This window comes from Cygnus atratus, chromosome 6 (assembly GCF_013377495.2).
Source record: "Cygnus atratus isolate AKBS03 ecotype Queensland, Australia chromosome 6, CAtr_DNAZoo_HiC_assembly, whole genome shotgun sequence".
Lineage (NCBI taxonomy): Eukaryota > Metazoa > Chordata > Aves > Anseriformes > Anatidae > Cygnus > Cygnus atratus.
In genome coordinates this window covers 4,048,492-4,168,184 of record NC_066367.1, presented here as the reverse complement: position 1 = coordinate 4,168,184, position 119,693 = coordinate 4,048,492, and the positions used below count along the sequence as shown (strand labels likewise).

The 119,693-nt window shown below is 39.1% G+C and overlaps 3 protein-coding genes across 5 annotated transcripts; 1 reads left to right on the top strand and 2 right to left on the bottom strand.

Annotated features, from left to right (window-relative positions):
• Positions 1-25,312: 25,312 nt before the first annotated feature.
• Positions 25,313-30,772, bottom strand: MSTN (myostatin). Its single transcript, XM_035572613.1, has 3 exons — positions 30,400-30,772; positions 27,911-28,284; positions 25,313-25,693 (listed from the first exon to the last, which is right to left on the bottom strand). The coding sequence occupies exons 1-3, from the start codon at positions 30,770-30,772 to the stop codon at positions 25,313-25,315; spliced, it is 1,128 nt and encodes a 375-aa protein (XP_035428506.1).
• A 20,941-nt stretch (positions 30,773-51,713) lies between these two features.
• On the top strand, positions 51,714-60,662 carry C6H2orf88 (chromosome 6 C2orf88 homolog). Its single transcript, XM_035572590.2, has 4 exons — positions 51,714-51,779; positions 55,224-55,297; positions 55,907-55,986; positions 59,376-60,662. Exon 4 carries the CDS (start codon positions 59,542-59,544, stop codon positions 59,803-59,805), a length of 264 nt encoding a protein of 87 aa, XP_035428483.1. The 5' UTR covers positions 51,714-51,779; positions 55,224-55,297; positions 55,907-55,986; positions 59,376-59,541; the 3' UTR covers positions 59,806-60,662.
• A 2,508-nt stretch (positions 60,663-63,170) lies between these two features.
• HIBCH (3-hydroxyisobutyryl-CoA hydrolase) lies at positions 63,171-106,595 on the bottom strand. 3 transcript variants are annotated; one of them, XM_035572571.1, is made up of 14 exons: positions 106,391-106,595; positions 105,321-105,363; positions 104,451-104,591; positions 103,139-103,223; positions 102,157-102,237; positions 100,567-100,619; positions 84,054-84,132; positions 80,826-80,971; positions 79,707-79,793; positions 77,700-77,758; positions 76,745-76,826; positions 71,816-71,935; positions 70,591-70,624; positions 63,171-65,457 (listed from the first exon to the last, which is right to left on the bottom strand). In XM_035572571.1, exons 1-14 carry the CDS (start codon positions 106,420-106,422, stop codon positions 65,339-65,341), a joined length of 1,161 nt encoding a protein of 386 aa, XP_035428464.1. In that variant the 5' UTR covers positions 106,423-106,595; the 3' UTR covers positions 63,171-65,338. The 3 variants fall into 3 exon arrangements, with proteins under 3 accessions (XP_035428464.1, XP_050567728.1, XP_035428471.1); XM_050711771.1 differs by lacking the exon at positions 105,321-105,363 and having other exon boundaries at positions 106,391-106,552; XM_035572578.2 differs by lacking the exons at positions 63,171-65,457; positions 70,591-70,624; positions 71,816-71,935 and adding an exon at positions 74,774-76,364 and having other exon boundaries at positions 106,391-106,574.
• Positions 106,596-119,693: the final 13,098 nt, after the last annotated feature.

Below are 119,693 nucleotides of genomic sequence, written 5' to 3'. Positions count from 1 at the left end.
ATGTCTGATGTGAACAAAACAAATTATCTGAAGGCAAATAAAATGCACCCCTGCAGACATTCAGCAGTTTCAAAACAACAGCATAAAAATACCTGCGATGCATTACATTAGTCTGTGAGTCTAAAGAAGTTAAATACCTCTAAACTGTGTGTAACCTAGTTGAAGAAATAAGATACTTCTGTGGGGTATGGATACATAATGTAAACAATTTCAAAGAGTATTTGGCAGTCTCTTGGAATTTGCTCCAAATGCTTTCAGCTCAATGGTAGTGAAAAGCCGTGCTCCGTTATAGCCTCACTTGATATTTTATTTTGAAGGAGGGAAACTTGGAAGCAAGTCTGCATTTTTTTTATTGCTTAAAGGTGACAGTGGAAAAAAAAAGACCAGCTGCATGCTTTTATTTCTTCCTACCCGCTCATCTTTCCTACTTTCATTGTTGCTTTTAACTTTCAGGCTTACTTGAGCAAACAGAATTAAAATGCACACACCTGCTTATTTGCTAACACAAGATATATGTGTACCTTTTAATCTGTGACAATTACTTGCTTCATATATGAAGGGAACTGATGTCTGCACATGCTTTAGTTTCCTGCTCTTTCCAAGTGGTTGCTCTTGGAGAGAGAGTAGCTATTTCTGATGTTAACACTGTGCATCTTCCTCTCTGCGCATCTTCACAAATATTTATCATTATACCTGCTGAGATGATCTTGAAAGCTTTCATTACAAGGACTTAGGACTTAGTGGAGCAGGAAACACTTTCTATAGAGCTTCTGAAGGCTCAGTAAGAGTTGCTCTGATTCATTGCAGCTTTCAATCACACTGCCTTCTGCTGCATTCACATCAGATATTGCAGGCTAAGTAGTATTAATCTGCTTAGTAGTTAGGTGGAAACTGCAGGGAACGAGCAGAAGTTAATTTCTCCCCGCTTCCTGCAGCGGCATACGAAACCAGTTGAGCAGAGCTGTTAACCTCGCTCCTGAAAGCTAATATAAATTGGCGGTCCTGACCATGAGGGGTTGTTAAAATTCTCACAGGGCTCTTTATAAGATGTTAACCCCCTTGGTCTGGCCAGGCTCCAAAGTGGGTAATTACATTCTTCCTACCTAAATTCCCCCTGCAATTCCGATTCGATGTGCTGGTATTCCTCACTTCCTCTCCGCTGCCATACGCCGTGCAGCAGTTGTTGCAGTTCATCCCGGAGGTACTTGCGGTGGGTGACGGATGGAGTGATCTGTGGGTGTAGCCTGTAAACCATTTTAAGATCCCTTTGGATGGACTATAATTTATGATGCTTATTTTTATTTTAAATTACCTACGTTTTAAAGTGTACTAGGTTAATCTCAGCCTCGAATGCATGCAAACCATGTGCAACAGACCTAGAATGACCAACAGTTGGTCAACAACTGTTCCAGTTCCTTCTTGAGCTTCTTTCCAGAGGCTTTTAGATAGACAAGGCTAAGACTAAATTATAGGAAGGTTTCTCATAAGGTTTTATTATAAAATAGGAAGAATACAGACTATGTAGCAAGGCAAATGTGAGTTTTGCCTCAACTGAAGCTCATACACATAATGCATCTTCCGCTTAGGGATTCTCTTCTAACCTTCAGAGTATCATCCAAACACTCATGTTTTAAAATTACTTTTTTTTTTTTTTTTTTACAATCGTCTTACACTAGAAATGCCCTTTATTGCAAAAGCAGTGTTAATTTAAATTATATTATTACAAACTAATTGGAAGTAGACTGGTATGAATGTCAATATTGCCTCTAAGCAGACAGATATGGAGTTAGTGCTCAATTTTTAGCAAAAGAGTAAGGTAATCATTATATGCTAAATACAGAGACTTCAAATTCAGTGTTCTCTAAACAGGATTTTCTTTAAAAGGGACATTTTTGCACGTATTTAGTTTCTGTCTTTCCTTTTCTCCTGGGGTGACTCCTGCCAAGCCTACCTGTGCTGTGTAGGAAGCCTTTGTACAGACAGCAACCTGAATGAGCTGTTCAGAAGGCAGAAGAGGCCTGGTCTGTTGTGTACGCTAGGCTATCACATTTCACCTAGTATTAATGTCAAGCTTAAATACTTGTTTAGGCCAGGTGTTTCTCTCTTGAGTAGAAAAAGAAGATCCCTGTTGATTTGTGTGGTGCCCTCCACTGTTAAGGGACCAGTTAAGGGACATCTCATGAGGTGGTCTGAGAACGGGTGAGCTGCTTACCAGGCAGTTGGGAAAGCTGAAGGTTTTGCAGGTGATTTTTCCCATGGCACAGGAAAGGTATTGCCAGTGTCAGATCACAAAAATCGATGTATGACTCTACAGTAGCGAATATGACACGCTAATTGAGCTCCTGAGAGCATCCTTAGCCATACCTCCTCGGTCAGTCTAGACCTCTAAGTCTTGGCTCCTGCATCGGTCCTGCTATGACACAATGAATTTGCAAGCTTGAAGCAGAAAATTTCCTTGCAACATCTTTCATAGCGTTAAGTGAAAAACCACGCTAATATGAACATACCTTTCTCTTTGAGCTATGAAAAAAAAAAAGGAAAGAAATTGACTTCAGTATTTGACACAGAATTTAGCTCAATGTGGTCTACCACTGGTTGCTTAGAAAGCAGCCTGTGCTGAATACATAACCAGATGTTTAGAGTTATACCTATGTAAACACACTCAGTATGGGTTTAATAGATTTTAACATCAAAGAGGAAGTTTAGTTCACTTGCCTATGATCAGTTTGTTCTTATTTAGAAGCAGTTTGCCATTTAAATGTTTGTTTTCTGATTTTATGCAGTTTTAGTAATGCAACCTTTGAGAATTTGCTTCTCTAATTGCAATATATAACAGTAAATATTTGCACAAAGTATGACTGTGCTGTGAAACATTTCTCTTATGGTAATTTAAATATTTAATATTATCAGTGCGGTTTCAAGATACACTTAGTTGTTACTCTATTGCAAAAAGGAACCTGTTATTTTTAATAAGTTTGTGTAAGTAAATGTAAATAGATTAACTCATAGTGATAATCTCCTAATAGATTTTCTCATAGTGATGATCTCATAACAGGCATAAGATTACTCTGTTGCCATCAAACTTCACAAGTATCTGTGTCTTCTGAGCATCCTTCGCTGTATCTGACATCTTTATATTTCATTTGTCTGAGCTTTGCCAAATCAGCATCCTTTTACATTTTTACTAGCTTCTGTTTCCAAGATGAGACACAAATTCCTGGATCCTTTTGGTCAAAAAAAAAATCCGAGGACTCCAATACTGTAGGAACCTTTACCTTAAATTATTTGATAAAACAAATCTGATGGAATAAGGCAGTGAAGGGTTTATTTAAATGGAAGATGATTCATAACTAGATATTGTGGAGGTACATACCCCATAATTTTGTGTACCTGTTTGATTTTCTCACTTTTCTTGGTTTCTATCCTCTTTCTCTACCTGACACTGATGTAGCTTTTTGAGTGTCTGTTTTCCATTAGCCTAAGTACCATACATTTTATCAGCAATTAGTATCAGTAATGCATTAAATTTACCCATGCTTTGAATTCTTTTTAATTCTGGTTTTCTTTTCCTTTAGCAAATAGTCACTGCTGTTCATGTTTTTTTTTTCTTTTCCAACTACATGACTTCCTTCTTCTCCAGTAAATTCTCTCCTTTGTTGTTTGTTCTGCTGTTTCTTTTGTCCATTGCAACCTCTCCCTCCAGAAAGAGAATGTGCTTTTCTCTTCTGCCCATGCATGACTTTCTCTTTCTCTTGTTCTTTCTTTTTCTTACCCACAACCTTCTTTTCCCTACCTCTCCATCTACAGCTTCCTTCCCCCCAGCACTCACTGCTATGATGACCAAATTTAAATTAGAAATGCCTTGTTGTCGAACTATAAATTCAATTGAAGTCTTAGATCTGAAGTTGAAAGAAAAAGTTCAGCTTTTCTTCTGTTCCCAACAAGTTCTTACCACTTCTCCCATCTGTCCCATTATTTACGTCATTATACCTCTTTCCTGCTTGTCTCCAGCACTCGCCTCTCAATACTACTTCTGTGGTGCATGTAATTCAAGAGACAGTCTACTAATTAAATATCCTAAAATGTCTGCAAAATTCAGTTCAGTGGATTTAAGCTTTGGGGCGAAAATTGTTTTCAGTACTAGTCAATGTGGGAAATATTCTTTAGAACTAAAAAAAGAAATACAAAGGAAAAGAAAAAGAGAAAAGCATTAAAACAATTTTTTCCTCAGAGCCCCAACCTCTTCATATTTTGGATATTGTATATTCTACATGGACAAGTGGACTATTATTGTCATTCATCGGAACAAAACCGTAGCAGTTCGTACTCTAAAACTTCATCATTGTGGGATGCTGTCATTAATGACTGCGTTAAATTCCATTTTTTTACAACCATTTTGTGAAATTGGCTGTGGAGACAGGTGGATATTTACACTAAAAATTGGTTGCACTCTTGAGGAAACCAGCCATGCCAGGAATACTCCCTTTAGCTGAAATTGAGATAAATAACTTGAGGGTGACTTACTCAAGTTTAGAAATAGTTAACGCTATCTCAGGAGGAGATGAGGGGTAGATAAATGGTGAACAACTGGGAAGCTGGCTCTGAAGCACGTGCTCTTGAATTTGGACACCGACTAATCTGTTTTGGCTGTTGCTGGCACTGCAAATAACAGTATAATGCAAAACCTTCCTGTTTCTTCCCACTCTCCAGTTTTAGCTTTCCACTGAGGGCAAGCAGCGGCCAACAGCATAAGTGGGAGCTGGGGCGCCGTGTGCAGCCGGTCTGCAGCTTCCATGTCCCCCACATGGTTCTGTCGGCTCTTGTGCATGTTGGAGCACAAGCTTGGGAGGCTTTTTTCCCCAATTTCCAGCACAGAGTCAATGCACGGCCTCCAATGAAGCATATGAGTGGTGAAGGGGTGTCAGCTGCAGCCATATGGGCAGCACATGCCCAGGAGCAAAACTAGACGTGTAATTGTTTTATGGTGGATCGTCTTCTGGTATTTGCTCTGACGGGGTTTGTGGACTTAGAAATCACCTGGAGAGACTTGCTAATGTAGAGATGTTATCACTCAGGGTTATCTCCTGCTGCTTTTGCATTAACTTTTCACAGTACGAAGCACTGAGGGAGTTGGGATTTTATTTTCTTCCTTTTATATGTTTATAAAAATGACGAGCTGCATATATGACTTCCTCAAAATTTTCTCATATTTAAATTACTTTTTGTTGCTTTCTGTAGAAACCAGATCACTTGCCTCATCTTAAAGAGAAGTCACGCTCTTCAGATCTCATCACAAACTTAGTGATGTCAAGTGGATTTTACCTACTGGTTCATCGCTTTGCCCAAAGTTATTCCAGCATTCTTTCTCCTTGAGAGTATCTGTCTTTCTTCTTTCCTTAACCAATCACACAATGATCTAAATTTACCCTTGATTTTTAAAGATGTACATTAGTAAAATGAAGTTTATCCTCTACACGCTCCTCTCAGAGACCTCAGTTTTCTGTTTTCCTTTAGTTTAGTTTGTAGGTGTCTGGTAAATTGGTGTGTTGCTGGAGTCCTCTCTGTACACTCTGTTACGTTTCTAAAACACACAGCAGTTTGCTGTAGAGGTGTGTACCTGGAGGACACCACCACCCTGCTCCTTGCATCTGCTTGGGTTTCCAGCTTATGTGCAGCTTCGACACCATAAGAAACGTCTGTGTGACTCACAGGGTGAGTTGTGGAGCTCCCAGACACCAAGAGTTGAAGGTATAATTGGCAATAAGTTTTAAAGGGGAGAGAGAAGCTATATGAAGACATAAAACAATGTGCACTTAATTCTGGAAACATGAAACGTTTTGTGTTAGTATATGCACCACTATAATGTTGTTTACATGAGTCCTACACATATATGGCTTCATTATTTTAAACAATGCTGCCAACTCTCACTGGGGTGACCTCTTCTCCTCTGTAGCTGGAGACCTGAAGATCAGTAGCTTCCAACATGTCGTCTTGTCTTTCCAACTCACTTTTGCAGTATTTCATGCTTCCCACTGGAAAGCACAGTATGGGCTGCATCACCTTTGGAACTGATCATCTCCTGAGTAGTCTTGTCCTTGTCTTCATTGGCTGTGCTGGCACCAAATCCATTTTTAGCACTGCTGTCATCTCTTTTTGCTCTTTCCCTAAAGGAAACATTTACGGAAAAGTTTGTCATCATCCTCTCAGCCTGTTCTTATGTCATTGGACTTGTGCTGGGAAACCCTCTGCCCACTACTGGGAATTTTAAATTAATATTGCCTTCTCTAGGGCTATTGCTTCAGCTAGGAGAGATGATATGGAAAGGAGCTGGTGGAAATTTTTTTCATATCATATACAAGAAGACTTGGGTCTATTTGCAAGTTTCTGTAAAACGTAGTTCTGGACTTCCAACATTTATCTTCTTTTATTCCTCTCAAAATCCATTTCATAATCTGAACCATGTTAAATTTCCGCTCCCTATGTGAAAAGTTTTTTACTGTTTAATGTAAAGAAAACTGAATTATTTTCATTATTCCCTATTTGTTGTGTTTTTTTTCTATACCCTCCATGTCTTTGCACCTGCTCCATAAAATAGGCTTTATCAGTCCTGTGTTGATAAAGGCAACCATCATACGCTTCAGACTCTTCTAACTATATTAAGACAAGCTATCAAATAACAAGGAGCATATGAAAGCCCTGTTTCTCTAAGGCTCAGGCAGTCCCTGTTGCTTCCCTGGGAGCTACAGTAGTCCCATGTGTCTCAGGTATTGCTGTTTAGAGTTAGATTCATGAACGAACTTCATTTACCTGTTGATGCGGAGTTATAGAAAGGATTGGGAGTCTCTCCTATCCTCGGCCTTCAAATAGCAGCCCTTTTCTTTCTTGAAATTCAGTGCAAATGCCTTTTAGTCACATGGATGAGAGTCTGTGTGGGTAATCACTTGAGGAGTCAAGGCTACTCACTCATGCTGTGATCTGTACATATCTCCGAAGTGAATTTTCTGTACAATTGCAATGATTCCTATCCTGACCTCCACACCCCGGTCAGCTGGAGCAGTTTCCATTCAAATTTCTGAAACCTGGGTTAAAACAACAAAAAAAACCTCTGCTGAAGTGCAGTTAGGGCTCTTCTAAAGCAGTAAGGAGGGGAAATAATGTACAGCTGCACCTAAAGGAACACTGTTATTCCAGGAAATTTGATTGCAGGCATATAGCAAGTGTACATACAGCTCAAGCAGATGTATGGGCAAGACATGCTTTTGAGTTCTGTTCTTCAGAAAATACAATGTTTGATCACATTCGTTGAAAGCAGAAGACAATCTGACAAATTAAGGAATAGCACGTTGACTGTAGCTGGTGAATGATGACTGGAATAATCCAAGTGTCTGTATAGTCAAATTCATACATTTTCCTTACGGTCCTGTTTGTTCCTCAAATAACCTCCCACGTTTTTTGGTTCGAGCAGTGACATCAGCATCTTGGACAAGGTTCAGCAAAGGAACTGTATTCATTTTAAATTTTCCCAGTAGTTCCTTACATCATATTATGGCTCCAACATAACTCAATATTGTCATCATGTTTGGTTTGTGCTTTTGAGTTCAATTCCCAAGTTGTGTAACTCTTTCAACATCATTCAAGCCTGACTCAAACTCCTAGAACAATTATAATTCTGAAAATGGGAAGTGGGACTGCTTGGCATTTGCGTAAGTTCTTCGTGATTAAATAAAAATGTTATTTGCCTTCATGCTTATACTTGAAAGGATGCTTTTGTCAATTTCTGAAGCTGGGGAGTGTGATTGTTAGTAAATGACGATTGTCAGTGATGCAGTTTCTGTAGAAAAGGGACATCTAAGAGAAGTATTTTACGTACATCTGATGTAGGCTGGCAGAGGGGTAGCTTCAGAGAAGATCTTCAAGGAAATGTTGGATGAATGCATATAGCGATTTCCTTAAGTCACAGAAGGTTGGACTGAAGCAGGCAAATGAAATGGCAAGTGCATTCGGGATTCCCTGTCATTTAGAAAGTAAGGATTTAGCTCGACAGTAAGAGAGCCGTGAAACAGTCGTGATGGAAAGCAAGTTTGGCACGAATGTATTTAATCAGATGTAGAGTCAAGGTAATGATGAATAATGACTAAACACATTTGTAAACAGGTGCAAAACATTTTTTTTTCCTTGCCTGGAGAGTTGCCACTGTTATATGATAGCTTAATATTTCAGCTCGAACTGCAGCTGGAAAGGCAGTGATATTGAATGATTTTCATTATCCATTACGTGCTGCTGCAATGAACATAGCCCTGTAAAATAATACTTAAATAAACTCATCAAATAGATTTCACAAAAAAATCCACAAAAAATAATTTATTTTTTTAAATAACTTTACCCTTGTGGAGACCCTTTTTAAAAGCCCTGGGCTGCTGATTGAGTTTTCAAGTAATTTTTTAAAGCTGGTTGTGTACTGAGCTTCAAAAGGCCTTGCTCCCAACGTTGTCACCACTGCTGCTTTCTGCTATCACATGTGGCCTTTGAAAATAGAGCGCCCTTTGGGGGAGCCCCATGTTGGCCCCTAATTGCTCTCTAACATCACTCTGATAGCACCATGACTTTGCGTACACACATAGCAGAACTATAGACCCTAATCTAGTTCCTAATCGGTGAGAGTTGTTAGATTCGTGTAAATTAAAAGCAATGTTTTATTTTCAAACGGCATTTTGTGGGCTCACTAGTCATGCTTACAGGGGTCTGGAAACATGGCCAGCTTTCATGTGATCATAATATTAATGTAACTTCTTCCTGTCACTATCTTATATTCAGAGCATCTAATATTATACTTCTGATGTGTATCTTTTAAAAATATTTAAGATTGTAATATTCCTGAGGCTGGAAGGAGAGCGGGAAAGCAAAAGCATTGCTAGCTAATTGCAGGTTATTACTTCTAGTTCAGTATACCATGCATAAACAAACTTGAACAGGACCACTTGGTTTAGAAGTGTAAGTAGAGAGAGATCTTAAAAAATATTTTTTCTAGCCCTGGATTTTTGGACTTGGAAAATAAATATATTTTTCAGTACACTGACTATACCGGTACAAAATATATAGCATAGTTTAGCTTTCCAGCAATGATTTCTGTTTCCCAGCTGTTTTAGGTTGTTGGTTCAACATATAACAAGACAAACATACCAAGTATAAACACCTTTTTAATGCTGTACATCATGTTGCCTTGTTTCTGAGTTCTGTTTCAGTTTGAATTGTTTAATCTTGACACTGAGAAAGCAGGACACCAAAATAGACTGTAATGACTAATTATCCAGATACTTAGAAAGCCCTAGTTAATTTTGTAAAGAGAAATGTATCCAAAATCTTACGTTAATAACAGATATAATTTATTGCCTTGGAAAATCCACTCTGTATCTTAAATTGGATTACTGCTGGATTCAGAAGGATGAAAAACATTGCTGAAGTGTATCGGCTCATTCATGGCCTGTAGGGGAGCTGCGTGCTGTGGAGAAGCAGGTGTCTCCCTTCACTAGGAGCGCTTCCCATTACAGGAACAGGATTCGGAGTGACAAATGGATGCCTTCAGGATTCTAAAAAGCTCTGCTTCCTCCTACTTTACATCCTCTTTCAACAACCTTTTGGCAAGATGAGGCCAAATAATGTTTATATGGGTTTTTGCCATGTAAGTACAAAACTCAACTTTTCTCAAGTAAGTTTATTTTGGGAGACTACAGCTTTTTGATGATAATTTAAAAATTCATTATTTTTTTTCTCCCTGTTCCTTTCCTCTTCATTATAGAATGGGGTGTAGTGATAAAACCATGCAAATTTCTTCCAAACTTACTGCATTCAAATAATTCCTGTACCTGTCTGGTTCAGAGCCATTTATTTACTCTCCTTTCTGGCTCCTGGCCTCCAAACCTACAGTAGAATGGCAGAACCTCGAGAGGTGCACAACCCCCCCATCTTACAGACCAAGTAATAGAGCAGTGAGGATGTTGGGGTATTTTTCAGAGGTAACTGTGGCATCACTGTTGGCTAAGTTGGTCCAAGTCAAGTGAATCGTGAAGCCTGGGAGTGCCATCATGTTGGTGGCCTTGTGGATGAAGCTGTTGGTCTCCCTTGATTTTTCAACCCTGAGCTGCCCACAGCAAAGAAGATCATAGAATCATTAATGTTGGAAAAGACCTCCAAGACCATCTTGTCCATCTGTCCCAAAAACTTGTGGCAGGAGCCAGGAACTAAAGCCTGTAGCAGAGGATGGTTTTGATCCATTGACCCCTGGGTTATGGGCCCAGCACACTTCCACTGCACTGCTCTGCTCTTCCAGAGAAATCATGGTGGATAATAAGCAAAGAAAAACTAAACCCAGCAAATTACAGTAGACACTGTCAGAGCTCAACATAAAATATGTTGTGGGCATTTTTGTGGAACAGTAGGTTGAGAAAGGCAGGGATAGCCAGGCACTGTCTGAAGGCCCTGGAGGAGGGCTAAGCAGCTGGCAGCAGTACAGAACAATCGCTTCTGTCGTGTGGTTTCTAGTTGGGTAGGTCCAGAACTGTAGAAGGAAAGAAGCACTTTGAAAGGGATAGTGATGATGCATTATCCACCCTTGTCAAAGCAAGAGGTGATTCATATTTTCTAGTATTTGAGAGGAGTGATTCTTCCAGAACTGTAGTGCGCTTTGGTCTAAAACCAAGTGTCTGCCTGCATAGGTTATTCTGCAGTAGCTCTTCGCTAATGTTTTATTCTGACAGAGTGGCTGCAGTTCATCTTCTTGACAAGTGGCACCGACTCTCTGCTGTTAGTAGGCCGCTTTGTGACAATGTTCTTGAAGTAGTTGAAGTAGCGTTGAGTTTTTTTTTTTATCGCTTGATAGTTTTTTGCTCTAGGGATGGAAATTGAATTTCCAATTGGCTGTGGGAAAGTGATTGCTTGGTGACAAGCAGCTTCAGAAAAACGGTCAGACTGTAAAATCTTTGGCTCTCTGTGCGATCAGATTAGGTGTCGACAGCATTCCTTTGGGGTGATGTGAAGTCTCAGGGAAAGCACCATGACAGGTTTTTATGAAAATCACAAAGGGGAGTTTAAAGAGGGAAAATCCTGGGTGAATCTTTGTACCGGTGTGCTCAGAGTAGAGGTGTTGTTTTGAGGGACAACGCTGGGCTTGTCTCTGTCATGACTGTCCCATTTCAAGCCACATAACCTGAACTTGCAGTAGGGATCCCTATTGCACACCAGTACGTTGGCTCTACAGAAAAAAGGTGCACTATGGTAAACTATAATGATGTGGAGGGAGGAGGAAAAAAGAGTTTCAGACAGAATATTGCCATTTCCGACTGCTCTTGGAGCCAATTCACCTCCTGGAATAGTACTTTCAAAAGCAAATGTATTTCCATTATTGGTGCATTCCCACTGAAGTGCTTAAGACATCTCAAGCCTGTCGTTGAGCCCTGTGGGAGGGGACGTGGCTTGTCAGAGGCACCCACCTGGACAGATCCTCCTGCTATGCCAGCGTGTGCCTTCAGTGGGAACCTGGTGTAGTCAAGGAGGATGTAGCGAGTCAAGGCCAGCCAAGCTCCACGATCGTATAACTGCATTTTAAACATATACAAATTTCCCGTAGGTACCTTTTCTTTTCTTTAGAGTTTTCATCATTTTGCAGAATCAGGAAGTTATAGTGCATACCTGGTGGTTTTGCAGGGATGTTTCTAACCTGCTTAAGTCACTGTGCTATATTTTACAGGTTTTTTGCTCTGACATTGTGTGCGCGTATACCTACTGTCATCCAGTCTTTATGTGTTATATGCACAACAATGTTTTTTTGTTTTGGTTTGGTTTTGGTTGTTGTTGGTTTTTTTGTGCCAATATTTTAATTCATTCTGGAAGGATGATTTTTGTTGCCTGTTCTGTCCTATCTCAAAGGTGGGGATGCTTTCTCCTAATTTGGATTTTGCTGATTGCTGCTTAGTAGCACTGAAAGACAAAATCTGTGCACAGTAACTTTTCTTAATCTTCCTTTATGTTGCTTCTTCATTTTACCATGCACCCAATGGGAGTGGAATAATTTGGGGTGTAGTTAATTAGGATATAGTGTTCTGTATATCTAAATACTTTAGTTTTAGGAGTACTTACTGACTTGCCTGTTGCAAGGCAGTGGGAGAGGCAATTATCCTGGGAAATGTATTCAGAGTATCATCAGAAGCTGCAGGAAGATGAGGCTGTTTGTGTCCTTGCAGTGTCACAGTTGCCCACAAAGATCACGTCCAGAAGCCTGAAGCATGTATTAGCTTCTAACCTGCCTCTCACCATCTTATGGACAGAAAAGTCTCAAATGTTCATACAAATTGGTCTCAAACCTTTGCATAGTCTTGTTTTAAAAGCTAGCTGTGAATCAAAGTGTGAATTAGAGTAACACAAAGGTTGCTGCTTCTAATTTCTTACTGCTACTGTCAGGATTAAGAATAGTTACTGCAGCCAGAGGCACTTCTCAAGACCTCAGCATTTCATTTCCTACCAAGAGGAATGGAAAATCTTCCGTAAGACTATTTCAATGACTGTGCCATTGCGATAGGGTTGTCCTAATTTCATTGTGAAATCTTCAGTGGGAAATTGAAGCTCTTTTACACTTGGCTATTTCATTGAGGTTATTTTCATTAGTGCCTTCTTGTGATAACAATTCAAACCTGTGTTTGCGTGGCATGTTTAAAAAGGATGCACGTTCTGAATAACTAATATACAGATATCCTATATACAAATCAAAATTGTGAGATCTAACATTTTTGTTTTTAACAGGGAAATAGTCAGATTCATTTCTGATATTATACTAACAAATTGCTGTTATTTTCAATAATTTGTGAGTTATTTGAAATTGTGTTTGTATTTCTTTGTATGGTACTTCATGGGACTCTACCATCATTAGTGCAACTCAAAGTGGGCTTTTGGCATCGGGCAAACGTCTGGAGCCTTTGAACAGTGGCACAGAGAGAAGAGGGTATCCCTTTGCTCAGGGTGTATGTGTAGCTTCAGTCTGTGGCAATGGACAGGAGTCCATGCTCACAGGGATGTGAACATTAAGTCCTTGAAATACGCAACAAATTATGAGTAAGGAGTAATCATATTCTACTACATGGCATGTGGTTAGAGAGCAAATGTCAGTTATGAATGACAAATATTTATCATCATCATACAATATTTATTAGACTGTTAGCACGTGTCTCTCATTTCTTCCTTTGTGTAGCACTATTTAGGGTAAAGGGAACATAGGTTCACAGTTCTGCCACTTTTTTGAGCAAGCTCTGTGCTGGTGAGTGAGCCTGTGCATTAGCTGAGAAAAATCTGTACTTCTCAAGGGATGCTTGGTCAACAGTTTCCAAACAGGGTTGTTTAGGGCTTTGAAAAACACAGGAGTAAAACTGACAGAATTTTACTCTCTAACCATAGCTTAATATAAATTATGGCCTGCTCTGGGCTGAACTCTTAACCAGGAAGAAGACTTGGGGTAATGCTAAACTCGAGGCTTCCTCCAAAAGCCATTCCCTTAGCTGTAGGTTTATGTGCAGTCAGGCTTCCCCTTAATCCCAAATAGGGGAATTCCAAAAAAGCATACAAAATATCCAGCCAGAAACTGAACTTTGAACAGCCAAATTCCACTGTCTTGCTGACAGTGAGAGGGAGTGAAACTTCATTTTTGTTAACAGATGTGACCAAGCCAAATGGAAGCTGGGTAAGCACAGATATACAGGGAATTCAAACCAGAAATCCAGATTCCTGGTTTCTCAATAGCAGATCAGGTGAACGTTTGTGTGTTTGCATCCAATCAGCCATGTAGCTTTCTTGGTATTCCCAGCTAAACTTCTGGGATGAAATGCATTTCTTTGTAGTCATCTTTGTAGTGTGCTGAAGGAAGATACCGTAATGGCAATATTCTCTTACATTCTTTCCGTACGTATAGAATGAAGATTTCTTGAGTATTTTAACACAACTGAAGTCTGGAATCGAAGGCTTTCATCTCACTTACAAAATAATGGTCATGAAATTCAGATTCCAGCCCATGATTTTGTCATCTAGTCCAAGGGGTTTTTATTCATTGTTTTACTGTTTGCTTAAATACCACCATCTGGACAGACAAAAGAAAGAATCTTTCTGTAACTTTTTTTCTTTAAAATAACGCCAATGACTCTTCCAGTTATTCAAGCTGTCCAAGCATTATTGGAAAATGTTAGATATTAAAAAATATTACTCATTAAATAACAAATGTTTTTTTTCCAAAAAAAAAAAAAAGATTACAAGACACTCTTTAATATTGAGTGTGGGGCATGTTGGAAGTCTTGTGAGCTGGGCCACCTATGAGACACCACATTAGGGAAGACTTAAAAATGAACTGGAAGAAAGGATGAAAATATTCTTCCTACCTGGTGAGTAAGGCTATACCATCTTCTTATTGCCCCATATAACACATAATTACATATTCCATGTTAGATTATAATACTTTAGCAGAACTATCCTGTAGCTTGAGAGCATGTTTGTTCAGGAGAAAAGAAATGCAGAATTTAGAAGGCTTCCAAATGTTTTGGTTGGTTGAAGAACAATGCAATTAGAATTACAATGCAAAACAAATTCACAATACAGACAGGTAAAAGGCATGAAGGACCAAAAGAATCTGGTGTTCCAAACCATGTAGTTGTACTTTTGCAGGAGAGATTTGGTGTTGGGGATTAGCAAGGCTTAGGCAGCTGTGGAAACTCAGAAATGCAGATGCTTGCAAGTGGCACCTGTATGTTAGATGTAACCCTCTAAAATGTCTAGGCTCCCCAGGGTCATGGCACTGACCTGCCAGAGTACAAGAAGCATTTGGACAATGCTCTGAGAAGTAGGGGTTGATTTTGGGGTGGTCCTGTGCAGACCCAGGAGTTGGACCCAGTGATCCTTGTGGGTCCCTTCCAACTCAGGATTTTCGATGGTTCTATTTCAAATTTATTTTTGAATTTACTCTTTAAATGTTGTCATGGTTTTGGTTGAAAAAGTTATTTTCAGGCGTGTCTTTGTGGAAAATACTGATCCCTTGTATCTAAACTGTAATTTACAATAGAGAGCCGCCTAGGAATGGCAGGAGACTTTCAGTGGTGCTGATCCATGAAAACGTCAAAATGTCACCTTCTCACGTCCCAAAAGAGAAGTTACCAAGATACTTATTCTCCTGAAGAGAAATCCAAAGAGAATTTGCCCGATTTCACAAAAACGATTATTTTAGGTGAAAGAGTTATCTCATGGATTCATTACACTTTTTCCACATGACTGGTATTTTCTGTAGGATATTTGAAAACTTACATTCTGTGGAGAATGTCAAATGCATACTGTGAAGAATATAAAGTACACTACTCTCCAAACAGAAGAAATTTAAAGCCAGATGCCTCAGCACAGTGGGATGGCCAGGGGAAGGAGGGCTCCTCTAGATTTAATAAATACTTATTTTTCTATCATAATTTCAGTAATATTCAAAAACATTAGTAGTACGGGGGCTCTGACTCTCATTTGCACATTAATGTCACACATCCTTGACTTTTGCTTCATTTTCACAAGTTTTTAGGAAAGCTAGGGTTGATGAAGTTTCTTTTACTGTTTTTTTTGTTGGTTGCTTTTGTTGTAATAGGTATATAGCTTTTATAGAAGAAACTTTGGTCTTTATTTTTGCAGGAAGCTGGCTGCAAGCACCTGCATATCTTTATTCTAGTAACTCCAGTAACTCTAGTAATTTATGGAAATTGCATTAAGTGAGGAGTGTCTAATCTTAATCTGGTCATGGACAGAATGTGAAATAAAAGGTCTGAATGTGGTTTTGGTTAGAGAGGCAATACGGGGATATACGAGAGGTGTTGCTGCTGAGTGACAGCTGTCTGATTTGGCTTCCTGTTATCACCCTGTCATATTTGCACAGATGGATGAGAGCTGCTCTAGACATGAAAACTTTATGCTTCAGCTTAAGAAAGGGACTAGAGGTCATTCTTGAATTATTTCCTTTGAGCTTAACTGTTCCTAGTTCAATTTTTCAGTTTCATGCCTGTTTCAACTTGTTTAGCGCTCTTGAACAGGTGAAACACACAGAAAACAGCGCTCTGAAAGACGAGGTTTTAAATCACTTCACTGCTTTCAAACAGCAGCTCTGCCTCCTGGAGTTTGCAGGAAACAACCAAGTGTTGCAGCCACAAGAAGCAAAGACATAGCTGTCAAAATATACAGTTGAGGTTTTTTTCTTGTGTATTTTTTTTCTGTCCGTGTAGGTAGTAGTAAGTCTTGTCTAATAGGATTCTGTTGTTCTGCCTGCAGGGCAGGACAGTTCACAGGCTTGGGGATCGGTGAGCTCTCCTGCCACCTTCCCCTTTCATGTCAGCTTTCTACCGCAATGCTGGCTGCCGACTGCTGAAACAGGCCACAAGGTCATTGTTATTTTGCCTCCCTGCCTTGTTTCTCTTGCTCTACCATCTCCTGCCAGCTACAAGAAGGTTGTCCTCAGCGTGTTCCTAGCCAGGTTTTCCACTGCTTGTGAGAAGCAGAGCCAGCAGAAGTTCTCCCTCGTGCAGCCCACCCAAATGACCTAGTTAAAAATCTTCTTGCTTGTTTGCAAGCCTGCTGGCAAAGATGTTTGTGGGCACTTTTACAGGTAGAACCCACCGCTCCCCCTCAAAGAGGGCCCTGCCATCCAGGAACCAAAGCTGCCTGTAGCCAGCTGCTGACCCAAGAAATAGCGAAGGGGGAGTTCACAGCACTTCTTTCTCTTACTGCTTCCCCCATCAGAAGAGAGCCTTGTTCTGCCTACAAAAGCCTTATAAAAATGTAATTGTCTTCAACTGGTTAAATAAAACTTTAATGCTTCATTTAAATAGACCGTGTATGGGTTGGTGTCATGTCTAGAACAGTGCAGAAAATATGTAGGCCAGATATCTATGGGGACTCAGGTCCTTGTCTGCATGTGGTGGCATATTTGGGAATGAAGCTGGCTTTAAGAGCCAGGTTCCTTGCTGCAGAAGTACTAACCACATTGGCTTGCCTTTGATATGTGCATTGTACAGCAGGGACAGTTTTGCCTCTGTGTGGAGGAGCAGAAAGAGCAAAGCGTGAAGCTTGTGTAGAGGGGTTCAGCCAGCTCGGGCTGATTCAGCCTCACCAGCTCTAGTGAGAGAAGTTCAAGTGCTCAGCCCTGGTCAGCCGACTTGCAGACGTGCATCCAGCTTCTTGCTGCTGCATCATCACCATTGCTGCCACGTTAAATAGGTTATGTTTAGCTCGGAGGTGTCCATCTAGTCTGTAGTTGCATATTCTACTTACAAGAAGCTTTAGCTTCTCATTGTGAATATGTAGCATACGGTACGGTTACAGGAGCTCAGTCTCCAGGGGTGCAGAATGCCACCCTTTCTGCCATCGCAGTGGAGATGTGACGGGCCTAATACAGGTAATTATAAAACTGCAGGATAAAAAAGCTCTGTGTGTGTGCTGGAGATGTTGGTGTTTGCTGTAAGCTTGTGGAGAAGGTGTTGCTAAATCTCTGACCAAGATCCACAGCAGTGCTGCCAGGGAACAATTGGCCTCTGAACCAGAATTTGGGTCCGTGGGAGCGGATCTGGGAAAACCTCGTGAAGGCTGCATGGCCAAAAGCGAGTAATCACATTTTGTTCTAACTAAGCTCTTTCTGAATCACAGTCACAAGAAATTCGTGGAACCAATTTTTGGTTGTTTTTCAACTAAAGATCTGAGGTTTAGTAGTATCTGGTCCAAACAACAGTTACCAAAGGTTGTGTTCTACCTTCTGTAGATGTAATTTACTTTGATCTCCACTGTAAAAAAAAAAAAAAAAAAAAGATTGCTGTATATGACTGTGAGGCAGTAACAGTTGAACACAGGTTTAGGCAAGTGAGTTCATGTACAAGTGGGAGATATAAAGTGGACAGTGGACAGCTATTTTTAAATGAATATAAGTAAATGAATCAGTTAAGAAGTTTTTAGTGAGGATAAAGTAGTAAAAAGATAGGTCTGTCTTTTCTGGATACTTTTTTTCCCTGGAACCTGAGAATTTCTGTGCACGTTTGTTTTTTGGTTGGTTGGCTTTATTTGTTTTTTTTGGTTGGTGTTTGTTTAAGATAGTATTTTGATAGTAGATAAAATTTTTGACAGAAGTGAAGAAACCTAAGAAGAAGCCCAAATGCGACTATCATTTTGTGGCAACTAGAGCTTGTGTCTACATCAGAGCTGGCTGATAAGGAAAGTTGAGGTAGTTGTTTGGGGACAAGAAGGGTAAGATGCTCTTAGAAATTAAAAGATAAATCTGCGAGGATGCTTTGACACTTCAGTTTTGATAACATATCCAGTTTTAATAAGATATGGAAAAAAAAAAAACAGCAGTACAAAAGAATAGATTAATAGATGAGAAAGCCACAAGTTATATATTAAAGCTAATAAATAAATGGTGAGACGAGTGGTCTGAGAATATTTCAGGGACAATACTGTGGTCTCAAAAGAGAATATTTTGGGCAACCACCTTCTGTATCTCCCTAGAAAAACAGAGTAACCATAAAGGCAGTATTCTGCCTGAATGGGTGCCAGGTAAGAACTTTCTCTAAATAGAATCATAATTAAAAAAAAAAAAAAAAAAGTTAAATTTAATTTATTGAATCTTGGCAAGCAGCCTTGTGAAGACTCAAGTGCACAACATCTGTCTGCAGGTACATGTATAAGATTCTGATGCTGCATCTCTGTGTTGTGATATGGCTTTAAACAAATGCTTCTGCACTGGGAAAAGCCTATTTTTAATGCACTCTTGGAATCATTCCAGTCTAGAAGGAAAATAATTATGATAAAGTTATGCTGATGGCAGTTGGAGTAACGCTGCTCTTTAGTACCTCTGGCCATATGCTGGTTATTGCTGGAGTCCTGTGGGTTCTTCTTCATCTTTCTGGGTAATTGAAGAACCGAGTATGAAGACTCATACCCAGAAACTGATAACCTGATTCCTGAGAGATGATGTATCCGCAAGCCAGTAAGTACAGTCAGATTTTGTGATGCTGACTTAAAGGCAGCAAGCCCTGCCGTATAGTGCTCTGTAGTAAATGTTTTCACCAGCACAAATGCAGGATAAAAGACAATGATTTCCTCTGAAATATTACTATATTAAAATATCACAAGTGGAAAAGACTCTCAAACCCCAAATGAATGAGAAGATTTATAGGAACTGAGTTGGCATAGTTTTAAAGCTTCAAGCTTCCCAAGTAATCCATGCAGAAACGTCATTTCACACGCTGTTCCACCCAGTGATGTGTGAGCAATGCAACTGAAACCAGCCAGGGAGGTGAAACTTCAGTGTGGCATAGTAGGTGTCACCCGCAGTGGCACAGGAGGAGGAGGTTTCTCTGCTGCTGGACGAGCACCTAGGCTGCGCTGCCCCACATGACGGCAGCGGTGTACAGTAGGCAGCTGACCTCAGCCCGCAGGCATCTGCGTGACGTGGGACCACCTGGCGCTGCGCTGCAACCTGATGCTATAATGCGTGACAGCCAGGTGTTTGGTTTTGCTGTTTCATATGTCAGCCTCGCCGAACTTGACGAATAACGACATGAAAAATGGTGACGAATGTGCTGGCAGGAGAGAGGATCGCCGTTTGACTAAAATCAGAATAAGCTTCTCATGCAGAGGTGCCCGTGCTACAGTGCACAGAAAGCCTTTGCTGTGTGCTCTTGCGCAGGGTGTTTAAGAAGGAGCATTATTTCAGAATGCTCCGTAACAATTGCAGCACTATCTCCCCCATGTTACTGTTCAGCTAGCAAGGTAATCGTTTTTCTCTATTGTTAAAAACTGATGAGGAACATAATAAGAACAAAAACACCAGACAATATCTCTGCAGGAAAAAGCCCAAATTTTCTTAACTTCAAGCTATTAGCTAGGTCCTGACTAACTAACTATACGTTGGATTGCTATATATACAGATCACTGATGCAACTGATTGAGTTTAATTTACTTTAAAACAACTTTTAGTCTTGGCAAACAACAAACCTTTTCCAGAACTTTGAATTTAAGCATTTTTATGGTAGAGGAACTCAAAGTTTTGCAAATGCCTCTTCGTACCATGCTGTATTGGGGAAGATAAAATCTCTTCCTTTTTGCTATATCTGATCAAATCATCCAATTCCTTTAAATTGCAATTGTTATATTGAAATATGTAGAAGCAGACCTTCCTTCGCACGTGACTAGTTTGCAATGAGCACATTACACTTTTTGTGATTTCAGTGTATTGTTCTGTTTGTGTTGTTGCTGTCTCCCAAGCTGCCTCTTCTAAGTTCTGTGCAAGCTGTCTACCAAGCAATGTCTCCATAATGCTTTCCAGGATGCTCTTCCCATACAATTGCATATCTTTATGGGCTTTTGTTAGTTTTACTGCTGAAACATGGAACATTGATGGCATTTCCTGACAAAAATAAGTATTATTATTATATTATTATTATTATTTGTCGTCTAACCAGGTCTCACAAAGATCATAAGGCACAGGTCAGGAGTAACAGGAAAGACAGCGATGAGCCCGGGCTCATCCTTCTTTGCCTTTCCACAGCTCGGATTCATTCAAGCTGAACCCTTTCAGTGCTCTAAGAGGGATTGCCTTTACTTTTAAGGACTCAAGGCAGTATGATAAATATAATTGAAAAGCAACAGGTTTTAAATTAAATCTGGCTATTGACTTCTAGTGAAAGACGTTTCTATGGGGATGCAAGATAATAGCTGTTTGGATACATAATTAGATTGTGAGAGAGTGGCGATAGATAGCTTTTAGGTTAAGAACTGATGCGTCACAGGTTGACTCATGGGCACTAAGCTATTTTATTGTCTCTGGAATCTGTACAAATATGAAACCATGCATAATGTGAATTATGGCCACTTCTGAAGAAAATAACATCTTTCCTGCAGCCTCTGAATGAGCTTCAGCAGTCAAGGCTCATGAATGACAGGCAAATTTACATCCAAAGTGCTGCAAAGCTCATTGCTAATCTTCTCACCCAATCTACAGAGGGGTTCAAGGCTTGTTGTCTACATTTCTGGAGTACCAAAACATAGGCAGTACAATACCCGTTGTAATATTTCTTCATACCTCAAGTTCACCCTGTCCAGCCATCAAAGAGAATGATTCAGCCTAATTTGTCAATGCAAGCAGTAATTATTTGCAGTAGCTTCTATTTGCACTTCTCCTCTGCTTTTTTTCCACCAGATTGCTTCAGCAGATGCTGGCACTATCATTTACTTTGTGATTATTTAGAAAAGCCAAGCATGAACGGAGCTGTACTTCATGCTATGCAAATTCAGAAGCTGGCCTGTAGCCCTAACTTCTTCCTTTGGATCTTGTCAGGGCTTTTATAAGCTAAACAGGAGAGAGATTTGGAGCTTTAGTGTTTCCAGAGCTTGTTAACATTTTATTGTATTGATTCAAAACCTGCAACACACGCATTTCAGGGGAGAGTTATGGTCTTACTGTTTGCTGGGGAAGACTGCGTGGAAAAGCAGATGCAGCAACCTGAGTGATTTACTGAGCAGTTCTTCTCCATGTGTCTTATTAAATCAACGTATAGATAGATAGCTGTGATGCTAAGAGACATACTGTTGCTGTAAGTGCAATTCTTGGGATGAAGCTAACATGCCAGATAACTCGGATTGTTAAAACAGATAATTAAGGTTCATAGTGACATTTTTTTGCTGAATTACATATGCATAGTGCTTTTTGAAATAAATTTGTCATGTAGTTTCTAGTTAGTCTTTCTCTACCTACTCTTCCCTAACTTTTTTATTTTTATTCACAAAAGTTTTAAATGGAGTTGGGATCATTTGGATGTTATATTTGCCCAGGTCTACCCTTAATAACACCCTGCTTTGTTTTGCTGGATCTTTAACAAAATGTGACTGCCTGGACTGAACTGTCCAAGCCTAGTTTCAGGCTCTTTTTTTTTTTTTTTTTTTTTTTTTTAAGACATTTAGCCAAAAGAGCTCATTCGTGTCCAAGAATGAGTCAATTCAATAATCTCCCTGATTTAAAATTTAAAAAATAAATAACCACAATGACCAACAACTACAGAAAACAAACCTAGATTCTATAGAATTGCGGAAAAAAAAGATAACAAACTATGAATGTGCTTGGCCTCTAGCTGTCCCTTTGAGATCTGCTCACATTTAGCAAAACCATACATCTGTGAAAAATTTCATCTGCCATACACCTGGTGGTGCTGACCTGTGTCACCTGTTAGACTCCCTGTGGGCTGCACGTGAACGCTGGAAGCTCTGCCCCCCACCATGGGGCGAGCTGAAGCCAGGCAGAGGCAGGAGGGTGATACTGTGGCAGGGCTGTCTCCCCAGCAGGGCTGGGGTGCAGGAAGCACTCACAGGTGCTGCCCAAGCCTCTGGGACCCGAGCCTTGGAAATACAAGGAATGAGAACTGAGTGAATCGTTGTCCTCTCAACTTCGATTATCAATAAACATGTTAATGCTGAATCTTTCAGGAGCTAAAACCAGCAAGTTAAAAGTCTGGCGAGTAGCTGCTTGCACAGGAGGTCAGTGTTAAAAACGTGGCAAGCAGGACCACTCTGTGATAATTTCAAGTTTGGGAAAATACGAAAATTTCCATGGAACAACATTTATCTGAAGCAAGGAGCAACATTTATCTGAAGCATTTATCTGAGGAGTAATGCTGTTTGGAGTGGATGCATTTAGGATTTCAAGCTATTTCTTTTCTCATTTTTGGTTAATTTTTCTTTTTCCTGATACCTGCAGAAAAGCTTCCACCATCCATGCAACACATTTATGCAGAGCACAGCCAAAGATGCTTCTTACGTGGGGTAACTGCATTTTTGTCAGCTTTAGTTTAGCTCTCCTGAGTAGGAGTAAGCACTCCGGTGTCCTGTCAGCATTGCAGTGCAGACCAGCACTGTGTTTTCCTTGCCATCAGCTCCAAAACCCACACTACGGCATTTCTCCACTTACTGCTAGATGAACAACCTCAGTTAATGCCAGTGAGGGTCTAACTGCATGGTACGCTGTGGAAAACTAGATTGAAGCCTCTGAACAGAGCCTCTTTAAGAGGCTTTTGGTATACGTTAAGGCCCAGATCATGCGAATGCACACTGCTGATATTCTCACCCTCTTCGCTTGAACTATCTGGTGCCAGAACGTCATGAGTTAAAAGTCAAAGGGTCAAATGTTGGCCTCCCTTAAAGGTGTTTTAACTGCAACGAACCCAGGGTTTCTCCCTTAATTCTGTAACCTTGGTTTTCAGAGAAGAAGGAATTGTGTTGTGCTTTTATGTCTTGTGGCTTCACCAAGACTCTGTATTTTAAGATTCTACGCATTTTTAAAATATCTTATATTTACTCTGAGTGTGTTTTATGGGAAACTAAATTGAAGGTGTATTTAAGGGCCACAGAGATCTGCTATGATGATCTATATCAGGAGAAGCTGAACATCTGCTTGATGCTTGGGCACAGCTTTAGCAGAACTAATAGTTCAAAAGAAATAACTTGTTTTTTAATGTAACAATCAGATAATTTGAAGTTTGAGCAATGAGGTTTGAAACTTAAAAAACAAAGGCAGAAAATTTGATATAAAATATTTACCACCTAAGCAGAAATATATAAAAGGGGAAGGGGGGGGAAATCAATGGTTGCAATTCTGTGGTAGTTTTACATAAAGGAATATTAAAAACTGAATTTCTGCAAAGTAACAAAAGTATTTGTCATACTAACATAAAGATGTTTGAACAGCGATTGTGTTGTCTTTACAAATGCCTCTTTTATCACTTGTATTTCACATGTGAAATGAAATGTACTTTATAGTAAATAGTTTTTTTAATTTCAATTAACATTTTTTTATAAGGAAAATATACAAAATTTGTGTGGAAAACTGTTTACTATGTTTACTTGAAGATAATATTTTGTTGCTATTAAATGCATTTTATTATATTTAAAATTTTGCAATCTTTTGTGGTATCATTACTTATGGACATAACATTCAAAGTATGGAAAATCAGTTGTGGATCAAACTGACCATAAAAACAGTAATCCAAAGAAACCTTATAAACATGTCAACACCCACCATTTACCCACAGATGGCTCATACAAATGTAAAAAACATATAAAATGTAGTATAATTCCCAACATATGGCTTGCTTTGTTGCATTGTTCCTATGTATTATTAGTGTTAAAAACCAGGAAATTATATTATGAAGAGAATATTGGTTTTTGTTTATTAAACTAAAGTACAGGTTAACATCATTCTTTTCTTGTGATGAACATATACCAACAGTGATTAAAAAATAAACATTTATTTACAAAATATTGATGCATACATATTACACAAGTCAGTTATATCAAAGTGGTTTTTTAACAATATCTGTAGCAACCAACTATTTGCATTGGTTTATCATAGTGCAAACGGTAATGTTGCAAAGGCAGATTATGATGTGGGATTATGGTTTGAAAGTTAGACTTCTCTGCTGCCTTTTGTTTTACTACATCTAGAAAACTATTCACCTTCATTTAAAAAATAGCTATTTCTTGCGAATGTTGAATAGTGTACCTGAGGATAGGGCAAATTCGTTATTACTCTGAATTCTTTCACTTAGATAACTATCTTTCTATTTACTCAGCCTGCTTACGTAGCACCATTGCCATTGATTACTATCATACTAATGAAAAAAAAGGAATGGAAACACGCTAAATACACTACCATCCCTAATTTCAGGATTTGTCCATTTACGTGGAATTTCGTCTTATGCATTTCACAATTCTGCACTATATATTCAAGTGTTTAAGGATGATTCTGGTGGTATTGTGGAGTGGTGTATATGTTACCGGTATATATTTTTCTGTAAATGCAATAGCAAGTGAAGCTGTGAAGAAATTGATTTAAAAGCCTGCTCCTTCTATTTGCAGATGAGAAGGAGCTTGCTTTTGATTACAAACATACGTTGAAACCTGCGTATGGATTTGTGTCTGAATGACTGAATATTGATTCCCTCAAAATGTAAGAAACTCATTGGTTAAATCCGGTGATTTTGATTGTAGATTTTCTTTTTCCACTGGTTAATAACCAGTCATTAGGCAACTCTATTGTCTTTTAGTTCACGTTCTGCAGCTTGTGTTGCTCTAAATCTGGCCTGTATGATAGGCTATCATACAGCATATGATGTCAGCAATGCCTAGCGCACGTAACTTCACAGTTTCAAAGATGGGTGAGGGGATATAACTTTTTTTGGTAGCTTCCACAATTTATGAAGTGGTGGATCTCACGACAGTCTCATGAGCAACCACAACGATCTACAACCATGGCTGGTATCTTTCCATATATTATTTGTTCTTTTCCATTGAAATACAACATATTTATGGGGGACATCTTGGTGGGCGTGCAGCAGGGGCCTGCCGAGCCTCTAGGATTTGCTTGGTGTACGAGATGAGTGTGCGGATATTTCTGTAGAAATACAAATTCACATTCTCCAGAGCAGTAATTGGCTTTGTATCTTTTAGGTGCGATAATCCAGTCCCATCCGAAAGCTTCAAAATCCACGGTCAGTGGGTAGCGACAACATCGGGATTCTGTCGAGTGCTCATCGCAGTCGAGGCCAAAATCTCTACGGGATCGTTTCGGTGTGTCTGTAACTCTGACCTCTAAAAATGGATTCTGTGAGAAGAGGAAAAGGAACCGGAAGTATTAATGAGGTAGGTGCAGGTAATTTGAGTAAAAACATACATGTAGTTATCTCCGACACAAATGTATCAAATCAGTATTCTCAAATAACATTTACAAACATTTTTGAAGTTCTGCCCTTCAGAGAACTTTATCCTCCTCCAAGTCTCTGCTAAATTTGATCCCTTCTCAAGGGTTATTCCTCTTCTTTCTGCTGAGAACATACATTTCCCTGCTGCTTCTCTATAAGGAGCTTTAATTTCTGAGTGTTTCTTCCTGAAATCACCATCATCTTTGTGCTAGCATCATTTCTTATTAACTGCTAAGAGAAAGTTGCAGAAATTTTGAGGATGCTGGGTTTATAGTTTAGCTGTTGTTTTCCTTAACACTGTAATAAGAGTTGCTTTTCTTTTCTTTTTTTTCCTTTTCTATAAAAGAACTCCCAAACGGAAAAAATAAATAAATAAATAATATTTACAGGGCAGAATCCAAGCAGTATTGGTCTCCTTTTTGCGAATCCTTCTGAAATTCTCTCCATTAAAATGGTATTCAGTTCAGGTTTTCTGGATATCAACAAAGACTCCTCCTCCAGACCGAGGAGAACAGGAAATGTCTCCATAATTGCCGTCTTGCTGGAACAATTGAAGTGGTGGTAGAAATGAATGTTTCACCTGCTAGTACAGGTTACTTCTACTTCACAGCTTTTACTCAGCCAGAAGGCTGGATTTGCTGTCCTGAATTTGGAGGGGCAGCTAATATTTTGACTCCTGAAAGAGCCTTGTGGCCAGGGAATGTACTTTTGGCAGATCTCTGAGCCACGTGCTTCCTACTGAAGGTGTCTTTGCGCAGTCCTTAACTGAGAATAGAAAGAAATTGCAAGCTTTGCAATCACGAGTTTGAAATAGTTCCTCTGCTCCACGCCGATTTCAGCACAGTGTTGTCCAGCTACTGGAGAAGCTCCTCCCAAAGGTAAATGATATGAGAAGGGGCTTGGTGGAGAGCAGCATCCCAGTACAGAGAGCTGCCAGCGAGGAGGTGAAGGAAAGAGAAGACAAGTTTCCTCTCCCGTTACCTGAATTGCATCTGACCCTGTGTTGCTTTTACAACAGTTTGTTTTTACAGCTGATGATAACCCTGAGAAAACTGAGGGTTATCGACATGTGTGAAAACACCTTGTTACATATTTGAATGGGTGGAGACATTCTTTATCATGATATCCAGCAAGTATATGAGAGTCACATCTGTAATTAATCTGTGATTGAGATACCACATTGTTTTTACTCTACGTTCTATTAACTGCATTGCACTGCTATGAAGTTAAACATTACATAGCTACCTAAACAGAATGATCTTCTCTGTAGCAGTGAAAGCAAAATAATGCTCCTGGTACTTTACTCAAAAGCAAAAACATTTTGGTTGTGATTGTTTCAGCAATTGCAATAGGTTCAGGAATTTTAACAGGTTGTAGATGATGAGTGATTTGGGGAAACAGCAAGGAAAATGCTGTAGTTTAGCTGGTATGCTTCAGATTTAATTCATCCATACCTACTGAGAGAAACTACATAGTTATTCATAGTTATTTTATGCTCTTTCCCATTATTGTGACCCATTTGTTGTATCAAGCAGAATTTATCTATTTAAACATTTCTAATAAGAGGAATGATGCATTCTATCATAAGTACAACATTTAAAATTATGAGATCTGTTGTCACCTTCATAAATACAGATAATTCATCTTGTCATTAAAAGAAAATACATGCATACAGAATAGGGAGAAACAGGGTTTGAATGCAAAATCTTTTCAGCAGTATCTGAGGCAAAATTCCCATCAATGAAATAATCAGATGACTTTTTCTTTTACCTGTATGCAAAGTAACTTCTCATTAAGCAGTGTTTGCTCTCAAATTTGAACACAATGTTACTATGATAGTACCATCCATTGGTAAGTACCAAAACATTTTCCACTCGATGCCTCTCAACATCTCCCTGAGGTAATGCAATTCACCTCAATTTTTCAAATAAGGGAATGGAGGCACAGGAGCGCTACATGATTTTGCCATGATCAGAGAGCAAAGAGTGAAAGAATTGGGTATACAGAACCTTTATCTTCCATTCCCTAAACAATGTTTCCATTTTATCCTTAAAACACAAGTTAAATGCTTTCCAATAAAATGCAAGATATTTAAATGGGATTTTTCTAAATAAACTTACCAATCCATCTTCACCTGGTCCTGGGAAAGTTACAGCAAGATCTCGTCCATTCTCATCAAAAGCTTTTATTTCGATGCCTAAATTGGATTCAGGCTGTTTGAGCCAATTTTGCAACACTGTCTTCACATCAATACTCTGCCAAATACCAGTGCCTGGGTTCATGTCAAGTTTCAAAGATCGAATTCCAGTATATCTTGTACCGTCTTTCATGGGCTTAATAAGTCTCAGGATCTGCACAAACACTGTTGTAGGTTTTTGGACTTGCCTCAAGTATATCCACAATTGTGCCTTTACTACTTTGTTATATTGTATTTTAGAGCTAAACTTAAAGAAGCAACATTTTGGTTTTCCCTCCATTTGTACAAGAAAATCAGCTATAAATGAATGGAAAGAATAGATTACTGAACAGGGAACAAAAATAAATATGCATATATAAACCGAAATTTTTTTTCCAGAGCATGTAGGATGTCTTACAATATTCTATAAACAGCATCAGTAACAAGTGGATGTAACATCATTCATTTTCTGTGCTTTACACTCTATGGCAAATTTAATCATTTTGCTGTCACCTAAAAGTAGCATCATGTGACAAGTAATCACTGATCGTTTTGTAAATAGGCTAAAAGGAGATTTGGCTAACCATTTTCTACGTAACTTTAGCTGGTCCCTTGCACTCTGTAGGCTAAGCAGAGTGAACGATGTGCACGGGCTGAAGTTCAGGAATAATGGGCAACTGTGAGAAGAAGGGCGCTGTAGAGAAACTCTGTGGTCCTCAGTTATCTCTGGGATCTGACCAGTTGTACCAGCGCTGTGGACTTACCCCTACAGCTGCAGAAAAGCCCCTTTCCCAGATAAAAATTACCAGGGGATCGGGCACAGCCTATGCCACTTCACAGTGACTACTACCAGCTCATTTCTGCTGTTCATCTCCTGAGGAGCTCCATGAAACATGCACAATAGCAACTTTGCATCAGCTGAGTCAACGCTTATGTCACCTTTAGGTATTTTTAATTTACTAGATAACCTTAGTGTGCTGTGCATCATACAAATAGAAGTAGCTATGCACAAACTACCTGAACACTTTGTTTTCTTTTGTTGAGTGGAAACAATAATAATTTAAAGTATTAATGTAAAGATTTGTTTCCATTTGAACAATATTATAGGAAAGTCACATGCAGTGCAGCATTCCTCCTTCCTGTAGCCTACAATGCAGCTGTTCTACCTAGTCATGACAATGTCTTGCCATGCCAGCATAAAATGGGTAAAATGAATTTTAAATGGTGCAGAGTTTTGACACTCCTAAATCTCATCACTTAATCTCATCGCCTGTATCTTTAGTGGATTTTAAATAGTTCAAAGGCTTTTATAAAAAGTAGGAAATTAACTCAGATCAATGAAGCATAATGACTTTTCTTCAGTCATTGTAATTATATAGTGGTTTAATTAAAATAGTTACCAACTATACAGCAGGCTGGAATAAAACTGCTGGCAGACCTAATTTTGCATTAAGGCTGCACTAATATGTTGCTATTAAGTACACATATTATTAAAGTTAAAAAATGTTACAGATAAAGTTAATTTTTCATCCATGTGTGCATTTTTAGCTACAGCAGCTGATTTTATTCTAGTATGTGTATTGTAATGATATCTGTAACTGCTAACATGCCTAATATGTCCTGTCATCTTTTTCCTTTTTGACATCATATTCATAAGTGTTATTTTAAAAAACAGCTGCCATAGCCAAATACTTTAGCTGATGAAGAACATAAGATACTATAGTATTAGCTGTGCAAAAGATACTTGATAGGAGCCGTAGCAGATGTTTAGCACTCAGAAGATAACTTAGAATCTGCTCATTCAGTAAATGCCTTCATTCTTCCTTGGCACGACTACTGGAGCTGATTGCTATAACGTGGACATTTTAACATTTAAATCCATTACACACATATTTGCTTTAAATATATAGTTTTAACTCAGAGGTGGGTGGTGCTAGCTTATGGGATCAGCAAAGAAGCAAGAATTTAACTCTGTACTTGCACTTGTGGGTCTCGTTCTCTAAGCTGTATTTCTGCTCATTTCTGTTGCTCTTTAAAGCACTGGCTGGTGAAACCTCATGCAGAAAAATATAGCTATCTTGTTACCTGCACTTGCACTTTCTGTTTGCAATAGGAAATGCCCTGAATGCTGCAAATAACGGAGCCAACTGAACTGCAGATCTCTCCTTGCTTTCTAAGGTAATTGGCAAATCGTAAGTGCTACAGGGCACGCACGTTATAAGGAGCCGAATAAATGAACAGTAAAACAAAGGCTCGCAACAAGGTCATTTGAACCTGACTCAAATCCTTTAGAAATACACTCTCCTCCCTCCCTCTGGCAGACTCCAGCCAGCAGCCTGTTGGGAGAGCCTGAGAAGGAGTTGTGTGGCTCTACAGCACGGAGACAACTCTCTCGGAGGAGCAGTGCGAGACGAAAGCAGCAGGGTTACTTACACTCTGTAGGCATTGTGATAATCGTTTCAGTTGTGGCATGATAGTCATCGTCTTCCAAAGAGCCATCGCTACTGTCGTCTCTCTGGACGTCATATTGATCAATCAGTTCCTGTAGTGGAGGAGCTTTGGGTAAAAGTTGTTTAATAACATCCCTGCTAATGTTAGGAGCTTGTTCCAGGCGCAGTTTGCTGAGGATTTGAATTTTTATGGCTTCTATTCTGGAAGATTTTGTATTCTGTCTCCATGTACAAGCATTGCACAGTCCATCTTTTTCAGCATTCTCTGTGGGCTGACTACCGTCATCAAGAGCCACCGGATCAACTGAAATCAGCATGAACAGGTAAATATAAACATAGATTGCTAGCTTTTGCATGATCTCACATTCAGCGCAGCTTTTTTCCTTTTTTTTTTTTCCTCCCCCTTTCCCTTTTTCTTTTAGTACTAAACAGATACGTGAAAGCAAATGCAATCTGAGAGACAGCTTACCACACTGGTGTACCTTATATATTCCAAGGGGGCTTTTATACTCCAACTTTGATTAGGCTCATGTCGTCAAAACCAACGATTGGTTGTTGTCCCAACAATGAATCTAGCTGTCAGAGGTTAAAGCCCTGTCGATCACAAGTCACTAGACAGCATTTAGTTACAGCCAAGGGTGAACTGATTTATCTGGTGGCTTCATAGAGGATATGTCTTCACATACGGAAAGGATATATTTCCAAGTACTATGGGCAGCAGTACTGGAAGACAGCACTATCATTCTTAAATATATACAAGACAGTATGCTTGCAGTATGAATCAAGGCAGAGCTCTCTCTAAAGTTGCTTTAAGCTTCTATCATTATTTTGACTGAAAGCTTGCACTATTTAAAAGAAAATCCTGCGGAACTGCTGTTAGGCAGGAAGAAAATATTTGTAAATACATTGCAAACATTACAAATCTATGTTGTTCAACAGCTAAAATATATGAAGCAGTTGATATTTCAGAAAACTTTAATAGGTTTTCCTGAAAGGTACTAGCTAAGCAGTAATAAAGATTTTGAGCATATGTGACTGTAAGTAAGTACATATTTGTCTGTTTGACCCATTAGTATATATCAAAATCCTTTACTGAAGTGTGTGAACACTTATTATGTAAAATGAGTTTGCCTTGTCAGCAAAATCCTGGGCAGTAAATTACATATTGAGAGACCTAAACATTTAAATCCCTACTGTGAGTATATCTTCTTTTTCCATATCCTCTTTTAATTCGGTTCAAAATATATCTGTATTTTGTCAGCTTAAGTGATACTGTGCTTTCTTTTGCTTTCTACTCAAACATTTGTAAGTTCTCTATATCCTGCTTATATATTTAAAATTAGTTTTAATATTCTTTCTGCACAAGATACATCTAGACATTATTATATACTTACAGGTAATGGCTTATAAAAGCTTATAGCAATATAGTTTGCATTTGGCATGCTGCTAGCAGAATCTTTGGGATTTATATTTATTTGGGGAGGTGGGGGTTACAGCTCAGCACAGTCTGTATATTAAAGCAAACACAAATCCTGGAATTCCATGCAATATGCCAGAGTTTGCCTATCTAAGTTAGGACTGAATTATCAGTTTCTCACTGATCTTCTCTTCTTTTTCCATTATGAGTACACCATAGAATGTGGCAATCAGGTTTTTATTTATTTATTTTCATATGTTCCTATAGGAAACATTTTGGTGCATGGAAAGGTGTGGGACAAAACATTCAAAGCTTTTTCCTGCCTGGTCATTCATGTTATCTTGCATCACCTTTGCAGGGCATGCAAATTCAGTGCATTGCAGAGAACTGAGCCTAATATTCAGCTCATGACCAGTGACGTAAACCATGAGTATTCAACTGAAATTGATTGTGCTATTCTGGTGTAAAGGTGATGCAAGCAATAAATGTATCATGCTCACACGTTCCAGGCCTATGGCTTTAGGGTCTAACCCTGATATTCTCATTTCAACCAAACTCATGTGTAAAGCAGACATTTTGACTGCTTATATCCTGAGCATTTGTTTTCACACAAGATACTCATGCAACTGCTTTCAACATATGGTAACATAAATGGGCTCATGGTTCACTGGAACTAGAAGTCAGGGTAGAGCTGAGTTTGTGCCAGAGACTTCCTGCCATGTCCACAATGTATTATTTTAAACAAATTCTTTGTATTCTTGTAATTTAAAGAGGCTAATACATTACAAGTACTGGAAATGTATCTTTTTGGACGGTTCATAAGATGATTCATATTTATAATCTTAAAAAGCATTAACCCAGCTTCATACTCTGATGGTGAGGGGTTTTTGTTTTTGTTTTTTTTTGGTTTGGGTGTTGTTTTTAATATATTATGACAATGAATGTCATAATAAAGTTATTTTTTAATTTCTTATTTGAAATAAGAATGACCTAAAGAGCTGAATATAACAGGGAATCTACCCCGAGTGGAAACCTCGATATGTACCAGATTTCATACTATACACAGTTCTAAAGAGAATTACGATCCATCGGTAAACAGGTAGAAATAATGATGCAGTCTTTAATACCAGCATTATTAAATGCTCAGGCAGACTGTGGCTGGAAGCCACCCATTGTGTTGAAGAGGGGACAAGAGAAGTGGCTGGTGAAGTGCCTCCAGCACCATAACTCCTCTGAATGCTCTCTGTAGCAGCTTGCCTGGTGTGGTACCTGGCCTGCTGTTTCTCCTTCAAGGTCTTCCCACTCTGACTGCGGCTTGCCATGAAAGAGTTTCAGATTTTTTTTTCAATCTTCTGCTATGATTGTGTTAATCTGCAAAAAAGAGCCCCTTTTTTCCCCTCCACAAGGCATTTGTTTATGCCTGCAGGACCAAAATCCACTTTTTTTATGCCTGAGAACCCTGGTGAGCTCTGAGCAAAAGCAGAGCCACCATGCATGGTGGCAAATAAATTCTCCTGAGGACCATGCCTGGGACTATGCCTGCTTGCTATTTAGGAGTAGGAGTTAGCAGTGGTAGCCGGAGTGGAGACAGAGGGAATACTTACCAAAGACAAAAAAAAGTGCCCCAGAACTCAGTAGCAGCTGCACAACCAAAAGAAATATTTTTCCAGTATTACCCTCACAAAATGGGCTTCATATCAATGTACCCTGAATGCCTCCAGGTTGTTAGAATAACTTTCTCTTCATATTTTGTTGTTGCTGTTTCTTTTCTATGAGAATGCAAGAATTTCAAAGAGGGCTTAAACCGTTGCATTTGGTCAGGAGCTATTGAAGAATTTAATTTCTTTAATAGAGCAATACACAAATTGTTTTTCTTTCTGACTTTTGTTGTGGTGTTTTAGGAAAATGATGATTACAGAAGTAGGTGACAGATGTGAGGAAAGCAAGCAAAAGGTGAAAAGTAAGTAACCAGATAAAAGTTTTTTAAAACATTATTTTGCAAAAACAATTTTAAAAATAACCAGCACATTGCTAACAGCAAAAACAAAGAAGAGTTAAAAGCGAAATGCACATCTTACTGAACTTTATGGCATTTTAATATTATCTTTGGGATTTGTGTCATTCTACCCGCCGTGCCTGCCAATAGTGAACAGTATTCCCAATCCTGACTATTCAAAGATCATGACTCAGGCCCCCAAAATCAAGCAATATAAGAATGCATTTCTTTCAAAAGAAAAAAAGGCACACCTCTGTCTACTTGTCAGATTCTCCTTGGCTTTCTCCCTCCCACCAGTAACTTTTGGACTTGTTAGAAAACCTAAAGAAAATCTAAAACATAATCAAACCCAAATTTGACAGATACAGAGGTTTAAAAGACACTGTGTTACTGTGAGTTTTATGGAAAAACAGCAACTGTGCAAAGGAGATTACTAATGCCCTCCCTAAGGAAAAGGCAAGCAGAGCCCAACCATGACCCATCCTTTTTGGCAGCCTTTAATTAGCCAATCAGCATGTGCTTATTAGTCATTAGTCAGCATGCTGATAGCTCTGGACCATCTACAGTGTGTCAGCTCTTGCCTGGCCAGCAACCCAGAAAAAAATAGATAGGAAGCGGGATGGGATTTGAGCTTGTTATGGGGGTGGACTAACTGGATATGGAAGGGAACCAGGACGTTTCTGAGAAAAAGGAGAGTTACAGGAGTGTGAAAGAGCTGCACTCATGGCAAAGAAGGAGAGGGACGTAAATTATAACCACACCAGAAATCCAGCATCTTCATGCTGTTGTAGGCTAGATTGTCAAACATTCCCTTACAGTCTGGAGGACTAGAAATTCTCTGCTCTTTTTTCTGTTGGTTAAGTTAAACTAGTTCCCATAACTGACTCACTACAGGAGGTAGTACCTGAAGAAAAGATCAGGTGTTGTGAAAGTCACTGTAAATTAGTGCTTGTTGCTGACACTGATTTTTATGTCCTACTTTAGAATCAGTTGGCTTCCTTTCCTAATTTGAAACAAGTGTTATAAGAAAGCTCCTGAGCATCTGGGTAAGATACCTATTCATTCACCTCATCTCACTTTTGTCAGCACAAAACCAAATTTCTAGAATAGAATACTGAAAGAGATAGAAAAATCCATTTTAAATATTTTGGACTAGATTCACCACTCACTTATTTGCAATAGGCTGGGCATAATACTTATGAACTAATTTTGGTTAGAACGGTTACATCTAAATAGAAAAATTTAGACATATAATGAAATGCAATGTAGTTAGCATGTTTTAAGTGCTTAACAATGAGCCCAGTTGTCTTATTTTGCCAGGTGCTTGCTCTCAGCCACCTGAATTGCAAGAATAAAATGTATTATTTTGAATCTCAGGAGTACTTATAAGAGTGTGTCTGTGAAACGTCTAGCAGGAAATATCACATAACAAAAAATTTATGAAAATATCATGGCAATTGCATTATGTAAATTAAAGCTGCAGCTACTATAAGGCAATAGTACCTGCAGTTCTTATTAAACTTATTGCCATGAACTGTAGTATGAAATCTGTAACTAGTATGAATTCTTGGGCTGTAACAAATGTTCTCTAATAGTTTGTCCTTCTCTATATTTTTTCCTACAAAAGTGGTCATGTATAACTGTCCAAACATTGTGCTCTATCAGCTACTGGAAGGCAACTTTATTTCTTCTGGGTTATTTTCCCGGGAAAACCAAGGTGTTCATAGATTTGGGATGTTAAGGAGTCTCCCCTCAACATGTGCTTGGTCTGTGCCTGTAGTTTGAGTACCAGGGCAAACCTGGCAGGTGATTGCCTCACCTCAGGAGCTATGGGAGATAGTAGTGAGTCCTACTTGCTTGGGACTTTCTCACCAGCAATGGTGTATAAGCATGCAAAGGATAAAATGGGAGAAACAGGTAAAACAGGTGGCAAATTGGTGCTGTGGCAATTTCAGCCTTTGATGCATCTCTCAGCTAGCCCAAGAGATGCTGCTGAGCTTAAGACTTAGGGGAGTGTCGTGGGGTCCCCTTCAGCTTGTGGCTGACAGCTTGCACTTCCCATCCCCTTCCTGACTGCATGTCTACTGGGCCAAAAGTTCCCTGTGGTGTTTTTCTCTCCCACATATTCCAATGCTCATTAATTGTCATTGCTCCAGAACCGACCAGATATACTAATGGAAAAGCACTTTACAAGCAGATAGGGAAAATTATTCCTGTTAGGCTTATTAAAAACATTTAAGGGAGGATACAATTTTAGTAAATGATGCCAGCTTTTCTGAGCTCTTTTGTATTCAGGATTTTATTCTGCAGCTTTCACTATGACATCTAATTACTGATCTTATAATAAGTTGTATAATAGGACCCTGTTAAACACCTGTTTAATTCTAAAGGCTCTGTCCTTGTTACAGAATGCTGTCTTTTCTTTAGTCCTGTATTTTTTATGCTTTTACCCAGAATTCCTGCATTCTTCTTCAATGTCTGTTAAAAGAGCTGAAGAAAAACAGCCCCAAGTCACAGGAGGAAAGGAGCATGATCCCCAAACCCAGGCATGTGATTCGCCCCTTTGTTGTCCACAGCGTTTTTCAAAACTCAGGTCAGTCGGGTGCACACCTGTAACAAGGAGACCATCACCTCCCTGAATTGAGGAAAAGCGCAAAATCCTCACAGAGCTCAGGGGGTGGTAGTGGGTTTATTACTGTTACCCTCGGAGGCTGTGTAGCCAAGAACCGCTCCGGTGGGATGTGGGTGTTTGGTTTGAAGCACTGCCTTTTCAGCCTCTCCACCACTGCTGGGAAACATGAAATTCAGCCAAGGAGTTGTTGCTGGACGTGGATAAATGTAATTTCTGCATTTGCACAATCAAAGCACATGAAATACCAAAGCACCGCCTTTTGGTATCATCAGCAACAGCAGAGCTTGCATGTCCCCCTCGGCAGAATGCCTGGACGGGGCTTTTCTGCCCGTCGGGTGACTGCTTTGCTGCGCGCCGCCTGGCCCCTGCTGGGCTCTTGGGGAACGGCACCCACTGGGGCGTGGGGAAGTCGGGGGGATGCTAGAGCTCTGAAGGGCCCTTCTTTTCTTTTTTTTCTTTCTGTTTTTCACTTTTTTTTTTTTTTTTTTTCACTAATGCATGACAGGTTAGAATGTCTTTGCTTTGGTCCTTCTCCGTGGTCTTGTCTCTACTGAAGGCAGGGATGGGCAGGAGGGGGGCAGCCTGCAAAACCTGCCCCCCACTTGGCTGTGCATGATAAGTAAAATCGTAGTAATGTAGCATATACAGGGGTAAGAATGGCTTTTCTTCTGCTTCTGGTTTTGCCAGAGGAGCTGGCTTTGAAGTAAAGTCTTGTAAAACTCCTAGAATTTGGGACAGTGAATTTGTACCCATGCATCAAATTCCAGTGGTTAAAACAAAACCATTTTTCTGCAGTGGAAAGCCTGGCATATCATTCCAGCAGTGTGCAGCTGCAGTGGCAATATGTTCTCTGAACTCTTTTTGGGGTGGGACATAGGGAGTCGTGCTGTAATACCTCCAATAATAATATAGTGCAATAATTTCATAATTAAATAGATATTCAAAATGTACAGTAGTGTTCTGCCCTTGTTGCTAGCATATGTACCAGCATCAGCCAGCCATACTTGCACAGTGCCTCAATTTCTGCAGGCACTACACAGGTGTTTGTCTGAGATTTTCATTTCTAGTATTTAGATCCATGTTTAAATATTGTAAATGTAAATATTTGAAAAGTAAAAATAACTCAGGAAGTCATAAGACATTGCTTGTAGAATACTTTAAATACTGTCCACTGTGTAAGAAGAAGAAATACAGCTTTTGCTCTCTCCTTTTTTAGATATTTTATTGTTTGTTGTTTGCTTCCTGTTGATGTATTAAAGATGTTTCTTATTTATGAGCTCCATTATGAAGCTTCACATAAGAGCATCAACTTAAGGAAAACAGTCTACACCGGCTAAAACATTGGCTTTACTGCCCTTTTCTCTTGGGAATCGTCTCTGACTCCTTTAGCAGACACTTCTAATTCTTCACGATCTAGAGGCTGCTACTTTAAAAATTTACGAGTTTTTTCTTGGGACTCAACAAGCTCTTCTATCCCATCAAGCCACTAATTGGCAGCACCAGCCGACTCATTGATTAGAAATAAGGATAAACCACAAAGAAATTGACTGGGTTTTGTTTGTTGGTTGCTTTTCACCTTCATCAGCAATAGACCTTCAAAACACCCCTGCAGTTATACAAAAACACTTAGGAGTTATATAGAAGTGGAATAGTTAACAGAAAAAATATTTCTAGGATATCCAGATTAATAGATACAGCGTTGTTTGTATGCTACTTTGCGATAAGTACACAAAGCTTGTTTTATGCCAAGTGAACTTTGTACCAGGATATCTGGAGTACGTAAATCTGAGGAACTGCAAGCAAGTAGTTCATGACTCTTCCTTAAGTTTTAACAAGTAAGAAAAATCTTGATGCATGCGAAAGCTTATGAACGATTAAAAAATTAGTCTAACCAAACCTTTAAGGCTTTGTAGCGCATATTGATTGAAATAGATGGATGATAAAATTAGTAATGCAATGCAAATGGGAAATAAGATTGATTGTATCAAATTAGTGTGTTACACTTTCTACAAATCATCCAAGTAGCTTAACGAGATTGCAAGGCATTTTGACACCTTGTCCAATGCCTTTAGATCAAAGGAAAGTGAATTAATAACTATTGACTAGAATTGTACAGTTGGCTGCTTCACCAGTTCACAAGTTTAGTTGATGTAATCTAATGATTTATATCAATACCTCTGAGAAAGCAGTGTGGTTAATTTCAATATCCCAGTGATAACTTGGTAGAGAAAAATCACTTCATTAGATTCCAAATTGCATTAAAAATATTATTTTTGTATTTGTGTAGCTATGGGGTGTGTGTACATACATGTATACAATATTGGTTTTAATTAGATATTGAGCCAAAAGAGCAGGTTGTGTTCAAAAGCTTGCTCATTTTTTCTTATTGCGCTGGTTGGCTTAATAAAAGAGATTACCTTTCTGTTATATCTCTTCCCGTTAGCTAGGAAAACACTAATACCACTAATAATTCCTTGAATTCTCTTACACAACAAATGGTATGCATTTCTTAAAAGAAAAAAGTCTACCAAAATGCTAAGAAGAAATTACTTATTCCTCTTTCACAGAGGAATTATTTTGTACTTAAAAATGCTAATTATTTAGTGACAGGCTTATCTTCTTGCACTTGGGGCCAAGATTTGTGTCAGCTGATATCACTATAAATTAATAGGCTAGTCTATTAATCATCAGTGAAGTTAACAGCTAATTATCTGACCATTACTATATAGGGTTAAATTTAGAATTCATTTGCAGGTATTCGTCACTACTGAAGAGTAATAAAAAAGGGAAAACTGATAGACGATTTTGTAGCCTCTATTTTGAGTCGTATGGAACACAAACAACCATATGACAATGGGAGGGATGTCATTTGCGTAACGCCTTGGAAAGCTCTACCAAGCAAATAAGATGCTCTTTGTTTCAACAATCTCTTTGAATGGCCTCAAACTGCATTAGCCCAGAGTGGTACAGGACATTGCACTGCAAGTACCAACTCATGGGACTTCTTTATGACACCAGTAATTTTATTTTGATTTCCTGAAGAGAATCTAATCAAAAAGTATTTTTCACTATAATGGTATCCGTAGCTTGTGGATATCACTATGTTCAGTAATTTCTAGGCATGATATGTTCTTTTCAATTAGATTTTATAGGATTAAAGTCCTGAAATACTCTTAATGCTTACATTTTGAGTAGTTTCAGAGAGAGTATTTCATGCAAACCGTCTGACTTTCTAAGCTGACCCATTGAAGCCAGTTGTCAGCGTAGAGTTGCTCTTTGAGAACCAGTGTTAATACGCATGGCTTCTGCAAGAAGTCCTTCATGCTTTCCAAAGGAACATCTACTGAGCATGGGAGTGGCACGCTTCTCCCAGCTGCAGATTGCAGCAGTGGTAAATGAATATTTATCAGTCCTCCGTTGACGCAGGGCTGAGCATGAAGTGTTTTGTTTAAGCCTGAATTTGGGGTAGGTCAGATTTTGTTTCAGAATGTTGCCTTGGTGTAACCTTTCTCGCCTTCTTTCTTCCACAGAATTACAAAATAGTAACAAAGGCAGTAGAAGGGCAAGGAACTGGAAGAAGCCTGCCCAAATGGACCACCACTGCCTTGTTTCAGTCAGCGCTGAATTACTCAGTAGTCACGACTAACATGTGATTCATGCTGACAGGAAGACCTGCTCAGAGCTGGCAGAGTTTTCACTGGGGTAAGTGCATGTTTTTGGTTCATCACAAAAGGATTCAGGTCACTTTTTGAGGCATGGCTAAAGAACTGACCCATTTTTATCCTATCTACACTGGTTCATTTGTATCCTACAGCAAGCTTACCTGAACAATAAGTTAAAGTATCAGTTGCAGTTTGCATCTAGATATTCTGTTCACACATTTCAGTAGCAGCAGCCTTTATAAAATAGGGTGGCTTTGGGTTTTTGGTTGGCTGGTTGGTTGATTTACTGGTTTGTCCTTGGCCTTTTTTTTAAAAAAAACAAACAAACAAACTTGTTTTGCTATTCTACAGATGGTCTGAGGAAGAGACCAGAGAATCCAAATAGAACATGAATATCATTAAAAAGTAGAAATCAATAGAAAAGCTGATGGAAATCAGTACAATTATCATGAGTGTCAGAGTAGTCATATGCCTCCAGTTGTGTTGTTTGTTTGTTTGTTTATTTATAATAATTCAAACAAGCCTGGTAAACTTTCATAATCTGGTGAGGCTTGGAAATCAGAGATGAAATCTGTGTATCTAACATGTAACAAAAATCTTTGAGTCTTCTGTAAAATTATTTTTCTTTACTAAAATCATGAGCACTAAGAAATTGTATAATCCTCAGGAAATGTCTGTAAGCATGCAAAATAATCTGCCATTTCACAGGTCCCCACTTTGATTTCTGCTAAGGCTTGTCTTTATCTTGAAGTCATGAGATAAGATATCCCTTCCAAACCTTATCTTGCATGTTACAGTAAAGCTGTATGTTCTGAATTCAATATGAAGGCAGCATCTCCTGTGGTCTAATTAGGTATTATATAAAGAAACCTCTTATTATCATTATTTACTTCTTTTCCTTTTCATTACAGGGTCTATTGTGCTTTTCTGTGGGAAACAGTAAACTGCAATTTCTTACCTGCCTGCTCTGTTCTGTGCAAAATTTTAGATTTCTGTTCTTTCTTTTCTATAGTAAATAGCTCCATTTCTTCAATATTAGGCTATTCCAGCTCTGTACCATCTTCTTTTCCTTCTCTCTGGTTTCTCCATGAGGGAGTTGTTAGTTTTAGGATGGAATAATCAACAATATCTTAAAAGTGTCTACAATATTTCAGGCACGGCAATGTATTGATAATACATCTGTAGATTAACTATAGTTGTCTTTTATTTACTCATTCTGCATACCAGTATTTGAAAGTTTCCAAAAACACCCGCACATTGAACAGAAGTTTTTAATTCAGCTATTCAGTCCTATTGTCCTTTATATATTAAATATATATAAAATAAACATAAAGTCCTATAAGCTTTGCAAGCAATGTAGTTCTTCCTTCTGACTGACTGCATATTCAATAATCTCAACTGAATTATTTGTTCTATAAATCTGTCTGTCTGGGAGGTAGAATGAAGGTATCATTCCTGAGTCATGTCCAGTTTAAGCATGGTCAAATGTCACGAGAACTGCAGCTCTTAAGAGGAACACTGAACTGTTCTGCTTTGGGTGGTTCTGGCTTTTTCCATGAGATGAAAGTATCTTGTATCTAAAAAGAAATTTGCACAGATTAAATTTGTCTGAACAATGTATTGGAATATTAAGTTAAATATATGTATTTGTATATATATAATAGTTTTAAACACTGCACTACTTCAAATACTGCAGTTTTATTGGGGTGATAATTACAACAGATCATAATTCTATTGGTGACATCCCTTAAATGTAATTTAACAGTGAACAAGAAGCCCCAAAATTCTCAAAGGTAAGATTGTATCACACAGACATTTATTTTCTATTTTAGAAAACCTTTCCTTACAAGGTAAAATTAGAAAAAGCTGATATTATTTTTACTACTATGCAGTGGTTTTCATACTTAATGTTACCTATAATATTACCTGCTGCATAGCTAAGACTTCAAGAACTAAGTTAGAATTATTTTTTTTTCCATTTGCTATATGCATGAGCATAGGAGCAGCAGGATATAAAGAAAAAGAGGAAAAAAAGGTTTCACAGCTCAAACAAACAGGCTTTGCTCACTTGACTGACGCTCAGAGATGACTTTACAAAGTGACTGAGAATCTTTGAAGTGTCTTCTCATGACTGTTGTAGCATTGAGTCTTTGGGGATGGGGAAATGGATACTATTTGTAGTGACTTGTGTTAAGTTCATCAGCATGTCCATGTAAACATTTCTAACACTGTTTGTGAAATCCATAGACAGGAAAAAGAAAGGGAAAAAAATCCTATTACTAGTTTTCTGCTACAGAGAATAAAAAAGCTGTACCAATATCCAAAGGGACACAAACATCATTTGTCAAAAGTCTTTATTCATGCCTATAATACCAACAGAGTCAAATGCAGAGAATTGATATCACCTTCTTTCAAAGACCGGAGTGACAATACTAAATTTGAAGAATGATGAAGATTCAAAAAACAGTTACCGTGCTGCTTGAAGAAACCAAACCCTGTGTGCAATTGCACTCTCTATCAAGCACACATACAGAACCTTAAGTAAATACTAATAAAATATTGCAGAATATCACCAAAGGCTACAAATTCCAAAGGCAGTCTGATCTACATGCATTAAAATGATTTATTAGATCATATAGACTTCCAAAGGCTGTGGATCTAACCCTAACAGACTGTGCTTCTTGATTTCAAATTCCAGTGGCCTTTGCCCTTTTGCATCAACCAGGAGCTTCTTCCAAAAATAATTTACTGAATGTAAATGCCCGGCTGCAGTGGCTGTTACTTGGTGCATATCATTCAGAGAACTGAAGCTTTAATTAGTTAAGAACACACAAAACTTGCAACTTCTCATAATAATGAAGTTAGTCTTCCATATTTTGTTATAAGTTTCAGTCTGAAATAATCAACATGGCTCACAGGCTACTCATGTAAGATGACAGAAGAGATTTTTGCTCCCTCTCCTGAGAGGGCTAATGTTTCAAAATTGTTTCCAAACAAGCATCTTTCCAAGAAGATGTTTCTCATTCTTTACTCACCTTAAGAAAAAGCTGAGGAACACTGTCCTCTTAACTGTGTTATTATCTGAACATCAAGCAAATATCACAACAGGATGATGTGACAGCTGTGTGTGGTATTCATGGAATAATATATTTGCTGTTACAAGTCGTTGATTTATTGTCACTCTGGGTATGTTTGGAATAGATTGCTTGAATAAGAAGTGTGCAGCAAGTCTTGGAAGTAAATTTAACAATCCATCTGCATTAAATAATATTTGTATTTGTAGCAGATTTCTATCTAGTGTATTTTAAATCAATTCTGTCAAAAGACTATAGAAAATAATTACAAAACCCTTTATTAATTAAAGTCATGACAATAGTTAATTGAGCAGCAAGTTGTTTACAACTGTAAATATGTTGTAGTTGCCTGGGATGTTTCTTTCAGCATAGAAAAACACGACTGGCAAACTCAGAGGTTTGGCATTAGGCACTAAGGAAAGGTTATTTGGTTAAAGGATCTTCAAACTTGGGTCTTGTCCCTACCGATGTCAATGAGAATTTTGTCACTTACTTACGCAAGTGTGAAGTCATCTTTTTCTTATATGAAATCTTGACACAAGGGGTAATTATGATAAACTGAAGGGACGGTTTTCTGATTCTGGCTCCAGATTGTGTGTGACCTTGCACAAATCAGTTTAGTATTTCCCATCCAGCAGCAGTAAGAGTACTAATGGTTAAATAGCCTTTACTATTTCACAGAATCATAGAATCATTAAGGTTTGAAAAGACCTCCAAGATCATCTAGTCCAACCATCCAAATTTGTATCAATAAAAGCAGCCACCTGCCTGCCCAGTTGCTGGGCATGCCTGCACCATGCAAAGCAACACTGTACTGGGACACCAGAGCCAACTTCGGATGAGTTGACATGGATGAGTCCCTGCTGTCAGTGCAATACAGAGCCATGCAGCACAACAGCAGGGCTGCTAAAGGATGCATTATAATCTCATTAGCCTGGTGCTGTACCTCAGCTCATTTGATCAGAGCTCTTTATGCAGTACTCTAGTGCATGCACAGGTTAAGCCTACAGGGTTTGCAAGCTATCCCACCTGTTCCCTCTCATTGTCCCTCCTTTCCCCACCATTATATTTTCTTTCTAATTTTCCACCCAGAAGATAGTTAAGAGAACAAAAGTTATGATGCACTAAGATGCTGCGGTGATGAGACCTCTGCAAGCCTGTAAGTAGCTAGATAAAAGGTGGCAAGAGGCAGAGGTTACAGAAATTAAGTTGTTATTTAATTGCTGATGTTATGTGATGCTGTTCATAGATGAGACAGATAAAAATATTCAATATTCTTGTTTGGCTGAAACTGTTCAGTCCAGTTCATCCCCTCTGATTCAGAAGAAATGAGCCTTGAAATAATGCGTCTGTCTGTCTGTACTATTGACGCCTGCTGAAAAGAATTTGTCAGACCATGTGTTTGTGGGCTCTTGGCTGAGCTACTGGAATGACTCCTCTCGTTCGCTAAATGCAGGCTTGTTTTGGTGCTGAGTGACACAAGTTTTGCTGTGGAAATCACATCCAGTGGCTTGGCCTCTGATCACAGAGTCAGGATTTGACTAACTTTTTCCAGCTAGTGAGATGCTGTGCAGCCCACAAGTAGTATCTTCAACTTTGAACTACGTGGGACAAACAATGTTTAATTCAGACATCAAAGAACAGACTTCTGACATGGGGGGGAAGAAGAAGGATGGACAGCCAGAAGGAGAACTGAAAGTATTTCCAGTTAATAGGAGTTAATTTGCAATATTAAACTGTGGGGTCATTGGCAGACCACCCAGGACAGGATACTCTTGCTGGATGTTTTGTGATCCGTTTGTCTCTCGGTGGTTGTTTTACCTTTCCAACTACCTTATCAAATCAGAAAAGTTAACCATGTAACGCTGTGCCAAAACAAAGTGCAAGACAGCTCTTAGGTTTGAGATATTAGATCGTAGTACGTTATTTGTGTACACAACTATATATACGTGTGTTTCCTTGTTCAGACCTGAGACTCCATCCCATACTGATACAAATGTCTGATACGTCTTGATGGATGTGCCTGAGCCCTGGCTTAACACAGGAGCCCTTGCCAGTCCCAAACCTACGGGTGTTTCCACCTCCATTCAGTGGTGAATACAAGATCTCAGCTAACTCTGACTACAGAAACCCAGGTCTTAGTCCTGGCCTTATCCCGAACCAACTCTGCAAACCCTTCACCAGTTCAAATCACATGTTAGTGGCATACCAGCTTCAGCTTTCTTTTATTTATTTTTTTAGCAGTATCTGATAGTAAGCTTTATGCATTATTTAGAATCATGCATCTTAGCCAATTAAATATTTTCAGTCTTTTCAGTCATTAAACTTTTAGAAATGTTCTTATCAAAACATTTAATAAAAAGCAGTCAAAGCCTCTATATAGCAAGCTTGTGCTGTCCGAGTCTGTCTTCCAACAAAAATATTATTTCCGCTGCTGTATTTGAGGTAGGAGTGGATATCTGGAATTAAAATTAAGTGGAAATTAGGCAGACTGAGACTTAAAAGCAGAACAGTAGGCCATAACCTAAAAAAAGGCTCCTGAGCCATGCACTCATGCTCTGGTGAATCTCTTAGTAAAGTGTAACCATTATACAGACCATCCATAACTACCCTTTATTTCAATTGGAGTGTTCTGTGATGCTCATGATTTCCTCAAGACAGTTTTTTCCCCCAAGAGAAATTACTTGTACCATGTTAAAGGTTATTCTTTCCTCCAGAAACCAAAGTTAAATCAAAGCAGAGTTAGAGGTATGATGGCCTATGTATACCGTGAATTAAATCATTTTTTATTTTTTTTTCTTTGCCATGTGGTTATAGGTAATATTTCTATTTATGAAAAAAAAGTATCTTGTTTAATCTATGTACCATCATTTATTTCACCCCCCATTTTTTTTCTTGCTGTTTAATCGGTCTACTCATAAATTTCAGTGTGTGCAAGAGTTCTGATTTTAAAATTATGCAATTGAAAACCTCTTGATATATAGTGGAAAGGATATGAAATATTGGATAGTAGCCTTAGATATGATAAGATAATTAGATAATCAGGGTATTGGATAATATCTGCAGATGACAAAATATTTATTATGTACAGCAGTCATGAGGACAGTTCTTTGTCGGTAAATTAAACTCTTCTGAAAATTTTCTCATTTTAGTGACAGCTGAAGACATTTTATAACTTTATAAAGGAACATGTTTGACATTTGTGCTGCAAAAGGTGCTGTTGGTGTATGAGAGAAAAGCACACAGGACTTGATCTCAGCCAACAAGGCAATCTAAGAAAATGAAACCGTCTTCTGCAACAGCAGCTCTGATCCAGTCACCCATAAACCTCCCCAAGGGACACGTATCCACAGCACTCTTCTCCTTCAGTCCTCGGTCTTTGCCCTAATGCAGCCTCTCAGGCAGTCCATACCCCAGCTTCTTTTTAAGCTGTTCTTCTGGCTCATTTCCTATTTGAAAATCCCCTCAGGAGGCAATTCTCCTGCCCGCCTCATTAGCGCACTGCTCGGTTCAGATTGCACCGTAAGTACAGGGCCCTTTGGATGTCACCCCCGGGCATGCTGGGCAGGCAGGTGGACAACACGTGAAATGGAGGACATTCTTTAATGTGAGGGGGGTGCACGCCTTTCAGAAGCTTGTCCTTATGGCTGAATTTTTCACGGTTTAGGAACTGATCTTCCAGGCAAGGGTTGGGTTTTGTTTGTCTGTTTTGTTTTGTTGAGAATTACAGCAGGCATTAGGAAAACAACTTTCAGTTTCATGCCCATCTTTAGCCTTGCCCAGAAAAACACGTGAAGGGTGCCTTTCAGGAACGTGTTAGTTCCTAGGGGCTTCCTGCCGGGCAGACCAGCAAAGAGCCATGCAAGCAACGCTCAACAATAGCCAAAATGCTGCTGAGTCACCAGCACTGTTGCAGCTACAAATCCAAAATGCAGCACCACACGGACTGCTGTGGACAAATTCCAGCTAGATCCAGCACAAGTACAAAGCCTGTTATTCGTTTCATACTTGTTAAGGTTGTTTGGTGTTCCTAATGATGTTTATCTCAGCGTGAAAATTTGAAGGTAGTTTGGCTGCACACAGATGTTTATACAGTAAGCCTCTGGAACATATTACTTCTCCTTCTTAAGTATATGAACATCCACAGTTGTTACAGGATTGGGAGGAACAGGGTCTTATTGTGTCACTGCCCTGCTGATCCATGGCTTTGTCTGCAGTGAAGTATGCTTTTATTTCACTCGAGATGCAATTTTCTATTTCCTATTTTATTTTAATCTCTTTTTGTATTGGAAACCTTAGGACTGATTTTTACTTTGGAGAAGGGAATGTTATGGGACGATTGAGTCCTTACATTACTGTTATTTCTCTGTATTATTTCCATTTGTGTGGCAATTTATTCATGGCTACTGCTTTGCCTGTTGTTGTCCTCAGGGCTCTTAGTTTTTGGCACATCGGTGGCCGTATTACCTAGCAAAAAAGCAAAATCACATTAAATATTTGATTATCACAAAACAGGAATTCTCTGTTTAGAAAGAAGATGGCGTTGTCTGCAGCCTCACATCACGAGGAGGCCTTGCATGACACATTGCAGCGCACATCCCAACCTTTGAATTTATTTTAGAAGATATCTAAATTTAAAAGATTTACCAATTTCTGTCTGCCCAGCTTCTCAGCTGACTGTAATTCTGGTGTGTGGCTTTTCAGTCACAAATCTCTTTTGATCCTCTTTGCAATATTCTAATGCCTCATGCTTGGTTAATCTCCTTGCTGTGCTGCAGGCCTGTGCCGTGTTTGCAGTGTCCTCCAATGCTTTGAGGGGAATTTTCATTTCACTGCTTTTAGAATTTGAGCAAACAAGAAAGAAAAGAAGACTTGCATATAAATTAAGAGTATTTCTCTGGCTGTTCTACTGCCTTATTCACAAAAACAGAAATAATATTTGGTATTTGCTGTTTTCCTGTTTTATGTTTTCTAGCCCTGGGCACAGGGTACGAACAGTTTGCGTTTGCAGGGAGGTTTGTGTCTGACTGCACGGACTGTCTCCAAACCACACCTGAGCTGCTAGGCAGGAGGAAAGCTGGAGCCACGTGTCCACATTGCATCTCGTGGACAGGTGATGTTCAGGCTCAGGCCTTCCACCAAACGTCATCTCCAGCTTCGGACACAGACAAAAGCAAAAGGTATAGCTGCCTTTTCCCCTAGGCTCCTGGGAAGTTTTTATTACTGCTGTTTCAGATTTTCCTTCATGATGAATGTGTAGAGCTGCCCTGATGATTGAGTGCTTGGCTGCTACACGCACCACAGCAAGAGTCAACATTCAGAGAAGTTTCTTGAAAACAGAAAAATCCTTGTTGCTGCCACGACACCAAGATGAAGCCAACGTTTGCCATTCCCTGGGGAGCACAGTTTACTCCTCTGTTAGTGCAAAAACCAGGTAAGGGCTTGCCACCAATGACTCTTCACTAATTAAAATGGTCATCTTCCTTCCGTGGGAAGAAATTCCACTGTTAAAGAAATACTTTTATCTGGAATGACAATTAATACTCAGAAGTATTTCTGTAAAATTTCTTGTCTTCCTCTGAATTCCAGCACAGTTACCCCTTGTGAAAAGCCCCAAGAGCATTCAGAAAGCATTAGGTTTTTGCAATATAATTGTCTTCGAGTTTTAGAACAACCTGAGAGAATCCAGTATGGTGAAACTGCGTAGCATGAGTCACAAGATACTTGCAAAACAGTCTTGAATTTTCAGTAATTTGTTGTTTTCTTTTCTCTTGAAAGCAATTTTTCTTTTACTTATGCTTCTGGAGCATATGGTGCATATAAAATGAGGTTCTACATTACAAAAGTATCTCAACCCACCAAGCACTTTTATCTGGTGTGACTAGTAATCCAACTGTCAATGAATCCCTGACTTTCTCTCGCAGATTTAATGTCCTATATGTAATAAACTGCTTGGTGTCAACCTTTTGCCCTAAAGTCTTCTCCCTTAGGCCAGACTCTGGTCTTGCTTTTATCTCATCATATATAAGCCATGTATTGTAACAGTGCTACAAAAGACAGAACCTAAACCAGATAGCTATGCTTTTCAGTTCTAAATATGTACTGTCTTATCAATGCTGATTGGTAAAACTGCTAAGCGTTGGTAGAAGCTGGGAGATGTATAAAAATGATGGAGAATGGATGAGGTTTATTTCAATCAGGCATCAGGTTTCTGACTGGAAAGCAGAAGTAAGGAAAGCATTTTCAGGGCTTATATTACAGAAAACAGAGGACAAAAGCTTCCTCTTTCCCACTTAATGTTTTTTTGGAAACTTTGTCATCCCTGTTCCACAAAAAACACCAACATTTTCTTACTGTGGGCTTTTGAACCGTATTTCAATGAGATGTGGTATGATATAATTTCTTTAAAATATTACAGGTTTTCTTAAACAACCAATACCCATTTTGTGAATTTAGTTTTGTTTTTTTTAAAGATTCCTAAGATTGTTCTAGACAGACTTCCCAAACTTTCTATTAATTTCTAGATTATCAGCTAACACTTGTGGAAACAGAAGTATCTAACATCTATTACATTCAATTGACTAAAAAACTGTGCTGTATAGAAACATATAATTTAGTTTATAACCCGTCTTCTGGTTTCTTCAGTTTTTATTGCTGACAATTGTTTTCTCCCATATTAGCACCTGTATTTAATACCCACGCATTGTATCCCATTTGGTGGAGGCACGCCACCTTTATAGTTTAACATATTGTCATAATTAACTTTTTACCATGTTTACAAGTATCTAGACAAGTTCTAAGTAAATAATGTTGTTTCTTTACAGAAAAGTTTGCAAACGTGGTGATTTAAATAGTTCCAAATGTTTTAGCACAGGTGTTCCTGCTGGTGACTGGATAAGATTATGAATCACTGCAGCTCAGCCCTGAGCCCCAAAGACACCGATGCCTATGTGGAAGTGTGAGTACATAGGTAAAACCGAGCATGTGCTTCAAGTTCTACTGCTGTCTGGGGTGTTTCACCCATTTTTTGGAAAAGAACAGGTCTTTCCCCAAGTATTTCATCATGGTCACAGTGAAGACTGATGGTAAGTCAGCTATTCTCACACAGTGCTGAGGATTCATTATAATGTACATGAAGCTCAGTGAATACACTGCTGCCTTGTGCTGTTTTTCTCATTTCAGCTATACCAGTATGCGCATGTTAAGTAACAACAAAAAAGAAGCAAGCATCAAATTTATAGCAGTGGGTTATGTATTATGTTTTTAATGTTAGAGGTATCTTCATGCAGGAAAGTACAATTAGGGTTTACATTTATATTCTTTATTCAAAGTTTAAAACTGTTGAACCATATTTGAGAGCAGGAGGATGGGACATTCCAAAAATAATCCTGATCTAGAAATCAATGTTGTGCCCTAAGGTTTGGAGCAAACATGCAATTGCCACTGTGATGTACTTTTGGTAGTAACAGGGTTGAAAACTAGGGCAGCACTGAGCAATTTCTGTGGCCTGTGCTCAGGCTTGCTCCGATCGCACTTGTTCCTACTTTTAATCAATGTGATTGCAAACATCATGAAAGTATTTTAAGAAATACTAGTTTTAAGAAAGGGCTTTGGTAAATCACACTTGCATGCAGAATGTAAAAGCAATGCATAATATAAAAGAGACTCAGGAAAAAGAAAAATCTATAGCCGGAACATTTTTCCATCAACAACATTTTAATTAAAATAGTCTCCTTTTAACTATGCATGCTACATAGCATGTTACTGCTCTCTACAGCTCCCTGAAAGGAAGGGGTGGGGAGCTGGGGTCGGCCTCTTCTTGCAGGTAACTAGTGATAGGACTAGAGGGAATGGCCTCAAGTTGTGCCAGGGGAGGTTCAGGTTGGAAATGAGGAGCCATTTCTTCTCAGAAAGAGCAGCCAGGCATTGGGACGGGTTGCCCAGGGAGGTGGTGGAGTCACCGTCCTTGGGGGTGTTCAAGGAGAGGCTGGACGTGGTGCTCAGGGACATGGTTTACTGGGTGACATTGGTGGTAGGGTGATGGTTGGACCAGATGATCCTGGAGGTCTTTTCCAACCTTAATGATTCTCTGATGTAAAATGGGTTGTTGCAGTGAAGCAGCCCCATTTTGTGACATGGGTTTGATTCTCACACCCTATCACCCATCTTAGTGCAAGGCAGCCCAGCCATGTCAGGTAAAGCTGTACATCTTTTTGGTGAATAGGAGGCTTTGGCTGACGAGAACTTTATTATTTAGCTCTTCAGAACCCGCACGGCCGCTTTTCAGACCGCACCACCTTCGTTTCGCCCTGTGCAGAAACGCCGGAGCCCCGCATCCTCCAGCTGCACCGGGCACCTTCCGCGGGGCCGGGGCTCTCCTTCGCGGGTCCCCGCGACCCTTAGGGCCGGGGAAGGAGCCGGGGACACCCGGGAGGGTGCCGGGGACACGGGGGGGGGGGGGGGGGCGGCCCCGTCCCAGCCCGCCCGTGTAAGGCGGAGCCGCGCCGCCTCCGCCCGCCGCCGGCTGCAGGCGGGGCCCCGCCGCCGCCCCGCGCCCGGAGGGAGCAGCCCCGGTGCCGCCGGTACGTGTCGGGGGGAGAGGGGACGGGGGGACCGCGGGGTGGGCGCCCCGCGAGAGGAGCAGGGAGGCAGGGGGGGTACTCGGGGGGTGGGAGCCCCCGGCACATCTCTACGTGGGGCAATTAAATTGAAAAGCCCCCCCCCACCACCCTACGCTCATCCCTGCTGATCGCCCCTTCCCCTGTGCCCCCCGGGCAGTCCCTCCCGTGCTCCTGCCTTTCGGGTCCTGTGCTGGCGGCTGAGCCTGGTGGCGCGAGTTGGAGGGTAAAGGTTGAGCCCGTCAGGGTGAGATACCTGCGGGAAGGAAGGGGCTCACGGGTTCGCGCTGCCAGGAGCCACTGACAACAGAAGGAGGGGCTCTCTCGCTCCCCAAGATCTTGGCGTCCCCGGTCGTTGTCTGCAGCAGGCTGTCCTTGCCTGGCACCTGGGGGGATGGCAGGAGCAGGCTTCGTAGGTCCTCAGTCGTAGCCCAAGCTGAGCAGCTTGGTGTTTGGGCACATTCCTCAGTGTAGCCTTGACAGTAGCTGCTGTGAGTGCTGGAACCCACCAGTGGCATCCTGGGGCAGGTGGTTGCGATTCTCTGGCCTTTGCTGAAAAAGGTGTTGAGACAGTATCCGTATCTTTCCAGGTCGCTCAGGGCAAGGAAACTGCTGCAGGTCTGGGGTAAACACTTTATATCCATTTGCTATGTCTCTGAGCACCGTTTGGGATTTGGGTCTGGGTTCTTAGGGAGTTTCAGGTCTCCTCCATGACCATTAGCTCTTCCTTCCTCTGAAGCAAGGCATTCCTCTGTAATTTCTGTGGTTGGGTTCCTTCAGTTTTGGCTACACTTCCTGCAGGTGGAGCTTCTGAGCAGCTCAGCATCTTCGAGTTCTTCATCCCTTTCTTTTACAGCCTCACTCTGAAGATTTGCTTGATAAGGAAACTCCATTTGGTCCGGTCGTATTCATTGAGAAAGCAAGTTTTGATAAATATCAGGCACCGCGTGCTTGTTCGTGTGTAGGGGATGGTGAGTCAATGACTCTCCCTTGCCCGTGGTCTGTCAGAGAGGCTGTACCATCACTGATAAACGCCTGCTTGCTTGTATCCTGGGGGCAAAACCACCAGGCGTTGAAAAGCCAAGCAGAGTGAGTGCATTGGACATGTTTTCTCCACGGTCTGACAGAAGCAGTAGTACCTACGGTTGCATGGGCAGCAGCTAAGCTAAATGAGAGCAGATCGTGTAAGGAGTTTTCAGCATCTTCTTCACCTCTTCTCTTCAGGCTGCTCTCCAAGCTGAATGCAGTCCTGGCAGACAAACCGCTGTGCTGAAGGCAGGAGGGAGGATTTCAGGACAGGCTGACTGGGGCACACTTTTACTTTCATGAAATGACAGAGCTACCAAGCGCATGGTGTTCTTAGCTTCTAACAAGACCGTTTCCTGGATGGAAACAAATCGTCTGAGTGCTGAGGACTGGACCTAATGGCATGACTGTTTTCTGAGGTATTGCTATTTTGATGTAAAGGTTCCTTGCTTCACCTATGCTTGCTGCACCAACCATCTTCTTATTGAAAAGCCTTTTTAACCGAGCTAGTGGTCATGCCTAACTCTGGAAGGGAAGAGTGAAAGAAAAGTGTTACTCAGTCCTGAGCTGCTGCCCCAGTCAGCTACAAGCAGGTTTAGAAGCCTGCAGAAGTTAATCGGTTCTAGCCAGGGAGGGAGGCTTTAAAATTCCAGCGTGTACTGTGAGATAGCCAGGAGACTTTCACTGATGCTCTAATCCTGCCGGCACAGCGATTGTTTGCATCTTCTGCATCCAGCCCCTCCAATCTGCAGCTCTTATCTCTTGTCAGCAGCAAGCAACACCAGGGAGAGGGAATGGCCCTGTGAGGGATGAGGGAGAGGGAACAGCCCTGTGAGGGATGAGGCTCTGTGCTTGCTTGTCATTGCCTGGGTTGTTTTGGTGTATTTGGGTATTTCAGTGATTGCCTGAGGTAGCTGAGTCTTGGGAATCGTCTTAAAATAGCATTTTAACTTTCTTCTCCTATGATTAGAAAGAGACTTCCTCATAAACGCGTGTCCATGCATCTGCTCTGTAGGATTTGCAGAAAGCTGGATGTTAAGGAGAGGCAGAAACGTAAACCTGCTGGGCTGGAGCGTTTTGGGAGCCCCTGCCTGGGGCTGCTCTGCACGGGGGAGCCTCTGAATCGTACGGCGCTGGCAGGGGTGCTGTGCACTAAGCGCATGATTCGTCCCTCTGCCACTTGGCTGCCGTATCTGTTGGGAATACCCATCGTGTGTCCTCGTGCCTGACACCCCACCTTGCTAGGGAGAGGGAAGGCAGCCTTAGGATGTGCTTCGTTTCTGCTCCTCTCTGCTATTGCAGGGAGGACGTAAATATTTAATGTGGTAAGGTGCAGCCCAGAGGTCTGGGTGCCCCAAGTGCTGCTTGGTTTACCTCTGCTTGTTAATACGTTAGGTCACCTGTCATCCAGCGTGGGTGGGTCTGAATTTCCTTGTGGTGTGCTTGTCTGGCATGTTTCCCATATAAGTCTGAGAAAAGTTTGTAATCTCAGTGGAAATATAGGGAAATTTTATTCCCTTTGTGTTTAATTTTTCAGATGTTTTTTAGAAGAAAAAAATATATGCTATTTTTGAAAGGCTGAGAAATTCTGTTAAGGCTAGCTGCACATCCAGCTAGCATGCATAACCACTGGTTGGGTATTTCTGCAATGTATATTTTGTGGGTAGTTTTGGAGGCCCCGTTGCTAGTTTTTGCTATCGACAGTAGGGAGAACTTGTGCTGAACCGTTAATAACATTTCTATCCCTATTCTGCAACATCAATATTATAAAAAATTCAAACTCCTCCTCTCTCCATCAGCCCAGAAAACTGTGCTGCTGCTTTTTCATAGCCCAAGAAAGCAAGAGGCTTCAGTTTAGCTGGCTTTATTACAACAGAGTAATGCAATTCCCCTGGTAATGACAGCACTGTGATTGTCTGACCGTTCTCCCTTTGTGCTTGGATGATAAATGTTCCAGGTCTCAGCATCTCTCTCGGAGATGAAGAAAATCAGAGAGGACTTTTAAGATTAGACACAAGATGGGGCACTCCAGATGCTTGACATAATACCCTTCCTACAGCCCAGCTGAAACCGTCCCTGCCTGGACTTGCTGTGGTAGGGGGAAGAGGGCTGACATCCTGTGAGTGGGACAGGAGCCCCTTACCCAAGCAGTGGCCCCACTGCATGCCCAGGGCTAGGTACTGGACGTACATTGCTGCAGCCTCTCACTCGGTGTAATTTCTGAAGTGCTGCATCATCCTTTTGCATTTGACAGTCAAACACTGGGGGTGAGCAGGCAAGCAGAGCTCTGCATGGAGAGCACTTAGAGATTCGTCTAACTTTGTGACAGTACACAACGTTGACACCTTCCTAAGTGCTAAGTTTTATCAATTCCCTTTGCAGAGTCCCAGCCGTGAAGCTGTCTGTGCTGTACTGGGGACAAGGGGGATGATTTGTTAAAAGCAGATGCATTACTGGTAAGTAGCACACTGAGCTTCCCTCATGGGCATTAAGAAGCTAAATGCCTCCGCATTACAGGGATTCACATGGGAACCTACAAGTTTGGGAAGTGAGGAGCCTGGTTCCGTGAGGGCAGAAATTACCCACAGTGTCCAATTGGGCAAGGCTATGCTGAGCTAGCTTGAGAAGTATGACTTATTTTTAATCAGCTGACAGCTAAAATTGAGAGCGTTAGAGAAAGCAATTCATTGCAGTGTAGTACTGGTCTTCACAGAGATTCTTCAAAGGTCTTACTGATGGAAACCATTGACATGGTAGCAGGAACCTATTTGCCTGTGATAGCTACAGATGCTGCATGTCAGGAAAGCTTTCTTTTAGGCCTCTCTTTGTCATATGTAAACATACTCCAGAGAGAGAAAGAAAATTCTTGTTTTTGGATAGTTCACATTTATCCTTTTGTAATTTTGTATTGATGATTTTAATGCTAAAACATCTTCATTTATCTAAATAAAACTGCAGTTATGCTATTAATGTCTCCCATCCTGTTCCCCCCTTTCTGTATTTTGTACGGCATGAAACTGCAGGAAACTGCAGGCGTCTTTTTAATACTGTTTTATTTCCTTCAGCAGTGATTAGAAATGGACTTAGCTTGGCAGGAAACACTTAAGAAGGCTGGCAAAGAGACTGCTTGGCCCTCTCATGCAAGGTGAGTTCAGCATGGTGCAGCTCCCTCAGTATTTTCTGTCTTTGTATTACCACTGTGCATGGATGTAAGTAACAGGTGAAACAACACCTGAACTTGAAATTCCAGGGATATGTTTTCAGGACCCTTTTAGAAACAATGCAGTGTGTATAGAATTGAAGTTAAATGAGGTATTTAAAAGCTTATCGACTACATGTCCACCCAAATTGAGCACAACTAAGAACTTGTTGATTTAGCTTGTCTGAAAAATATATTTCACTTACTGTAAAATTGGTCTTTAAAAAGAGAATATCTGTTAAGACTTGTAATGGTGCTGCTTTAATTCCTGGTTAAGAGTGGAACAGAACAGATGGCAGCACACCAACTTCTGCTTGAGCTGAGCACAAAAGCGTGTCCAGCGAGCACCTACGCCCACAGACGTTTTGGCCTGAGCCTTGAACCATCTATGCAGTGGTTCCTGAAATGCACCTGACCACGGGTTAGAGCTTGGATGCTGACACAGATTCTTATCTGACAGTGTTGCCTTGAGCAGTTGCTGAATAAAGCATTGTGCCAGGAGTAAAATGAACTCTTGTCACCCCCCCCCCTTCCTCCCCCCGCCCAAAAAAAAAAGTGAGTTTTGAGCAAAAAGCTAGGCATGTTAAACTCCAGGTCATAACTTAGCACTCTGGAGATGAGTTAGGTAGGGAGGATTTAAACAGTGCTTTATCCCATATGCGCAAGCAACTGTTGTCAGAAAAAAAGGAAAACAGAAGATTGAGGGCAACCTCATGTACGATCATTTATGTGCCAACAATTATTAACTCAAGTAGAGCAGGCAAACTATAAAACACACTACACCGACTTGGTAAGGACTGCACTCTATAAATAATGAAATGAGCAACAGTCTAGAATTGAAACTAGGGTCAATAACTTTGCATTAAGCCTAACTACTAATCAATTTGAAGCAATTTAGTTGTCTTGCATGTCTTGCTATCCAGCAGTTTTCCAGCCCACCCCTTTCTCTGCACAGGACAGTCACACCAACACTTGAGTGAGCACAAATGAAAAGGCAGAGGTAAGAAGGTGGGAACAGAGGTAAATCCTTGAGAGGAAGATGCTGGCCTTTCTTTTTGCCTGTTTTAGGAGATGTTTGTCCTCCTTCTATTCTCATTACCTCCATCTTTCTGCTAGATGCTAACTCATCTGTTGTCCCTTAAAAAGGGGAAAGGAAATCTCCAAGTTGTAGGAGCAAAACGTCTTAACACGATAAAATATGAACTAAAACCGGTGAACTAAAACCCCTCTGAAAAGTGCCCAAAAATGGTAACATAGAAAAGAATTTGGCTCCAACCTTAGATTAAAAAATCCAAATTCAGATGGTCGTTAGATAAAATGTTGAGATGAAACTGACAAAAATACATTGGTATATCAACTGTGGCATAGAACATCTGAACAGTATTCAAAATATGGTAGGAGAAGCTGAGATTTGTATCTATAATATTTATAGTTCTGGGTAAGACTAAGGAGGTCATGAGATCTAACCTGAAACTTCTGACTGTCACCAGTAGTGCAATGAGAAGGGCAGGCTGTGTACCACACATGAAGCTTGTGAATTTCCTTGACTGGATAAAGATTGCAGCTTTCAGGTATTAGCAGTGCTGTTGGTGATTCTGTATCATAGTAGATCATTTGAGATATGTATTTGTCCAGAAAGGCAAGTGGAAATTATTTTATTAATGTTTTATTAATGATAAATATTGAAATTAGATGTGTGCAAGAAAAAACTATTAAAATATTTTGAATTATTCAGAAGTCTGAATTGCATTCAGACATCTCCTTGGCCTCTGGTCTGTAAGCATGGTAAGTTTCATTAATACATGTAGTTGAAAAACATAGGTATGAGCCTCACGTGTTTTTTTTTATAAGTCTCCCCAGGGATATATATGATTTCTTGTGCAGTTAAGAGAATCCTTCTTTTTGTTCATTTAACAGCAAGTTCTTAAAATAAAAATCTCCCCAATAGTTTAGCTTTCTTCTGTGTTGGGTGAAACTACCAAAGCTAGCGGCAGGGTCTGGCATATGGTGCATCGTGTCATTATGGACAATAGAAACTTATAGAATTTTATGAGTGATTTACAAACGTTCTTCTAAAATGCTGAGCTGTCCTGATACCGAGCAGATGATACAAAAATGTTTGTACCTACCTCGTGGCTTCAGGAACCCTTCAGGTCTGAGTTTCTGCCAGGAATGCCACCCACTGCTTCTGAGTGCTGGGCTCCAGTTTCACATACTCTTTCCTGAAGAGGTAGGGATGTGTTCAAGAACTAGCAGGAGGAGGAGGGAAGCTTGTCACCAGGAACCTGACTCTCATGAGTCAGCTGCTGGGCTGGGGAAGCCCTGTCCTACCTGTGAGGACTGCCTGCCTGCAAATGGATTTCCTCTGCAAATATGTGCTTGTGATCAGCTTACCGGCTTGGAGCCCCTATTTCCCGCAGTAAATTAAACAAATAAACAACGCTTCGCATCTTTGCCATAATTATGTTTTCAAAGGCTATTTACAAAAAATGTTTAACTTTGGCTGACCTTAGTACAACGTCAATGTGTGAAGCTGTAGGGAACAGTTGGTTTCTGTGCAGCACAGTCTTTATTTTGGCTGGCAGTCTCTTAACTCTGGGAAGCGGGTACGCTCATGCCAAGCATAGTCAGGCGTAGCATGAATTCTGCTTTGCCTGCATACAGAAAGTAGCCTGAGCACCAGCTCTGCAGGCTAGTAAACAGAAAACATGGAGCAGAACTGGGGAGGAAACAGTTCTGAGTCTTGATGAGTTTGACAACAGGACCCTCTCACGTGTTGAGAAAGGGGAAAAAAGTAGAAACTTCTATTAGCAAGTTCTTGTGAATCACATCTGGAGGTCAGGTGCTTTGTAGAGCTGTTGTTCTTGAAGCTGAGCAAGTCTCCCTGCATTTTAAGTAACCTGAGTCTCGTTAGGTGGTTGTTGCGTGATGCTTTTGTCAGTGTGGGGGGGGTTTGTTTGTTTTCACTTTTTTGAACAGCAGCAGTCTCTGGAGTTAAATGGCATTTGTTTACTGATTGAGGAAAATAGCACTGTGTAATCTGTTTGGAAGAAACTTCTTTTTCCCTAGATCTTTGCATTTATATTGCATACAGACCATTATATATGGTTTACTAGTTCATACCACATACTGGGAATTGCACTCAAGAGCAGCTTGAATTCAAGTCAGACTTTGCCTAATAATTGCAGTAGATGGATGTTACTGATAAACAAAACGTTTTATGCGTGCCATGCGCAGTTGGTTCTACAAGCTTCTGTAGCAAATCCAGCTCTCCTTTGAGCTCACTGAGAATGGTAAGCTATGTATTTCATTTATATGAAACGCTGTTTTGACAGATTTCTCCAGAAGTAAAGAAGCACTAAAGGAGATACTCTGTTCCTTCGAAACAACTGCAGCTGCTGGCGAGAAGCAGCAACACTGTGCAACAAACGAGGAAACCACTTCCAGGTTACCAAAACATGCCGTTGAACTGAATTTTGCAGCTGCATTTTCAAATGTACCATGGGATGCATCAAATCCAAGGATGCCTTTCCGGGTTCAAACGCCATCCTGGTTGAAGGGAGCAGGGAAGGTAACGAAGGATGCACTGGGGAGAAATCATCACTGATAGCAGTGATGGCGGACGAGAAAGGTCCATCGAGCACCATAGTACTGGACTATGCACACCGTCTCTCCCATGAGATTCTTGATCAGGCGGTGAAACAGTGGGCAGTGACGGAAAGCAAATACAGTGACATTCCCTTTATCGAGAGCGATGTGCCCTGAGCCTTCATTCACAGTGCGTGTCCTGTCTGCTGAGCAGTTTTATTCGGTACTAGTGCAAATAAAGTAAAATCAGCTGTGACTTGAGCATAGTGCCACTAGCTGAATGCGTTTGCAAGGAGAGGCTGGAAAAAATGCCTTTTAATCTATATTGCTAAGAAACTACTTGGATTACACTAAAATCTGTTAATCAAAAGTTATTTGTTATCAGCCGTAAGTTGAGTGTAGTCTGTCTTCATGTTGAGTGTGATCTGAAATAAGTCTTAAAAAAAGAGGAGGAAAATAATGCAGCTGCCTTGCAGCTGAACAAGTACTGCCACAGAGGCCCCCAAAGATGCTTAAGAACAAAGCCCGGATTATTTTTATGTACTACATAAAAAAAGTATGGCCTGTTTGTAGGTGAAAGTAAGGACTGTATGCTTGGCAAATTTGTTTTGTGTTCTGCTAAAGTGAAACCAGGTTCTTCTATGTAGCAAAGATAACTGCTGTTGTAAATTTTACTTTTGATTCTTTGACCAGACTAAGCCTGTAAACCACAAAATAACGAGGGTGATAAGAAGCATTTTATAAAACCAAATAGTATTCAGGGAACCATATGGATTATGATAATTCTCAACTTCCATTCTGAATAGAACCAGTGAGAAACATTACAATATTGATAAACAGTGCATTATAATTAACAGATGCTCTGGCTTCTGTACATGCATGAAGTCTATTCTCTAGAAGCCCACAGCAAGACAGTTTAACATCTCATCACTGTGTTCAAACCAAAGCTGTTTACTTTTTTTGTTACAATGCTGGGGTTTTGTTTTGCTTTCTTTGTGTTGTTTATTGTGTTTTGTTTTGTTTTGTTGTGGGTTTTTGGTGTAGCAATGTTTTAGGAGCATTTATTTCATGGGACTATGGTGGCATTACACCGAAATTTCATTCTAATGTAACGCCCTGGGCACAGTATGCATTCCTTCAGCTCCTGCAGACTCATCACGTACCCACTGATAAAAACCATTTGATGATGCAAATACAAACTACAGGAACCTCAAGCCTGAGCAGAGCACTGAGCTAGTGAATAAGCCTTAGGCCCAACGCTAAAGGGCTACTACATTCTTTAGCGATTTTATTGAGCTCAAGTTCTCATGCTGCACCCCGCTTCTCCAGGACTTGAAGCCTGACCTACTGCGCTCATAACTGGGATTTGATGTACTGAGGAGGAGGTAAATTAGTCATTTATAAACCTCCAGTGTTGCTGACATTTTATACAAAGCACATGCCTTGTAAGAAGCTTGCTTTTTTTTTTAGCACCTGTTTGCTCCTTTTTCTGTTACAGCCAATTTAACAGACGTACATTTTTCCTAGATCAAAGTGCTTTCCATTTTATGTTGTCATTTTATAAGAAAAATAATGCTTTCCATACTGGCAAAAACTGTTACTATTTTTAAAAGGTACACATAGTTCTAGTAACTGGTACAAAGTATGATTTTCAGGCAATGGTAAGCAAGCAGAAAGAGGTCCGTTTCAATGGTTATTTTTAGCTTATTCTCACACGTGACCTGAGAGGGAACGCGGCCGTTTTCCAAACTTTGTGACACAAACTTCATTACTTGAAATTCATTTAGTGGAGAAGTGGTTGTATCAGGAGTAAGTGGCAAAAAATACTTCTTTGTAACACAGCACAAGACTGCCATTAATTCACACTGACCAGACTAGACCCTGCTCATGAAACTGTTCTCAGGCTTTTGCTGAAAAAGGGAAAGAATCCGCTTATGTTGTAATGTCATCTTCTTTGAAGTCGTATGTAAAGTGGCCGAAGGCAGTATGGCTCATTTAAATTCTACTGCTAACAGTGGTGTTCCTTTAAGCTCTAAAGCATGTACAACGCTGAATCATAACTTATGTTTGCCATATCTAAAAAAGCTCCAAGCTAGATGCAAGAGTGAATTAAAACGCAAAAACAAAACACTGATTTGATCAGTAGATGTTAATTTGATACCGCTTAAACAGAGTATTAATGTTTCTTATATAGCTAAAAGAAAGCTTTATTACAAAAAAGCTAACCTTTTTGCAACATTAGTGTTAACTCAAGAGCTAATGCTGCTGAAGACAGTAATTAAATGAAAAATAAAAGGCCCTAACTCCCTAGACGTTTGTCAGCTAGGTGGATATAGATGAGCATCAGAAAAATTTACTCACCTAAATGCACTTGCAAGATTTAGGTACGATCTGCCTTGGCCTGTGCACACGTACCCCAGTGGCTGCCACGGGCAGCTGGATGCTGCAGGGCTCACTGCTGCAGCATCTGGAGCCTTTTCTTTGGGGGTAGCCGTAGCACGCAGCACTTTTCTGCAGCTCCTCCACTGCAAGGCTGCTGCTACAGGGCCCAACAGCAGGCAGAAATAGAAGGTAAAGTAGCCTACAGGAAAGTTGTAGCATCCATACTGATAAATACTCAACGTGTCCCCAGAGGAGAAGTTACCTGGGTGTCATGAAGCATGCGTGACCACGAGCTTCCAGATGGTGTGCGGGCTGTGCGGCAGCTGTGCTGCTTATCCAGGCAGCCACTGGAAGGATGGCGTGGTGCTGGTTGTGTCTGCATCAGTCGCTCACACGCAGCCACAAAGCTCGTCTTCCCTCACGCGTGCTTGAAGACTACAGCAGCTCCAGTATGGCCTGAAGTGCTAGTCCTGCTGGCTTGTGCCTGACACTTCAGGGAGAGCTCACAGCATGTGGAGAACAAAGCAGCTTACAGAAAACAGGGGGGCAGCTTCCCACCAGGAAAATAAATCTTCTACGTGAAACTGTCCTTAGTAAAGAATGCCATTAGCCCTAGTAAAAATAAGTAATTAAATCTGTTCGATGCTACAGCTGGGAGAGACTGAAGGAGATTTCTTCCCAGAATTCTGTGATATATTTAAAAGATGCAATAGTGACACACAGTAATAATAAAAATAAAGGTTTCTTTACCCAAATAAAATTCCATCTGTCTACTTATCATTAGATTATTCTCTGGTCTTGTAAAGCCACTTTCTGTGCTAAGTTGCCACCGATTCTTCGATTTGATTTTGTGTAATAAAGGCATTCCAGTATGGGACTGGCATTCTTGGAAAAAAACACGTACTTCTATTTAGGAGTTAAAATACATTTGCTTTCTGTTTTCTCCGTGGAACAAAAGCATAGTCTGAGTGGGTACTATGTGACTGACTTGATATCCTAATGATGGTTTAAAACACGTTAACTGCAGCACAACTTTATAAAATTGACATTTCTGTAATACGGCACATCGGTACTCCCAAAGAAAACATACTACAATATATTTTTACAATATTTTTTGTGGAAAATATTTTCTTGTGGACCAAATAAAATTAAAATGACCATTCTGCTTGTAAGACTTTTATTTGATAAAAATGCACAGATTGGACAGGGTCTTGTTACCATGAGCTTGGGATAATTCCCCTTCACAAAAATTTTGGAAGCAAATGAACATGCAAGTTGATGTTTATTCATTCAGAAGTATGCTTTTGCTAAAGTGTTTTAGGTCCTTTCCAAGCACAGAAGGCATGATCCCTATGACCCTGGGGATTGCTCTGTTTTCTGTTATTTATAGTAGCTGACAATTGCTGGTTTTGTACAAGGATATTGGAATGAACCAATTTTGTTTAAATAAATTAAAAATAGCCATTGTTTAAGAATGTAAAATATTAAAAAATAAAAAGAAGGGGGAGGTTTACATTCCTTACAGCACCAATGAGGTAGAAATTCAAGTCGTATTTTCAGAAATTATCCTAAAGGTTTTAACAAAGCCTCTCAACTACTTTTGAAAATAAATTCAGGGACTATCTCACAGCAAATACGTACAAGGTGACATTAAATGGCAGCTGAAATTTTACCAATTTTATCTTAAAGAATCTAGTGACAATGCCAAGTGCCATTTCCTTTCTTGATTTTGCTCACCTCAGTCTAGAAGTTCACCTTGATGCTTGAATTTCCTGAACTTCGTTTCCAGGCAGCAGCTTCTGGGCAGGAAGGAGCCCGAAGCCAGCGCAGACCATTACTGTTGGAATCAAAACCTGCCCAATGTCGAGAACTCCACCGTGGCTCTGCCTTTTTTAATTCCCCACTGCTGATAACTGACTGTGTTGAACCAAAGTCTTGTTCCTTTAATGTCATTGGTTCATCTTTCCTAGGTCTTCAGAGCCAAAATTGTGTATTTGTGACCTGTCTATAACTAGAAACAAGTTGCAAGAGATACTGACTTGATTAGCCATAAAAAAGCGTGCAGTCTTAACACTGAACAAAGATTTGTAGCTGTGTTGCATGCACAATAGAAAAATTATTTTCATCCAAAAAAGATTATAATTGTATCAAGGGGCTCTGGTTATGTCATATATAACCATACGTATATGTCATACATATGTAAATGTTGTTAGCATCACAACCCAGCAACCTGTAGTGAACATACAGTGAGGGTTTTTTTGCCAACTGTTTAGACGTTGATGCCCACAAATACACTTGCTAGGCTATGTTGTGTTAAAGAACTACAGGATCTATGTAGCAGCAGATACTTTGTTTTCCACTGCTCTGTATCATCAGTTCCTACTGCTTTTCACAAGTTTTCTACCCAGCAGACAGGGACACTTCCAGTTCAGGATGTTCATGGATATAAATGAAAGTGAACCCAGACTGGTTGATACAGCTCAGCTCCAGCCCCCTGCGGTATTAGGGCTGAGCTCAAATTTGCAGCAGCAGCAAATGTTCTCCTTGGCACTGACACAAGTTCTGAGACAGTTACTGCTTTGCCTGTGAGACCAGGACGGGCTCTAGCAATGCTTGAAATCATAAAAAACTCATTATGTAGTTCAATCAATGGCATTAAAAAAATAATAAAAAGGTTTGACAAGCAAACAGAAACATGCTGTAGCCTCTGGCAATATTATGACGTTGGAAACAATGTCTGTATCACGTGGCAAGACTGAATACTGACCAAATGTTAAATCAATAGAACAATTTCTTGCTCTCAGGCTAATACTATGTCAGTCTGATCTTTTATTTAAAAGACCACTTAGTATCATGAATTTGGCATGTCTTACATTTCCCTTTGTAGTGTTGACCATTTTAAAGCTGTAAGTATATTTTAGTTTTGCTGTATAGAGAAGAACCTGAGGCACAATCCTGGTTAACAGCTCACTGACAGAGCCAAGAACACCAAAGTCTCCTGACTTCTTGCTTATTAGGTCATCCCTTCACCACGCTGTCTCCCTGCACGGTTCCTCCTAACAGCTGATGCAAAAAAAAAAAAAATGTTAATCACTGTCTAACAGCAGTAAGAAGAGTAATTTGCCTTGAAGTCATTTTTCCCCTTATTAATATGAGAGATAATTATTTTGTCATTACAGTAGCTTAAGAGAATGTACCTGATCACAAAAAAAGCAGACACTAATCTCAGGCTAGCTAAAAGTCTTGTCAAGCTTTACTGCTTTACTTTACTGCTAGTCATTTTTATATCACAAAATTAAGCACTTGTGTAAGGTGTCAATGGACTCGATCATTGCAACTTGAGATCGTTGTTTCCCAGTGGCTTAAAACAATTGTCCACAAATTCATCGCTGACTTCTTCTAAAGCAGCTGGCTTCCATCTGGGGGATTGGTCTTTGTCAATCAGCACTGTCAGTTGGGGTATAAAAACAAAGAAATGGCTTGTAAGTGCTTGCTAATTAAGATGACTTCAGATTGCATCGAGGTAGGCAACTATAGCGAATACACAGGGGGGAGAAAAATCAGTCTGCTCCAGAGAAGACAAGAGTTGTAACATGTACTCTTTTACTCTCATCAAAACTCTCATCACCTGGGCAGAGATGTATCTGGGGGCTGGCAGATGATAGGAAGAATGGTGGATCGCTCCGGAAGAAGCCAACACTGATAAAGTTTCCGGTTCTTTCCAAACCTTCAAAAGGTTTGTTCGGTACCCAAGCTTTTAATGACCAGCCCTGAAAATTAACGCTTTCTGTCAGACCTGCTACCCTTGGCTGTCTTCTGTTCTTTCATGTGGAACTGGCAACAGCATGATGCTCCTTTTGGACAAGGGCTATTTACTACAGCTCTGTGCAAAATCTGACTCTTTGTAGAGAACGGCAAATGACTTAAAGCAGGTTTTAAATTCCTAGGGCTAATTTAAACACATCACAGTCATTGAAAACTAATCATTGAAATAATTAATGAGGAAGCAGCTCAGCAGAGTATCTTTGGGACAATCAGGAGTATTTACTTGTAAATACTGACAGCTGCTGTAGACCTGTGGATTTAATTGTGAAGATTTGTATAATCTTACTATACGTACTTTACACTGTGTCCTGGGAAATGCACAACTAAAAATAAAAATCACCAGTGAATGGCTTTAATGTAAAAGGTTACTGAGACAATATCAATTCTCAGAAAGCATTCCTGGTATCACAGGAGCATTGAAGGCAGCACAATGAACAGCTGCACTACCAAACAACAGTAAGACACAAAAGTTTATTTGTGTGTAAAATAGAATGGTATGAATGGAATTTGAGCAGGTCCTTCAGAGCTTCTTTCTGGCTTCAAGACAACCCATAATGGTACTATTCAAAAACTGAGCTCATTTAGAAATATTTTTATAATTTCAAAAAGAACAGCTATAGTACCTGTAGTTCTCTAGGATGCATGAACCACCCAAATCCCCTTCCCAACCCACGTTCCCCTCAGATGGGTGCTATCAGCTTCTGCTACAGAGATGCACCTGTGTCCTAGGAGACCTCCTGATCAACATAGCCCACAGCATATAAGGGACGATGGGCAGGAAGTACCTTGTGGGTTTCTCTGCTGACAAAGAAGTCAGCATAGGATGGTTCTAGAAGCTTGCAGGTAGATGAGTTTCACAGAGACTAGCTATTTAGAAGAAGAATGCCTGGTTTTTGGTATGTTGTTGTGTCTTTCTAAGTAGGCTTTGTTCTTGGTAACTGAACTAGAAACACTGAGCATAAGAAATGTGCAGAGGAGTTAGATTTGCAGTAGAAGGAATGTCCACCTAAAGATTATGTCTTATCAAAAGACATATTATGACAGTTTATGACTTTAAAATGTCTTAAATAAAATGTGTTTTTTTTTCTGTCAAACAACACTTGGTGAGTGCCTAGAAAACAAGTACCATTGAAATGACAATTGCAGTAACTAGTATTTCTGTAGCTGGAGATACACAAACATCACTTTTTTTTTTTTTTTTTTTTTTTTTTTTTTTTTTTTTTTTACCTTGTAACTACTAAGAGAAAGGAGTATTTGTGAATTGGAGCCCTGAATCCATTTATCCTCAAGTATAGGACTAAGGCCTCCTTAGGTACAAATAAACACCAACTTTGAATAGAAATGCACCATATAGATATATTAGAATCTAGGTGGGTAATTCCTTAAAAGTAATGTTATGTTAAAAAGTGACTTTATAACTGAGTAATTTGACTGGGTAAGCTCTTTAACACTTTTTTGTATGTGGTGATATGAAGCTACTGACTGGTTACGTTCAAAATATATAATCATCCCAATCAACTACATCTATTCCATTAGAATAGTATTTATCTAGTTATTTTCTTCAACTTTAGTTGATGCTCACAGAATCTCCTCAACTGTTACCTACAAAAGACAGCACTGACTGGAGATGCTTTAAACTAGTGGTGGGAGGGGAGTCCATGTGCATACTACTACAGCTTCAAGTCTGAAATGCCGTAGTGGTTGCTGATAAGTTTTGATTATGTGGCAGCACTGTGCAATCAAGTTGAACTGTCTGTTTGGATCAGCCAGTCTGACTCTGGTGATCACACTGGATGATCATAATGGTATCTCCCATGAAATGTTTAGTCTTAACAAAATTCAAGTATTTATTTCCTAACAGTATTGCTAAAACTTTCCCTTACTGCAATAATTTGTATATATTTTGTGTTTCTCCAGCTTGATCTCAGTACAAGAATGGAACAGGAATTCTGGATGCTTCTAAGGTGGGTTGAGGAAAGTTCATTAAGACAAAAGTAACTGAACATAAACATTGTGTTATGGGTTTGTTCTTGTAGTGTTCTTTATAAAAAAAAAAAATTGGTAGAAGTGTTTTACTAGACTTTAATTTGTGTTGTATTGCTTATATTCATTTGGCACAATCAAAACACTGATGTTTCTAAGCACCTGAAATGCTGTTGGTTGCAATGAAATCTGTCTACCTACTGACTGCAGGGGGCTTCGTGTCCAGGATGAGGCTCGCATCTGCCAGCTGCTAGCACGGCAGGAGAGAGGGCAGAAGCAATGCACCATTGCGGCATGCAGAAATATATCTCTGCAAGATTAGTAGCCTGTAGAAAGCCTTACAATTCCATTTCAAGTGCGTATTCCTGCACAAATAGGAGTATAGCTTAAGAGATTTTTGTCCCTTCTGACTGCTGAGGCTGTAGTCTACCTGGATATGTTCGAGCCCTGACTCTAAAAATGACCACCCTGCTTCTGCAGTATGAATTCAAAGCTCTTGGCAGTTATCTACAGCTACCTGTTTCTTACATTAGGTAAAATTCTATAAATCAAGGGGAAATGTATACTTAAGTGTTCGGAGACCACAGTCACCATTATATGGGAAGATCCCGTGCCCTGTGGATCAAATATGATCTGAGTATTTAATGGTTATGGGGTTTGGGCTTTCCTTTACTAGCTCAAACCACAAGAATCATAAATGGGGAAGACTGCTTGCAGCAGGTTTTCAGTCTGGCTGAAAGAAAATGGCTAAATGAGAAACAAAATTTTGACCTCAGATCAGAGTAGGTTTAAAAACCTTAGCGTTAGCTTTTAATACATATGTTAGGAAAGTATTTTGTTTAAAATTATGGTTTGAAGTAGATAAAAGCTGTTATTAAAACCTGACCTGTGGCCATTGCTGCTGAAAGACGATCTTCAAAAATGAATATCTGATAATTGTATTTTAACTTTACTTTGTGGTAGATCCTCTTGTGGTAGACAGGGTCAAAAGCTGGCTCTTAAATGCTTGGAATTAAAAAAAAAAAAAAGCTAATAATATTAACAATTCTATTGTTTTCATTCTTAGTCAGTATGGTTGATCCTGGGTAACGCTTAGTAATTTCACTTCCTAGCAAAGACAGGATGCTTGGCACCTTGTGGGATGGTTTTTATAAGTTAGACCCAACTGTAAAAATGATCGAGTCAGATTCTGACCCCTCTTAAATAAGAGCAACATATAACAAAAAAAAAAAGGCAACATTTTAAGAAGACAAATCTGAGAACAAGATATATGCGATATGCACAGAGCAGAAGGGCTTCAAGTGCTTGTTCTAAGCAATCTCCTCAGTGCAGACGGATCTTTGATTTCCTTCCCCTTTCTTGACATAGCTTTTGCTACGTCATCCTACTTATAAGATACCCAACTGCTGTTCTTGCAGCTGCTTTCTTTACAAGCGGTTTGTGTGATTTACTGGCCATATTGTGAAAAGTAATTTGCCTTTGTCCTCTGCCTCGTCCCCAGATGGTTCAGTGACACCATGAATTACAAATGACGAGTTGGTTTGATGTTCATCTGACTCCCAGCCTTTGAAGTTTGTCACTTCCCAAATAACTTATTTCAGCAGTCGTGAAAGTTTATCTGGTGATTTAGAATATTCCTAGGATATATTTTCTCTTTACGATAACTTTGTCCCCATTACCAACACAATGAAAACCATGTACTTCTCAATGTGTGTGGTAAACTCCTTGAAGGAGTGTCTGCTAATAAGTGCTAAAGTCTAATAAAAGTAAGAAGTTTTTTCCATGAGGTATAAACAGACTTTGAATCTCTCATCTCTAGGCTATCTTTAATACAGTATTACTAACAGTAAGTACTCAAAAACTAACATCCACTATGTGAGTGGATTTTAAGCTACTTTATAAAGACAGATATAAAGAGTGAGGAGGAGGAGGTGATAATACATACTTGAGTATGTAATTGTGTGTGAATTCAAAGACAAGTTCCCCTTCCTCCCATCCCCAAACACTTACTCATCCAAGTGTCTCATACTGTACGCTCCTTGGAAAAGAAAATGTCTCTGTTTTGTTTCATCTTGTGCTGAATAGTACATAAATAGTTAGTGCAGTTTCTAACAGATGTGCCATTGGATTTGACAAACTGCATTGTGAATCAGCAGCAGAATCAAGGACAGAATCTACGTCTGTCCCCTAGATGAACTTGCTGAACTGCTGCTCTACTTTTACCTCCACGTATCTGCTACCAATGCCATAAAATGCCATATTACTTAACAGTAAGTTTACATACATAGTCTTATTATAGTGAGACATCTTCACAGGGAGGGATTTCTGGCACAGGCATAAGTAGTCTCTGTTCTAATAGTTTTCTATGCAAATACTTGTTCTTGACTTGGAGTCTTGGTTTTTTTAAACCATCTTATAGCTGGCTGAGCCAGCTGCGTGGCAGTGCTAAATCTTGGCACACAAACGATCAGCATAGCTACTCAGTACTGGAAGCATTAAATGTATTTTGAACTTTCCAGTGAACCACTGAAACCTTTTCAGTGCTGTGTTACCAGGTAGATAAAAATCTCTGGGACAGTGACACTACACAAAGGAAACAATGTGGCTGTTACGGTCTGAAGCAAATGATGCCTTTTGGCAGATAAAAGCCAAAACTGCAGCAAACTGAGAAGTGTTCTCTGGGCTGTTGCTGCATACAGTTTTATCTCCAAAGAAGTAACACAACAGTGAGGTTGCATGTTATTGAGTAACCTTTCTGGTGTGTGCACTTACCTGCTCGAACCCCTTCATAGAAGTCATGGCCTCTCTGAAAGACAAAGAAATAAGCTATAACAAGATAAATTCTACGTATCCCATCTTTCCTATGCCACTTCTGCCAGAATGGCAAGTACTCAGGATCCTGTTAAATCCCACTTGCACCGTTCTCACCTAGTCGTACTTTCTCTTTCTTTATTAAAGAGTTACATATGTTCTTGCTTAAATGCAGCCACAACTCTTAAAATCAGCCTCTCGCTCTGCAGTTAATCAGCCAACTTTAATGCAGTGCAAGCCCTCTCTGTGTTACATCTCATGGATTTTCCTAAGGAGTTTTCTATGATGAGGGGTAAGGTGTATAGAACAGGACAGTAAATTCTTCAGAGAGAGGCCCAACTTTGTGAGTTTTGTATGTATTCTGCATACTTGGAACACTGCTGTTAAAAAGAATCCTGGAAACATCCAGTTATTTTTGATAAAGGCTAAACTTAACATTTAAATCCTTAAAGGTGCTTCAATAGTAATGGAGTAGCAATACTGCTTTCAGGAAAGATATGGTAAGGATGCTATCAGGCACTACAATGTATCAGAATTAGATACACCACATTCTCACATGCATTTTTATTTAAAGCATTTACTTTAATTATAATGGTTTATTTAATCAGATCTATCAAAATCTTATTTTAAAATGTGACAAAACTAATAAGGATTTCATTGGGAAGCTGAGATTTGTTCAGATAATCCAGTTAGCAACTCTGTTTTGCTGAAAGGATGACTTACATCACGTGTTGTCGAAGTACTCAGCCCTTACTACAGACAGTACTAAAGTCTCTTGCTTTCTTCAACAAATTTATCACTATCCTAAAGGCAGTGATACACAAGTGGTCCTATCTTACTGACAGAAACTGAGAACTAAACAATTTATATAGAAGACTTTTACAAGAACTCCAGATTCTTAAAATTTATGATCCAAATACAGAACTTTCTGTACTGTAACATTATCATGGTTCTCTTGACAACAGCCTTGTAACATTCCCATCTGACAATTATTAATATTGTCTACATTGAGTTGCATAAGAAGATATGGAACTGGAAAAAAAGAAAGTGACAGCCTGACAAATGCACAAAGAAGATATTGAACATAAAAACCTATGAACTATGAGCCCTTGACATAATCTATGTAGAACAGTATCTGACGGACTTGCCCCCACCCTGGCTGGAAAGAGACACAGGGTACTCTTACCATGCACGCTTGGCTCAGCCTGTATTCCATCGTGAGCACATCTTGTAAGCTCATGGAAGCTCCTTCTCTGAGCTGTCTGAGAGTCATCTTTAAGGATGTAGGTGACATCTTATTAATGGTCTGGAAAAGACATTAACAATTATTCTTGTTCTCTTCAATTTAGACGTATTTGTAAATCCTTGTTTTGCATTTCCAAGTTAGTAAGCGATAGCACTCTTCTCCCTGAGCTCATCCCTGTGATGCCTAGCCCTCCTGCTCCCTCCCACCGTGTTGTCGTACCGAATAAATTCACCTGCATAAACTCTTACCAACAAGATCCCTGGGAAGCAGGCCATCACTTGTGGAAAGCCTACAACTCTTACAGTCACATAATTTCTGATCAAATTACTGCTAGCTAGAGAATCTAATGCAGCCTGAAAGCCAGTTTCTAAAAGATTCTTTTGAGAAGTGGAGGCGAGTGTTACAAGCAATTATATTTTATTTTGGAATATAATATATAGATACACACACACACACACAGTCTGAATTGCTCTTCGATATTACTGGTATTGTAGCAATTGAATTTTATTTGACAGAATAGAATAGCAAGGTAATACCATCAAGGTTAGCCGCAAACATGAAGTATTTGCTTTACAATCATCTGCAAAGACCAGACAATGTAACAAGAACATCTTAGGGATTTAAAAGATATCTGGGATCTTGTCTGGGATCAACAGATACTGCAGTAATTCAGACCTACATAGCTTTATGACAGGAAGCCTGGAGGTCTTGCCTTCCCTCTTCTGATAGAGCTACAGGCTATAAATATTGTGCCACAGACAGGGTCTGTTTAAGGCATACAAACAAATGCTGTAAATCTGGCTCTCATGACAATCCTTCAATTAACAGCATGCCAGTAAACAGTAGGGGGAGGTGGGGAGAAGGACAAAAACCTAGTTAAGAAAACAGAACTGAGCTTTAAAGCCTTCAGGTTTGTGGAGGAAAGAAGTTAAATCTCATAGTTGCTGATCTTTGTTTTATTGCTCTCAACAAGGCTCCTTTCCCTGTAAACCCAACTAAAAGCTCTTTATTATTCACAGTACAATAGGCATTTCCTGTTAATTAGGACATTTTTACCACTCTACTGAGAAGTGGCAGATGGTAAGATTTGCCTCTTTACATGATTTTCAGTGCAGATATTAGACTCCTTACCCAAAGACTGAAATGGCAGGTTTCCAGTCATCAACATTAACATTTTTTCTGGCTCCCAATTACTCTTCATCCCTCTCCAGACACCAGCTGATACAGCAGTGACCCATTTTGCCCAGTTAAGCTGGAAAACATACAATTGCTATACAAGCAGGAGGCTGTGCAGTCGTGACTTAAGCATTGGTTCTGTCATTCCACTTGATGCACGTTGACCATTTCACTTGAGAAAGACTTTAGCTTAGAAAGAACCAATGCCTCCCTTACTGGGAACAATTCTTCCCTTACTAGGTTCTTTTACCCTTGAAGTGGACCATTTCTCCTTTGCTTTGCTTCACGTTCTGTTGTCTGGATTGGAAAATCTTTGCTCGGACCAGGCTAAATGGTGTGCACAGTGCAACTCAATGGTTCCCTAGGTGAAATGGTAATGCTTTCCGGGCAAAGAAAGCTCTGAAAAGGGGAAGATCTGAAAACAGCACTTTCGTCTTGTGCACCCAGCAGCTGCCCTATCTTGGCATATCAATGAGGCTGAAGGAGGCACTGTTATAAATCAAGCTGAAGGAAGAGGAACAAGGGAAGAAAATGGGTAGGTGTGATGCAGAAAAATGAGTCACCAGTGCATCTATAAATAAATCCTCTGTACAAAGAGGATGAAGGGATTGGTACTTGGGAACAAGCCTGAAAAGGAGATAGGATAGGCTGAAGTGGGAAGGGGAGTACTAAAATGCAAAGGATTAGCTGGGCTCAAAATTTGATGTGAATCGTTAAAATTCAGTTTGAAAATGGCTTAACAAATTTACGTTCTCCTTATTCATGCAGTCCATTTTAGTATCAAATAGGTGAAAGTCTGCCAAGCAGGCATATCTAGAAAGCAAAAACACAGAAGTAGTGTAGACTGGACAGAACAGGACACCTAGGATAGCATGGTTCACAGTATACTTGGATATAGCAGGACTAACAGTGCCATTTTATTAATGCTAAAAGGTATCTCTACACCCAAGGTGGGGAGGTGCTGATGTGTACCTCCAAACTAGGAGATGTACTACGTTGCATTAACCTTTCAGTTAGGGCCTGTTCAATAAGCTTAGGGATATGTGTCATAACAAATGTACAGCAAGAAAAAAAAAAAGAATAAACATTCCTGCAACTAAATCGTTTATAGTCTCTAATTACTTAACGTTTGAATGTGCTGTTGTTCCTGTGCCTGGACACTAAAGTGAAACCTTGGTTTCACAAAGCGACAGGAAACTATCATCCTATCCTATAGGTACTGTGATACTACTGATAAGGAAAATGACTCGTTTCACACAGGTCATCAAACTGCTATCAGGGATAACATCTGATAACCTCAGACTCCTGTGGTTTTGCCAGGTGATCCCTGCTGAGCGATGTAGCCAGCCACTGCTTTGTAGGTGCTATAAAATGTTCAGCCACCAGGGTGCAAGCTTCCATTCGTCCTCCAGCTACAATTAAAGTTAATTACTATTCTGCTTCCCTAGTAAAACAAAACCTCCAGTTTAATTGGCAAACATTTAGTGGTGAAACTAGATTTATACTTTGAATTCTTTTTTTCTTTTTTTTAAACATAAATCCATTTTCCTTCTGTGAAATATTCACAAAATGAAAAGAATAAAATTAAGGATTTAGTCCTACAAGCATTTCTTGCTTAGTACAGAATATGTGCTGTTAGCAACTTGTCTGAGATTAACGTACACGTTCACACTAATAAGCCTTGTACTTGCTAGAAAATAATTTCTAACAAATTTCTGCAATGACAGAAGCAGTTTATTAACACAGTCTGATTTCTTGTACAGAACAAAAAATACACAATTGTTCAGGAATAACACATTTACCAATCATAGGAAAGAAAGTCTACTATAAAGTCCTATTAAATACACAAAATAAGAATCGAAGCAACAAAAGATCCCTGTTTTGGTTGAGGAATTTAAAAAATATACAATTGTAATTTTTAAGTAGATGATAAATTTAAGTACTAAATTAAAACTATGACAGAAATGTACTCTGGGAATCACAAGGAACAACATTTATTTTTTTAATAGGGAAGATGTGAGTTATGAGGCTGAAGATGGAGCAAGCAAGTGTTGCAGGTTTGGGTACTTGGAGCAAATTTGGTAAAACAAAGAGTCCAGTTAACAAATTTCAGTAACAAAGTATCTCCAGAATCCTTGCATTTGTTGTGGTAAAACTGTATTTCAAATAGACAAACCAACCTTTAGAGCCTATATGCTATTTAGCACATCTCCACCAGGTCTGATGATATTTTGAAGTTTTAAGATTGTATGACATTATGTTAGGACAAGCTATATGTAAATTATCCTTGATTGTTTTCAACCTCCCTCAAAACTACTCAAAACGGTATCCCTGTAAAATTATGCTAAACTTCGTAACGTCTCGAAATAAAATATTAGGTTGTAATTCAATACTATAAAGAGCCCTCAAAAGTAACTGATATTAGCATGCTATCAAACTGTCTCACAGACCTTAATATAACTACTTTTCCCTGCTATCTGTAACACAGTGGAAAAAGTAAAGATCTGAATCATACAGCCTATATATAACTTGGGGAGAAAAATCATGATGTTAGTCTGTGGTAGAGTTCAGTTTTCCAAACATGTAAAATGATTATCCTGAGACTAGCTTGTTTGACTGCTTTAATTAATGGAACTTGAATACGAGTGGAAAAATATTAGCCTCCTCTTTCTTTCAATTTTGCTTTTGTAGTACATATTGCAAAGTACTAGGCGTACTAGTTGGCATGAAGATGATTTGAAAATTTTCCTTCTCAGAACTGTTTGAGAGTTCCAGAGACAAGATGACAAATCTTTAATTAAAAAGTATAAATAAAATTGTATGTGTTACCCTGAGTAATCATTCAATAATATTATGAAACTTACTGCTCCATCCTGAAAGTAGCAGGGACAGGACACCTAACGTCAGTGATACTACGTCACAGTTATATGCCTTCTGCTCAACGGAAGTCTGTAGATGATAGTTCTGTTTTGTTTTACTACAAGAGCAGGATTCTGTAAGATGTAACCAAAGTTTAAGCAAAGCTTTTGCTGGAGAAATGCTTGTGTACTATCAAATTTTAAGTACTATTTGAATAGTAATTAAAAAGACAAACTTTTACAATGCACCTGAATACAGGTATTTCAAAGGAGAAAGGGAAAATATAAAGACTTCATATAAATGAGATGCTTCTTGCTTTTGCGGCTGGAGTATGCAGGAAGCTTGTAGCATTACTGTACACTTTTAGAGTAGGGACTACAACCAACACTCAGATGCATTAAAGAGGATAAAAAATACTTTGATAAATTGCTTGGTATTTACCCAAATGAGATATCTGAAATGGAAGAAAACAAACAACATTGTTCTGTCACTGTTTTATTCCAACCTCTGCCAATAAAATGAGAAGCTATAAAAGGAACCTTTGTCACTATCAACCCCTGACTGTGGGGGGGGAAAAAAGGAAAGGGCATCTGTTTTTCACTAGATTGCACTAGACAACATATAATGACATTTGTTTTGTGGTTTCACAGAGGAGTATTCTTCTCAGAGTAGAAATGCTTGCAATCCCATATGACTGCATGTGAGAACTTGAGGATTGCATCTACTGGTGTTATGCAGTTTTATTTACATTAATAAGGTGATTATAGACTGTCCCAAGATGAGAAAGTACAGAATCAGGCTTAATCTCTAACAGAAATAACACAAAGGCATTACCTCTAGCTGCTTAATGGCAAAAGCAGAACCATCTTCCTTTAATTTTTTAACAATTTCTTCCATGCTATTTGCTGAGAAAAGACTAAAAGAAAAAAAAACACACATTAACTGCCTTGCTGCTTCAGCCTTCCTCTTCCCCATGAAATGCTAGTTACTGCAAAATTAGAAACAGAGCTTAACCAGGTGATTTGGCTTTTCTTAGCAATGTGTTCCCTGTCATTCAATTTTAAGTAACTCAGTTGACAGGCATCTCCTCTTCCTTTACAGATCTCTAGTGTTTTAATACACCTCACATTAGTTCTGATATTTATCTAAAAACCTTAATTACTACCATCAGTCCTTTTTTTTATATTTTTATGATGCATCACATTTTCAACTACCAGCTCCGCTCTACTGGTTTGGTGCCAACGCCATTCATCTTCAACACCTTTCAGCATCCCTGCCCATGGCAGGGTGTTGGAACTAGATAACCTTTAAGGTCCCTTCCAACCCAAGCCCTTCTATGATTCCATGATCTCCACATTTAGTTACTGTTGTCCTTCCTCAAGATTTTTAGCTTCTTATTGCTCACCCTTATTTCTGCTTTCTTTTCTGATACAAAGAAGTCCCAAACAATCATATGAATGACCTTGTTCCAATGAACATGAATGTGCTGTGTAACGTGTCCTTTCCAGATGAAAATTACTCACCCTATCCAATTTTCTATAAAAAATATTTATTTTCATGTGCCATAGGGCGGTTGTTTAAAAGAATGGTATACAAATCAGGCAACTATGCTCAAAAGTATTTAATATACTGAAGACTGAAATATTTAATGAGCTTCACAAGGCACCCCAAAAACAAATGTTTAAATGACTACTCCATCACCTTATCTTTGGAACATTGATACTGCTACTGGATTTAACTTGAAGTTTTCTGTCCAAAGGAATAAAAAAAAAGAAAGATTCATGAATACCTGTTAATCTTCTCCATATGTTCATCAAGTACAAACTCCTTTTCTTGATCAATTTTGCTCTATTTAAAAAGCAAATGCGTATTTTACTTGGTTATTTTAGACTGTCTGAAAAAGCCTACCAGTACTGAAAAATTTCAGTGACTTGTTACAGAAATATCATAAATGAACATTTAATGTTCATAAGATGTTTTTAATGAATTAGTTTTACAGTATGCATAATGAACCTCTCACTTCATCTTGTGAATGTTAAAGGTGTCATCTCATGCAGTGTTTGCTCTGAGCTAGAACATATGCGCATTTGACAGAGTGGTTATATTGTATGCAAGTAATCACAATTATTCTATCAATACATTTCTATCAAATATACTAAGAAAGCCACTGTAGATAAATATCCTCAAAAACCTGAGAATGTAGCAGACAGGAAAATGAGATGTTTGGTTTCCTTAGATGTATACAGATACATATATATGCATGTGTAAAAAAAGAAAAAAAAAAAAAGGTATGGTGTACCTTTCTTCTCTCAGTGATTTTACAAAATTTTAGACAATTAAAAGATTGGAAAGACCTGACAAATTTATGTGGAAAGGTTGTCAAATGTTTTAGATCTTCTGGCACTAAGGGGCTTGGGACATAGGCATATGTTTCAACAGCAGCAGCTGAAGCTGAGGAAGAGGCTCCCTGTCAATTCAGCTCTGATCACTAAAAATATGCAGCCTCCTTTTCCATTAAATGTCATCTTGTAAAGCAGTATACTGCAACATATCATTAATTCTATTTCATAGCTTTCTATTTGTCGAAGTATTTAGTGCCACTATTTGCCATTAACTTATCCAATGTATTTTTTAATTAATCTTTATTTATGAACTTAGTAATTCTAGAGCAGAAATAGCAAGAGTAGCACTGCTCATTTTAAATCCAAACAAATGGGCAATAATACTCAGGGTGACTAATTTCAGTGAACCCCAGTTTGGCTCCAGAAGTTCCCTTTCTTTTGAAATAAAATTACAACACACATCAATACAGCTGAAATAGCCGCTGAAAAAATCTATTGTAAAGCCAAAACCTTTTATTTTCATGCCCATTGTTATGTGGGGCTAACACAAATGCTAAACACATGTTATCAATACAGTTAAATTCACCTCCAAAATTTACGGGTTTGTCCACTGGGAGAACAGTATCTTTTTCCCCAGGAAAGTATTGCTTTGAAGACCTCATATGCTTTCATTAGAACCTATCTGCACTCTGCTAATATGGACCCTATAGATAAGCGCTGTGCTTATTTATAGTCTTCTAATTACCTCAAGGTTACAAATTTGCAAAATATTTGAGAAATTAATGGAACAACGTAAGCCCTTAAATTCAGACTTTGAACCTTGCCTGCAGATGGTATGCATCACAATAATGCTAAAGTTCACATCAAATGCATAAAGTTAGCGTAATTCTTCAGGTCAATAACGAAAAAGGGGATTGAAAGATAACATCCACTTCAAAGTGAGCAGCCTAGTATTGAATAACTGGCACTGTAACTTTTGCAGCCTCTGGAGCACAATTATGGTTCTTTCCCTTTCATTTGTGTTTGTCAGAAACCCTGGATTTCAGGATAACTCCCTAGACTGCAGTGGCCATCACGTACCACTCTCATTCTGCTAATGGCTATATATTTTGCCTTCCGTAAAGCATGCTAGAAATCAGAGAGTAACAGGAAAAAATAAACAGCAGTGTATTTTCTGCATCATCATGCTAGCAGCTGGGAACCTGTATAGAACAAACAGAAGGAAAGAAGTTGCTGAGCACAACAGGAATTAAAAGTAAAGAAAGACTTTTAAATTTCAACTTTGACCACTGTAGGCATTAGTGCTATGAAGTAATATTTTATAGAGTGCAAGGAGTGTGAAAACCCATTATTTTATAACCATAAAACAAATAATCAGCAACATGAAAACATAATTTGTATTTACATACACTTAACTAACATTTCTGCTTGATTTCAGTAATTACTCACAATACCTTCACGTGGTAAGAGTTCAGTAAGTCTGCAATATTTTCTTTTGAAGCAGATTTCAATGCTATCAGGTCTTTCTCTAAGTCAGGTAGCTATTGAAAATAAGATTTAATTAAAAGTAAGTAAAGGAAAATGTACTTATTGAATCATTACTGCTATTACAGTAGTACTTTATAGTATAAATGCATTTATGTATACATGCATTAACCATACACATAGAGATAAAAAAAAAAAAAACACAAAACGTTTTGACCAGGTGTTGAAGAAGTACCGAGTAAGCAATACAAGGAGCTGGAGTTCACTTTTCAGAAGTGTTGAACCATCTGGATTTAAGTGTGTCTGCAGTGATCAGCAAAAAACTGCTTTCTGAGCAGACCCCTAGTGCATTGCTGCAGCTGAAGCAGGTAAAGCCAGACTTTCTGAGGGGAAAGAGCAGGAGCCTGGCAACCATGCTGTGCTCAAAATAGTATCTGCTAGCTTGAATATCCAACCCGTTCCAACGGTGCAGTCACAATGACAGTCATGAATCTTTTCATAGCGAAAGAGCCAGTTGCTGTTTCTCCTTCACGTATATTCTCTTAAAGTACAGGAACGTTATGACTCTGATTTTATTGAATATGCTAATTCTTACATTTTCTCACAGCTGCTGTAAGAAACAAATAGGATATCTATTAAGGAGACTGATCAAGAACACATTAGTTGGCTGTTACCTAAATTAGAGACTCCTGGTTGTATAAATAACCACTCATTTCAGACACTGTTATCTAAATTGTACCCAGAAAGCAAACTACAGAAGTGGTGATGGCAGTAAGAGAGGATGAAGACAGAGCATACCATTTTTCAAGCAACTTCTATTATGCTCAGCAAATCATGCCCTTAAACAGCAGCACCGTGACGACAGCAACATTTGCTCCCTCTTCCAAGCAAAGCTGTCACTAGCTGGCAAGTGTTATAAGGACAGCTTGAGAGTACCTGACAGCTCCCGTTCACAGGGCAGGGCCAGCTAAGACAACTGCACCTCTGCGTACACTCAAGTTGCTAAATGTATGCTGGTGGGCTCAACCACTCAAACTTGTCATTGCAGTGCCAGGATGAGCCCGTGCTAGCTCTGGTTAGCAGTTTACCTTTTCAGATTCTACAAAATGTGTAGCGATGCCTGCTTTTAGCACATCTCTTCCTTTCAGCCTAAATCCTGTTAGCGCGAGGTAATAGCCAATCTTTCCTGAAAGTCTTGGCAAGAAATATCCTCCACCGACATCAGGAAAAAGGCCTGTAATAAACAAAACAAAACAAAAAAAAAAGAAAGTGAGGGGAGAAGAACTTGTCCCAGCCATGCATGTAACTCTGTTATTTCTGCTTGTCCCACTTCCATCTCCCTGACTTGGCCGTGGCTTTCTTCACAGAATCACAGAATCACAGAATCACAGAATCGTCTAGGTTGGAAGAGACCTCCAAGATCATCTAGTCCAACCTCTGCCCTAACACTAACAAGACCTCCACTAAACCATATCACTAAGGGCTACATCTAAATGTCTTTTAAAGACCTCCAGGGATGGCGACTCCACCACCTCCCTGGGCAGCCCATTCCAATGCCTAACAACCCTTTCAGTAAAGAAGTTCTTCCTAATATCCAACCTAAACCTCCCCTGGCGCAACTTTAGCCCATTCCCCCTCGTCCTGTCACCAGGCACGTGGCAGAACAGACCAACCCCCACCTCTCTACAGCCTCCTTTAAGGTACCTATAGAGAGCGATGAGGTCTCCCCTGAGCCTCCTCTTCTCCAGGCTAAACAACCCCAGCTCCCTCAGCCGCTCCTCGTAAGACTGGTTCTCCAGACCCCTCACCAGCTTCGTTGCCCTTCTCTGGACTCTCTCCAGGTTTCTGTCTTCCTTTCCTCATAAATTTTTACTCCTCTTGTCCCTGTTCTAAGTATTTCTCTTAATGCTCTCAATACTGCTTCTCAGATCTTTCTGCTTACTATTGAGTTTCTCAACATATTCCATATACTTGATTTTTTTTTTCCTTTTGATGTTTTTAACTAATTATTTTTCAAATGCCTACTAAAGTAAGAGAATGAATGTCTGCTGGGCTGACCAGGCGAAAAGCCTGTGCCTGTAACACTGACTTGCAGCCTGAGCCTTGAGATGCATGCAACATGCTTCACTGTAATCCCAACTGTTAAATTGTCTATGCAGTTGCCAAGCAAAAGATAAATTTTATATCTATTTATATAAATAAGTACCACAATAACATTTCCACCTTTTCTTGCAGAGGCAGCTGGAGATTTATTAGTAAATTACTTATAGAAAGCTAAAAGCTTACACGGATATACAAGAAAGTGTCTGCTATTACTCTAACAGCACCTTAAAGCCCATTTCTTACAATATGCTTTCATCTTTTGTTCTTCCCACCAGGGAAGGTGGAGGAAATCCCCCTCCTCCTACATCTCAACTGCATTCCCATGTTTCATCTTATCTATATCAGTTTGAAACTCCTACAGTCTAGAACTTTTATTTGCAAAATGGCATATAAATGTCACCTTTTGTTTATGGTGCTAAGTGCATAAGCAATGGTGTGAAAGTGTAGCAGATGAATGAACACTGCTTTCATTTCACAGAAAAGGCATAATGCCTTCTGAAATATATAAGGAAAAATTCAATTAATACAATCTCTAGGCAGCTAGACATTTTAAACATACACCACAGAGATCAAAACAGCTAAGCCTTTAAACCCAAACAGATTTCAGTGGTTTGACTTCTAACAGATCCTAAAAGGGTTTTAATTACTTTCTTTCCTAAGCAAGTCCTAAGCTTTTACTTTACATGTCTTTACAGTCTATTTGTGCTTAATAAGTCCCTGTAAACACAGGAAATGTATGTAAAGTACATAATCTTTGTTAGCATAAGACTACCTGTATCTTTACCTTTGAAAAAGAAAACAAGGTGTCTTTATTAGAATAATTTTATATGCAAAAGAACTACTGTTAGTTTAAAAAAATAAATAAATCTTTGCTTCAAATAGTTTCCCTGTAGAACAACTGTTCATTAGCCTCAGGAGTTTACTAAATTATTATAGCTTTAATACTTGAACTATCTAAGTTTACTACGTTTTCCTTCAGCAGAGGAAGAAATTGGACACTATAAAAATCTAATCACTAGCAAAGCATGTATCAAATTTAGCTGTGATGACATTATTATATTTATTCTCTTTTCAAAACGGATTCCTCATTTTTTTCCTGTGATTTCTTAGCTTTATCATTACATAATTGGAAATTCTTTTATTGAGGAAGTAATGGCCAATACTCCTTACTACTAATTCTTTGAAGTGAAACTAAGACTGAACTTAAAAACCCCGTATCTGGTGCTATTTAAACTATTTAAGCACCAGATAAGGTTCTCTATTCTGAACAAATGTGTTCAACAGGGCCATATTTTACAGACCAGCCGTACTCTTCTATTTGAGGACATAAAGATAAGAACATTTGCAATCATCCTGCAGTTCTTTACCTCTGAATGATATAAAAACTTAAGAAACTCTGGAGGACAGAAATGCAGGATGGGTAATAGGTTTTAAGCAATCTTCATAAACATTGTTGGTAAGCAGGAGGTGGGAATTAGACATAGAGAAAGCATTAAGGGAATCCAGAAGTCAGACAGTAATACATTCGGTGTGGATACCCTGTTGGTACCAGTATTGTCTTCAAGGGAAACGTGAATGATTTCATAAGAAGGTTCATTGTAATCTGACTTTTCTTGAGGCACACCACCCTCCTTATGTAGCTCAGGGCCATAAAATTTTCAGTTGTACATCTCAGAGTTGACATAGGTTGTAGGATCAAACATCAGAAAACGCAAGGTACATGTTGCTATTAAAAAAAAAAAAGTGATCTTGTGCACAATCTGTACACAACTACAATTGATCTACGTTACTAATCCACTTAAAAAGCTAGGACTTCTCATGAACATTGCGGATCATGTAGTTTGTCTCCATGCTGAGTTCCAAATGTAAAATGGTTAGCACATTTGCACTGGGATCTTCTGACTTTATCTGCTTATACCTGTAGCAAAGACTTAGTTCCTCACACGTACTTCCATTTTTAAAGCATCATATCCTGATAGTTTTTGTGTCAGTCTAGCCTGTTTTAAGAACCTCAATGATCAACCTTCCATAATTCAGAGACAAGTTTTTATTAATTTAATAGAAAATACTTTCAATATATGGTCATTTCCAGTTCCTTTTTAAAACTCTTACACTATTGCTATCGCTTTCAGTCAACTGTAGCTCATCCCATTTACATGAGCAGTGAAACTTGAAACATATTAACATATGATAATCTGTTAAAATCTACTTACCTATTGCTGTTTCTGGCATTGCAAAAAGAGTCTTTTCTGTAGCAACTCGGAAATGTCCATGGACTGAAAGGCCAACTCCCTACATATGGAGCACAAACAAAGGAAATGGTTATAAAATTACCAGTGAAAATAATTATAACCGTAATCCTATGCAACACACTTCCTGTTTTGCTCTACAATTAAATAATGTTACATTTACCATGCACATCTCAACAAAGTATTAAATGGCCTTTTATGGTTCAAAGACCTATAAAGCATTTTTTACCTTCATGATTTGACTGAAATAGCTTTCCATGCTTTAAAAGATTGCTGACTCATACAGAGATTAACTACAAATAGCCCATGAGTGACAGCAACAACAGCAACAAGTGACCCCATTTTTCTCCATTAGACTACTAAGCAAGTTGATATTCTTTTGCTAATGTTATATTATCTATAACTTTTGCATATACTTCAACAAACTATCATCAACAACAACAGAAAAGGCCAATACTTTTGGAATATACATGAATTGCATGAAGTTGTAATTATGCTTTTAAAAGAAATACTAGCTAATTATTATTATGTGATAATTACCAACTTTATCAATACAGAAGTATTTTAAGCAGGAAAAGCCTCCAGCATTATTCATTAAAATTCAAAGTCTGTGGTTAGAAACTCAGTCTTCCTTAACCCGGGGACTGTAGTTCTCCAAGTCAGAAATAAGATTCACACTGCGAAGTACCTAGCCTTCTTCTCTAGCAGACTTTTCTGAGGAGGTATTTTTTTCAAACCTGTAAAGCTCCTGGTTTTGCCTATCATATTTTCTGATTTGGGCACTGAGCAGCAGCAAGGCCCAAGAAAAAGCCCAAGAAAAAGATGCATTTTCCTTTCACCAAAAAAAAAATATATATCAAAAAAGTGTTCAATAGGCAAACTGACATATTTAAAGAGAAATGGTTATCTGACAAAATTACTACTTTTAGGTCACTTCCATCAATAATATTGAGATTACTCGGCACAACCACAACAAATGCGTAAAGGATCCTCACTTCTCAAAGCTTAACTACATAATACATACCAATACAAATCTGTAGATCCTAGCTGAAGACAAGTACCCTCTACTGAATATTTCACAAGTGTCATTATACAAATATTTTCTCTCACTTTGTTGCAGCTTACTTCCTTTCCTCACTGTTATCCTCCTATCCAACCAATTTTTACATTAAAACTAGTATCTCTGCTTAAAAGAAGTCAAAGTATAATGAAGATGTAATCAATTTTTAAGTAACTTTTTCTACTTGTTTAGATATTAGAAAAATGGCAACTAAGGTTATTAGTCTTCACAAACATCTTCACAATATTTCAGGCTTCCCAACAAAAACAGTGGGATTAGTTGAGTGATACCTGCTTGGACCAGCATTGCATGTTCGATAGGCTTTTAAGAAGACAGTAGAACACCTTTTCATTTCACTTATCTACAGGGATCTTTGGGTGAGTTTTACATTAAAATTTTACAAAGTTATCTCAAGCTAATAAAAATTACATCCATTTCTTCGCACCATTCTTATACATTCTTTCCTGGCCCCTTGTACATTTCTGCCCAGCAGGAAATTAATTGTCACCACTTATTCCATTAGGGTGATGCATGATTAAATATGAAAACATCTTAAAGGTTTTTTTCCTGTAAAATAAGTATCTGCCATTCTCAGTTTTTAATATAAATTTATGAAGCTTTTAAGATTCCAGTCTAATTTCCTGAGAAATGGACACTTAACATTTCTGACTATTGTATTTGATTTTATATGCAGAGACTAAGCCAAACCTATATACACAGGGAACTGCTGTTTCACGGAGGCAAATGGATTTTGAGCAAAACCTGAATCTTATTTGCAGAGGGTACAATTACATCTCATACCTTATCTGTCCCTCAGCTCTTTCACTTGACTGGTTGTAGATCTATCTCATCTGAGCAGCAGCAAAGGCAGCAGCCCTGTATGTAAAGCTTCATTTATTCATTAAAAAGCTCTAGAATTCTTAAAGGAAGCAGAAATGTGACTTTGTCACTTTCAACATTTTATTGTATCACACCAGCATATTTTCATTGCATTGAGCAAAGCCTTTCTTATAGCAAGAGAAAGCACAATATTTGTGCCATTTTTATGCATGTTCAGCAGTAATGACAACTTTTTTATAAAGATAAATTGAAATAAAATAAAGCAAGCCCATTTTGCTTTTTCTAATTCTTAACTGTTTTTGTTGTTGTTGTTTTCTAATGCTGTATCTAAGAATACAAATACCGTTTATCATAAAACATTTTCCTGGCTTATTTTCTAGGTAATCAGTAGTTTGTATATAAGAAAAAAGATTCAAATTTTCAACTTGAGTACTAAGTAGTAAAGAATGGAGTGTGAACTCCACGAAGACTGCTTCTCTTTCAAGTTTGTTCTTTTCATAGTGATAAAAATAACTGTAGAGTTTTCCTCATAGAAAGTTGAAAGTAATTTTCTTTTGAAAGAATTAAATCAGATTTCACTTTCTCAAGTGCCTTAGCCATAATTGGATTTGTCTTCTAGATAGCCTTCAAGTTCTATGGTATAGATAAGAGCTTAATTTAGATACATATTTAAAAGACTAAAATTGTATTTTCTTCTTAGTCGTTGTAAAGAAAATGGCACAAATACATCCTTATTTATTTGAAGATTGTTTTGAAATGATCCAACATTAAGATAAAACTAGGTGAGAAAAATGAGTTAACAATCTGAGGGTACAAACTCCAGTAATTTATTAAACTGCTGATCATATGCTTTCATGTGTTTATTTGCAGCTTCCCAAATGGTTATTTTAATAGCTTTCACTGTATGTGTTTAACCTTCTCCATCTAATCCAGAGGAGAGAAGTGTATTAGTTTAAAAGTATCCTGTGTAAAGAACAAACTCTTCCAATCAGAAGTCTAAATGCATTCCTCCTCCATTTCTTGATATATATATTTTTCAATTTTAAACCAGAACCTTACACAGCTAGAGTCCCGTCTAGGAGGCCCTTCACACTATTGAAATATCTGCAGTCGGGCTGTGTTCACTTCACCTTAAATGGCCCCAGCATTTACACATACTAGCCTAAATGCTATTATGTCTTCATTAAAATGTGCTATACCCTGCACTGTGAGAGACCTCCCTTTCATGATCTTCAACCTCTTTCAGAGGTTGGACTAGATGATCTTGGAGGTCTCTTCCAACCTAGACGATTCTGTGATTCAAATACGTACTAAAGCTAATTTCTTGCTTCAGACTTTTCCAAGATACATTTGGCCACTACAGCAAAAGACAATATAAAAAGTTTTTGTAAGTACATAAACAAGAAAAGAAGGACAAAGGAGAATATCCATCCCTTCTGAAGTGTGGGGGGAAACATATTGACAAGAGATGAGGAAAAATCTGATGTATTTAATGCCTTCTTTGCCTCAGTCTTTATTGGTAAAACTAATTCACCTCAGAGTACCTAGCCTGCTGAGCTAGAAGACAGAGGCAGGGAGCAGAATGAAGCCCTTATAATCCGGGGGAAATGGTTAGCAACCTACTACACCACTTGAACACCCGCAGACCTATGGGGCCGGTCGGATCCACCCAAGGGTGCTGAAGGAGCTGGTGGAAGTGCTTGCCATGCTGCTTTCAATAATTTACCAGCAGTCTTGGCTAACCAGGGAGGCCCAGCTGACTGGAGGTTCGCAAACATGACACCCACCTACAAGAAGGGCAGGAAGGAGGATCTGGGGAACTACGGGCCTGTCACTCTGACTTTTGTGCTAATGAACGTCATAAAGCAGACTATCCTGGCACGTACAGGACAACCAGGTGATCAGACCCGGTCAGCATGGGTTTAAGAAAGGCAGGCCCTGCCCAGGCCTTGGGAAGTGGTGGTCCCTCTATACTTGGCACCAATGAGTCCACACCTCAAGTACTGTGTCAAGTTTTGGGCCCCTCACCACAAGAAGTCCATTGAGTTGCTCGAGCATGTGGCGGCGGAGAGCAATGAAGCTGGTGAAGGGAGTAGAAAATGACACATGAGGAGCAGCTGAGGGAACTGGGGCTGTTTAATCTGGAGAAGAGGAGGCAGGGGCCTTATCAGTCTATACACCTGCCTGAAAGGAGGCTGCAGCGAGGTGGGTGTCAGTTCCCTTTATCAGGTGACAAGTGATAGGACAAGAGGAAATGGCCTCAAGTTGCACCAGGGGAAGTTTAGACTGGACATCAGAAAGAATTTCTTCATGAAAAGGGTGGTTAGGCATTGGAACAGGATGCCTAGGGAGGCAGTGGAGTTGCCACCCTGTCTATTTAAGAGATGTGTGGATGTGGCGCTTAGGGACATAGTTTAGTGGTGGAATAGGTAGCGTTGGGTGGATGGTTTGACTTAATGATCTTAGAGGTCTTTTCCAACCTAAATGATTCTATTATTCTATTTCTCCGGTGAATCAGGCTTGGTTTTTAATCCAGATCATTTATCTTAATAATGGCAAGAACCTTTTTTTTTTGTCTACTGGCAACTGCATGTCTTAATTTTGTAAAAGATACTTAAAAACTGAGACCAAAAGTTACGGTGCTTAGTAACAACCAACCAATTTAAACAATCTTCCTGTAAGGTTTTTTATATCAGTTAATCAAAAACATATACAATAGCAGAAATGGTAGTCTGAAAATGCCTTACTGCAGATAGATTGGCGATAATGGTGTTTGATTGCAAATTATAAATTTACTACTGCATAGGTATTAGGATACTAATCTTAATAAATGTAGCGTGTTACAACTTTACTATTAGAGCACACCTTATGAAGGTATGAAATATTGTTTGCAGATCTCTTAGTTCTGTTCAAATTAATCAACAAGCTTCTGAAAATGGGAGTATCTCAATTTTACTTCCCATACACATGATTTCAAACTCAGTACAGTATTTCAAATGTCATTATGTGAGTGTGTATAGAAAATTTATCATTATTTCCATATTTTTCATGATGAATACAGAACCTTATTAAAGTACTTTTCTGAGGAAAAACAAAGTATAGTTTACTGATATAAATTGAGCAATGGAATACAGCTACTATAAATCTCAAAAGTATGCTGTATCATCTTAAATTGAAAATGACCCACATTAGTCATTCAGAGAACTCAAGATATCTAAGAAAGTTAATAGAAATTGAGGGCCACCACAACAGAAAACCACACAGTGCAAAATAAATATGCCCTTCTTGAATGACATACAACAACAAAATGATGCTCATATTCACCTGCAGCATTAAGCACTGGAGTTACTAACTGAATAAACATCTGTCCACATACAGAGAAGTAGATCTATCTCACAGCAAAACCATAAACCGTGTTTGACTATTTACTAAATAACCTAACTGCAAAGGAGTCATTGCCTAGGAAAGCTTAAGAGACAGAATAAAAGAAATACAAACAGAAAAGGAGCTCATCTTCAGTAGGCTGATGAAGATTTTTTAGCTGTACAAGCAAACAATTTCATGATAATACTAATATCAATACCATCTGCAGTGAAAGTCCTGTTGGTAATAGTTCAAATGCAACGATTAGACATTTTAAACTAAATGAGAATGCAGTTCCTGGTAGGGCCAGAACCACAAAAGAAATGCTGCAATCAACAAGACAAACTGGGCATAATATAACAAAGGGCAAATATATCTGAACACAGATGTGTAAAAAAGACAACGTGCAGCGATTTTTGTCTGCTGATACGTTCACAAAAGCATTAGTTGGCAAAGTAAACAAGTGAAATTGATTGAGGGAGCACCAGAGGCTTATAGCTATGTTAGATCAAAAATCATTGATATAAGAGCATTATCCCCTGCATCCAGACACAGCAAATCTTAAACTGAATCAAAATTAATCTTTGTTCATCATTAATGTCATGGACCACTCCAAAGAGTATAATCTGTTTTTATCAGTAAATACTAGCAGGCAAGATGATTTATTGAACCAGAGCAATATTTTACAATAGATCTGGACTAAGAATATCACATTCTTTAGTTGATGACATATAAATCAACTTTATACAAATATCCTAAAAAATCATTTAAAACAGTGCTTTTGGTGGTCTTTTCAATCATCTCAATGTGTTGTTTTAAAATATAAACTATTAATTTAATATACAATTTAAATATGAAATATTAATTTCCACATACTGATTACGTGCTAGAGCATCCCATTCCAAATTTCTACAGGCATACAGAAGAACAACCGTCTGGATAATATTACCTGTAATAATATCTGATGTTTCAGTCTGAAGTGTTTTCCTTAAAGCTTAATGCCAAACCTGTAAGAAAGTTTGTGCTACGAATGACAACCAATATTTGGTGAATACTCTGATGCTTCATGGCACAAACCAGTGGCAGAATTCATTCCAGTTGTGTGTTTCCTAAAGTTTCCTTCTATCTTCACCACAAATTCAAACATCATTCTAAAAACTTCCCCTTAATTCATTAATATCTTGTGTAATAACCTAGAAGTGTAACTTGTTCTCCTGACTTCTGATTATTTAAACAAATTTGCTCAACTACATTAATAGTAATCATTTAGGTCAATTTCTTCTAACAGTGGAACTTGAAAAAAATCAGAGGCCACACCAGCACTGCTACAATGACTGTCTTTTATAAACAAAATTTAGATTCAATTTTGAAAATCCCTGTTCTGATTTTGCTACTACCAGCCAAAATTCATGCAGAAGCAGCAGTGGCAGTCAAACGCATGCCTTCACAGTAAGGAGGTAGACCTTCTTGCCTTTTCACTATTTTATCTTACTGTGACTTATTTATTAACTATATTTGTTTTTTTTAATTATTGTTTCTAAAATTCTTGAAGACAAGCATTGTTCCTCTGCAACACCTAAAAATGTAGCTACTGCAAGAAATACAAAGATTTGGACTAGCCACATCCTAACATCTGCAGGGAAGGCAGGAAAGAGATGGGACCCATTTCAGAAAGATGCATCAACACACAACTAAGCTTTTAGGTTTTCTGTTAAAACTGAAGAAAACACTTTTTGTTCTTAAAGATGGGGACATGCAACATTTTTTTTTAAACAGGAGCGTAATTATTTGAGGTGACGTGCAAACTAAGGGAATTTTGTCATGATGTTCCACTTCTTAGGCAAAAATTCTTAAATAATAGAATAAAGTAGACATTAAAACTAACTCAAGCAGAAAATAAGCATTCACTGTCTTCTGGGAAATGAAAAAAATTAACAGGGGATGGAGAAGCAGGCAAAGATAATTCTCTTCAGAACGTTTGTCCTTGATCTATAATAAAGGGAAGGAAAGGGAAATAATGAGATGAGAAAATTCTCAATATGAGACTCTAAATGAAGGCCCAGAACTAAAGAAAAATAGTAGAACTTCTAGCAAGAAAGACTGTGGTGTTAAATGGTAAGAATGAATCCATACAGAAGCACGCAGAATATCTGCGATGACACTAAACAGTGCAAGGGTGCAAAAGGTTTCCATGAAGCCATAAAGAAACACTCCTATAAACATACACAGGTTTCACAAATAAATAAATAAAAATAAAAAATACAGAAAGTACAACTTAGAACCTCAAATTTAGTCAGAGTAGACATGTGATGTCTACTCTATGATGTGATCTCTACCTCATTATACTGCACAGAAATGCAAAAAACATTTGTTCTGTGATTCAAAAATATTAAGTGCAGTACAATTGTATAATGCCAACATGTATGTTAAGGAAGTCTGCCTTTCTTTCTACGTGTAAAATAGTGGTATCCGTTCCTTTTCATGTTGTACATTAAAGAAGTCACTCACTGTAGATTTGAAAGAAGGACTGGAGCTTTACTTTCTGTACCACTACTGTTTTCAAACCCATAGTTTAAAATACTTGTTTTCAAGACAGTGCTTTATGATTGGCCCTTTAGGGAATATCACCACATGCAAATCGTTGAACATTCAGTAGTTATTTTTTTTATTGATGTCAAAAAACTGCTGATATTATAGTCCGATTAGCTACAGAATGAAGTGTGCCATTTGTCCCTGGGATCAAGCGCAGGAGCTTAGCAGGCAGACCCACAAGCCAGATGGTCAATATAGCGTAGTATCAGCCAAGAGTGCATCCTGTTTTAGTATTGCTTCAGCATTGTTTTCAACATCCTATATTACAAAAGCTAAGAGGTACACAAGTCAATCTCACAAAGGTTTGTTTCAAAGTACAACAGATAACTACTTCCAAAATCTCTATTCTATTTTACAATAAAAGCTTCCTTCAGCTTTGAAGCATAGACAACGGACAAGAAGTTTCTGTATGGTACACAAGTACGAGTTTCTAGGGGAGCCAGAGAGAGAAAAGCAGAGAAAGAGAGAATAGGAAAGCAGCTTATCCAGGTTTAGTATGTCAATATTCTAGGCAGATTCTAGGGCATAAATTAAAACAAAACTGACTGCAGATATTTTAATAGTGTGAAGGGCTCTAGCTTTTCAGAATGTTGTAAGGTAAAGTTTCACCAAGATGCCAGGCTTGAGTTGAAATAAAACACTGCAAACTCCCTCCAAAAAATTATTTATTCAAAGTTTTGAAAAGCTTTTATTGCTTAAAGCAAACTAAAAGCCTAAAAGAGAAGTATTCCACTTTTTCTGGAAGAGCATTAAAATGTTATCATTCCCCCACATCAAACTCTTCTTAAGTCCTCACGAAGACAAGTGGACTCTACTTGATGCAACAGTGAATAATTATGGAGCAAAGATGCACACCTCACCTAAGCAAATTTCTGCCTTAAAGACCTACGTGTCACGTCCTAAGACCTGCCTTAAAAAGTAAATCAGATTCCTCTAATATAAGCAACTATAATCTTTTGCTGAAAATCAAGTGGCACCGATACACACGTGCAAAGTTAAATATGAGCACTAAGCTCACACTTTCTACTACAACATAAAAGGCTGCAGTAATTTTGAATCTGTAGTCCAGAAGGGAAGAATGGTCCGATATGCAACAGTAGAAGTTTTTCCAAACTGCAGAGTAGGTTCAGGGATTTGCTTCCATCTGATTCTCTGGAACCTCTAAATAGCCCTGTAGCTTACATTAAATTGACGTTATCACTCAGTAAGCAATGTCATGAAAAAAAATCATATTCTGAGCTGCGAAGTTTATGATGCTAAGAAAACATAGCCTAGATGATATCACTATTAAATGAAGAGCACAGTTACGTGGAAGTATTTTAAGGTATCAGCAATTTGCAGTCAAACTGAGACGGCACCTCTACTGAGGTCATACAGAAGCCAATCATTAATAAAGTTTTATTTGATATTTTTCATTAGCTGCTTGGATGAAGAAATAACAAGGGGTTTTTTTGTTTGTTGTTTTTTGCTGTTTTTTTTTTTTATATATATATATGTATAGATATAATTTCCAAATTACATTTTGGGAAGGTATTATTACTTTGAAGGGCAGGATCGGAATTCAAAACCATCTCACTTCAGAGAAATTGTGGAACAAGAACAGACAGATATTAATAAAATGAAATCAACTACATTTACAAAAGTAAAATCAAATGCAAGGTTACAAGCATGCTTTTTATAGAACAAATGCCTTAAAGTTTTCCAGACCTGAAATCAACTAGGATCTTAATAGAAACAATAAAGAAATGCTACTGCAAAAAGAATTTACTTCAGACACTATGCTACAGCAGGCACCAAAGGGTGGAATTGTACTCACTTAGCCTAGATTTAACACATCTGGGATGCCTAACCAGCTTGATGTGGTGGAGCTATAAAAGGCAATGCCAGGTGATACAACACTCAGGTTTATCCAAAGAGGAAGTAAGTGCTTGTTTTTTTTTAAATAGTCTTTCAGGAAAAGTGTAACTTGACAAGATTGATGCTGACACACAAGTTCTATTCAAGGAAGAACTAAATACTGGTAAAAGGTAAGTGACAAGGAAATACACCGTGACAGAAGTTTACTTTCCGCAAGCAGAAAGAGGTAAGAATAATGGCTTTAAGAGTATGTAGATGTGGTGACTTCCTAGCATCTGATGTTTTGGGAGGCTTTGGTTTGCGTGAGCTACTTGTGATAGAATATTTCTATCATATATAGGGGATAATTATTTTGCTCTACTTGGTGCTAATGAATTCCCCAGCTGAAACACGGTCTGGTTTTTGGTAACGAACTGTAAAGTATACAAATTGGAGAGATTCCAGAGGATTGCAAGAAGACAAAGGGAATTAATCTATAGTAAAGACTAAAGAACTAGTCTTTTCCCAGTTAAAGTGAGATGGCTGGGAAAGTATCTTAAAATGTTCTTAGAGAGCTGTGATTAAGGAATATATTGACTATATATGCTAAAGTCTTAAATTAGACACTAGGGAAATCATGAAAGAATAATTAAGTAGTAGAGTAGGATGTCTAGAAAAATTAAATTCCTGATGTTAGAAAGTTCTGAACGCATTAGGTGGAAATCTCCAAAGCCCTCATCACTCTATATTTAACACTACTTCAAAGCGCAAAAGAATAATCTCAAGGATCCTCTCAACTCTGTACTTCTGTTATCTAAATCTCAATGTATGTGTCATTACTACCTGAGTGACTAAGGGAGGATCAAACAGTACTTTAAACTCTCTAATAGCCACCTTGAAAATACTTTACCTAAGTACCTTAGATATAGACTCTCACTTTCAAAGCCCTTGCTTAAAAAATCTGTGCTGATGTGTGTGTTGACAAAACTAATGGAAAGCCACTTGTGATTCCAAAGAGCCAATCAATGAGTCTTCTCAAAATTGCAATAAATATACCTGAGGTCTTTTTCTACTGAGGAAAGAACAAAGCAGTCAGCACTTCATACTGCTACCGCTGTCACCAACTAGGCCTAAAAGCTGAGGGAGCAGGGCCATGGAAACAAGGTTGGGTGACCTCTATCTCTCAAAGTTGCAAACTACATTCAAATTCCAACTTCCTATTCCTCTCTCTAAACATAAAGATTAGAAAATGAGATTGTCAGAATAACTCCAAGAATGGGGCTGTAAGAAAGGGTTTAAGAGAGCTGGCAATGCTGTCAAACTCCACCATTTCTACATTGAAAGTGTCGTGTGTTACCTTATTAAGCTTAAGTCTACTTGCCCAATAAGAGATGGAGGGAGATGTTTTTTCAACCCAAAACTCAAAGCATTAATTGTTAAAGCAAGAAGTATAACATAATCATGTAACCCTTAAATCTGTAAGCTTAGCAAATATACTGTGTAACAGGTCAGACTAAAGGTTTAAACACTGAATTTAACTGTTCAAAAACAAAAATACCCATGTTTAAGCAACAGACTTTACTTGCTAATGCTAAAAATATTAAAAATTAAAACTAAAATTTTAGGACCTATTTGGGCCTTATAAACAATTAAGCAGCTAAGTATTCAATAATATTGAGTGATAGGTCTGTAACAGCAGCAACTTGCTTTTCACAAAGCATGCAATTCAGCTGTGAAACTGCCACAGGCCCTTCCGAAGACAAAGGCTAATTAACATCAAAAATACTAGATGAACACTGAGGTAACTGATTACTGGTGATTATTAACTCTGTGGTTCTGAAATAAAGCCTAGCTCAGGCAGTTTCTAATCATGTATGTGCTAGAATATGTTATTAAGGAAGACAGTACTTTGTATATGACTCCTCAGATTCCTCCCAAAGCTAATGGCAATGTTCTTTGGCTCCTGAAAATGATGTGGCTTTGACAACACGCCACTGAATTTTTAAGTATGGTTTAGATAAAGTTAGCCCAGTGAGTTCTAAGGGTGAAGCACTTATTATAATACAATGACTACTAAAGTGACATAACTCAGTTCTATACAGACAAAACAATGCTGATTTCATTATTAACACCACAACTACTTGCTGAACTTCCTTAAATGAATGCTTGCTTTCTAAAGAAATCTTGCAAGACGATGTATATTCTTTCAACAGTATGCTTAACATGAATTTTAAGCTGTTTGCATTCATTAGTAACATTGTTCTAAAGTCAATCTTATTAAAGACCTATATACTTAAAGACTTTTCTTAGGTATACTTTGGATGCAAATACATATAAAATAGTTGATGTCCAAGAAACTAAAGCTTTCGTTCATTAACACAAGGCCACGTTCACTAACTTCCTAGATCTATGCCCCATATTTTTATTTGCTATCAAATATTCCCCTTAAATTCTAAGTCCAACCATCTCGAAGCTACCACTCAAAATCACTATAATACATTTAATCTTTCTGAGGGTTAGTCTGTGAGAAAGAGTATTCAACACTAATTTATTTTGTGACAAAACCCTGTTCAAAAACATGGATTTTGACTGAGCTTATAAAGCAGGGTTGGTTTGTTTTTTTTTAACAAAAAATGTTTTTGTTAAATATTCTACACTTCTTGTCTAGTGTCCAGGTATTTAATTTTCAACAAAATAAAAATCTATGGTCAGAAGTCAACTATAATAATTTGAATACTTTTTTTTAAGCAACATGAGAGTATATGCCTGTGTCCCTTTCAATAGGACACACCCTTTAACAGCAAATCATAGAATATCCCAAGTTGGAAGGGACCCATAAGGATCATGAAGTCCAACTCCTGGCACCACACAGGTCTGCCCAAAAGTTTAGACCATGTGACTAAGTGCACAGTCCAATCTCTTCTTAAATTCAGACAGGCTTGGTGCAGTGACTACTTCCCTGGGGAGCCTGTTCCAGTGTGCGACCACCCTCTCAGTGAAGAACCTCTTCCTGATATCCAGCCCGAACTTTCCCTGCCACAGCTTAACACCGTTCCTGTGGGTCCTATTACTGGTGATTACGGAAAATAGGTCAGCGCCTGCCTCTCCACTCTCCCTCGTGAGGAAGTTGTAGACTGTGATGAGGTCTCCCCTCAGCCTCCTCTTCTCCAGGCTGAACAGGCCAAGTGACCTCAGCTGCTCCTCATAGATTACCCCCTCTAGGCCCTTCACCATCTTTGTCGCCCTCCTCTGGACACTCTCCAACAGTTTTACATCCTCTTTGTACTGTGGTGCCCAGAACTGCACACAGTACCTCAAGGTGAGGCCACACCAGCGCAGAGTAGAGCAGGACAATCACTTCCCTCGACCGACATGTGGAATGTAAAATGCAGAATTTAAAATTTATTTCGCTATTTTTTCTAGGAAAATACCATCACTTTTGCTTCATTAGATGTTCTTGTCACTCAAACCTACTGCCCTGAAGCTGAATAAGTACAAAAAGATTAAAAGACAGACGTATATGGAATTCCAATTTCTGATGAACTACAGAGTATATACAAAAAGGTGCAGAGAAAAGCTCCACAGCCCCATCTGTTGGCTAATTAAGCTCTCCAGAGTATCACCCACCAGACTCTAAAGAACAGTACTGAAGTGGAACCAGTTCATTTTTTGGAATACAATTCCAAGTTTATCACAAATCTAAGATAATTGTGAATAAATAGCAAATTTTATTACCTGAGTACGTAATAACTGAGTTTCTAATACACTGCTGGATTTTTTAACCAATTTTAAATTAGAACAACATTGCACTCAATATGCACGGTGCTACAAAGGAGTACCTGCATTTCTGAGCATGGCTGAAATTGACATGGTTGCATTTTTATTCATAGATAAATGGTGTAGAGTGAAATTGAAGTGTTTAAGAGGGGTCTCATGATTTTTAAGCCCAAGCTTAAACCACTTGCTTTTAAAGCTAAAGATCTGAACATGGTTTGTTGTGTTTGTTTGTTTTTAATGACAGTTACTGTGGTTCATAAATGACAAATGCTCCTAGCTCCCACTTGCAGGGACTAAGCCAGATTTTGAGCATATGAAATTGACACAATAAGGTCATATTTAATCTAAAACATAGATCCCTAGTGTTTGAGTGATTTAAAACAAATCAACTACCATGAACAGAATAACTCCTTTGTATGAATGCAGTTCCAGTGAATAATTATAGTAGGATAGAGAACTTCCATGCAACAAGCAAAACAAGATAATAGGATGAACCATGACCAGGTTTGTTCTAGTGGTTTTAATCTAAAAATCTTACTGCAGTGCACCTATTTTAACCACAACAGAAAAGAGCTGCTGCAAGCTTTGTTTGGTTAAGGTCAGGAGTGATGGGGGTTCCCAGTGCTGACAACAGTGATAAAAGAAGGTGGAGAAAGAAGGAAGCTAGCACACCTTTCCTGCTTGAACATTGGTCCATTTAGACAAATCAACACTAATCTTGCAGAGGCAGCTGAAAGGAACGCAGCTCAAAACTACCACAGAGCACATACACAAAAATTGATAGGCATTGAGAAATACTGCTGCTGACCTCCTTTGTTAAACCATCAGTAGATACTTCTATGTACCGCAAGGAGAAAAGTGTGTTGATTTTAAAAAAAAAAAAAAAAAAAAAAAAAAAAAAAAAAAAAACATGCATTCCTGTAGGAAGGGCATTAAAGGACATTATCTCAGAGTAAACTGCAGCTCTACTAACACTGCAAAATAAATAGCATTCAAGGTTATATGAAAGTTTAAAAGCAGTCCATAAACTGAGACCAAACTGCTTCTTCCCCTACCTTAGATTGCATACTTTTTCCACCAAAATTGTATATTTTTATCACACTGACATGAAAGACAACCATGACTTCAGTGTGGGATTTTGAGGTGGTACCACAAAGCTTTAAATATAACACACAAGAACTAAAATCCTGGCTCTCAGACCCGGCCAAAGAGTGGGCAACAGAACCCTGTATGCTTTAATAGAAATGAAGTGTGTATATTCACACTTTGGAATGATATGCTTGTTCCATCTTTTTATTTCTTTTAATTTCAGGAAGCCCAATGCAAGAAAAGGCAAAATGCCTCTTGTGAAATAGTATTTTAGGCTATTATACCAAAATAATGTTTTAGAGAAGTGCAAGACAAAAGTACTTCATGCAAAGCTTTTGAGGTCTTCCATGCTCATGCCTCTACTTGTTTGCTTTAGGCAAAGTTTAACACACCTGATGAGATTATTCCTTAAAACATTGAAAAGGAATGCAGTAGAACAGAAGCTGCAGTGTAGAAAAGTGTAAAACAAATTCAGAGGGAGAACAAAAATGCTTGAACAGTAGCTCTCAAAAAGCAAAAAACAAAACGAACAAAAACAAAAAAGAAACCCTGGAGGTGACATATCTGGACAAGTAGGCGAGATCTTTTCTTTCTATCTTTTCTATTTTTTTTTATCTTCTCTTTCCGAGCAAGATAACATACATTTCTAGTCATCAGGTCCTGCAGTGAAAGGTCCCCTTAGCTGTTGAGTAGTTGCATAACATTTTAAGATCTACATCATGTTTCAAATGTCTCTATTAAATAAAACTACATAAGCCTCTGTAGAACAGATGAAAGAAACTAACTTCCTTCTCGGAAGGAATATTCTCTTATATTCCAGCTGCATAAGTTAGGCAATAAATACCATCAACTTCATATCATAAGCAGACAGCAGATGTTAACATAAGCAGATGTTAAAAACAAAACCAAAAACTCCACTGGCTTAATGACCTGACAGCATACACATTGAAGCAGCTTTCCAGCATAACTGTTGACACTCCATAACAGAGATCCTTTAAATCTTCACTTTCAGCAGCAAGAAAAAACTATCTGTCAAGAACTGTATTGAAGCAGTTGTAATTAGCAGTCCAGGAATACTTGTCATCACCCATAAATCTAAGTGACAATACGGCAGACAGACATCACTGTCAAACTCATTGTTCAAAATAACTCAAGATTATTGTACTCTGTTCCCTACTATGATGCACATATATCCAACAGATGTCAAACTGAAGTGAACAGCATTTCAACATGTAGAAAAGCATGGTACTGCCATTCACTACCTACTCACAGTATTTAGAGCCAACAATTGCTAAAACAACTATTAGCACTGACTATAACCAGCAATGTGACGGAGTCTCCTCCATTCGTATGCTTTAGAAATAAGATGTGACCTTGGAGAAAGATATCAGGATCCTGTAGCTTATGATCCGGGAATACTGCAGAGGTGAGTCTGCAGATGCATTTCCCAATCAGTTCATGGGAAAATGCAGAACTCTTGTTATGAACATCTGTTAAATATAGCTTTGAATGAGATTTTTTTCCTTTTTTTTCAAAGACTTGCCTTTTAGATGTATTTTTACATAGTTCTATTTTCTAATAAATGTTGAGTGGAAAATTATTCTCAACTCTTGTATAACCCACAAACTCACACTTAAGTGTTCTGAAAACCTTTGGGTGGTGTTCACTACAGTGACAAGATCGTGCTCTTTTCTAAAGCCTATTGGCAGATTCTCAGAGGAAGCAGCAGCACTAGCTATCAAAGAACAGCAGAAGAACAGCAATGTAGTCTGACAAGCTAGATACAAAATGTTTAGATTTAAATGTTTGTTCTTAAATTGAAATGTTTGACACACTGTGTACACGCTTCATGCAACTCAAGTACACCACATTACATTCCTTTAAAACAACTTATATTAGATATCACACCAAGGTACTTACCCCTCCCATTGTGATGCCATCAATAAGTGCCACATAAGGCTTCTTGCAAGTGCCTACAAGAAATGTAAAAAATTGTAATTTTTTCAAAAGAATGACTAACCATATACATGACAACTTCCTCGTGTCTTATTTCAGCAAGAGCAGCAAAAAAAATAAATAGCAAATTAAACAATAAAATATCAACTTATAATGAAGCTCCTTCATGTAATTATTAAGCAGGGAAAAGAAATACCAGTGAGTGGCTTACTACATTCCTAGTGTTGTAAGAGAACATGAAACATCAGATGGCTTGCTATGTGAGCATCTGATAATCCAGCCATATCTGGCTATTACAAATAATTTCGTAACAAGTTGGACACAACAGTTCCCCTTTCACCCTATCTCACAGCTTGGAGTAAAAGCATAGAGTGTGTACTAGTACCTCAGTACAAAGACAGATTCATTGGTAGATTTAAGCCAAAATGTGACTATGAACTACTGCAATATGAATGTGTTCTGTCTTGCCAAGTCTGCTGCATGTTACCCTTGTGTGACACAGGTCAAGATGATACCCTAAAGCATCACAGTTTTATCTGTCAGCTTTATCTGTTGGAGCTTATAGGAATCATGAAACTAAAGATCTGATACTGTCAATTACTGTTTACAGAAAGATTCAGAAGCATTTTGAGAATGAAATTGCTGCTTCATATTTGTCGTTTTCAGGTCAGACATAAAGTTGAATTAGATTGCTGATAGAGGTATCTGCTGCAAACGCTGCTTTCTGTAGCAACTATAGATTATTGTTAAAAAAAAAAACAAAAGACTATTTTAGAAGGCACTTCAATCCTTCAAGTCGATAGAAAATATGAGAACTGAATTTTTAACTCTGTTCTTGTATCAACATATAAGCTAGAACATGGACTCTCGATGTTAGACTTTGAACTAAATTTCTACAGAAGTATGTCTGCAAATGCAACAAATGCAGTGAAAACAGCTCCTCTGTGTATTTAAAGTTGTCAAATACAATATAAAAATATTTCTTTTTAGTAGAAATCTCAATCCTAAAGGAATACGATTATACCAGATTTACCCAAAATCTAGGTTTTGTATATTATTCCTATAATGCACTATAATTACCCTAATTAATTACAAAAAACACCTTGAGGTATATATTCTTGAACTGTTTGCCACAGCAATATTAAGGTTTTTCCATGACACCTTAAATATTTTCTTTGCTGGAGACAGGAAGGTACATAAAAATGCTAATTCTAATTAGTATTACTTTATACTCTTCTGATAAGTTATTATGCAACATTTTTACCTCTTCTCCTGCAGTGACTAATACTGGATGCTTCTGATCAATGTTTAAAAATCCAAACTTTATTCAACTGAAATATGTTCTAAGAAGTTTCTTCTGATCGTAACACTCAACCCTTGATTTTCATCCAAAAGAATAAGAATTAGTATAATTTACTTTAATATTCTTTAGCCCAGTAAACTTATTAATTCTATTATCTATATTTTATAGACAAGCAAAGAGAGAAAGTAAACTTATATTCAAAGTCATTGTTATGAAAACAACATGGTTTTAGAATTTGCTATTAAGCATACCAATGGCATTGTTCAGGGTATATTCTTCTCTGAAGAAATCTTGTGCCAGTCTATCTCCAACTTTTCCTGCATCTGTGATGGCTTAAGAGAAATAAAAATTCTAAAGATAACTGTAAGGTTAATAGAACATACAAAAACAAGTACAAAAATTAGTATCGCATGATAAAAATTTTTGTCCTACAGCAGTCAAACAGCAATTTAATCCTGCTTTATTTTACTTAAGCAAACAAATTTATCAAATTTAAATATGAAAAAGTATCCATTTTGAGTCCCTTCCATTATGCTAGAGAGTTTGTCACACACTTCTTGAAAGAGTGCAGTCTATTTTCTACACTATGGAACCCCTCCTAGTGGTTGGCAGTCTTGTCTGTAGTATTTCATATCAATATATGGAACAGTCACTTAAAACTGATTACACTGAAGACTGAATACTAAAAATGAGAAGCCAGTAAGAGTAGGGCATAATTTAACAATAACCTGTACTGCTTGATTACCTAGGATTTAAAACAACCACTAATTCAAACAGTTTGGAGACTTTCTACCATTCATAGTTAGAGAATAATCACAAATACATTGATCGCTGTAGCCAGCTACTTATCTAGCCACCTCTGAGTCAAACATCAGAGAAATTATCCAACAGTAACAAAGCTATCTGTTAGGACCCTCCAAATTTCTTGTAAATAAGTTGTCTTTAATGAAATGCTGGGAAGGAGAAAGAAGACACAGAAAACCTCTCAATGACTGGCTGCTATTACCAGTTATTCTTAAGCAAAAATTTGACATATCCTTCCCAGTTACTGTTTTGTGTTGATTTCATTTATTTACCATGACTCAGGTAAACAGAGGCTTGCCACAAAACAGTGAGTTTAGTTGTGCCAACTTCTAACACCTTGATGCACAGATGCTGTATGATGCTGTTGTCATGAGACAGCTGTTCGAACGTTGTATATAAAACTGCAAAAACAGTTTTAAGTGTCCTTACCTCTGATGTCACCACCAGCACAAAAAGCTTTTCCTCCAGTTCCCTTTATGATTATTAGAAAAGTTGCAGGATCTTGCTCCCAAGCCTATAGAGAGGCAAATGTTTCCACATAAGATTAAAATTCTAATTCAATATTCTTTTTCTGTATACTCTGATTCTTATTTTATTTTTTTCAGAAAATTTGTTTTTAAACTGGTCTGAGAGCTATACACATTTGCTTAGAAGTCTCTAACTGCCACTCCATTGCCATATTCAACCCTGGTGGCAGAGATTTGCAGAGCCACTTTGCATATTTCAGAATGCCCAAGGACAGCTCCCATTCTCTGACGAAAAACAGCACTCCCTAAAGCAGGGCCCTATATAAATCTGGATGGGAAAACAATGCTGGGGGAGAAAGCTGGGAATAGAGAAGATATAGTAACTGTTTCAAGACAAGTCATGGAAGTTTTGTGTATCTAAGATGTGCAGCAAGGAAAAGAGCATTTAAATTGTTGATGGATATTTTCAAAATGATTGCAATCAATACCTGTCAAGGACTGGATTAAGCCAATTTGTGCACAGATGCATCTGTGACAAGGTATTTCTGTGTACCAGCAGCTATACTTAAAATTATTCCACCTTTTAAGGTTGTGCATAAAACAAATCCAGTACTCAGTATTGCAGGTTAAGTATTACTTTAAATGTTCTTCAAAGAATGCATAAGTTTGCAACATAACCATCTATCAAAATATCAAGAGGCAGGTAACCATCTAACAAATACTGGTATTTAATGTTTGACTTTCTGCATATGATGAAAAACATCGTTAAATTAAAAAAGACTATTTGCATGCTTAAAATTTCACATTACTTTACTACCATGAGAAGCATTGTCCATAACTCCACAAGGCTCTTCTTTAGGGAATGAAACTAAAGCAACTTGCTTCCTAATAATTTGTATCTTTTGTTTCAGCCATGCAACTTCCAAGCAAAACATGCACTCAATTAAGAGGCAACACCTCTGTACAGCTTGGCATATGTGTGTGCTGACTGACCAACTGGGTGTTGTGAACAGAAACATATAAACACTAACTGCTGCTTGCCTTTAATTCAGTCCTGGTGTTAATACAGGGGTCTTATCTATGCAGGTGCTAAAACTTCACTTTTTGTCTGACAGCGTTTTTCTTTCATGTCTTTTCTTTCTAACCTGCTTGAAATTGTCTGTTCCTTTCCATCCTACACATCTGAGCAAGTGTTCTCACAATTATTTAAATCAGTGGACTGTGAAGTGTCAGAATGAATTTTAAAACCGGTATCAGATAACGTAACTACTAACCTTTATTTGTGGATAAATTTGTTGGATCATAGAAAGATTTAGTGCATTGAGAGCCTTGGGTCTATTCAAAGTTATTATTCCTGCACCTCCTTTCTTTTCCAACAACACTTCATCTGAAGAATCAGTATGTTTACACATTTTCTGTAAGTGCAAAAACAAATAAAGCAAATGTCTTAATGTCTTTGATGTCTTCAGTAACATACAAGAGCATTTATGGAAATATACTCTCAAAGCACACTATTTAAGATTATAAAAACATGTGTTTTGAATTTCACATTAAGGCTTTCCCGTTGTAATTCAAGTCATATTTGTATTTCTTACATGGTTCTCTTGAAACCACTTTATTACTCTGAAGAACTCTGACAAACCTCAGACAAGCTTTTGAGCTATATGCTCTTTGGCAATGACATTTGAGATAGTAAACAATGAACTGTGGTTTAAAATTGACATTCTGAAAATACCTAAAACAATTACAGTAAGAGTTTTTTATGTCCCTAGTGCTAGTTTGACACTGCAACCACAAATGTACATACAACTTTTTAAGTAACTTCTAGCAGTTGAGTTGGTTGCTAACCTATTTTCACAACTGCATTTCACATTCAAACTCAAAGTTGAATTCTATTTAAGGAATGTAAGGAAGCTAACATGGAAACTAACTACAGAATTAGGGAAAGCCAAATAATTGGGCTTTAATCTATGGTTTAGTAGACACACAACGAAGTGCTCGCATACATAGGCAATGTTCTGCCTGAATGGCATTCAGAAGCATCACAAACAGACACATTAGAAGTTGCATGTGTTGTCTGTCTCAGGTATGGAGTTAAATATCCCAAGAGCTTCCAACTCAGTCAAGCGTGATGTAGTTCTTACCAAATGCTGTAATATTACTTGCAGTCTGTTAAATGGCTTCAGTCTGAAAAAGAAATATTAAAAACTAAAATTCTAAAATAGCTATACAACCCCCAAATACACAACTGAGCAAAGCCCTGTCAGAAAATTTCTAGACTTGATTGCTCTACATTCTACTTTTTCTTAATCAAGTACTATTTTGATATCAAAGTGGTTGGAAATATCATTGCATGTTATTTATATATAGACACCAACATCAACTGTTAATGCTTTCATTGCATTTAAACAATTTCAAATTAAGCAATTGCAAGTTGTCTGGGTGCTAATATGACAAAGTAGGAGTTTTGGGGATGCTTGATAAGTAGCACTATCTTTTAAAGTCATTAAAGTTATTGTCTGAAACTTTTAATACTCATATTTAAAAAAAAAAAAAGCCTTGTCAAAAATGTACAGTCCTCAAGCTTCCATTACACAAAGCCTGCTCTCGCTTTGTTGCATGTATGCACGTTTAAGTAGGGTTTGCGGAAAAACTTGAACAAGGTTAATGCTTGTGCTGCCAAAAGGAGGTATCTGGCCATACTGAACTGTTTATAAAAGCAGGTTTTAAAACTGTTACTCAATTTAAATAACAGACAACTATTTACTGTCATTGTATTCAACTGCGGAAAACAATAAAACCAGCATCCCTGCACAGGGCAGGCGGGCTGGGACTAGATGATCTTTAAGGTCCCTTCAACTCCAAGTAATTCTGTGATTTTAGGGAAAGTGGCATTTGCAGGACTTCAGGTCACAGACAGCAGCAGACTTATGTTACTATTAGCGAGCAACTCTATATTTCAGCAATCTAAGTGAACCGAAGAACTACTGAAACACAGTCAATTAACAGTGGTATCTCATGCTCGCCGGTATTTCAGGTTCCTACATGAGCTGAAATTTTGGTGTCGGTTCGCATTTTGTACCACCGCGGGGGGAAGCCGCCAGGGCTGAGAGCCGAGCCGTGAGCAGCCTTCGAGCGGCTCGGAGGCCCGGGGCGGGCACCGAGCCCTGGGGCGACGCCATTTCGGGGGGGCCCCGGCACGCGCCGCCGTTACCTGGGCAGCGGCCGCAGCACGCGGGCCGCCATGGCGGCTGCCGGCGCCGTCGCTCTCCGTCATGGGCCACGGTACGGCGGGGCTGGGCGGGACGGGGCGGGCGAGAGCATGCGCGGGGCGGTGGGGCCGGGCCTCAGCCCCGGCCCTCGTCCTCGTTCCCGTCCCTCAGACCCGTGCCCGCCGGTGGGCCTGCCTGCGGGACGGGCTGCGCCTCCCCTTGGGGCGTTACTCAGGAGCGCTGCCCTTTCCCCCTTCCAGTAAACGTCGTGACTAATAAAGGCAGAAATAAACGGGGGTGGCGTGCAACGGGGTTGGTTTGGTATTTAGGCAGTGCTGGGCTGTGTTCAGCCCCAGGCTAGCTGGGTGGTGGTATGGGTTTGCCTGTGAACACAGCTCTTGGGTTGCGTGAGGGGTTCGGTTGGGTTGGGTTGAGTTGGATTTTTTTTCACTCGTGTGGGGCTAGGGCTGAAGCCATGCTGGGCCCTGCACCATATCAGCTGCTCAGGGCATCCATCAGCCCATCAGGCTACACATGGCAACATGGTGTTTCTAGCAGCAAACCTGGTTCTTGTGTTTCTGACCTCCCTGTTCTCGCCCCCTCTGTGCCTCTCACAGCATCTTTGCTGCCTTCTCGGTCATCGACGTGCAGTTGCGAGCTGTGCCACTGCCAGGATTAAGGAGCTGATTTAATGTACCGTCCCACTGAAAAGCAGTTCTTCTAGCAGGTAAATGCAGGGATTGAGGAGATAGCGTGGCTACTATACCAGTGGTAGCTAGAAACACAACTCTGAGCTCAAACACAACCTGTGTTCAGAGTAAATACGCTCAGAAATTGCAGTCAGGGAAATTGCCTTTTTTTCAAATACAAGTTCATTAAGACAATTGAGAATTTACAGACATCATACTAGTAGTCCATAATACTAAATCAACTTTTTATTCAGTAACTGTGTTAAACTGTTCCACAGATTTTTTTAAGCTGACACATACCATTGTGAGACATTGAAAAGTATGATGAACCATGGAGTAAATGGCAATGCAATGCGTTAGGTAGAAATGCAGCTTCAGTATCTCAAAGTAGCAAGTTCAGCACAAGATTCATATCTGTATTGATAACAAACAAAAGCAAACAAGCAACTTTGCAGCAAGTTTATTTTGCTGGAACAAAAAATCCTAGCTTTCAGTAGCACTTCTAGAGAAGTCCCCAGAGGGCAGCCTTGCTCTTTATTTCTAGAAATGATTCAGCCCCTGCTTGCAGCAGCGTCATCAGTATTGGCATTTCCGTTGTAGTAACTCTTAGGGTATATTAAATTTGGCTGTAAAAATCTTAATCAGACTAAATAGACACAAGAAAATACACAAAACATTTCTGTATTATGCAGCCTCAGTTTTCAGTCTTGTACATTGTGGGGAAAATGACTGAGAGAACAAGACAGAAGGTGCTTTTGCAGGCCTTGAGAGTGTGCCTACTGTGAGTTAATTAACTGCAGAATTCATTAGACCATCCAGACTATATAGACCTTTACTCATAGATCATATGATTATGAAAGATGTGGCCTATTAATGTCGTCTTGACTGTATAAAACCTTATATACTGTCTTACAGCAAGTTGCACATAATCAAATCTAAACCAATCTAAGTAACACCAAATTACCATAGTGGCCAAATCTGAACCCATATTTATATTTTTATTTATACTTGTTAAGAGTGAGATAACTGCATCTCTTCTCTAGGCCTAACCAGGTTATGGGGAGTTTGATAAGCAGATGTTTTTGTACTTAGTATCTGATGCCTGAAAGTCTATATATTTCACTAGCAAATATGAACAGCACCTTTCTATAGGGGAATCCTTTTGTTAGCATCATTGTGGAAATGAAGAAATCGGTGCATGGAAGCTAATCGCAGGTAAGAGCAAGAGGAGTCTGTGTGAAACTCCTGGAAATCTCTTAATAAATCCCACCTGCACACAAAGGGGAAGGCTGTGATCAGGACATGATTACACAGGATGGCAGTGTTTAGGAGTCCAGAATAGAAGTCAGTGGTCTGATTCACCTTTTACTTATCCAGATTTTAATCTATTTCATCCCCTCCTGGCTTCAGTGTAAGTAATGGTGTAGAGCCTTTCTTTGTTGTCTCCCAGCTGTGTCTGATTTAGAACAAGAGTGGGGCCCGCTTATTTGTAGATAATGAAGTAACACAAGCATTGTCTTGCAACAGCTACCAATTTCTTTCCAGGGTGCTGACACTGAATTTATGCTTAATGTTTTCTTTTTTTCCTTTATTTTTCCTGTTGTTTTCAAGCTTTGGAGCCGTATTTCTTGAGCCTAGTGTTCTACTTTATTTTAAAACACGCCACTGACGGCTTAAATTTACCTATGGGGTTTTTGTTTGTTTGTGCGGAGCTCTAAAGAGTACTGCAGTTTTCTCACTGATAACCATTTGGTGAGTGCACGTCAGTCCAAAGTTGGGTTCAAAAAGTAACTCAGATACCAGGGATTTTAGTAGTACTTCACACCCTATTTTCTGCAGAGTGGAATGCCAAAGGGAAACCACTTTCTAAGAAGAAAATAAAAGATTGCTATCAGTAAAAGTAGTGAAAACAGTGAAAATAATGAAGTTATATGAAAATAAGTTGAATGAGATAACATTTAACTAGGGAGTTCATGGATGATGTTGCTATCAGCAAAGAGGGCTGTGGCAGAGTGGATATTTTATGAGTGAGCAGCACCCCTAGTAACTGAGCCAGGAATTCAGGGAGTGCAAGTGCAGTAGCCAGAAGGATAGGCAGGTTGTAATTCCTCCTTGTGGAGAAATTTCCTGGCAGTAAGTTCAGCAGGTTTGGAAAGAGAAAACAAATTGCAGACTGTAGGAGGACTTCAGAGTTGAGCAGATGTTTGGGGGTTTTGTTTTTGGTAGATTTTTTTTGGTTTCTTTTCCAGAAAAACATACAACTTCAGCATCAGGATGTGGGTGCTGTTGCTCTCAAGGATTTCAAGAGCAGCTCAGCTGCATTCTGTACGTTACCTCTATACTGCTAATTAATGATTAATTTGTACTTCTCAGTTACTTGCCTGTGAGAGCTCTGACTGTATTTCACCAAGAACAGATAATAAATGGTTTGAGTACTTCATCATGTCCTGCGCTCCTGCATCTTGGCTTGCAGTAAACAGTCTTTTCCTTTGTTGGTCTAAGAGCTAGCATCTAATTTTTGTGTGTGGATAGTGTGGGTATTAAGTGCATCCTCACAGGAAAAAGGAGTTTTGAGGAATAGAATGGGGAAAATCCCCAGCTCATCCTAGCTAACTGGCTAGAACTGTATTGACAAGTGTCCCACAAATTGATTTATTTTTTTCTCCTCTCCTCAGTACAGCCCCAATTGATTGTACTCTAAAACACATGATACAGGCTTAAATTTGCTTGCCCCAATGAGGGCAGTGAGTACCAAAGGCTCAGGTCTGCAATGGGCAGCCTGCCATTGGCTTCAGGAATAGCAGAAGTTGACTTAAACTAAGTGGAAAACTAATCTGTCTCTCCACTCTCTAAAAATAAGCCAAGCCAGGGAAGGACTGAAGCACAGGAAACATGTATGTAATATGGAGAAGCCATTTTTTTTGCTTTTGTCTGTAATGTGAGTAATCCCATGGGAAGAGGCTGCATTCCCCAGGGTGTTGAGTCAGGCTTGTCAGCCAGTGTGTCCACATAACATCTGAAGTCATAGCTTTGGGATGAGCGCACAGCGAGTGGCATTCACTAGTCAATTTCTCCTGTAACAAAAGGGTGGGGGGAAGCTCTTTTTTATTTCTTTTTACCAATTAGTCTGCGTTTCACTGGTTGGGAAGTAGAAGTGTCTGGAAGCAAATGAAAGCAAAGCCATAAAGAAACTGTGAGTGAAGCACTTTTTCCATTTTCCCCTGGCCTCCGAGGGCGCCGGGGGAGGCATGGGGGTGGCTGGTGCTGCAGCAGGCACTGCTGCGTCGGTGCAGTCGAGAGAAGCTCCACGGCAAGGTCCATCCACCAGTGGGTTCCTCCCCTCCCACCGCCCCGGCTCAGACATGCCGCTCGCTGCATCCACCCACCAGTACCCTCTGGGTTAGACAGGACCCTGGGCAAACACCCTCCTACGTCTTTCTTCCCTGCTGCCGCAAGCAATCTGTCACTCCTCCCCTCAAACCACCCACCACCTACGTACAAAACCATAACTGCAAGGAACACCCTCTCTCCTTCCCCCTTCGCTCCCCACCAGTCTGTTCTTCTCAGCGGGTGAAAAATTCCTGGAGATGCGGTGGGCGCCCCTGGGTTTGGTTTTGAGACCCAAGGTGTTCGATGCCTTTCACACTCAGAGCTCGGCGAGAGCTCTGCTTGCAGATGCATTGTGATAGTTTTTCCTTGCATGTAATTACACGTGTGCAGGTGGGAAGGGGCTGTTCGCCTCCCCCTCGCCTTGATGTGCCTCCCTTCCGAAGAGAGCGGCTTCCTTCCACTCCCGCTCTCGGCCTCCCACGCATCCAGCAATGAGAAATGCTGCAGAAGACTGACCAGCCACCAGCCCGCCCACCTGAGGAGGAGGAGCAGCAGCAGCAGCAGCAGCAGCAGCACATTTCTCTCTCTCTGCTTTTTAAACACAGTTAAAAAGAGCTGCAGTGTGGGTGGAAATAGCTGTAGGGAGTGTGTGTGGGAATGGGGCCAGAGGAAAGTGAATTTTCTGTTGGGAGGACAGTTACTTCTCGTAGACCAGGAAAAAAAAAATCCCCAAGGATAACTTGCTGCTGAGGGTGTCTTTAGGTGTACAATTAGTTCTTAAGGTTCAGTTTCCCAGGTCTGGAAAGAATGAAGCAGTGTTTATTTCTCCATGGTAGTCCAAGCAATGGGACGGCGGCAGCCAGCGCTCAGGGAAGCTTGCCTACACGACTCCAGGAGTCTGCGTAGCACGTGGTATTTGTATGGCATACTGTTGTGTCATTGTGGCTCTGGTTCTGCTCCTGGTGTACGTGGCTGATTCGGTGAGAGTCAGAGCTGCTTCTATGTAGGAAGAGAAAAGAGCATGTGGTTTTCACAGTGTGGGTCTCTATTGCCAAATACCACCCCTATTGGACCTCTTGAAATAGCACTATCCCAGAATATCAGTTAATTCAGAATTTACTCTAAATTTGTGCTCCTATAAGAAATTAAATTCAAGCTTATTTATGTTAACAGGATGTTATTTGAGGTGCTTTGCTTGTGTTGCATGAAAATAGCAGTGAAACTAGTAGAGGAAAATACAACTTGTAAGACTGGTGGCATAGAGTACTAAGTGGTACTGCTGTTTCTTCAGAAATATCTCTGATAGACTCTGAGAACTGAGGGTTCAGAACAGCTTTCAGGTTCTGACTCAGTTTGACCTATCTACCTAGGAAGAAAAGGTTTTACATTGTGTAATCCTAATCAAATTGTACTGACTTAGGTTAGTTGCGTGCATTCCTCTCAGTCGAGAACTCTATCCATGCATTTATTTTGTCTAGATTTTTCACCAGCATTGGACATCCCGTATGCATTACCGATGTCGAATCTTACATCAGGATGTGGTCTGTAATGAGTCAGAGATGCAGTAACCGGCAGCTAATGAATTTTGAGAAATTTGACTTTCAAAGTACAGGAGATTTTTCAAAAATACTGGATAGGGCGTTTAATTTGCTCCTAATGTGTAGAGACCTTCAGCCTGATATTTGAATGGGTTTTGCCCCATGAAGTAAGCTTCTTTGTGGAAATGGAGCACATGCTGGAGCGCAAAACCCTGTCACAAAAGCAAGGTGTCTTCCAGACAGACAGAGCAGTTTTCCAGACCCATTTCACAGACTGGGACTGCACAGGTACAGTGTAGCGGGGAACTGGGCTCTCTGACTTCAAGGCCCCCTACCCCAGCCTAGCATTTTCTGTAACTCTGGAGATTTTACCCTGGAGTAGGAAAGAAAAATGTAGGCACAATTCCTTCCACTGATCAGCTCAGAAACAAATGGAGTTATGATTAAGCCTAACACAGCTTTGCATGTAACACAACAGAAGGATCAGCTGATGGACTGATACTAGCAAGAGCTAGACAAGTATCAATGGGGATGGAACCTTAATGGAACTAATTACCCTGATCTGTTGAAAGTCTTATTTTTGAATGGCTTCAGTGATTAATATTTTAAATATATCCTTATAACTTTACACAGAATCTTATGTAACTCATAATTATAATCTACTGGAATTACATACCCACACTGAGGAGGAAATATATTCCAAATAGTAAGTTCATGTCACTTGACTGATTTACTTTGAAACATTGCACTAATTCCTTTGTCAGTAGTGCTTGGAAGTACTATCGGCCCGCTTGTAATTCTATCCTGCATTTAGCGTTGGTTCAGTTAAGTTTAGAGGTAGTGCTTTTCATACCTTTTGTATCAACGAATGTACATCAGATTTTAAATGCAGATTATACGCTTATCTTGCCAACTACTGTTAGCCTGGAATTTTCTTTGGATGATCTATTGTGGTGGAATGATATTATTCAAGAAGTAAAAAAAAAAAAAAAAAAGCATTTAGAATAATGTAAGGTCTATTTTAGGAGCTCAGTCCTGTTTGTAACATTCCTGTTGGCTTCCTGTTTTATCCTGTGAATGTCATGCGGCATCCAGTACCCAGCCGTGCCTTTTCAGGGGTCGTAGTGAATAAGTAGTGACCCCACTCTGTTCCACTCAAAATCGTATGAACTAAGCTAGTTAGTAGCTTTTTGACAGTCCAGACGTTTGATAAGTACAGAGAGCACCTCAGATGTTTATTTTAAGAGTTTGTTGCTCTAAATTACAGCAAGTCTCTTCAACAGGGCCGTTTGGCTGACAGCGAGTGCTTCTTGTTAAGTGGATGTCTGTGCATTTAAACCTTGCCACGTTACTCATCCGACACCTTGCACAGGTATTGATTTTCACTTGACAAGTTGTACGTTTTGTTTTAAAAGTCAATGTTAAGAATATTTTTCCAAATTTCTTTCCATTTTCCTTGATTCTGGAGTGCAGCTAATGGTGTTTATAAAATAATGCCTTTGAAGAACATTGCCTAGGGGAAGATATTTCATTTAATGCCACAAATAATGCAAAGGACAGAGCACAGAATTTAAAAATCAGGAAGAAAAGAGGTCAGATATATGCTTACTATTAAAAAGTAAGCATATATCATTCATTACTGCAGATATATTCTGTTCTTAAATATAAAATACCAGCCTCTATTAATTGTGGGCAAATGCTAGCTTCAATGCAACTCGATTTGCCAGACTTCTATAACTGTGTGTAATTATTAACCTCATGGAAAGCATGCCTAGCAAGTCAGAAGGGAACGTGTTTGTTTGTTGTAAAGAAATACGGTCGTTCTGTGGAAGTGGCAGGGAGGGAGTGCTTGGCTCCTGGAGCCCTCCTTCCATGGGTACGCTACCCCAGGGGAATGCCGCTCGGTGAAGAAAGCTGTGGCAGCCGTGGCAGGGCACAGTGCAGATCTGAATTGCTCCCAGGGAATTACACGGTCATTAGTTCCTCTTGGCAATCTCAATCTTCCCTCTCCCCTGTGGTTTTCGTGATGCCTCTGGTTCTCCTGTCTAGACCTGGGCAGTGCCTCCTTCTCTCTCTCTGTGACAGCAGTCAACCTGCAATGGAGGTTCATGCTGCTAAGAGCAGTATATAGGAATATATAATTATTTCAGAAATAACATGCTACACAGTGTGATTTAGTCATACTTTGACACACCTCTGTCTGCCAAGAAATAGGCAGGCACTACCTTATAAAACTGTTGCTAAGAGCACTTCTTCAGGCTCCGGGAGTGAGAATATGCTTTATTACATGGTTAACTGCAGGAGTTAACAGCAGGGTTTCAATCTGGGACCCGCAAAGATCTGAAAGCACGCAAATCTGTTGCTTGAATTAGAGGCCCTACTTCTGCCTAGGAGATGTAGCACCATGCAGAGTTAGCTTGGGACATTAGCTGGTAAATCTAAGACACTTTGGAAAGTGATTTTATTGATATCTGTGACCTTAAAAAAAAAAAAAGAAGTAAAACAGGCAAGACGATTCTGGCCAATGTCAAGAAAAAACATCTTTTGTTTGTTTTATGATAAAGATAGGCAATTTACTAAGAAAGAGACTATGTAAAAAGATAAAATTTTAAATTCTTTTAAAAGAATCCATTTTCAATATGAAATGCTAATGGAAATCTTTTTTTCCTCATGACTGAGGTGGAGAATCATGAAACACGTTTGGGCTGTGCATGTTCCTTCTCCTGTGCCACTGCTAGCATCCCTGTAACCCTTGGGAGCCTTTTGGAACACCCACAATCGACCAGTTCCTTCCTAGTAAGAGACAGACATATTTTGGAGGTACAGCTGTTTATAATCTTAGTTACAATAGCAACATACAGTTTCAACATTCTTTAAATAGTCAGAAGAGGCAGACATTGAGAAGTAAGTCTGTAGCTGATAGTTTTGCTTTTAAAATTCATAGTATTACTTGGCGGTTTTAATTAAGCTACAAGAAATAGCCAAATGGTCACAATAACACCTGATTTCATGTAACTTAGAAGTCAGACTATTAACATGAATCCGCCGTGGGGGTTAACGGAATCATTGTAGCTGTAAAGAAAGTTACCTTGGTTATTCTGGTGTGAGCAAGTCATTTCACTATTCTGCTTTAGTTTTTACATCTGTAAAGTGAAAAGAGTAACCTTTACTGTTTTTGTTATAATATCAGAATTCACTTTATAGTTGAAACAATAAGATGCTACATAATAGTGATAACAAATGGTATCTTGTCATTGCACGAAAACCATCTCCAATTATTGAACAAAAGAGAAAGTATAGTTTATCAGTGTTTGCAGTGCGTTATCAGAAAATGCCATATAGCACAGTAAGCTGGAATTCTGGACTCCAGACGAAGAGGAATTAGATACCACATGTTTTGAATTTCTGTGTTGCTTTACAAAGCAACATTTACATTTCCCCTTTGATAATAATAAGCTGTTCTATAGACTGTTTTAAATGGAAATCCAACCGGTGTCTTCTACATATATAAGAAAAGATGCATGCTTTTTTTTTTCTGACAAAATTTGACTCCTGCTTCACATACAAGCCCATAATGCTGTTACCTATCAGCCATCACCCAGCTCTATAGAAGGAAACACGGATCTTTTGTAATGAAGGACAAACGGCTGTATAAAAATATACTTAGCAACACTCCCTTCCTCAGGAGTATTTCAATTATCTTTTCTTCTGAGGAAATTTTCCACCTATCTGAGAATTTCCTACATTCCTTACTTTTGGAGAGTAAAAAAGCTTAGTATTCACAGGAGTAAAAGGCCCAGGATCCTTTAAGGTCCTCCAGTGTGCAATGTCAGGAGGTTTGTAGCATATTTGCACAAGGCTTTGTTTCACAGCAATTCATTTGATTTTGTTAGTTATTCATAATCGTAGTCATAACGCCTGTAGGTAGCTTAATGACTCACTACAAAATGACTGCTGCAAAGTATTGTCACTTTGTCACTGCGTCATAACAAACAGAAGCAGATCTCCCAGGAGTATGCGGAGGTATTTCTGGAAGGTGAAGGAACGCATCCTCCCTAGGAGATGTCACTTCATCCTAAATGCCTGGAGACTTTTTGCCAAAGATCTTGGTGACCCATGCTGTTTAACCTTCGTATTTCTTGTCTGTCTGCAGATCAGTGGTAGAATCTTTCACATGGATTTCAAATGTAGAATGGGAACTAAAAAAAAAATTTAACTAAATCAGATCTCAGCCACATTTTTAAAGCACTTTAGGCCAGTAAGTAGAAAAATGAAAGTTCAACTCTGCAAGTGTAGTTTAATCCACTTTCTGTCTCTCTCCTTGAGTTAATTAGTATTCAGCCTTCCAATACCTGTTTCCTCCTTTTGAGCCTTTTATGTATTAGCCATGTGTATTTGTTCAGCCTCTGTTATTGCAAGATTGCCTCCACCCAGCTCAGAGTCCAAAGGTTTACCAGTTTTGTTTAGCTAATAAATCTAAAGGTGGGTAAGATAATACAGGTTTTGTAAACTGTACTCTGTTTTAATGATACTGCATTCACTTAAAATTTAGTGCTGCGAAGTCAGAGCTATAAAACGCATTGCAGTTTAAGGTCTTTAAAATTATTCTCCATTACTGCTGTTTGAAATGATAGTCGGTGCTTAAATTATTAATTTAGAACGTAAGAGCCCCACACGGTAGACAGGCAATCATTATATCATGTACATTTATGCCCATACACATTTTCATTTTCACCAAAGGAAGTTATAAATAGCCCCACTTATCTGAGAATTTTCAAGATTAGCAGTCTTTATTTCCAAGAGTCCTGTCTGAAGGGGTTGTAGGCATCAGGAGGGCTGGATTGCAATTGCCATCCACGCTGTTTAGCGTAGTTGTTTAATTGTTTATACCACTACCATCTGAATACTAATTAAAACACAAACAAAACCTACAGAGCTAATGGTACTTGCACTCTTTGTAGTGATATAACTGAGCACACATGCTACAAAGCCAGCAGGAACTGAGACCACAGGCTTTTCTTAACATACCCCTCTGTTGCTGTTAGCAGTAGCAAGGGCTACAGAAGACACAAGTAACCTCTGACTGATGCTCTTCTGACTTAAATACAACCAGTATCAAGAAGGAGACAGCTGCTGCTGGAACTTTGACTAACTCTTGGCATCTGCAGCAAGCAGTCCCACAGGTCTAGTATCTGTAGGAAGAAAGTCCCTGTCAGTTCTGCTTCAGACCTGCGTCCTACTAGCTTCATCTGATGAACCTTCATCCAGGGATGAGAAGAAATATAGACCTGTCTGTTTTCTCCAATTCATGACTTTGTAAATCTGCCATATCCCCACTAATCTGCCACTTTTCCTGACTGGTGACTGCTAGGCTACTCAGCTGTTCCAGGCAGAAAAGTCATTCCAGGCTTTTGAGCATCCTTCTCTGAACCTTTTCCAGTTCCTCTATATTCTGTTTGAAATGAGGAGCCTGTTTTGTTTTCTTTTGTTTTTTCCTAGAGTTCATATGGGATCCATGTCTCAATTTCTCTGTGTGAAAAAATCTGCGTATTACACTGAAATAGAATTCCATCTTAGTTTGTGTCTTACTTTGGCACTTCTCTTTTCCTCACAAGTACTTTGACATTATTTTTGAGCCTTCTGGTAATAAACAGTTAACAGCACACTGTAGCAATATAACAAATCCTCAGGGAGGTAGGTTGTACATCCTAAAAGCAGCTAAAATCGTCTAACCCTGCAGGCAACAGAGCTTTTCTCAACTATTAATAGAACAGGGGGAAGAAAAGGGAAAGAAGAAAAGGAATTAGTAAATGATTTTTAAAAGCGTAGCTACTTAAAATTCATAGTTGATGTGCTGATTTAGGAAGTCATAAGATAAGGCATAAAAAAAAGGTAAGAAACGTTAATATTGTTACATAGACAAAGAGTATTTTTCATTTTTTGTCAATTTTCAGTGTTTTCTTCTTCCCCCACCCAACCATTTCAAAGGCATATCCTTGCAATGACGCATCAATTTTCTGTCTACTTGAGGTTTAGAAATAGCTGAAATGTTATAAATAGACCACAATCTGCAAGAGACAAAGAGAATGGAAATACTGTAAAAGGTTGGCTGAAAAATTCAGATGTGGATTGAGATTTCAGACATCTCTGCGAGTGGAAGCACTGGGTCTGAAATGCTTTGCTAAGCACAGCAGAGGAAGCTGGGCTCGGGCAGCAGTGGGGACTGGCCAGGCAGAATCAGGCGGCGTTTCTGCTCATGGTGAGAGCACAGAGTGACATCCAGCCCCGTCTCCAGGAGCTCACAGCTTCATGGCCCGAGGGGAAGGCACCTTGCCCCTCCTTGCTGCGAAGCTAAAACACTAGAGGCAGTTATTCTTTTATACACTGCAGGGCCACTAACTCAGAACATGTATCTTTTACACCATAATTTTTCTGGCACTACCCATGTACTTTGAATTCATAGCACTGATCAAGTTTGCTCCCTTTTTCCACTTTCCCTCCAAAAGGCCTTAACATCACCAAAGTGTCTCGGCTTGTGGTCAAAACCTTGTCCTGTCCTACAAGACAGTTAAAAAACAAAAAAATCAGGACTGGGAAGCAGTCTAATATGCTCGTGTTTGTTTAAGTACTCCTTTTGTATGGTCTTTTAGATCCTCCTGACACTTCCAACCTGTCTGTGGGAGAGCAGAAGTGTACTGAAACCTGTTGGCTGGGTGCGGTGGCATTCCTCCAGCCTTGTACATAGAGCTGAAGTCCGCCTGCTTATCTCCTGACTATCTAATTCCATGAGAGTGACTGTGAGAAAGACGATTTGGTGACGGTTGTAAAATAACTCATTAAATGGAAGGGACAAACTTTCTCCCTGGTATGTTCCGGTTTTGGAGAGTTGCTTCCTGGAACCAGGCTGGGTTTCACAGTAGCCATATCAGAGTAACTGCGTTGACGTTAGCCATACCTACTCAATCTCTGCCAAACACAAGGACGTGTCGCTAACGTGGGACCTTGTGCTTGAAGTGCATCTCCAACCGTCGTTGCTTTTTTAGAAGTTTAGGCCAATGCACACTGCAGAATCAGGTTCTTTAAACCTAAATTAACATTCTGTTGAAAACTAAACATATGTTGTTTTTCTTCACTGTCAACAATTTAGTTTCCAGGTTTGGAAAAGAAACATTGCTGGGGAGGAATCCAATGAATTTATTAATGAGCTTGGTAAGTATGGAACTATTAATATCTCCTGAGATCTTGTTTGTGTTATTTTTGTCTTCAACTTCAGACTCTGAAATAAACAGATGTTCTGAAGCTTTCCACTGAGAATGCTACAGCCTGTTAAGTCCTATCCTAAAGACATTGAGATTATCAGGATATTGTAGGGAACAGGTAAATAGCTGTGTACAATATTTCAGAAACAATTTGTATCATTACCCGAAGTCTTTATCTTAGATTGTACTACTGGCACTAAAAATAAAGCATCCAAAATGTTTCTTATATGTAACTAATATTTTTTTATTTCCATAAATCTGAGTAGAAAAATTGAAACACTACTTTATTCTACAATATTATCAGTGGACATTAAAGCTCCTATTTAAATTTTTTTGGCGTGACTGACAACATAGTCTACCTGTCCTGGGCATATTTAAAATGGATGAATGCTTCCATTTGTCTAAAAAGGTCATGTTTATTTTGCAGTCATTTGTGATCAGAGATACTACTTTGTATCTCAGTGTAACCTACATCTCTGGCAGTCCCAC

Excerpts from the sequence above, each read along its gene's own strand:
- C6H2orf88 (XM_035572590.2), top strand. The coding sequence starts at position 59,542 with ATGGGATGCATCAAATCCAAGGATGCCTTTCCGGGTTCAAACGCCATC.
- MSTN (XM_035572613.1), bottom strand. The coding sequence starts at position 30,772 with ATGCAAAAGCTAGCAATCTATGTTTATATTTACCTGTTCATGCTGATT. Across the intron at positions 28,285-30,399 it reads TATCACAATGCCTACAGAGT|CTGATTTTCTTGTACAAATG; the intron begins GTAAGTAACCCT and ends ATTCATTTATAG. Across the intron at positions 25,694-27,910 it reads GACCAGGTGAAGATGGATTG|AATCCATTTTTAGAGGTCAG; the intron begins GTAAGTTTATTT and ends CTCTTCTCACAG.
- HIBCH (XM_035572571.1), bottom strand. The coding sequence starts at position 106,422 with ATGGCGGCCCGCGTGCTGCGGCCGCTGCCCAG. Across the intron at positions 103,224-104,450 it reads AAATTTATCCACAAATAAAG|GCTTGGGAGCAAGATCCTGC; the intron begins GTTAGTAGTTAC and ends GCCTCTCTATAG. Across the intron at positions 100,620-102,156 it reads TACCCTGAACAATGCCATTG|GCACTTGCAAGAAGCCTTAT; the intron begins GTATGCTTAATA and ends CATTTCTTGTAG.